This window comes from Euleptes europaea, chromosome 6 (assembly GCF_029931775.1).
Source record: "Euleptes europaea isolate rEulEur1 chromosome 6, rEulEur1.hap1, whole genome shotgun sequence".
Classification (NCBI taxonomy): domain Eukaryota; kingdom Metazoa; phylum Chordata; class Lepidosauria; order Squamata; family Sphaerodactylidae; genus Euleptes; species Euleptes europaea.
In genome coordinates, this window is record NC_079317.1 from 17,142,406 (window position 1) to 17,286,584 (window position 144,179).

General features: G+C 44.2%; 1 protein-coding gene across 1 annotated transcript; it reads right to left on the reverse strand.

Annotated features, from left to right (window-relative positions):
• Window positions 1–5,417: 5,417 nt before the first annotated feature.
• Window positions 5,418–63,897, reverse strand: TRAF3 (TNF receptor associated factor 3). The gene is made up of 11 exons (XM_056851125.1): window positions 63,830–63,897; window positions 42,435–42,693; window positions 36,995–37,046; window positions 33,162–33,266; window positions 30,908–31,075; window positions 28,040–28,120; window positions 23,455–23,529; window positions 20,138–20,230; window positions 16,099–16,239; window positions 8,864–9,038; window positions 5,418–7,038 (listed from the first exon to the last, which is right to left on the reverse strand). The coding sequence occupies exons 2-11, from the start codon at window positions 42,674–42,676 to the stop codon at window positions 6,467–6,469; spliced, it is 1,704 nt and encodes a 567-aa protein (XP_056707103.1). The 5' UTR covers window positions 42,677–42,693; window positions 63,830–63,897; the 3' UTR covers window positions 5,418–6,466.
• Between the last annotated feature and the right edge of the window lie 80,282 nt (window positions 63,898–144,179).

Genomic DNA, 144,179 nt, shown 5'->3' on the forward strand with positions numbered 1-144,179 from the left:
TAGCGGCAGCAAGCTGCTACTTCATACCAAGCGAAGCTAATTTTTTTACATTTTATGAGCTTTCATTGCCAACACAATTAAAGACAGTTTAACAGGAGCCCCTTACCTACACAGTAAGGGGGATGGGGTAATTGTACCACTCCAAATTAGCGACTAGCATTCAATGTAAAGCTTCTGTTTCTTGAAACACGAGAGCTCAAATTTTGTAGCAAACTAAGGCCATGATTCACGAGGAAGCGTGTGCATCGCCTATGAGAGACCCCCCGCCTTTTTTATAATTTCTTCAGACCGCCCAAACCTCTTTTCGGGTTTGGTGAGAGAACTTTCCAAAAAGAAAACCTTGTTATGCATGTCAGCAATTCTTCCTGCGGTTTGTGCAACCCCCAGGATTTAAAGAGCAGTTCGGGGTCCTACAGGGACAGCTTCTGAGAGAGAAAGAACGAACAAGTACTTAAGGGGGGGAGATCAGGCAGGTGCAGGCCAAGTCGTTAAGTTCATAATCAAAACTAATTTGCTAATACCATAATCAAAAGGTTTTTTTAAACCTACCACCTATTAGTATGTTTGCATAGTTTGCTTACGAGAAGGCATCGAGATCGCAGGAGTTTCCTGAACTTTTGTAAATTCCTCAAGGTACAGAGAAGCTCCTGGAGTGACCACTGTTTACCAGCCCTGGCATGCACCAATCAATATTCCGAGAGGCTGATTTATCAGTGAAAATGCCTGTTTAGCAAGATAAGAGATATGAACAGGTGAGGTTTAAAATGCTCATTACCAGTCATTCTCCTTTTAAGTGGGGTCGAACTGCATTTTGAACAATACAACCCCAGACATTTGTGGGGCAGATCATTAAACTAAAATCTCGACTTAGAATTCACATGGGATCGGGCCAGGCACAATACAAACATTCAAGTTTTGTCTTCCCGAGAGACAGAGAAACCCTTTTTTTTTTTTTTAAAGGGGAATATGAGCGCATCTCCCCTTTACAGGTTAGAAGGTATCTATTACATTCCACTGCTTATAAAGCCACACCCCCACTTCCGACCCCCGTCCAGCATTCTCCGCAAGAACAATGGAAGTTATAGCACACAGGCTGTCGACACTACATATAAGCCATACACACCTTTTTTTGAAGAAACAGACAGTAGCTGAAGTGAAATTAGCAGAGGCAATGCTCATACAGTCATGCAGAAGGATCACACATTGATCTTCAGGCACTGGAACAGTTTAATCCTGTTTGGATCTGAGACTTTTATTTGACTTGGGGCAGACTAAAGTGCTTTTGTTAAACATACGCGCAAAATCTGCTTTGACATCAAGCATAGGGAAATGCAACAGCAGCCGAGCGGGCGTTGTGCCTTTGTTTAGCGGTGCTCGAGGACCAGTGACCAGCATTGTACTTTGAAACCAAATCTGATGCACCTGCAATGCAATACAAAAACACTATAAAGGTGAAATACCAGTGCAACTCGGGAATTTCAGGGGTGTTGGCAGAACAGACTCCCAAAATAGCACCTGTCTAAGGCCCCTAACAAATTTGTAACTGGGAAGATTTTTTTTTTTTTTGAGTAGCACCTTTGGGTCCTCTCTTAATGTTTCTTGAACACAAACTGAAACAGAGCACCTTTTATAGAAGCCATTCCTTTATCTGCCTCCAGCCTGCATTTCACATAATGAATCAAGGCCTAGCAAAAGTATACTTTTTAAATATGATCATCATCCAGTTAGGCTGGGGGCGGGGAGAGGGGCAGAAAGAGAGCGAGAGGAAAGAGGGACAGCGAGAAAGCGAGAGATAAAATAAAACCCAAAATCTGGCCATCTTCAAAAGCTATTTTAACAGCTGTTTATCTGAGTTGGTTTTGGGATACCAGAGTCTGGTGGGATGACATGGGGTACAGTTTGAAAATTTGTTAAGGCCATTTTATTTCAATGCAGTTATTAAGATATCTTTTTTAATGTCTCTGAACTTTGGAGATGGACTAAAAAAGTAAGTAAATAACTGACAATAACTGAAGCAAAAGCAAAGAGAAGCAGTAAACTATAATCCATGTAACTTTTGTGCCGCTCTTAATACCATCTGCAGGCTGCATCAGCCAAGGTTCCCTTTATCTGAATGTCGGGTGTTGTTTGTTTCTTAAACTGGGATTGTGCATGCATCCCATCCCAAAAATATTATGAAATATATGGATTTATACATAAATATGAATCCATATCACTGAAAAATAAACTGTCGATGCCAGGAAATCAAGCTATGTGAGTCAGTCTTCTCACAGGCCCTGGGACCTCGCGGCAACACCTTTCAGACAGAGAACAGAGTCTCCATCAAGGCTATAAAGTGTGCCAGTCTCGACAGAGAGCTGGGCCTATGCCCCAAATTGACCTCAGGTGAGTGCTGAGGGGCCCAAGCTGAATACAATTTAGCCAGCCGCTGACCGGTTTGCTGAGTCAACAGTAAACCCTTTAGGGGACTACAGCGGGTGCCAGAGGTGGCTATTGTCACGCAGCTCAAGCTGAATGTAACAGGACGTACAGGGACGCCTGGACAAGCAAGTCCTATGCTTGTCTCGTATTCAGCTACTACACTGTTCCTTGCAAGCACGCGGGCCAAGACTGCTTGCACTCCCCTCCCCCATTCTCTCTTTATCCAAAAGAGGACTGGGTACCCAAGTGAGCTTATTTCTCATCTTATGGGGTTTCTTCCCCCATGGGGGGGGGGGTTTGTGGGAAGGATTATTCTTTTAACAGCCGTGATAATCTGCAGTCTGAGATGCTGCAGTTGTGCTGATCTCTGAGGGTGGAAGACAGACAAAACACACCACTTAAGTGGCGGGCTTACCCTTGTCTAAGAATACCTGTAAGGACATCCTTAAAGCTGTGCTTAGAAATGAATATTAAGAACGTTGAATATGAAGCTCAGGTTTCGGAGTTATTAACAAACCCACTACTATGGGTTGGAAGTGCTAGAGCTTATTTAACTGGGCCGATCCACTACTTCAAGTGACTGGGCTGATCCACGACTAAGAATGCCATCCTATGCATTGTTACTTGGGAGCAAGTCTTCCTGAAGTCTGTTCGACCTGCTGCCAAGTAAGAAATACGGTAAGCAGATTGTACTGTGAAGTTGCAGCCTAAAGAACACTTACTTGGGAATAATTCCCAATTAACAGTAAGACTGTCTTCGGAGCACACATGTATAGGAAGAGGAAGAACATATACTTGCATACCAACTGCTAGGAAATTAAAGCCTTCCTATAGGGAACAACTCTTGATTAGAAAGTCACACTTCTAATGTGATTACTGATTTAATCTGATTAACATTTTAGGCCTTGTTTAATCTTAGTTAACAGCCGTTTTACTAAAAATGCACTGTTCCCAATTATAATATAGTCTCGCTGAAGTTAAGGTTTGGAAAATCAGGGGCCTTCGTTTTTTATGAGAATACAAAAACTCAACTGCTAACAGTAAACAGGTGGAAACTGTACACTGATTGAATTCATAAACCAGAGTTCTTATCAGCCAGTTTTGCAGACAGGGGAAGAGGAGATAAAAGTGGGTTGTATATCCCACCACCTTATGCAACTCAGGATGATTCGTCACCCAAGGTGTATTCTGTCCATGCAAGTATCTCTAGAGCCAAACGAACATCCCTTGTGCCAATGTAATACACCACCCTTAATGATGCAAGATGGCAGGATACAACCCACTACAATGCCCCTGAGTCCACACTGTCCAGGGGAACCACAGAGTGGTTTTACTCTATTCACATTTGATAGGATTTTGAAGTAAAACCTATTTTTCAAAAAAAGAAAAGAAAAAAAGAACGCTCCATTGCATAGGGCCTGGGATTGGAATAATTATTTTCTAGCAGTATCATATTCAAACAGGACGTAAACTGTTCGTACTTCAAAACTATTTCATTATAATTATGCAGTAGCAATGGGGAGGTGAGCCCTTTGGACATTTCCACTAGGGAATCCTGTTTTCAGTAAAATTCTGTAATGCATATACAAAAGCTCAGCTGCCTACAGTCATGACTATTAGAATGAGTATCACAAGCCGAGTTAACTCTGTTCCCCCTAAAGCAGAAGGTGATGGGTTTACATCAGCCTGCGTAACACTGCGCCATGTGTCGTCTTTGGCAGGAAGTCCTCCTTCTTGTTATCACAGCTAGAGTGCTGCCTTCTTAATGTTAATTTGTACCAATTGACAGCTTTAAGTACCATAAGAGAGAATACAGTACCTGGACAACGGAAGGCAAGAAGAGGAAGACGTGTTGCTACTGGACGCCTTGGCTGCCAAAAAAAAGCAGGCAGTATTTGAGCAGGTGCCTGGAAAACCCATGAAGACAACTCAGCATGCAACTGGTATATTTATTAACAGAAAAATACTTCTGGCAGGCACTGCGTGGGAAGGCACGGCCATAAAAAGACAATGGCAAGAGCACGGAAACTTAACTACGGAGACATGAGCATTCCAACTGAGCCCTAGACACAAACCCTGGCGAACAGCACCCACACCCTAAGGAGAAAGCTTGGCAGATACAACATGACTAGCTAGAGGACACAAGAGCACACCATTCCTTTTCTTCCAATGTGCACGTCAACTCGGTCTAGGGGGGCGTCCCCGTTGTTACACATCACCCATGCAATAAAGCAGCACCCACATGGTTGGTGTATGAGTCCAAGTTATGCCATGAGACTTACGAGTCGCACAAGGGACTATTAAAACAGAAGTCAGTTAAGTTCTGTGAGTTGCAATCAGCATGATTCAAAGGCTGGAAAAGGCTTTCTAGTAAAGCTCAGGTAGTCATTTTTTAATAAGAGGATCCTGTGGATTTCCCTGCCAGAAAACAACCACCACGAATGTACTGATTATATATTCCCTCACAAATCCCGAACTGAGCCAATTTGGAACGATGTTAGCTCTGTCGCCGGCCACCCATAAGCATGGTGCTGAGCAGCAGATCTTCTGCTGCATTAGAAACAGGGGGCGCTGCCAAAGTCCCAGCTCCATAGGAGCATCATGCGCAAAATATAGCACCTGAATTAAGATCGCATTCCATGACGAGGAGTCAATGGAATCTCTGGTAAGCCAGAATCACAGGGTCTTGGCTTCTATTTCCACATGCTGCAAAATATTGATGGGCTCTACACACCAGTCAGCACATTACGCCTAAAGTCCAGTTAAAATGACTGTCAGGTATCTTGAAAATTAAAATCTGAAAATACAAAGCTATGAGCTATAAAGCAGCACATTACAGCTAAGGCACATGAATGCATGCAAGCCGCCGTCTTTCCATTAAGACACTGCTTTCTCCTAACGGATCTCCTCTGTTAAGATACACTAATTGCTAAGTAGAGAGGATGAATCAGCAGGTTTTTCCCATATAGGTATTACTCAGCACTACGCCTCTTCTCAAACACCAAAAATAAGTTGCACATTTATGCTTTAGCAAAAAATAGATATTATATATATATACACTTTATAGAGCTTGGTCTGAGCGCATGAGGCAGAACTTTAAAAACATACAGGATTCCATTTAGAACTCCAAAGTTCAACAAATGCCCTATTTTAGGGTGAAAATTATAAATCTGATAATGAATGCACAGCATCCATGAGTGATTATTTTTCCTTAATTTTGAAATAGTGTCATTAACTACGACATATATTGTAGGTTTACATTTCTAAAGAGAAATAACAGCAGTAGTTGAATAGTTTCTTTTTTCATATCACAAGTGATAACCTGTATTTGATCTTTTTTTTTCTTCCAAGAAATATCAGTCTATCAACTGTTTTAAAATAAAATGTTTTTTTTCTGTAGCAATTAATAGAACTCTAAACAAAAATATGACTCTGATTTAGACATTTTCAAGAAGATCTGGACAGCCTGTCAAGGTCTTCTGACAAAGTAATTATTTTAAAACAGAGACCAGATGAGGCCTTAAAAATAGACAGTATACTATATTTCAGACAAGATTGCACTTAGATTTTCAAAGTAATAATATCTTAACTGCAACATTACTTCATAATTTCTTCTTCTTGTTTTTTGTTTTTTACTTAACATGCTGACAGTTTCTAGCTAACCCACATACAAACTTCGGCTTTTGTTTTCTAGTCAAAAAGGAAGAAAAGTCTGGTGTTTCTGTCTTTTTTTCCAACTGATTAGATTACCAATACGTTAAGAAAAGCTTTTCTGATGTAATCTTTATCCTCATGAAGATCAAGTCACAACTTGGAAGTGTTCCTACTGAGTTTTAGTTAGAAAATATACCATGGTATGATTTCTTTAATGGGTTTGCTACGGTTTGCTATTGGACCCTATGCAAGTGATGCCTCCAATCTCTTCCTTCCGTTAACACATGGGGGTCCCTCTGAGCGTTAGGGACCTCTTATTGAAGACAGACTGATATAAAAAAGAGCCCCCAATGGGAGTTGTCTTCTGCTGGATTGGCCACAGTGCTATACGTCAGGGGTCTGGGAGATCCGATGTATCCACTATGACTTTAATAAAAATAGTATCATCTTTAATATAGGTTCCATTTTCTAGAATAGTCTGCGCAACAAAGACCGGGCAGCCAGAAGCAATATTCATTTCTCCAGTGGGCTTCTTGAAACTACTGCTGTTTGGGTCTGGTTTGAAAGCATCTCCTAAATGACGTCGAGAAGGTCCTTGATCCATGAGCATAAGGGTGACTTTCTGCTTGAACGGCCACGGGAGTAACGCGTCGTATTCCCCCCGCATTATGACAAAAAACAAGGACAGGTGCGTCCCTTTGCCCATCCCATCACCATTGAGGTAAACTCTGGCACACATCTTATAGCCAAAGTATCCCGTATAAAAAGGTTGACTGTATAAGGACAAAGTCTTCCCCATGACTGCCTCTTGCTTCCGACGTTTGTAATCTCGGATTTTCCAGATTAATATTCCATTGTAACTGGCAGTTTCCAAAACTTGAAACCGGAGATCCATGTCGGCTAGCCGGATGTCATGAACACTCAGCATTTGATCATGCCTAGATAGCTGCGATTCTAGCAAACCTAGAAGGGAGAGGGGAAAACAAGATATATTACAAGATACAAGTGCTGCAATCCTAAAGACACTTTTCTGGGAGTAAGCCCCACTGAATAAAATGGGATTTACTTCTGAGTAGGCCTATTTAGGATTACTCCCAAAGGCTGGTTCCCCTGGGGCCTGCTCCCCCACCCCCCACTTATGGGCATTGAAAATTCAACATGAGCCACACAATGCTCATGGATCTCAGTTTACACATTATTGCTCACACAAACATTTACTCCAAGAGTAAGACTAATGCCCACACCATAACCTAAAAAGCTTAGAATGATTTAAAACAAATAGCAATGACTAGTCTAGTGACCGGCAAACCACCTCTGTTAGTCTCTTGCCACGAAAACCCCAAAAGGGGTCGCCATAAGTCGGCTGCGACTTGACGGCACTTTACACACAGTCTAGTGACCTATCTCCATTCCACGTTCTTCACAGGCCTCTGACTTCTGAAAGGTTAGACAGGACTTATTGTCAATATGTCTACTTCTCCGGAAAGTATGCAGCTATCCATCTACCACCACCAGCAATGAGAGGCTCATGAGAGCTCTGCATTTATTCATTACTACTAAGCAATAAATGAGCAGCTCACACACCAGGAAACAATACCAGGAGCACTTGCCAGAATTATCTTTACATGCTAATTTCCCTTTGAACCAAATAATATTGTGTGAGACACTCAGAAGGGTCCATGTCATATTGCTAATTTGCGGTTTTATTACTTTGTTCCCTGAATAAGGCAGTGACCCTTTTATTGTAAGGAGGCTTGCTGTACTGCTCAGATGAAACATTACTCTGAACGAGACATGAAAGACTGTCATCTGTACAGTAAAAGTAACCACAAATTACAAATAGGGAGAATATTACGCCACAAAAAATATTTCAATACTCTTGATTTTTCAATCTTTCTTAGGTAGACTGCTATTACAGTGTAGGTTTTTTTTTTAATTCCACCTGGGAGGAGAATTCACAACCTATTTCTGAGGAACTAATGCGTACCTTGGACAAAAATCAGTGCTGAAGGGAATGAACCTCATAGAACCTAGAGTTAGCTCAAAGCATCACACTAATGTGGACTCTGATCTGGAGAACCAGCTCTGATTTCCCCCTCCTCCACATGAGCGGCGGAGGCTAATCTGGTGAACCGGGTTGGTTTCGCCACTCCTACACATGAAGCCAGCTGGATGACCTTGGGCAAGTCACAGCTCTCTTAGAGCTCTTGTAAGCCGGTTTGATTCTTTAAGTGGTAGAGAAAGTTGGCATGTAAAAACCAACTCTTCTTCTAGTCCAGTCCACATGACAGACTGTGTAACATCTGGTGTGATCTAAGCTTTGATGCCACATGGCACTGTGGGCTGAATCACTGAACTTATGTGCGGTGGTGAAAGAAAGCGAATGGATCATGATATTACACATGCAACTCTTATTTAATTTGCTTCATTTATACCCCACTTTTCTCTCCAATGGGGGCCCAAAGCAGCTTACATGGTTCTTCACTCCTCCACTTTATCTTAGCGTCACAACCACGCTGTGAATTAGTTTAGACTGAGACTGTGTGACAGGCCCAAGGTCATCCAACAAGCTTTCGTGGCAGAGTGGGGATTCAAACCCAGGTTCCCCAGATCCTAGTTCGACACTTTCATCACTATACCACTGTGGCTCTTTCAAGAAGCAGCAGGATTTCCCTGGCTGCTCTTTTCAATAAAGCATCCTAACAGGAAACTCCAGTTTAGAATACCTAATCTGTCTGTTGACAGAACCCGCCAAGTGAGTACTCTATTCCACTGCGTTCAAACTTACCCGTATTTCTAGCTCCTTGCCCGGTAGTCTTATCAACGCTTTCCAGCTCAGTCACTCTGTTCTGGAGGGACTCGACGCTACTCTTCATACTATCTGCTTCTTCCCAATTCTGTCGGAAGGGACGGATCTCTTTGTCCAGTTCTTTCAGCTTCTCGGCTTGGTTGTCTATCACCCGCTTTATGAAAACAGTATATTGTTATTTTTTTAAATCACCAAGAAAGCAACAGACAGGGAAAGCTGGACTTAAAAAAACTGTTATATAAGCAGTTGAAATAAATAAAATCGACCCAACTAGTTCCAAACAACTGTTTCACCACTTAGTAAGACTCTGTGGCAGCACAACATCATTACGAAAATGGAATCAAAATGTTCTATTCTGGCCATGCCTCTGCAACCTGATATGTAGGTCAGAGTATGTTCAGTCTCCACATACAAAGGCACCAAACTTCTGAATACCAACACTGGGAGGCAGCAACAGGGGAGAGGCTCGCCATCTATGGTGTTTGTTTAGCCCTCTGGGGCAACTGGTTGGCCGCTGTATGAAACATGATGCTGGACCAGATGGAGCACAGGTCTGATCTAGAGGGATCAACTTATGTTCTTAACTCCAGCCATCTATTTCACATGACTGTGACAAAGGGTGCTTTCACACATGCTGAATAATGCACTTTTAATCCACTTTCAATACACTTTAACAATGGTTTGCAAGTGGATTTTGCTGTGTCACAAAGAAGAGGAGGAGGAAGAGGAGTTGGTTTTTATAGCCCAATTTTCTGTACATTTAAGGAGTCTCAAATCGTCTTACAAATACCTTCCCTTCCTCTCACCACAACAGACACCTTGTGAGGTAGGTGGGGACAAGATAGTTCTGAGAACACTGTGACTAGCCCAAGGTCACCCAGTAGGCTTCATGTGGAGGAATGGGGAAACCAACCCAGTTCATCAGATCAGAGTCTGCCACTCATGTGGAGGAGTGGGGAATCAAAACCGGTTGTCCAGATTAGAGTCCACTGCTCTTAATCACTACACCATGCTGGCTCTTTTACTCATTCTCAGTTTCTTTGTGTCTAACTTCTTGTTTCCGTGGGGTCTTTTTTTCCAGTTCTGCATGCATTTTGCTCCCTCTGATTCGACATCATACAGCCAGAAATGATCTGTTTCTCCCTGCATTTAAATCAGCAGCCTTTTGCCCTTGATAAAAATTGGTGTTATATCGAATTGACCACTAGAGGGAGAGAAATGAGTGCAGAACTGACCCCCGCCCCTGAAGAAACAGGAAGTTAGATGGGAAGAAACTGAGAATGTGTAAAAGCCCACAGTAAAATCCAGCTACAACATGCATTGAAAGTGGACTGAAAAAGCGTTATTCGGCATGTGTGAAAGTGCCCAAAAAGTTTACAGCAAGATTTACACAGTATAAAGCAAATCTTAAATGCTACATTTACCATCACCACCACCCTGGGGAGGTGGGGGAGAAGAGAAAGGAAACAGAAGCACAATACTATACACTGGCTGATGTGAAAGACCTGAGAAACCCTTGAGACCCTCCGCAAACCAGAGTTGACATTACTGATCTTGATGGATCAATGATTCAGCTTAAGACAGTTTCTTTCTCTCTCGTTTCCCCCTGTTCTCAGACTAAGGTCTTGAACAATAAAACCATAAAACTTAAATAAAACCCATCTCTAAAAACACCTCCCTTTGTCTCTTCTCTGCAGCCTCCAGAGCAACAAAATCAGTAAGCTGAGGGTCAGAGTCCTCTAGAGGAACTGAACCTTTTGCTCCAAAGTTGCTTGAGAAGATGTGGACTGTTTGTTAAAACTTGGTATAATCCATTTTAGCCTAAGTTGGTATACGTAAGGACAGTGCAACAGGATATGTACCAAGGAGTCCACTGACTGAAGAGGGCAGGGACACAGCCGGTCTGAAAAAGGGATCTTTAGCATGTGTGTGTGTGTTAGGTGCCGTCAAGTCGCTTCCGACTCATGGCGACCCTATGAATGAAAGTCCTCCAAAATGACCTATCTTTGACAGCCTTGCTCAGATCTTGCAAATTGAAGGCTGTGGCTTCCTTTATTGAGTCAGTCCATCTCTTGTTGGGTCTTTTCCTGCTGCCCTCAACTTTTCCTAGCATGACTGTCTTTTCCAGTGACTCTTGTCGTCTCATGACGTGACCAAAATACGATAGCCTCGGTTTAGTCATTTTAGTTTCTAGGGTCAGTTCAGGCTTGATTTGATCTATAACCCACTGATTTGTTTTTTTGGCAGTCCACGGAATCCATAACACTCTCCTCCAACACCACATTTCAAAGGAATCTATTTTCTTCCTGTCAGCTTTCTTCACTGTCCAGGTTTCACACTCATACATAGTAATAGGGAATACGATGGCATGAATTAATCTAGTCGTGGTGGCCAGTGACAAATCCTTACACTTCAAAATCTTTTCTAGCTCCTTCATGGCTGCCCTTCCCAGTCTCAATCTCCTTCTGATTTCTTGGCTGCAGTCTCCCTTTTGGTTGATGGAGCCAAAGAATAGAAAGTCTTGAACAATTTCCATTTCCTCATTGTCAACCTTAAAGTTGTAATTCTCCTGTAGTCATTACTTTTGTTTTCTTGATGTTCAGCTGTAGTCCTGCTTTGGCACTTTCTCTTTTAACTATTTTCTGCCAATAATGTAGTGTCATCAGCATATCTCAAATTATTAATGTTCCTCCCTCCAATTTTCACTCCACCTTCATCTAAATCAAATCCAGCTTTCCTAATTATATGTTCTGCATATAGATTGAAGAGATAGGGAGATAAAATACATCCTTGTCTGACACCTTTGCCAATTGGAAACTATTCCGTTTCTCCATATTCTGTCTAACTGTGGCCTCTTGTCCAGAGTACAGGTTGCGCATCAAAACGATCAGATGTAGTGGCACACCCATTTCCTTTAAAACCAGCCATAGCTTTTCATGATCCACACAGTCAAAAGCTTTGCTGTAATCTATGAAACACAAGCTGATTTTCTTCTGAAATTCTCTCATATGCTCCAGTAACCAGCGTATATTTGCAATATGATCTCTAGTGCCTCTTCCTTTTCTGAAACCAGCTTGAACTACATAATCTTTAGCATACGACCCAGCAAAACCATTGAAAAAGGGCAATTAAATCTTGAATGTGTAATGATTCTACATAACTTTGGACTAACCAGAGAATCCATATAGGAAGGAAGATTACCCTTAGAAAAGAGGCCCAGGGCAAGTGGAAAACATATCCTCAGAGCATCAAAATGAGTGTAACTTTTATCTCTAGCACAGATCAATTTGGCCACATGTTTTAGAAGGCAGTTTCACGTGTTCAGAGAATTGGGTGAGGAAGGCCCCTAGAAGCACTTTCCCCTGCATTATACCCTGTTGATTCATCACCACCCACAAAGATATCAAAATGTACAAATTTTGAGAGAAAACTGTAACTCTCCAGTCTGTTCATTAAGCAAAGAACACTCTAAAATCCCTTATAAAACGAATCCCAATATTATTTGGCTGACAACGCAGAGTACACAATGGGTTGAAACTCCCCCACATACACATCAAGGAATACAAGCAAAACTGAACTTATTTTTAAAAGGAAACCAACGTTTGCATGCCACCGAAAGCATAAGCCAAATAAGTCTGTCCCGCGCCCGGGCAAGCCCCAGTTGCGGGCTTGCCCGGCGGCCTACTCACCGGGCGGGAGTCGCGGCCAGCTCGAGTCGGAGGGGCGGGGCCGGCTGTCCCGCGGCCCACGCCTACCCCGGAGGGCTCGACGTCCGGGCCGGAGGGGTTGGGGCCAGACAGTGAGGCGACGTCGCCCGGCGCTGGCAGGGACCGCGAGGGGGCAGGGCCAGCTGGGCCGCGGCCCACGGAGGCCCTGGAAGAGTCGCCATCCCGACTGGGAGGGCTGGGTTGCGAGGCGTCGCCGCCCGGCGGCGGCAGGGACCGCGGGGCGCCGCCTCCGGGGGCCCCGTCAGAGGTCCTGGCTCTGCGGCAGTCTTCCCTGACAGAGAAGGGGCCGGGAGGGGCAGAGGCCGCAGGGCGGTCGGGCGTGAGCGGGGGGGGGGGCGGAGCAGGTGCCACTGATCAGCCGGGGCAGGGCCGCGGTCCCCCTGAGAGGGAGGGCGGGCTGACAGCGCTGGCGGGGGCTGGCTGGTGGAGCCCCTGCCTGTCAGGAGGAGGAGGGAGAGGGGCGGAACCCAGGGGGCCTGGCCTATATGACCAGGAGGGGTGTGGAGGCCAGGGAGGAAGCGGCGACGGTCTACTGTGGAGCAGGTGGCTCGGTGGAGCAGAGACCGCCCGAGGGGCTGAAGAAGAGGGAAAGGCCTTCTCTCGAGAAGCCCATTCTGAGGCCAAGGAAGCCCCCTCCGGGTCGAGTTGGCCAGGCCGCGGGGCAGATAGGCGGGGGCCTCAGGGACGGATCCTCACAAAGTCTAAAAGTGGCAAGAGAAAATAAAGTAGAAATATAAAGCATTCCTTAAGAAAATACCTTTCTGTACCGCATGGCAAAAGATACCATGCCCTACAGGATCCATAAAACTGTACATTGTTCCAAGAGACCTTTGTTTTCAAGCCATATCATAGGATTTTCAGGGTTGGGAGGGAGCTATCTGATTGCCAGAATAAACCAAACAAGCTAAAATAGGAATATGGGTTGAGGGATATCCCTTATCCAGTCTGCTTGAGACCAGAAGTGGTCCATGTTTCGGATCTTTCTGTATTTTGGATTTTTTACATATACATAATGAGGTATCTTGGGGATGGGACCCAAGTCTACACAAGAAATTCATTTATGTTTTATATATACTTTATACACATAGCTTGAATGTAATTTTAAACAATATTTTAAATAATTTTGTGTACAGTGAACCATCAATGGCACTGCTGAGGGCCGGTGTGAGTAATGCTTGCATGTTTGTGTTAAGTGCCGTAAATTCACTTCCGACTCATGGCGACCCTATGAATCGATGTCCTCTGCACGGTGGCCTTGTGCTCCCTTCTTCTACCTCATGGGTTGCAGTTCTGTTACTCCAGCCCTGGTTCCTACCAAGCTACTGTTTGCCAATACATGAAGTATAACTTGCCTCCTCCGCAGGAGGCAACAAACATAATCGGAGTGGTGCATGTCTGTTTCCAAAGGATGGTGAGATGAAAAGTCATGGACAGTGCGTAAGAACAGAAGAGCTCTTCTGGATCAGACCAAAGGTCCCTCTATCCAGCATTTGGTTTCCCACCGTGGCCAATAAGATGCCTCCAGGCAAGATACAAAGAAGAGTTGGTTTTTATATCCCGCTTTTCTCTACCTTTAAGGAGTTGCCAAGTGGCTTACAATCGCCTTCACTTCCCCTCCCCACAACAGACACCTTGTGAGGTAGGTGGGGCTGAGAGAGTTCTGAGAGAACTGTGACTAGCCCAAGTCACCCAGCAGGCTTCATGTGGAGGAGTGAGGACTCAAACCTGGTTCTGCAGAATAGAGTCTGCCGCTCTTAACAGCTACACCACGCTGGCTATCAGCTTTTCCCTGTGGCTGCCCATTTGTGAACAATGACATCCCAGCATCCACTGAGACCCCCCTACCCAGATTACATGTGTGTGTGTGTAAAGTGCCATCAAGTCGCAGCCGACTTGTGGCGACCCCCTATCCAGATTACATATTGTTTCATTATTGCCCTAACAAATAATGCCGTTTGTTTGGCGACACTTGGGTGGTTTGTGTAGTCTGGCCATTCCTGAGAACAGAAATGCTGGATTAGAAAACTGAACCAAATTTTAAAATTCTTTTTTCCCATGAGTCAAAAGCCTGCCCATAATTCCCAACCTTTTCCTACATTCCTGGGACTAAAGAGCTTCCCCGGACCTTTTTGTTTTTTAACTGAAATGCGTGTTTTCAGGTGACAAACTCAAAATGTTTGTACTGCCTTGATTCGGATGGAATACAAAAAACCATGGATTAGCTTGTGAAACTAGGATTTGGCTGGAAGATGCCCATTCAAGTGGTTTGCCTCGACCATAGAGAGGATGGTGCCGAGTTGTTTTCTGTTGCCCCAGGAGGTCGGACCAGAACCAACGGGTTGAAATTAAACCAAAAGAGTTTCCGTCTAGACATGAGGAAAAAATTTCTAACAGTTAGAGCGGTTCCTCAGTGGAACAGGCTTCCTCGGGAGGTGGTAAGCTCTCCTTCCCTGGAGGTTTTTAAGAAGAGTTTAGATGGCCATTTGTCAGCAATGCTGATTCTGTGATCTTAGGCAGATGATGAGAGGGAAGGCATCTTGGCCATCTTCTGGTCACTGGGGGTGTGGGGGGGGTAGTTGTGAATTTCCTGCATTGTGCAGGGGGTTGGACTAGATGACCCTGGTGGTCCCTTCCAACTCTTTAATTCTATTATTCTAACCCAAGTTTCATTGCCTTTGTTGTTTCCCCTACCTGGTCTGCAGAGACCCAGAAGAAATCCTCACTGTACTGCAGTAAGGATGGTACAGGGGGAAAAGACAGGATGAAACCAAGATATCCATGTTCATTTGTCACATGAAATCATAATTAAAAGTAACTGTGGCATCATATCCTGTTCTGTCATACCCTACCCAACCATAGTTAGCGGAGTGACCCACATCTGGACAATCACACTAACCACAGTTAGTTTAATTAAACCATAGCTGGGCTTAACATTCGAACCAAGTCGTTGTGGGTCCCCCCCCTCCATTAATGTGAAGCGTGTTTCTACACAGGCACAGTTACCCACTATCATGAAGAAGAAAGGGGACATAAATGCTGATATGTGGCCACAGATATATTTTTAAACCAGGGCCCCCCAACTTTCTTGAGCCTGTGGTCACCTTTGGAACTGTGACACAGCATTGTGTGTAGAAACAGCCACAAAACGGTGACCGCAGCTTTCCTTCAGTCACACAGTGAATACCGTTGTGCTTTGCTGGGAGCTGCTGCCAAAGTAATGTTTTTAAAACTCTGCACAGCCAATCAAATCTCCAATGGCCAATCAGAAGCTCTGCTGGGAAAAAGCCCCATCTGGCCCCGCCCACTTTCTAAAAATACTCGGTGGATGCTGGGAACTGTGTTGCCGGTTGCCATGGCCCCCACAGGTATCACATTGGGGACCCCTGTTTTAAACTAATCAACACACCTAAAATGCCAATATAATGGCCCAGCAGGGAACACTCTTGCAAATGGTTTGTTTTAATAGGAAGAGTCTTAAGAGCTTACCTGTAACTGATGTATTTTAGATTCATTACTCCGAAGCATTTCCTTTTGTCTCTCAATTTCTATTTCGAAGGTACAAATTTGATTATGTAAAGTTTGTATGCTCTTGTTCTTTTCCAAACTTTCATTCTGGAGCATGGCCACCTGGGGGAAAAAATATACAATTACTCCTGGCAAACTTTACACACACACCCAAAAAAGTTATCTGCCGTCTCTCACAAGCGATGGAGAGAGATCCCATAAAAATGTTTCCTCCTTCTGTGTAGAATATTTGCCCTTCCCTTCCTCAAAATGGAAACCTTAATGGCTTTCTCCACTCTTCCCCATAGAATTAAATAGGAAAAAGCACACCATTTGTAAGACAAAATCTTGCTTCTAAACATGGTGCACTTTGTTCATTTCCTCCCAAAACAGAAACCTATTGAATTTCAGGTGGGAGGATGGAGGCACCCTGTCATTCAGCATCCATCTATGCTGTTCATCTAGGACATGCGTATTAAACAGGCTAATGGAAAGCCTTATTGCACAAGAAAGAGCAAGATTAAAAACCACTAGAATTCATTTGGGACTAAAAAGAACAAGCGCACCGAGAGCTCTTCCTAGTGTCATGGCTAAAGCTGCCACAAAATATGATATCTGAGTGTGACTGCACGAAAGGAAGAAAGCCAGATTACCACTGTAGTAGATTTTTTAAAAGGTAAAGGTCCCCTGTGCAAGCACTGGGTCATTCCTGACCCATGGGGTGACGTCACATCCCGACGTTTACTAGGCAGACTTTGTTTATGGGGTGGTTTGCCAGTGCCTTCCCCAGTCATCTTCCCTTTACCCCCAGCAAGCTGACCTCGGAAGGACGGAAGGCTGAGTCAACCTTGAGCCGGCTACCTGAAACCAACTTCCGTTGGGATCGAACTCAGGTCATGAGCAGAGCTTGGACTGCAGTACTGCAGCTTACCACTCTGCGCCACGGGGCTCCTTTGTAGTAGATTAAAGAAGCACAATATGGAAGAGGAGGGGAAATGTATTGCTAATATCCTCTAAGAGAAATGGAGGTTTTTTGTTCTTCATTCTCCTACCAGACCAGTGCCATGAAGAACAGCTAACTAGCATGTTTTATTCGCTGTCGGGATCTTTTTACTCCATTCATCAATGCTTTTGTTCCTTAAACGTCTCACATCTGGAACAGTGTCCCCTTGACCCTAGCGAAATGTGCGCTTCACAATCATCATTCATCAGTAAGACAATAAAGATAACAGCTAGAGAGGATGTTTGCGTAGCTGAAATAATATTACAGGCTGCCAAGCAAGACCAGAGTTGGTCAATCCAGAAAAAGTAGGAACGCTGCCTCAAAATACTCCAAGAATCCAATTTTAGACCATCAGATGAGAGATCAAACCCTCATTTTTGTCTTCACGCCATTCGCATGTCTCCCCCTGAAGTAATGTTGCTTCCTTCTCCTTGCCCCCCAAATGACAGTTGTTGCACAGTATGTTAAAAACTATAGTTGGAGGAAGAGAATGGAAATAGTAGTACTGTTTTAAAGGCATGGAAACACTACGAAAATGGGGCTCCCACATTCCCACATGACACCAAAGCTGGAATAAGGCTATTTAAGTTCATATCTTAGGGCCAGAGTTACGTAGATCATGCAATTCCCAAGAAATATTTGCCATATATGAGAAATACTGCATCAAATTTGAACTCTCTCTCTCTGCTTCTTAGCATGGTTTCTTTACAAGTGAATTTGACTTTGTGGTCCAAAATCTTCCAAGGTATCACTGGGAGTTCTGGGACACAGCCATATAGCCTTCGCAGCTAACTGCAGCTTAGGGTGGCAAGTTCAAGATCTGTCTTATTCCAGCCCTGGCCCACTATGATATGAGCTATTTTTAAAATCAAGGTGAAGCTACATTACACATTTATATTCTTTTTGTATCCATTTCCTAACCCATAGCCCTGTCTCCAAATAATCCTGGGAACTGTAGTTTGGTAAGTGTACTGAGAGAGAAACCCTGTTGTGTGCACAGAACCACAGTTCCCAGATTTCCTTGGGGAGAGGGAACGACTGTCAAATCTGTTTATATCTGTAAGCAACCAACCAACTGAGATTTCTACTATTTTTTTGGGGTTATTAGCTTAAGTAGATTTTGATCAGAGATCATCGTAATTTTATCATCCCTTTCTAAACACGATGCACAACTGGTAATCCTAGAAAGTGACAATATTCTTGGATTTTCACAGAGTCAGTTTGTTTGTGATACACTGGAAGAGATCAAGAAGGCGAAAAGTACTCAAAGCAAGGCAATTTTAATCCAAGATGCTGCTTCTGACTTAGATAGTCATTTATGAGCTGGTACCCACACAACTGGAAAGATCACCTCTAAGATCCTTAGAGCTGTTTCTCTTCCATGCCCTCAGCTTAACAGGTCTAAACATCTTCAGTTACTTCATTTTTCTGTTGAATTCCAGTTCTCTTGGACAGACTTCGTTTTTTGCTCTCTTTCAGAAGGCAGCACAAAACTGCTTCTTTGTGTGTGTGTTTTTATTTTGCTGTTGTAACTGTATTTTTATCATCCTTTGAATAAGGAGAAGCTGTGGCGATTTTTTTAAGTTATTGTGATTTATGAAAATATCCAATATGCTTTGTTAGCCACATTGAATGTACAGAGGAGGGATATACACTTTTACATAAATAAATGTGAAATTACTACCCAAGGTTTGCTATAGCACTTTGCTGTTTCTGGCTCACAAAACTACATCTTTAATATGCACAATTCTCCACATATGGTATGTATGTTTTCTGGATGCTTGGTAAAATCAGTTTCCATCAAGTCCAAAGGACATACTGCACTACATGTATCATGAAAACAATGACACACCACACATAAGAGTCATAAAAAAGTCTGGCAGCAATAATGTGGACTATTGACAGAAATCAGCTATCAAGGAGAAAATGAATCAATTTATGCCTTAGAGCAGGGGTCCCCAATGTGGTGCCTGTGTGTGCCATGGCGCCCGCCGACACCTTTTCTGGCGCCCGCCAAGAGTTTTTAGGAAGTGGGTGGGGTCAGGTAGGGCTTTTGCCCAACAAAGCTTCTGATTTGCTGTACAGATTTTATAAAATGTTGCTTTGGCAGCAGATGCCACCACAGCACAATAATCTGCACTGTGTTACTAAAGTTAAGCTGTGGCAATCATTTTGTGGCTTGCTCCGCCTCCTGTGGCAGCCACTTTGTGGCAGCTGTTTTGTTGCTGCACCCACTATACTATGCCAGAATTCCAAATATGCCCGCAGACTCAAAAAGGTTGGAGACCCCTGCCTTAGAGCAACATCACAACTCTTTTGACAGACTTATCTGAGAAGAACAAGGGCCATACTGAGAAACTTAAATGGGGAAAAAAATTAGGACCATTGATCACATGGAGCCACTCTCTATTCCCAGATCACAAACCGGTTTTTTTAATCCAGTTATCAATGCCGTTTCTAATCCTGCATCGTTTTTCATAGCTGCTTCTCTTTATGAGAAATGGAGGGAAATCATCGTTAAAGATAAAGGTAGTCCCCCTGTGCATTAGCCAATTACATATGCCAAGGATATATAGGAAGGCAATCATTCAATAAAATCCTTTTCCAAGGTTACATTTAAATTAAAAATAATGCATTTCTTTTTAAAAACCAAAGTGAAAATTTTCTCACGGGGAACGGAGAAGGGGATCTGGAAGAACTGAGCTAATTATGAGGTGCGGTGGGAGGAGCACACCCAACACATTCAACTGTAAGCCATTATTTTACATTGTAAACTGCTTTGAAATGGTTGGCAGGAAGTTCGTGGGTCGGACCCTAAGGATATGATCTGCTAACAGAAGAGCTCCCCCTGCCCAAGGAGCCTTCCCCAGGTGCAAGAGGCCATTAGAAGAAGGGATCCACGGGATCCAACCCGATGTAAAAATATAGTTAATTAAGTAAATACAACTGTCTCATTGTTTTTTGAAAACTGAAAGGGTAGCGTAGGATAAGGAAGGATACGGCGAGTAGGAGAGGTACCTTGTTTTCTAGACAATTACTCCACTCTTTCAATAAGTCTACATGCTGCACTGCAGAGGTGGCTTCATGTGCTTTCACTTGCTGATTTGTTCCCTGTGACAAAGAACGTATATATTTTAGCCAACCTCGTTTCTTAACCAAATCTACATAAATGTAGCACCCCACATCACCCCCCCCCCATACACACACACCCATAAAACATTAATAGCTTGAGCAGCTTGTCCATTTTCAGACATATTATTATAAGGACCCTTTTTAAAATATGTTTTTAAAAGATACACACAATGAACTTTCCAATAGGAAGGACTGTGCCGAAAATTCATCCTACATTTCTTCAGCAAGCAACTAATGTACACGGACACAAGTCAAGGAAAAAAAAACTTAATTGTGTTTCAAAACCATTTGTTTAACCAATCGAAGAACACACACTTTGGGAAATGCCTTCACATAGGAAAAAGCTCAATCCACCAGACCCTGCCCTGTAACAAAATCTTGTGTGTTTACTGGCCTGGGATCCCGAAAATTTAAATTCATGTACTGGAGACAGTGGAAAGAACCCTACTTTCCCACTGTGTTTCATATATTTCTTGAGAGAACTAGTTACTTCACCCAGCTCTCTTCCTTTACTACATCTCAGGTGCTCTCCAACTTTGCTCTTCTTCCCACCCACTCCGTGACCCTGGGTCCCAGAACTGCTCTTCTCTAGTGCAGTTAGAATGGTTCCATCTCCTGTAATTCAGGACAGGTTCAGAGGTTGGGGGGGGGAAAACACCCACTTGTATAGCATGTGTATTAAAGAGAACTAGCGCTTTTCTTGGTTGCCTTCTAACCTTGAACGGCTAATTGTACTTTAAGGCTAAAAGGGAGTTGCAGAGATGAGAGTTCACCGTGGAAGAGTAGAGAGGGAGAATGGCTTGCCTGGAGACAATTTTATTCTTCACAGGCAACCAGCTCTTCACAGCCCATCTTTAGAAGCAGCAAAATGTATTTAAAGTGAAAGAAGGTGATAGTATCTATAGTGAATTTGCAAATAATTATATTTCAAAGTACCATGCCGAATTCACTTGTTTTTCCTACTACGTTCAGTCATTGCCCTAGGGAAAAAAGAAATGAGTGAGAGAACTGTAAAATGGAAATATCCATCTCTCTCAAGCCAGGAGGAAAGCAGCCATAGTTCTGCTGCTAGCCACCTATTCTGAGGTCCTTTCCCAAAGGCCCTGCTTGACCTAAAGAGCTAATAATCCCACAGAAGCAGGACTTGGTGGATTGTACCTTCAAACTTCCAGGGAATCAAAACGTGTTCAAAACGCTTAGCTAGATTTGAGTTCAGCAGCCCCTTAGAAACCAACGAGATTTTTCGGAGCAATAAGCTTTTGAGAGCCAAAGCTCCCTTCTCCAGATATCTGATGAAGGAAGCTTTGACTTGCGAAAGGTCTCCAAGGTGCAACGGGACTCGGGTCCTGTTCTTCTACTGCAGACCAACACTGCCACTCTCTGAAACCATCTACATGATGTTTATATAAAGGTGATTCTCCGCCCCGCACCCAGTGAACAGAATACCACAATAATACTGGAATTGAATTAATCACCCTTGAAAAAGGCAGCACTGCTTTGAGCAGAAGGATTTTTCCATTCTAGAAAGTCTGTAAATGACTGTTGGTTAACATTTTAAGCATGTAGAGATTTTGCTATCCTACAACTATACACATCAATATAACTGCTGCATGGTTACACACAAAACATAAGCAATATGTATGGAAGACAAAGACCACACTGTAACTCATTTCATCCATACTACTTTTAGACTATTTACACCATTTTTTAAAAAAATTAAAATTTCAACCTAAATTGTTCTAATGATCTTCAATAGGCATGTTCTGATTAATGTTTTCAGTTATATCTACAGATAGACACACACACACACACGTACAGACACATAAATAATGAACGGTGGTGAGACAAAAGCAAGCAGAGCTACAAGACAAACTATTTCAAAGAGTGAGAACAATTGTGTTTGTGTACAAAATGTTGAATGCTTTCGGTTCATCATTGAACAAGTTTTCAGCATCATATCCACGGCTCCCCAGAGGAAAACAGTTTGCTTATCCTGCTGCTCTTCACTGAACAATCTTATGGCTAGGACATGGCAGAGGACATGCGTTGCATGCTCAAGGCCCCCAGTTCTATCCCTGGCATCTCCACTTGAAAGAACTCACACAGCAGGTGATGGGAAACACCATTCCCTGCTTGAGACCCTAGAGAGCAAGGAATGCTGAGCTAGATGGACCAGTGGCCCAAGCCAATATAGGGCAGCTTCATAAATACAACTCAGTTTAACCATCATGGCTTCCTCTAACCCCAGCAATGAACAGTGGGAGCTAAAGTTCTGAAATGGACTTGCAGATCACTAACAGAGTCTCCCTTAAAAAATGTCCTGCAAAACTCATTGGAGGAGGTAGAATTAAAGGGCTCGTCTTTGCACAGATTACAAACCGAAGCCAACAGAAGTGGCAAACCACAAGCCTGAACTTTAGGCGAGTTTTTAACAGCATTGTCCTGGCATAACCCTTTGTAAAGGAACAATGCGTAGTTGTTCCATTTGTTATGATCTACTGATTACAGAAGCCCTCTTGCTGCAATATGACAGCCATTTTAAACAGGCAATGTAGGGAAAAGAGATATTTCACATAAGAAAACTAAGAGAAAACTTGTGTGTTACCTTCTGCTGTGCTCATTCTCACTGGCTTCAATTTCACTTTCCAGGAGTTAGACAATGAGCTGCCATCTCCCATACTTATGAAGAATGCTACATGGCTCAGTTGTGCTGGTATATTTCATCGCCTTGAGCACGACCACTACATACAGGTAGCCTCAGTGTACACTCCAGCAAAACTAATGCAGAAGTTGCATAGCAGCATCTAGGAGGTCATGCCTACTACAGATTTTATTGTACACAAGCAGTAGGTCTTGGAAATTTTCATTATGGGAAAAAATTGCTCCATAAAAACAGCGGGAAGTGATCTCCAACTACTTTCTCAAGGGGCAGGGGGGAAAAAAATAAACCTAAGTGCCTCTCCGTTTCAAAATTTGAGAAATTCATTATATACTGAAATCCCAACACATCATTATTCTCACATACGTGCTCAATACACATTTTAAGGTAGGCAAAACACATCCAATGCGTAGCTTTTAATCACTCAAGCAACTGGATGCATTTCTCTTAACAGATAACAAGAGGCAGTAGTCCAGAGAGCCACCAAAATATTAAGCTTTCTTATTGCAGACTTTCATCAAGTATATAATCAATATATACTGACCTGAAAAATGCAGCCATAACGCTTAAAACTACAGGTACTTGGGGCATTAATACATTCTGACAAATGTGCATTCAACTGTAACAGGAAAAAAAGTGAGTGTTTTTTTTTGACGGCAAATGTATGCACAATAAAGTTTCAAATATATATATATATAGGGCATACAATACAAATATGTATTGTGCGTGATTTGTGTGTGGGAGTTTTGGTTTTTAAAAACATGTGTTCATATTACCTCCAGTTGTACTTGAGGATATACATACACACATGTAACCACACAAATGTTCCAGTAGAATATGCAAAGCAACACATTTACAGTGGAACCTCTAAAGACCATTTCAGTTTGATCCAAGGGACCTCAATATTGTCTATGTTCTTTTCATTTCTCATGAATGACTTGTTTCTCGAAAGGCAAATTAGTTCCGTTATCCATCAACTGGCCACCTTCAATAGTAGTTCCACTGTATTAATGTGCATTTCCCCCTTAAACCTTTTTAATTAGAAAAATATATATTTCCCCCAAAAAAGTGTCATGCAAAATTTCAGTGATAAGAATATAGAACAGAAGGACAGAGACTTAGAACAAATATAGAATGAAACGAACATATAATTTGTAATAAAACATAACAGGTCTCATAGTTACAAAAGCAGCACATAGAAATAAGAGTCACTTAAGTAGCAAAAAAGTCTGGGACAACCAGCATATACACCACTCTGGAAATGCAGCTAGCTTTAGGCTACAGGACAGCAACTAAGAGCAAAACAGAGAAGAGGAAGAAAGGGGGCAAGTAGTAAATAAACGAAATCATGACCACTCTATCACTCCATAAAATGCTTTATGCTCTTTCAGGACATGTCTGAACATTTGCGAGGTTGCTCTCCTATTCCTTTCACAATCTCCTACAGGAGGCAGACAGACAAACAGTGGCAAGGTGTGTGCCTGCCCCCCCCCCCAATCCACTTGCAGAGATAATGGGGAAATCTGCAGGGCCAAGAAAGCTCTAGTGTGTTCTATTTGTTTTGCTAATCGTGTCTAGTAGGGAACAGTTTCAGATGTGTTGTACAGCAGTGAAACAGGACTGGATCTGAAGTACCACAACAAGAGCTTGTGGGTGTTTCCCACCTCCTTCCAAAGGCCCCTAAAATTCTAGCAGGGGGGTGGGGGAGTGATCCACAATAGCATGGGGTCAAAGTGAGGATCCGCAGTGGGAGGGAGGAATTGGCAAAGATGGTGGAGGAGAGGGAGGCTTATGGAAGTGCTCTTCTACTAGTGCCATTTTCTCTTCTCCGTGGCTCCATTTTTAATCTCTCTTATCCATTATTCAGAGACTTGAACGCAGTACAAGCTATACATACCCTCTCTTTCTCACACACACACATAAATGCTTTCCAAAAGAGAAACAGAAATAGAATAATCATGCCATGCTTCCCCCGCCCCGCCCCCCCAAGAAATAAGTACTCTCTAAATGACATGAAGTCAGCCCTGGGGAGAAAAACTGTATTTTGGGAAGATGCAATTGACCTGAATTTGTTTTCTAAGGCCCAAACTCACCATAACAGCTAAGATATTAAACAAATCATCCTAGTAGGGTGGCTTTACTCCATGCGTTTTGGACATCCTCCACAAATCCACTTACTAGCTTACCAGGTCCTCCGGCAACACAACACTCCGCTGCATACACACTTCCCCTCCCCTGGAGTTCTCATGTGTGCTGTGGTTTGAAGGCATTCAGAAAGAATTTGAGTCTCTTCTGAGCACTGAGACAAGACTCGGACTTCCTTACCTACTTCTAGGAGAGCCAGCGTGGTGTAGTGGTTAAGAGTAGTGGTTTGGAGCAGTGGACTCTAATCTGGAGAACCGGGTTTGATTCCCCACTCCTCCGCATGAGCGGAGGACACTAATCTGGTGAACTGGGTTGGTTTCCACACTCCTCCACACGAAGCCAGCTGGGTGACCTTGGTATAGTCACAGCTCTCTTAGAGCTCTCTCAGCCCCACCTACCTCACAAAGTGTCTGTTGTGGGAAGGGGACTGTAAGCCGGTTTGAGTTTTCCTTAAGTGGCAGAGTAAGTCGGCATATAAAAACCAATTCTTCTTCTCCATCTGAGAACAAATGTGAGAAGACACCCACCTATCCCTTCCCAAACACTCTACAATACTTGTGCCAGAGGACTAGGTGGGGGGGAGCAGTTAGTGGAAACCACTAAAAAACAAACTCAGTGTGGTGCAAAAGTTGTTTAAGGAAAAATTCTTGAAGCCTTCCAATGCTTTTCTTCAGGGGGATTTGTTCAACAGTTAAACAGATTCCTTAGCCTTCTGGAAAGACCTGTGGAGGATCTGTCTCTTCAAGCATGACTGTTTATGGGCTGTTCGTTTCAATCGCCTGTCCATCTCGATGTAAATCAAGTTCTTAGGAGCTTAGCTTAGGTTGTCGCTTTTGTGAAGAGCTGTCAAGCTTTATGAAACTGTGGATGTTCCTTTCTAAACTGAGCTCATCACCTTCCCATCGCTCGCTCTACCTCACATATTCATATCACCAAAGGCCAATTTTTATCCCCCTTAACTACCAAGCTCCCTCCCCCAGTGCTATTTCTTCCCCTGACTTCTACGTGCCATTCCCTATAGCACTTTAGACAAGAGGAACTGGCCACACCGTAACTCAGAACCCTCCCATTTTGAGGAACGGTTATGGGATTATGATCCACACTTTATCATGTGACCGTTCACAGAGATTATCCAGCTAACGTGAGAGCCAGCGTGGCGTAGTGGTTAAGAGCGGTGGTTTGGAGCGGTGGACTCTAATCTGGTGAACTTGGTTTGATTCCCCACTCCTCCACATGAGCAGCGGACACTAATCTGGTGAACCGGGTTGGTTTCCCCACTCCTCCACATGAAGCCTGCTGGGTGACCTTGGGCTTAGTCACAGATCTCTCTCAGTCCCACCCACCTCACAGAGTGTCTGTTGTGGGGAGGGGAAGGGAAGGTGATTGTAAGCTGGGTTGATTCTTCCTTAAGTGATAGAGAAAGTTGGCATATAAAAACCAACTTTTCTTCTAACATGTAACATTTTTGACTCATAATCCCGAATGATTCTCAAACTGGACCCATTAGAATTTGGCTCCCAACCTGTTTTGGGACTTACACTCCTCCGACAAATGACCTTCTCCAGGAAATAGAAAGGGGAAATACAACCCTGTTGATTTTCCTAGAGCTCTTGGCAGTTTTTGAAACCAATGACTACGGTTATTGTATCTCTCATCTTACTGTTGGGCTCGAACTCAGGTCGTGAGCACAGCTTGGACTGCAGTACTGCAGCTTACCACTCTGCGCTTTGGGGCTCCTTTTATAATTTTACCAATTATGTTTTCAAGAATGCTTTCGTATTTTTATTCTTCTTTCATTAACCAGTGTCAAACATTCTTTGAAGAATGTGCCTAATGAATAGCCTGAATAAATAAATAAAATTCAATCCTTGGAGGATTCTCACAAACTTCAAAACTGCCCAGTCGGTACCTTCCTGGGTCCAGTTCCAAACAATTTAGTAGAACATTATAAACAAAAGAATGCAACAAGATTAATTCATCTAAATACGGATCACATTTGTAAACTCAAATATGAGCTTTCATTTCCTAATTAGTACCAATAAACTTGGCTATACAAACAAAATAGATAACCTTAGTTTACAGTAACGGGGGGGGGGGGCACTGCACCAAAATATTCTGGGTGGGATACTTTCTTTGCCCCCACCAATTCTACTCCCAAGTCCTCTATCCTAGACTTTCTGCTTCCAGCCAATTTCTTCCACTTTTGGAGCCAGCTGGGTGAAAAACAAGAACAAACAGTAGTGGGTGGGGGGCGCATGGGGAGAATTAGCACGCAGGAGAAGGGCTAAGGATCCTCCAATACTCCTCTGCTAATATCTCCAGATAAAAAAGTAGGAGATCATCCTTCCTACCTGCCACAGCCACGTCCTTTTACTCTTAAGAGTGTACGACACGAAAGCTAAGGCTGAATACCCTCTTTAAAACTTAATCTTAAAATTAGATTTGTATTAATGGAAAAGAGCAAGGGTCCAGTAACACCTTAAAGACTAACAGAATTTTCTGGCAGGTTATGAGCTTTCGTGAGTCACAACTCATTTCTTCAGATTTGATATTAGTTTTGTATTCCTTGACACAGCACTTAACAATGTGTTGCAGAAGTTGTGGACAATGTTAGTCACCTGGGTTTTAAAAGCCACTTAAAACACAACACAGATAATACTAAAGCTTTAGATTTCCCATGCTAGCTAAATGTTGCGGGGGGGGGGGGGGATCAAACGGTGCCTGTAAGTTCTTCTCTGATTCCTGCAATCAGCATTTCAAATTCAGCATTTACTATTTTCAGAAGAGAAAATGGATGCAATCAACGCAGGATATTTATGAAGAAGTCTGAAATACTACCAAGAAATCTAGAAAAGTATTTTAAGTTGATTTTAGTAAGTTTTGAGGGAGTTTAAAAATACAGTGGAGCTACTTCTGATAAATTTCTTGCACAAAATTACTAAGAACATTCTAAACTATATATGACTTCCAATGTGCTTTCTTACCTCCTTTCTCAGAAGTGCAGAAACACTGCATTTATGAGGACACGTAACCATAACACAAGGACAGTCGGCATCTTCATGTTTCTAGGAGAAAAAGAACCAGAAATTATGTCCCGTACCAGAAAGTCTAGAGTAATTTTCTCAGAAGGCACATCAAAAAGCAGTACTCTTTAAGTGGAGGCATACCTCTAAGTGCCCTAAATTTGAGAAGGGGAAAAATACAGGCTCGTTGTAATCCTTAAAGCAGATACATACACCCACACTGTCCTTTACAGTAACCTCTTTCAAAGCATGAAACCCCTGTTCCACAAAAGAACTTCCAAGCTTGCCAGTGGTGAAGATGTTTTCCATCCTGGCAAATGCCTTTGAAGGCAAAGGAATGTGTTGCTCTTTGTCTTTAAGAACTTCATGGTATGAAGCACACAGCCAATTTTTACAGTCATTTTCAGCTGAGGCTTTTCTGTGTCTTAAAAGCAGTAGCGGTCACTGGCTACCTTTCAACTTCCCTTTCCAGCCATTATCTTCTTAGCCCTTGCCCTTGGCTATCTAGCAGGTAAAAATAGAGAAGGTTTTTTTTTACATTGAAATCAGATTTGCTACCAATTTCTTTAAAAAAATATATTCCAAACCCAGTCAAGGAGTTTCAGTGAAGTTCAATCTGATTATATGCATGCTTACTCAGAAGGATTTAATGGCAAGTGTACATAGGATTGAAGCCCTGAATGTATGAAACTGCCTTATAACAAATCAGACCACCGAGTCATTTAGCCCAGATTTATATACTCTGACTTGTTGTGGATTTAAGGGTCTCAACTACCGATTATTTTATCCAGGCTGCCAGAGATCTTGGATCCCCCCCCCCCGCAAAAAAACCCTCCTACTTTTTTTCAAAAAAGTAAAATTGGCCGAAATACTAAAAGGTAAGGGTTTCTTTTCCTTTTCCCTTTAAATAAATTGTATACTTGGTAAACAAACTCTGCCCTGACCTGGATAGCCCAGGCTAGCCCTATCTCATCAGATCATGGAAACTAAGCAGAGTTGTCCCTGGTAAGTATTGGGGCAGGAGACCACCAAGGAAGAAGAAGAGTTGGTTTTTACATGCCGACTTTCTCTCCCTTTTAAGGAGAATCAAACTGGCTTACAATCACCTTCCCTTCCTCTCCCCACAACAGACACCTTGTGAGATAGGTTGGGCTGACAGAGTTCGGCGAGAATTGTAACTGGCCCAAGGTCACCCAGCAGGCTTCATGTGGAGTAGGGAATTGAACCCGGTTCTCCAGATTAGAGTCCACTGTTCTTAACCACTACACCATGCTGCTAGGGCTGCTACAGAGAGGCAAACAATGGTAAACCACCTCTTGCCTTCAAAACCCCATGAGGTCACCATAAGTCAGCTGTGACTTGACAGCAAAAACAAACCAACCTCTACATGACTACTCTTCATATACCTGTTTTACTTCCTTGCAACCTAAGATCAGGTAGCTAGTGTGGGTACTTGTTTTATGCTTGTTTAAAGACAAAATGTTGATGAAATGAGAATGTTAAGTATCGATGCAGAAGAGATCTGCTCTAGAAAAACCAACTTCCTATCTCTTTAATTGAAAATCAGCTCACTACAGCCACAAAGGGGATTTCCTACCCTGCAGGGCACGCAGAGTCTATGAACCCTTGAGCTACGCCAGAACAAAGGAGATTTATAAAGCTTATATTTGCATAGCTTTGATTCCCCAGTCCCACCCCACTCTGTACAGCCAGAGACAATGTGAGCTTTCATGTTTACTTTGAAAGTCACAAAAAAGCAGCCTGATTTGCCACTATACTAAAATTTGGCTAGACAGTCTTGTGACTAGAAGATCGGGCTTTCAAGCCATAAGTCGATTTCCTCTAATTAAAAGCAGAACTCACTTTCAATTTCATCTGCTTAATAGTTTTGTAAAAGTGGAAAGACCCCCAACTGAACGAAATTTCGGCCGTATTTTTGAAAAGGGATGAGATGTTTCCTTGAACTGGTGATCTGTTTAGGACTTTTGTCCCTCACCCCCGCCGGAAAGAAAGACTTGATGAAGTAACTGGTCAAGTATTTATTTTATTATATTCAAAAAGCCACCTTAATCACCAATAAATCTGATACTTAACAATTCAAGAAATAATTAACTATTACTGTGAATCAATCATTTCAGTTTTTGAGAACTGGACATTTTAACAACACCAGGCAATGTTTCCAACATTGACGATTCACTAAATGGTTCTTCTCTTTGTCCTTCACTGTGGATCACGAGGGTATTTTTTTAAACCGAAATTAAAACCAAACCAAAGCAGTAACAGCAACTATTAAAATGAAAAAGTCTGTTTCTATGGGCAGCTGTGGTAAGTAGGCTATGGACCATTTTTTCAGCCAGGAGATACCTGCAGTTATAGTAGGTAGCCAGCAGGAGGAGCAGTGCTATCCTGCTAAATTTGACCCTGACTGCTGCAGGGTCAGGGACTGCTAATAAATGACATTGCAATGGAACAAAAAAGATGATCTGCCACCCACACCCATGTTTGGCTTCCTGGAATATATGTGGCAGGGATCAAATGGTAGGTGGCCAAACGCACCCGTCAATTAACAATATTTGACCAGTGAATTGACTGGGGTGCCAATCCTAGTTACATTAAACAACTTCTATGGTATTTAATGTTTTTATTATGTATTACTTTCTAAGCAACCTCACGTATGCCCTCCAGAGAAGTGGCATTACATTTTCAGGACTGGGCTTTAAGGAAAAATGAGATTGTTTGGATGCCCAAAACAGTTTTATGAGAATGGTTTAAACTTCTTTTAAAGTTTCACTGTATTTTTTTTTTTTAAGTAGTCTGGACAATACTCACCTGTATCATAATCATTGGAACTTGGCTATTACAATATTTACATGTTGTTTCCCGGTATTTACAGGTCTTTTCTGCATGATCAGGCAAGTCTTTTCTCAGAATTTTCTCTTTACAATCAACACGAGGGCACGGAAGTTCTTCAAAAAGACAATCTTTTCTCAGATGGTTCTGAAAAAGACATTACAGATTGGTTATATCTTTTCATCCATTAAAGACGAATCTTGCTAGCCCTCATTGTTCAAAATGTTATACCCTTGAAGTCTACTGAAGTTCCTGAGCAAGAGAATTCACAACATCATAATCTCTTAATTGGGCGTAAGTGAACCCAAACATAGGAAAGAGTGGGAGAATTTGCCACAAGGATCCCTTTTTCACTCCATCCTTGCTTTGCAAGTTAACTCAGCTGCAGCTTAAACAAAAAATTATCTTCCTACATTCTTTGCTGAGGAGAATCAGAGTGCTATATTTAAATATTATAAACCCGCCTAAGAGTGTGTTTTCCTCGGGCACATACTCTGTAAAACCTAACATCCCACAGCTCCTTGTTAAGTGTTTTACTTGTTTGTGTGTTTTTCAGAATTAAGTACTCAATTGTGATGGATTTCCTGGGAGCTAGACACGACCTCGTGGGATTTTTCCACTGTCACAGTTTCCTGACTACCCACGGCACCGGGGTTCTCAGCAAGACTTTTAACAGGTTTTAGGGGATGGAATCTGGGTCTCAGTAGGAAAACTAGGCCCAGCAAGCTCTGATGGCATACTGTAACACCTCACAGTGGGTAGCCGTGTTAGTCTGTCTGCAGTAGTAGAAAAGAGCAAGAGTCCAGTAGCACCTTAAAGACTAACAAAAATATTTTCTGCCAGGGTATGAGCTTTCGTGAGCCACAGGTCACTTCTTCAGATACATTCTAGCTGTATCTGAAGAAGTGAGCTGTGGCTCATGAAAGCTCATACCCTGCCAGAAAATATTTTTGTTAGTCTTTAAGGTGCTACTGGACTCTTGCTCTTTTCTACTGTAACACATCAGTTAATTTCAGACAGGGAAACTTAACCAAAGATCCCCTATCTCCTCAGATCTTTAACTCACTGCTTCTCTTAATCTAACCACTCTCTCACTCAAAGCTGCAAACCTCTAAAGCTCCATCTACACCTCAGAAAGTCCCCAGGTTTGCTGGGGAACAACGCAAGGACTTTGTATCACACATACGATAGAAGCTCCACGGGGTGGTTTGAGGATGCAAGAATAACATGGGGGGGGGGGCTAAAACCACATCTCCCTGTGTGCTGTGGTTGCAAGAGCCAGCACATGTCTGGGAAGCAGAAAACTCCCATCACAGATGTGAAACAAAGTCCTGTGCTCTTCCTCAACAAACACGAGGACTTTGTAATGTGTATATGGAGCTGACTCCCTATTCTCAAAACCTAACTCCTGAGTTAGGGGAGGGGCCATGGCTAAGTGGTAGAGCATCTGCTTGGCATGCAGAAGGTCCCAGGTTCAATCTCCAACATCTCCAGTTAAAAGGACCAGGCAATAGGTGATGTGAAAGACCTCTGCCTGAGATCCTGGAGAGCCACTGCTGGTCTGAGTAGACAATACTGACTTTGATGGACCAAGGGACTGATTCGGTTTAAGGCAGCTTCAGGTGTTCATGTAAGTAAACCTTCCCCTGTCAGATCCTAACTTTCCCCAATACACAGCTTTTACTGACTAATTTGGAGTGCTGCTCTAATTGGCTCCTTTGTTGCTGGGGCACATTTTTGTGTTCTATCTGTCACAGCACCCAACTCTGGGGGGCGGGATTTATTGAACAAATTTGGATGAAAGCAGGTCATTCAGTAAACTAGGGAGACTATTCCACCAAGGTCTGAGTTCTTCCACATCTCAGCCCTACCACATGGCAAATACCTTTTTATTGTTGCATTGTGATTTAAAAAAAAAAAAGTTTTGTACGCTGTTTTGGTCCTGACCTGGATGGCCCAGGCTAGCCCGACCTTGTCAGACCTTGGAAGCTAAGCAGGGCCAGCCCTAGGCTAGTACTCGGATGAGAGACCACTAAGGAAGACCAGGATTGCTCACAGAGGCAGGCAAGGGCAAACCACCTCTATTCATCTTGTGCCTTGAAAATCCTACAAGATTACCATAAATCGCCTGTGATGGTCCTTTCCACTCCACCAAACCGTTCTGAGGACTGCTTTGAGGGAGAAAAGCAGGATTTTAAAAAATATTTAAATAAATAAATGTCCCACTACTTACAAGCAACTGTCCCAAGGCCAATTGTTCCCGGCAGCCTTTGTTTTCATTTCTGCAAAATATCTGAAGAGCAAGAAGCTCCCTCCTACAGCAATTATCTTTAAACACCTAGAACAAGACACATTTAGGAAAAAATTACTATGGCAGTAGTCTCAACCTTTTACACCAGTGCAACCATACACCATTCGCCCGCATGAATGGCTCACCCAACGGACTGATCCTTAGCGAGTTATACACACAAATTCACATGAAATAAAGACCAAAAACCTTTGAACAACCTTTGAAGAGCAATATTGGCTAACTCCGTTCCTTTGAGCACAGTTGCTGCGGCTGTCACTACAGGCAGACGGGCTATAAATCAACAACACAAAAGCCTCTTGATTTCTGCAAGCATAGCAAGTTGACTGCACTGCTCTGATGGCCAGTGTCACTCGAGGATAAATTTTTTATTTATATCATGCACTGTGTGCACAGATCTGACGATCTGTGTGCGTGCATGCGTGTGTTTTCAACATTCGCTGGCCTGCTTAAATTATTTCTATTGTTTTTAAGCAGTATGAAATGTACAAGGTTACTCGTTCGTGCATCATGTCCGCAGTTTTGCGAAGCAACCGGAACAAAATCTGTAATTTCTCCACTGGTGTCCTCAGAAATCAAATGTAGAAAATGCAGTTTGACAGCCCCACTTCACAAGCAAGAAATTTCTTGCTGAACACCCTCTGCTGCTTTCCTTGAAAACTCACGGCTGATACCAATTTGCCCTTGCAAAAGACCAGCCATAAAGAAGCCTTATAGATCAAACAAGGTAAAGAATAGTCCACCAAAATTTTCAGAAGCACATGCCATAGTGACTTGTATATCCATAACTCGTATGATCATCATAAAATGTTCACATCTGAGCCATACTCTCCTTCCTCACCAACAAGCACTGAGTACAACTCTGCAGATTGGTCTGCTCCTCACTACACTACCTTGCCCATCCTTAAGAACAGTCAACTGGTGACTGAATACATCCACCTGCAGGATGATTCTGAATGCCCCACAGCTCTCCTGGCACCACAGAGCCAAGACGGTCCCAGCCAAGGGAAGAAGAATGAACTGCTTACAACTGGACTGATGTCCTCCATCAACCTTCACAGGGTGCATGTGAGTCTGTAGGTCTAAGTATACCAATGACCACAACGTTATCATTGCTAGAAGGTAATAGGCAAAGGTGGTCACCTGTGCAAGTACTGGGTCATTATTGACCCATGGGGTGACATATCACAACATTTACTAGGCAGGCTATGTTTACGGGGTGGTCTGCCATTGCCTTCCCCAGTCGTCTACACTTTACCCCCAACAAGCTGGGTACTTATTTTACCAACCTCGGAAGGATGGAATGCTGAGTCAACCTTCAGCCAGCTATCTGAAACTGACTTCCATCGGGATCGAACTCAGGTCATCAGCAGAGCTTTGACCATAGTACCACAGCTTACCATTCTGCACCACGGGGCTTGCAGCAGAAGTTAATACAGCACTTTAAAAATTACAAGGTCCCTATCGAAACTAGACTAAAAAGAGCTCACCGTTATTATGGAATGGAGGTTGACAGAGAACATCTTGCCTCTGGACATCTAATAAGGTTTCACTGGAGATGAGATTTGACCTCGTGTTTGCCAGACAACCATTTGGCACTCCAGTCACTGTGCCACGTTAACTTTCAAACTTAAACATGATTGCAGTAAATCTTCACAAGAGCGTGCTTATTTTATAAAGGGGATTAGATACATTCACGGAGAACAGGTTCATCAATAGCTATGAGTCATGATAGCTAAACGGGTACTCCGCATTCAGAGCAGCCTCATGCGACCCTGGTGCTCCAGATTCTAGTCCAACATTTTTAACAACTATGCTACTCCATTCCACCCTGGATCTGATCCAGGAAGGCTCCTAATGTCTCACAACAGGCTCGGGGCAGAAATCCCATAAGATATGAGATTGTTTTTATTTCATCATAAAACTAATGAAAATCTGCTGTGAGCAACCAGGGAGCAGAGAGGTTTAATAAGTAGAGTGCCAATGTGCAGGAACAATGCGATGTAGGACCAGCTAAAGAACAGGCAACAAGAGGAAGGAAGAAAGGACCAAGGGACTGGATAACGAAGAGAAGAGCAGAAGTTCTAAGTCGCATCTTTAGGCACCAAAGTGGTATCATCACTTCCAAAGCTTCCAACTGGCTTCCAAGAGACCAAGCATGATAGAGATTTCTTTTCCCTCTCATATTCCTCAGAAAGAAATGTATGCCACCTAGCAGTTGACTGCCACAGTAGCCAGAATTTGATCACTCTTTTATAGAAGAGAGAGATACAGATCCATGGAAAATAAGGTTTATCAATGGCTACTGGCCACGATAAATGGAACCTCTGCGGTCACAGTCATTTATAACTGAACAGCAACTGACTGCGTGGGGAGACTGTTCTTTCCCAAACTAGGGTCGGATTAGAAGAGAAACGTGAGTTGGGTTGGAAACCCCAACTCAACTGACATTTAACGCACAACTGGCACTCACCTCCAAAATGGTGTGCGTGGACAAAAAGGGCTCCTGGGAACATGCGTGGCACGCATGAAAGTCTTCCATCATTCCCTTCCTTCCACCAGTGTGCTCTTGCAGACGGAAGAGGGCCATGGGGGTGGGCTGTTTGTCCTACTGCCGGTGCCTTCCCGCCATGACCCTATTCTGTCTGCAAAAGCATGTGGGGGGGGGGGGGAGGCAGGAAATGATGATACCTCTCCTGCCACCACGTGCATGGCCAGGAACCCATTTTGCCACCACCGCTATTTTGAAGGTGCCAGTTAATTAACTGTGAGAAAAAAATTGGCCACATTTAAACAACATATCTTGAAATTGTATTGTATATTTTTGTATACTAGACAAGGAATTATCATTATCTATAATGCTGTAGATTGTCTGACATTAAAAAAAATCTTCATAAGCATTTTTCAATCATTCCATATTATATACAGGTTGAGTATCCCTTACAGAATGATTGGGACCAGAAGTGGTCCATATTGCGGATCCTTCTGTATATTGGAATATTTTGGCATTTTTGCATATACATAATGACATGTCTTGGGGATGGAACCCAAATTCATTTATGTTTTATGTACGCTTTATACACATAGCCTGGATGTAATTGTAAACAATATTTTTAGTAATGTTGTGTCCACTGAACCATCAAAAAGCAAAGGTTTAACTATCTCACCAGAATACCCGTATCAGCTATTAAACAAGAGCAATAGCAAACAACAAACAAACGATGGCAGGCTTCTGGTCTCCACCTCTGATGCAGTGTGTGCTGTATTTTATTTTTTTAGGTGAAACATTGAAAGCAGGCAGCTTGGATCTGCCTGCATGCCGGCTCGAAGGTTCCAGTTTTCAGATCAGTCCGGATATGGGATGTCCAAATCAGGGATACTCTACCTGTATTTCACAAGAGTTTTTTTTCCCCCCAGCAGGCAGGCAGAGAATTTGTGTGTGTGTGTGGGGGGGGGGGAACCCCCAGAAAAACTAAAACCCTACCTCTTGCACAAGTGGAACTTCCTTCCACTTGCTCTCTGGATCCAAGCCATTCGTTACTTAAAACCAACTACTTTAAGCAACCTTTGAAATGGGTCTATTCATGCAGGAACTTTACTCATGCAAAGCCATTAAGCCCAAGAAAGCTAGAGATACGGGGATTAATGACATTTGGGATATGGAATGAAACGGGCTCGCAAAGCAAAACAGTTACTGAGAATTACTGACACAGCTTAACACGCACAGAAATAATTGGGGGAGTGGGAAAAACTGTTACCTTCTCTTTCGCTATTATTTCTTGACACGCTGCGCATTTTGGAGTTGCAGAACTAGAAGAGGGGGGAAAAAAGACATCCTTATCTTACGCTCGAACAGTTTGCTTGGATGCTATGTTTCAGAAAAACTGGGAAACACTGCTAACAAGGAAGAATAAAAACGAGTCAAAATCTGGGACCATGGAGGCCTTAAAGAATGACATATACACAAAGCAGTTGTGGGTCTTACACATAAGCGGCCTTGCTGCCCTTGTGAGAGCGAAAGATAGGAGTGCTTTAATATATAAAACCCCGGACCACACTCCACCAGTGAAACAAAATAGATTAACTTGTCAGCATTTTGTGGATGCAGAAATGCACTACCAACCCTTTGTGCATGTTGATTCCACGAGAACAGGGGCTTGGCAAAACAGTTTCTGCATACATTTTACTGTTACTGACAGAATTTATGCCATTAAGGGAAAGAAACTAAAAGATTGTTGTTTGTGCTGCGGTTCAAGACAGCGGTTTGGAAAGGGATGGGACGTTCTGCAGGTAATTATCTACTGGTGGTCCCTGGCCCTAAGAATGTGTGGCTGTCCTCGGCACCATGTGGCGGTCCTGGAACGCCCTCCCTAGCAACATCAGAGCCCTGCGGGACCTAAAGAGTTCCTCAGGGCTTTGTAAAACGGAGCTGTTCCACCAGGCCTACAACTGCAGGTGTCATCTATGCTGGCCTCCCTACCTTTCCCCCTCAATTTTTTAGTCAAGTTATGATCTATGGGGGAAATGTCTGGCTGCAAGGTTCCTCAGCGGAAACTACTTTTATCGCGCCGTCTGTTGTTTTTAGCATTTATGATGGTTTTTATTGTTTTAATGGAATGATTCATTATAATGTTTTGATGGAATGGTTCATTATGATGATGGTTTTAAATGTTGTTACCCACCCTGAGCCTGGCTTCGGCTGGGGAGGGCAAGATATGTAAATCTAAGATAATTAATAAATAAATAAATAAATAAATAAATAAATAAATAAATAAAACAAGCAGTTCTAAACACTGCAGGTATTATGGGAATATTTATCTGCAAGAGAGAGGCAATGACAGGCAAATCCCACCACGACACCATCTGTAAATTCCGTGCTAAATATTTTCACTTGCTGGTTTGAAATGCAACATGGGGGCTAATTTAGAAGAGCATCAAATCAGTGCGTGCTTCCTTTTGCCTACATGGCCAACACATAGCTCTGCGGCCATGGGACAGAACCTCGAAATAAGCACTACTGAGCCCTTTCACGGTTTTTGCCACCTCTTCCCCAGGCCACCCTTCCACTGGATGTGTGTTGCACTAGGAGTTTTGTGCTCCCTCTCTCATAATACTAAAACATGGGGTCCTCTGCTGAAGCTGGAGGGTGAGAGATTCAAAGCAGACAAAAGGAAGTATTTCTTCATACAACGAGTAGTTAAATTGTGGAACATCCTGCCCCAGGATGTGGGTGATACCCAGAGCTGAAAGGCCCAGGCCGTAACTAAAGGTTCAGACCCTTAAGGTTTTATTAGGCTCAAACGTGCATAGCTAAAGGTCTGACGGAGGCATAATTTAGATGTGTCTAGTGTTCACAGCTTTGGTGGGGAATAACTGATAACAGAAACAGGTGAAAATTTGCAACAAGTGCAGGTCGGCCTTGAAAAGTGACCGAGAGTGACTTAAAGGTGGCCAAAACACACCTCTTGTTACAAAGTGGTCCTCCTCCAAGGATGGCTGCGCAATCGCAGTGGGAGTTTAATTATGTAAGATAGTAAGTTGTATGCCTGCTTGAATAATAATGATTACCGTATATAGTCGAGTATAAGCCGACCCGAGTATAAGCCGAGGCACCAAATTTTGCCTCAGAAAAGGGAAAACTGTATTGACCCGAGTATAAGCCGAGGGTCAATACTGCAGCACTCGAACATGGCGGCCGCCATTTAAAAATGGCGGCCACCATTTTAGAGCGGGAGGACGATCTCGCCCCTGCCCCGGGTCGCCCTCCCGCCCGGGCTCCCGGGCCCTCAAGACCCACCCCGACCCCAGCGCCATCCTATGGGGGGAGGGGGAAGAGCCCCTATTCATCGGGAGAGGCAATGCGCAGCAGGCCCGCTGATCAGCTGGCGAGCGGGAGGACCGGCCCTGGCCCCTGGGCTGGCCAGGGGGATGGGGCCGCAGGGAAAGGTGGGACAGCGCGGTGTGGGGGGGGGGGAGAAACTGCCGCCGCCGCGCAGAAGGCACGCTAGGATGGGGTGAGGGGAAAGAAACCGCCGCCGCGCAGAAGGCGTGCTGGGATGGGGTGGGGAAAGGAACCGCCGCCGTGCAGAAGGCGTGCTGGGGTGGGGGGGGGAAAGGAACCGCCGCCGCGCAGAAGGTGCGCTGGGGTGGGTTGGAAAGAAACCGCCGCACGGAAGGCGCGTGGGCAGGCGGCGGCCCCCTCCCTGAGGGCAGGAGGCCCCGCAGGCCGGTCCCAGGCCGCAGGGAAGGCGCGTGGGCAGGCGGCGGTAAGTCCCCCCCTCCCTCCACCTACCGTATTGACCCACGTATAAGCCGAGTTGGGCTTTTTCAGCCCTTTTTTTGGGCTGAAAAACTCGGCTAATACGTGAGTATATACGGTAGATGTGCCAATTAGTAACAAAGCTTCCAAATATGTATAACGGAAGGAGGAAATTGAATTATATTGTTTGTGATTGGGAGTGATGGTGTGCTTCTCTCTTCAACAGCCCCTTGAGCTGAGGGGAGGCACCTTATTTGTGTGTACAGAAATAAACTTTTATTCCTTTCACCCCCTTGGTGTGTTTTTATTGGCTCAACAGCACCAGGGTCAAACCTGTTTATGGTAACATGGTGATGGTTGCTAACTTGGAAGGCATTAAGAGGGGAATGGACATGTTTATGCACGATAGGGCTATCCACAGCTACTAGTCAAAATGGATACTAGTCATGATGCATACCTATTCTCTCTAGGATCAGAGGAGCATGCTTATTATATTAGTTGCTGCAGAACACAGGCAGGATGCTGCTGCAGTTGTCTTGCTTGTGGGCTTCCTAAAGGCACCTAGTTAGCCACTGTGTGAACAGACTGCTGGACTTGATGGGCCTTGGTCTGATGCAGCAGGGCTTTTCTTATGTTCTTATGAGTGCTGCAAAGCACCTGGCTATTAAACCTTCACTGGGGAACTTACCCAGAGAGATCCAGCAACAGTGCTTCTCTGTGAAGCCCTGGCCGGAATAAGGCTGCTCACACTGGAGCACAGGCAGCCTGCTCTTCTGGGAAGAAGCCAGGCTTGTGCGCTCGCACAAAAGAGCTGAGCCTCTTTGTATGGGCCACTGTGGTTATTGTCAGCTGCCTTTATTGTACCGGCTACCTCAATCACACTCTCCAGCTACAGCAGTAAACATAATCCTTATCTTTTTTAAAACTGTGGCCCACAGTAGCACACTTCTAAAAAAACATCCCCATTGGCTATCTTCACATTTGTTATTTCTCTCCACCTTCCCCCTGCCTTGAGGTGAGCACAAAGTTGGGGACTGCATTAGGACACCCGCGATCCAAGAGAGCATCATTGTCTCCTCGTTCTTATTGAACGCGCTCAAGTGTCCTGTTTGCTCTCTCAAAAAACGGCTGCTGCATACTGAGCAGTAATCTTTGCAGAGCTCTCTTCAAAGATCCCTGCATCCGTATCCTCAGACGACCCGGCGTGTTAAAAAAGCTCCCCAGCGCAATCGTTGTATGCTAACGAGTAAGATGGGGAAACGGGAAAAGGAACCGCTTTGCACCTTCTTTTCTATCTGTGGTTCCAAACTCATCATGGCAGATTTTCCATTCATTTACCCCTTTGAAAACTCAGAATGACTTTCGACAGGAGTCCAATTTGCACAAAATTTCTGAAGTAATGGTTGAAGAAGTGGGAGAGGGGAAAAAAGAAGAAGTATTAGAACAAATGTCTGTGTGCGAAGCATAAGTGCAGGAACATTTTCTTTTAAACCTCTCTCCTGAAGCCCGCTTTGGAAAGCTGAATTAGACATTTATTTCATATAAACTAATACTAGGCAAGCGTTTGGATGTTATCAAATCAGGTAACTGAACACTTCACTGCAGCAGAAGGTGATGGTGCAGCACCTCAGACTGTATTGTTCTTCCTAGCGGGCGTTATCGAAATGGGAACATCCTTTCCAATTTTATTTTAACTCATTTCTATGTTTTTATTACTGCGCTTCTCTCTCATCATCTCTTAACTGTACAGATGACCGCTTCCCACTTTTTAATCAATATAATAGATTGCTCAGACAAAAGTTATTACACTATTTCCCCCCCTTGCAACTTAAAAAAAACCTTATCAGCAGGAATCAATAAAATTGGTTTCCAGTGTCTGTATATTTGGAGTGATGGAGTAAGGAAGGCAGGAAGACTGTTTTGAGACAGTCGCCAGCAGTTAACAATGGGCTGATAGAACATTACAGCTTCTCGTTTCAAAAGCTAAGAGCCACTAAACGCCTTCGGCCGAGCACCATCTTCCATCTCCCCTTCTCTTTTACACCTGCGTAACAACATCACTGCTGTCTAGCAAGCATGGAAATGTCAAGTGCCTGTTCTCTCGGCATTATTTCAGAATTGTCCTAATTTACCCCAAGTGTCATCAGCATCAATTTATCAAGAAAGACAGTTTAAATTAAACTGCTCCCTGGTAAACTCTTTCGGCCCAGGAGGAAAGGGTGAAAAGCCAGTCGCTCTACAGTTTAGAAATAAGATGGCTGGGAAGGGGGCATGATACAGGTTTATAAAATTACACACAGGGCACCCTTGGGCGTCTCTCGCCAAATTAAATATGTGCTTGCCACAGATGATTTAGGGAGACCATTTTTGACCCCAAATATGAATCTAGACTGGGAAGATGCTCTGAACTTTGCTTTTCTTCCTTATTCCATGAAGTTGCTTTATGTGAAAAACAGAAAGCATTCAGATTTGCAAGATCTGAAGTCTGAAGATACAGACTTCAGAATTTTTCAACCCTGTTAGTGCAAATTGAGCCTTCTGTTCAGCTAGACCGAATGCTAACCCCTCTATGGTTATGCAAGGCAGAATTTTGAACATACCATACCCAGAAAGGGCCTGTCCTTGCTCTTCTAGCTCTATTGATTCATTAGCTCATGCCCTTTTGGAATGCTGCTTTTATGAGGAACTTAGATCATGTTACACCTCTCCCCTTTTAATATATAAATCTAATGCCTCTGTGTCTGACATAATGCCTTTTTTATTACGTGACAGGGATCCCAAGGCTACATTACTAGTGGCAAGATTTATTTCCATCCTTATATCCCTCAAACATTGCATTTAAAATTACACTGCTCAAGATCAATGGATCAAGGAGCTTCTAAGGGATAAAGGAACTAAAGGAAAGGTTAGTGCAAATTTGCCCCGAGAAAAACACTGACCTTAATACGGCACCCATACAAGTCTCGCAGTATCGATGTCCACATTCCGTCTGTCTTGGATTGCACAAGATGAGATGGCACTTTTCACACTTGTATTTGTCCTCCACGGCATTCACAAACTTCTCTTTGTAACCGCCTTGCTCTGGTACATAAATTGAGGTTATGGGGCTGCGTTCAGGGTTGGTCTTCTGTTGTACTGTTTCAACTGACACTGGGGGATCAGACTTCTTGGCAGTGTCCATGTTGTGGCTGATTTATTCTATTAACAAGAGGGGGGGAAGATACACACAAGAAACAGCTGATTAACTCATCAGTGCGGAGAGAGGCCCAACCTCGCACATACACAATGCATAAAAAAAAACATTTGTACATCATGCCTGCATTTGCCTACAGTCCACCATATAAACTTTTATGAAGCCAGGCTGTTAAGATTGAAGAGCATAATGCAGGGGTCCCCAACATGGTTCCAGTGAGCAATGCAGCATCCCCAACACCTTTCTTGGAGCCTGTCAAATGTTTTTAGAAAGTGAACACATACTGAACACATGAAGCTGCCTTATACTGAATCAGACTCTTGGTCCATCAGTCAGTATTGTCTACTCAGACTGGCAGCGGCTCTCCAGGGCCTTAGGCTGAGGTCTTTCACATCACCTACCTGCCTAGTCCCTTTAAATGGGATTGAACCTGGGACCTTCTGCACGCCAAGCAGATGCTCTACCACTGAGCCACAGCTGCTCCCCTCCCTCTATCAAAATCTGGCCAGAATCTCTTTTTTATGTTACGTGTCACATGTACAATGAGATCTCACCAGCCCGACACCAACAACTGTTGTTGTTACAAGAAACAGGGCTGGTTGAAAATGTCTGGGATCACGAGCAAAAGGATCATCTAAAGCACAGAAGAAGTCAGGAGACACATTTTTCCTTTTGCATAAGTGTGTTAGACGCCTACAAAATGAAGACAGATGCTGCCAGATAAGGTTTTCTTAGCTAGTTCAGTATGTTTACTTACTTTGTATACAAAAGAAAATGTTTTTAAACAATATGTCAATTTCAGAAGACATCCCTTTAAACATAGCTTTTGTCTGAAACGCTGAAGAGCAACTTATCAGAGTTATACACAACTTCACTCCCTGACATTAGCGGTTAGGGCTGCCTCCCACAGCAGCCATTGATGCAGCTGGCTCCGCCTCCCATGGCAGCCATCTTGTGCCTGTGCACACCACCCTCCATCAGAATTCCCAATTTGTGTCCACAGGTTCCAAAAGGCTGGGGACCCCGGCATACTGCAATATTTGGAAGTGCGCATGCGCACTTCTTTTCCAGATTTCTCCCCCAAGAGTTCACACATGCAGCCAGCGTGGTGTAGTGGTTAAGAGCTGTGGTTTGGAGTGGTGGACTCTGATCTGGAGAACCAGGTTCGATCCCCCACTCCTCCACATGAGCGGCGGAGGCTAATCTGGTGAATCGGGTTGGTTTCCCCATTCCTACACATGAAGCCAGCTGGGTGCCCTTGGGCTAGTCACAGTTCTCTTAGAGCTCTCTCAGTACCACCTACCTCACACGGTGTCGGTTGTGGGGAGGGGAAGGGAAGGCGGTTTGATTCTGCCTTAAGTGGTAGAGAAAGTCGCCATATAAAAACAAACTCTTCTTCTTCGTATTCATTATTCAACAAGCGCATCAACAAAGTAACTTGTAGAACAGCCACCACAGACTAATACCTCAAGAACAGACACAACGCTTTTCAATGGAACTAGTTCATGTGCTCAGCCACAAGTGAAATTCGCTATCATGAGATGTAGCGGTAGCAATTAGTTTAATCGGTTTTGAAAGGGAACTTGGGCATGTTCAGAGACAGTATCTGTCCGAACACCAGTGATGGAGAGCGACAACCTGCGGCCTCTGTCCTTTAGGAGCGTTCGGTTGGCCGATAAATGAAAACAACGCTAGAGCAGATGGATCTGTGTCCTGGTCCAACAACGCTGGTCGTTGCCCAAAGACACATATTTCTTCAGGCCATTGATCCTCTCAATGCTCCTGAGCTACATTACTGTAAATGTCAGGGAGAGGCAATCTGTAGCCTGCTTTTTATGTACTGATACCAGACATCCATATTCTCTATTACGCTGCAATCTGATTTCACGGGGGGGGGGGGGGAATCAAAACGTAGCACCTATCAACTTACTACTGGTGCCCATGCCCTGGTTTACCTCTTATTTAATATTTGTGCAACGTTTTCCCCACTGGCCTTCTCTTCTGTCCCATTTCTATGCCTCAGTCGATTCACATCAAGCCTAAGATCAAGATGAGCCCGTTCCTGAGAGAACAAGTAACAAGATCTTCTTCTCATTTGGCAGCTGAATCAATCTGCTGTCATCTTGTGCCTTCCCGGCAGCTCTGGCTGTCTCCGAGATGCCTTTTCTCTGACTCCAGACTAGCAAGCAATCTTGGGGGCGCGCTGCATTTTGGGGACAGCAAATCACACCCAAGTCTAAAAACAGAACGGCACCCAAGACACATCTCCACTCTTAGTGTTATCGGTACAAGCTTCTTCGTTCAGTTCTGTTCTCTTTCTGAACAGTTCGCGAGCCAACCTTGGCCACTAGCTGCGACACACCACATTTCCACGATTTGGCGTCGGATAGGGACTCTTTCCCCCCCAATATTTAACTATGGTTGCTTAGTCCATGAAACCCAGAATACCCATTTGTGTGAATGACAGCCACCTGAGCGTGAAGGCAAGAGTGGGGAATTTTTTTTCTCTACAGCCCATCTATGACACTCATGTACTTCCTAATTGTATTCATTCCCACGTCTCCCTTGTTCACACATAAAGCAGGGGATGAGGGGGTATTTAAAAAAAAACATGGAATGGAGCAGGAAAATGAGGAGAGACAGCATGGTGTAGTGGTTAGGAGCGGTGGTTTGGAGTGGTGGACTCTGATCTGGAGAACCGGGTTTGATTCCCCACTCCTCCACATGAAGCCAGCCGGGTGACCTTGGGCTAGTCACACTCAGCCCCACCTATCTCTCAGGGTGTCTGTTGTGGGGAGGGGAAGGGAAGGTGATTGTAAGCCAGACTGATTCTTCCTTAAGTGGTAGAGAAAGTCGACATATAAAAACCAACTCTCCTCCTCCACCAGCCTCATTTTATGGTATTCCACACTTCTAACTCTCCTCAGATTGGTACTCCCCCAGCCCAGCCTCCAAAGTACCCCGTTTATCTAAAAATTCTAGGTTTCTTTTTGTACATGTCATCAAGCAAAAGAGGAAGCAAACTTAACTTTGCATACAAATTACAGTTGCATACAGTAATACAAGGCCTTTTATGTATAACCTTATTTGGGGAGATCATCTTACATTAAAGGTAATGTTCTTTTCAGACAAATATGGTACTTCAAAGAATAGAATGTACCAAGATAAATCAGGGAAGGGGTGAGGCTTTATCTAACCCCACCGCCTTTCATATAGAATACACACAGAGAGCTTTATCTCCGAATGAAATGACCAAGCAAGTATACCCACGGCTGCTTCACCACAGACAAAATTTGTGACATCTGTGTCCTACCCACTCCAGTCAGAAAAGTCTGAAGGCCTTCTTTGAACTTCTACCAAAGGAAATGCCACTGAAATTTGGAGAGAGGCTTCAAACTTTGCTAAATGGAGTGGGTAGGACACAGCCTGTAGTTGTGGGCTATCCTTGGTGTTCTAAATAAAGGCCACAAAGAACTTGGCCTTCTCAAATATGGCAAAGACAAGCATTAACAATAGCACTGGTTCTAAATACTTGATAAATTAATTGTTTTATCTTGGTTTCAGGTGGGTAGTCATGTTAGTCTGCAGTAGTAGAACAAAATCCGAGTCTACTACCACCTTAAAGACCAACAACATTTTCCATGGTATACGCTTTTGTGAGTCAAAGTTCACTGCATCAGATGCTCTTTTTCTTGTATCTGATGAAGAGAGCTTTGACTCATGAGCTCTTATACCCTGGAAAATTTAACTAGCATTTTCGTATTTAAAATAACCCTTTCTGCTACATCTGTGTGAAATTAATGCTTTAAATGGTTGATCGTTATTTGACAGTACTAGCCATTTTTTTGGTCAACTGTTACTTAGCCAAGCCTAGGTGTATTTATCTTTGCCACATCCTCCACAGAAAATAGGCAAGCTATACTCATACCAGCAATACACATCTCACATGGAATGGACTCAGGGCCATAAAAGCGGCTGGAACCCCTAGACTACACTATTCTATTACACATTCCAGAGTGCGCTTAGCATTTTGATGGGTGTTAATCCAACAAATACTTGTAAGTTGCTGCACAGTAACAGAACAAGTTTGAGGGCTTCCCTTGAATAATGTCCAAAAGCTATTGTTGGTGCAGACTGCAATGGCCAGGATGTTGACTGGATTGTAGAGACCATATCACTCCAGTCTTGTTCCATTCTACAATGACTTTGAGGCTCAATGCAAGGTGCTGGTATTGACCTTTAAAGCCCTATATTGCTTGGGGCCAGCATACCTTAAGGACCGCTTTCTACCATATGAACCTACCCATCCACTCCAGTCATCTTTGGAGTGCCTGCTTCGGGAGCCCTGCCATCTGAGGCTAGAGGGGTGGCAGCCCAAAAAAGGGCCTTAAATATTTTATATACATTTATATTTTAATAGTATTTTAATGTCTTGATTTTTTAATGTTGAAATGTTTTAATGTTTTGATGTTTGCCATCTTGGGGTTTAAAGGCAGCATAGAAATATTTAAATAAAATATTGAGTAGATACACAACTGACAACACACATACACTGTGTATGTCTGCTTTTGAAAAGTGTTCAGAAATTGCAGGTAGTAAAAATTCTGCTGTCAGACTACTGGCAAGACCTGTTTGTGTGAATTACATCACAGCGTGCAAATGTTGTGACACTGGTACTAGTTTTCAGCTAGTTACAGAGCCCAATTCAGTGTTGTTTTTGCCTCCTTTTGAAGAAAGGACTGCTTTTTGTATTTCAGTTAATATATCTAAGGGGAAGAGGCCATGGTGAAGAGTGGTAAGCTGCAGTACTGCAGTCCAAGCTCTGCTCATGACCTTAGTTCGATCCCGACGGAAGTCGGTTTCAGGTAGCCGGCTCAAGGTTGACTCAGCCTTCCATCCTTCCGAGGTCGGTAAAATGAGGACCCAGCTTGGTGGGGGTAAAGTGTAGACGACTGGGGGAAGCACTGGCAAACCATCCCAAAAACAAAGTCTGCCTAGTAAATGTCGGGATGTGACATCATCCCATGGGTCAGGAATGACCCGGTGCTTGCACAGGGGACTGACTACCTTTACCTTTTTATATATATATAAACTGAACAAAAAGCAATCTCTTCTTCAAAAGGAATCAGCCTCCCTCTTCTGCGTGCTACATATACTTCTACTAGCGCACCCTACAGTTCACTCTGTCTATCCAGCTGCATAATATTCTTCGCATGGTCAGTTCTCTGTTGTCACTGCCTGCTTAGTACTCTTTTGCTGTCAAGTCACAGCTGATTAATGTTGAGCACGTAGGGTTTCAAGACAAGAGATGTTCAGAGGTGGTTTGCCAGTGCCTTCCTATGCATAGTGACCCTGGACTTCCTTGGAGGTCTCCCATTCAAATACTAATCAGGACCAACCTTGCTTAGCTTCTAAGATCTGACGAGATCAGGCGAGCCTGGGGCTATCCAAGTCAAGGCTTAGTCCTCATACTTCAAGCATTTTCTGCGATACTACAAGAATTCAGCAAACTCCATTCACACACCAGCCTCCCATGTTTACTACCAAGTGATTCACTTCAGTTAACCTTACCATTAATTATTTTACTCAATACACATGCATCAAAGTGCTTAATTAGGAGCATTAAAACAAATGGAACTAGATAGATGATGGATGTCAAAACCAAATATGTACACCTTGCTTATTCTCTCGGGCGCAATCCAAACATATCTGGCATTTGAAAAACAGACATTTCTGGCGGAAAACGTGGGTGCGTAAAAACCAAAGCACTGGATATCCAGAAGACATCTAAGATTCATGCACATTTAAGCTGACATAAACCCCTTCATATCCAGTATATCTGAAGGACCGCCTAACGCTAGATAGATCGCCAGTGTCCCTTTCAGGTGGTGAATTTGGCCTCAACAAGATCTATGGCCTTCTTGGTGGCAGCACCCGCCCTGTGGAACAGTCTAGCCCGAGAATGTGGAAAAGGTGCCTTCTTTGCGGCAAGCTTTCGAAAGCTGTGCCAGTCTATTTTGTTCCAATAACCTCACACATGATGTTATATTACCAGTGACCTCTGTTGCAGATAAAATTGCTCTGTTTAGAGCTGCTGTTGATAGTGGGCATATGATTCATTTATTTAATTTTTTTCTGACATTTAATGATTGTTGGATTTAAAACATGATTTTTTTGAGAGCAGATTATTCAGGTTTGTATGCCTGAGCAGATTTTATCACAGTGATTGTTTATCATTTGGTGTTACTATTGTATAATTATGGTTGGAAACCATTTCGTATACAGCAGTACCAGGGTATACTTTTTTTTTAAAAGTCACTTTTTAGCACAGAAGTCCCAAGGCTATAACACCAGTCTTAAAATAGCCCAATTCCACAACCTAATAGGTATATACACCTGATTTATATCAATTTATGATTAACCCGGTAAGCCCAAGGAGAGGGGCAGAAATATGACTAAAAAGAAGTACATAACTTACATTGCAAATGTAGAAAAGAGCAAGAGTCCAGTAGCACCTTAAAGACTAACAAAAATATTTTCTGGCAGGGTATGAGCTTTCGTGAGCCACAGCTCACGAAAGCTCATACCCCGCCAGAAAATATTTTTGTTAGTCTTTAAGGTGCTACTGGACTCTTGCTCTTTTCTACTACTGCAGACAGACTAACACGGCTACCCACTGTGAATTACATTGCAAAAGTTTTCAGTCAGTCTTTTCACTATTACCCTTTGTAGGAATGAGTGATGTTGCTTAATCAAAGCCACATCATAATTTGTCCTCGGGTCTGCTCTATCCCATATGGCAAGGTATCAGCAGACATAATTTTCCTACCACTGACACAGAAAAAGTGAGCAGAGAAGCATTTTTTTTCAACAAGAGGAAAGATCCTACCAAAGCGAGAGTTTCCATGAAAACTGGAAAAAGAATATATAGAAACATATATTCATCACAGCTGAGTTTCATCTGGTATTTCCCAGTGCTGTTGCCAACTCTTAACTCCTTTCTAAATCTGCCATATTGGGGAGATGGGAAAGAATGCAGACTCCCAAGAAAACATGTAGAAGAGACATATCTGCATTTGCTTTTGTACAAAATGGAACAGGCTGACAAAGGGCAGTAGTAAAGCTTTCATGACTATAAAGTTGCAGTTAATCAACACTTAGGTTTATTGGCCAGTGATGGGTACTTAGGATGCATATATATAACATTCAAACTTAGTCAACACAATGGAAAATTGCAACAGCTGAGGTGGTAGTGTCCTTTACGCTCTGAGGCCTCCACCAAGTCTCTCACACTCGGTCTTTCCTGCAGTTTGGCTGTCTCTCGGTCCTGTTTTTGCTGCTCTTAGGGCTCTTCTGTGCTGAGGCAGATCTCCAGAGACCGTAGCTTTCCTTTAGGCTCCTCACCAGGCTATGATGTCCTCACACTGCATGATACTAATCCACCTCAGAAGTCTTCCATCTCCCTTCTCCTCAAAAAGCTTATTTTTCCCTCTGAAATGTCTCCTCTCAGATGCCTCATACATCTCCCTCACAGGGATAAAATACTTCTCCCTCCAACTGCAACCCCATAGTTGCAACTGCAACCTCAACTGCAACCCCATAGGAGTGCCAACCCCATAGGGTAGAAGAAGAAGAGCTGTTTTTTATACCCCGATTTTCTCTACCGGAAGGAGTCTCAAAGTGGCTTACAATTGCCTTCCCTTCTCCTCCCCATAACAGACACCTTGTGAGGAAGGTGGGGCTGAGAGTGTTCAGAGAGAATTGTGACTAGCCTAGGGTTGCCAACCTCCAGGTACTAGCTGGAGATCCCCTGCTATTACAACCGATCTCCAGCCAACAGAGACCAGTTCACCTGGAGAAAATGGCCGCTTTGGCAATTGGACTCTATGGCATTGAAGTCCCTCCCCTCCCCAAACCCCGCCCTCCTCAGGCTCCACCCCAAAAACAACCCACCCGTGGCAAAGAGGGACCTAGCAACCCTAGACTAGCCCAAGGTCACCCAGTTGACTTCACGTGTTGCAATGGGGAAACCAACGAGGTTCTCCAGATTAGTGTTGGCCGCTCATGTGGAGGAGTGGGGAATCAAACCCAGTTCTCCAGATTAGAGTCCCCAGCTCCTAACCACCGCTCTTAACCACTACACCACGCTGGCTCTCTGCCATTCCCTCACAGTCCCCTGCCCCCAGCGGGCACTTCCTCACCACCACTCAGCTGGCCAGTGGGGGGAGGAGAAATTGGCAGGAAATGGGAGGTAGGAAGTCGGCAGCATCCTAACACTGGTTAAACTACAGAGCCTTTGCACTAATGCCAGTCTCCTAACAACATGCTGGTGTCATTTCCCGTCACACAGGGAATGATGTTAGTTTGTCGCCAGTGATGATATTATGTCTCTGGCGAGGCCCCCTGCCACTTGTAAGTCCACCCACTAATTGCCAGGCCATCAGTACATGTCTACATGAGTCGCAAAGAGAGCACCACTGCTCTAGTCCTTCCCAAAATAAGGCAGACCTCAGTGAGATGTGGGATAGTGACTTCCCTCGCACCCCCCAACCTGGTTAAATTAAATCTACTGAATTAATTGGGGGTCCTGACTGCCTTTACCCTGGACAAGCCGCTGACCACTGTGCCCATGAATTGGGCGTTGACGGATTCTAGAGATGATTTTAGAATTAAGGCTTTTAAGTGTTAAATTATCTACTACGTATCTTATAATGTGTAATATGTTTTTATGATGCTACCCGCTCTGAGCCCGGCTTTGGCCAGGATAGAGCAGGATATAAATCCATAAATAAATAAATCCATAAATAAATCCATAAATAAATAAATGTCAGGCAGAGGAGATAGATCACGATGGGTTAGTCTATCTGTAAGAGCAAGAGTCCAGCAGCGCCTTAAAGACTGACAAAATATCTCGCTTTCGTGAATCACAGCTCACTTCTTCAGAGACAGAGGCAGGAACTGTGGAAGATTTTGCTGGCTTGCTGCAGCTGAGGTCCATCTAGGCTGACTATCCCCCTTTTCTTTCTGCAGGTAGGTCACCTGGGTAGGGCCAGAGGTACAACTGGCTCTTAGGTCCCACACTGCAAGATCTGGGCTTTGAAGATTGGTTTGCTAGACCCAGCCCACCCTGACCTGGATGGCCCAGGCTAGCCTTAGGTCCCACACTGCAAGATCTGGGCTTTGAAGATTGGTTTGCTAGACCCAGCCCACCCTGACCTGGATGGCCCAGGCTAGCCTTAGGTCCCACACTGCAAGATCTGGGCTTTGAAGATTGGTTTGCTAGACCCAGCCCACCCTGACCTGGATGGCCCAGGTTAGCCTGATCTCGTCAGATCTCAGAAGCTAAGCAGGGTCGACCCTGGTTAGTATTTGGATGGGAGACCACCAAGGAATACCAGGGTTGCTGTGCAGAGGAAGGCACTGGCAAACCACCTCTGTTAGTCTCTTCCCATGAAAACCCCAAAAGGGGTCACCATAAGTCGGCTGCGACTTGACGGCACTTTACACACACGCACAGACCCAGCCCAGAATCTTTCATTTGCGTTGGCTTTTTGTAAGTTGCTCTGGGCCCCTCCAGGGAGAAAAGCAGCCTAAAATGCTCAAACAAATCAAACTTGAAATACTTGTGTTCAAGCACTCCCTGCCTTATTATTATGGATATTTTAATTAAGATTCATATGACTTTAACTAAGATTCATATGGATATTTTAATTAAATTCAACTAGCACTATTTTTTGTTGTTGGCAACCTCAGAAAATAAGTCATCTTATGATCTATTTATTATATTTTTATCCCACCCTTCCTCCAACGTACCATATATATTCTCCCCTCCCACATTTGCCTCATAACCGAGTGAGGTAAATTATGCCCCCACTCCTAGTCCATCACTAACCACTGCACATTCAGATGGAAACTGGTACTGCTAAACATACAATCACGCAACTTTTTCCATACAGGACGGGAAAGCCGGAATGGTGAGTGGAGAGATCTTTTAATGGAAAAAAGGGGAAGGGGGAAAGTCCTCCCACCCCCAACTACGATTCTGTTTCCAGTTGCAGTCTTCCAATGGTATTTTTCATTTTTAAAAAATGAGGAAGAGAGACAGAACTCAACGGCATGACTACTTTGGACCAAGAAGAGGTGGGTAGGTCAGCGGTTGATTTAGGGACTCATCACAGGAGGCTGTTGAAAAGTCACCTGAGAAGATGAGATCACCAAGAGAAATAAACGTAGGCTTAACACTTCTGAATGCAGCATAAATTGGGAAAGAGAAGGTTACTACAGGAGGCGACGAAGAAATGGTTTGCAATTTAAGGAGAGTTAGAAGAGTGCAAAATGTCGGAGGCTGACATAAGACAAGTATTCATGACTGAATAGACAAAAAAGCATTCAAGGGAAGAAACTGAACCAAACTGTAAAGACCAAAAAAAAAATCCTTTCCGAACTAGCTGTATTTTGACATACAGAACTGAGCAGCTTCATTCACCAGGGAAAGTGACAAAATACTTAAGATTCACAGAGGCAAAGAACTGAGTTCAGAATGAACAGTACAGATGTACTGTAGGAGGCTGGATTGTGAGCTGGCAAATCATGATCAACTCAACACGCAGCTGCTCAGGGTTTAATTTTATGAAGCGACATATACTGGTTATTGATTTTCAGAAAGCTGGCAGAAAATACACCCTAAGTGATCTCTTTGCAGGAAACAATACTAACATTCTAATGGGTTTGTCTGGGGAAACAGGTGGGGGGGGAGAAAGAGCTTTAGGTCATTTATGCATGGGACTTTTACCTGAGGTTCGTTGCTGGATCGACCCACACTTTCCTGTTGGGAATCTATGCACCAGCAATCTCCAAATTCAAATCAAGTCTTACCCCCTTTAAATGCTGCTTTGTAATTGGCTTACTCTACATTGTTTACTGTGAGAAAAAATCCCCCCCCAAAAAACCAATTGCTGCATTAAAAAGCATTTTAAGAACAAAAAACAAAAAAGGGATAAATCTGAAAGGAAGGGGGAGGGGAAATCCAAGCCTTGGTTTTAAAAAGCCTTTTTTTGCTCAGTAAGAGCCCCCAGGAAGCATTTGAATCCCCTCCTCCTTACACTCTGCATTGTGATTGGCTGTGAGAGAAAGCAAGCTTCTGTGTCCACTACTTTGCCTTCTGCACAGAGATTTCAGCCGGGCTGAGCTCAGGGGAGAGGGAAGAGTCGGGGTAACAGAGGAATGGGAAGACCCAGACATTGTGAGGGCTGGCAGCAAGGTCATTTCTAATTGGCGGAAAACTCAAGCAGAACTCCAAGGAACAACCAAGTCAGACAGGGGGCAAACGTGAGTCCAAGTACCCATGCATAAATGACCATAGATGCTGCTCAGAAGGAAAGGAATTGTGTCTTGGTCCCACACTAGATTTCTGATTGCAACATGAAATCAAAACAGAGGCATCAGAGAACAGACTTCAAGTATGAATAAGCAATTTATTATGTATTGAAATATTATACTCCCCATACAGAAGCCAAGAGACTGCCAAACGACTATCTCTGTTTGTGTGCCCACAGGGCATCTTCACATGCTGGGACTACACAACTCCATACTACGCAGGTGAAGTTAGGCTGATGTACCACACTTATGAGCACAACAAGGATTGTCTTCCTGCATTAAGTGAAGGCCCATCTAGTCTTGCACTTAGTTTCCAACAGGAATCTGGGAAATTATCAGATACTTGGCCAAAAGGTATTTCTTAATTTAACTTCATTTTAAATTGCAAATCCCAAGACAGAAACAAAATAGAAAATATAACAAGAACGGTGGCAAGTCTACCCATAAGCACCTATGAAAGTTTTCCTCATATCTAAAAATATGTCCACACACAATCATCGTCAATATACCAGACATTCAAATATTGATAAGTTTGTAAGGTCCTCAATCCTTTGGATTGTGGAATGTGGGCATTTGTCTCTCCTGTGTTGTAATGGGCACGAGGGTCAACAGTAAGGGCGCGGAGGGTCACTTGGCCAAAAGGTGACAGCAAGCATCAACAGGCAATGGCATTCGCTCTGTACACATGTGTGCCAACATGTCAGCCCTTGGCCCACAGAACCAGAAATCACCACAAAGTCATATAGAGTCCAAACAGATGGCTTTTACTGATCAAATAGGCATACAGTGCAAACGAATAAAATGACAGCTATGAGAGGCTCACTAGCTGGGAGATATTATAAGGCAGGAAAGGCGGGAGATTACACGCATGAATACAGTTTCCCAGGAGCTGAGTTCCCAGGCCTAGGTATGCGACCTTGGGGGGCAGACAATACAGCACAGAGACAGAGGCAATAACGAAACCGAGATAGCAGCCTGACATTCTGCTCCCCTCAAGGCCCCCTCCCAGTTCGCAAGGGGGCTGGCCTGTCCGGGTAAGCAATGTGAAAGGCGTCGACGAGGTCGGGGGCGGAGACATCCCGTGCGCGCACCCATTCGTCATAGGCAGGGGGGAAATGTTTCCAACGAACTAGATATTGCAGATTGCCATGGTGAATACGGGAGTCAAGGATCTTGGAGACTTCGAAGTGTTCTTCCCCCCCCACCATGATGGGTTGCGCAGGCGGTGGGTCCGGATGCCACCGTGGAGAAGCAACATGGGGTTTGAGGAGGCTTATGTGGAAAACAGGATGCACACGCCTCAAGGATTTGGGGAGAGCCAGTTCCACTGTGACAGGGTTTATGACCCGAGTAATGGGGAAAGGGCCAATGAATTTGGCGCTGAGCTTATGGCACGGTTGGGTGGAACGGAGATTTTTGGTGGAAAGGTAAACCAAAGCACCCACTTGCAGATCACCCCCGGGGGAGCGATGTTTGTCAGCTTGCGCTTTGTATTTACGTTTGGCCCGGTCGAGGTTGCTAACGAGCCAGGGCCAAGTGGTACGGAGGGCGTGTGCCCAGGAGGCAATGTCGGGGTTCCCCTCCCCCTCTACATCATCTGTAGGAGCGATGGGACTGAAATCTTGTCCATACACAGCAAAAAACGGGCTAAAACCTGTGGATTGATGCATGGCATTATTGTAGGCATATTCTGCTAAAGGTAACAGTTCCACCCAGTTATCCTGGTGGTAGTTAACATAACAACGCAAATAACATTCAAGTACAGCATTGACACGTTCAGTTTGACCATCAGTTTGAGGATGGTATGCACTAGGCAATCCCTGTTCCACCCCCACCAACTTGAGGAAAGCTTTCCAAAACTTAGAAACGAAACCACTTCCGCGGTCACAAATTATTTTACGCGGAAACGAATGTAAACGAAAGATATGCGTCACGAAGAGGCGGGCCAGTTTCTGAGCAGAGGGGATCCCTGCGCATGGAATCAAATGTATTTGCTTAGAAAACAAATCAGTAACAACCCACAACACAGTTTTACCCCCACTGAGAGGGAGATCAGTCATGAAGTCCATAGCAATCACTTCCCAAGGTCTGCTGGGCGTTTCAAGAGGTTGTAGCAGTCCCGGGGGTTTGCCCTGCGATCGTTTCGCAGCGGCACAAACGGGACAGCTGCGGATGAAGGAGTCAATGTCGGAACGCATTCCCCCCCACCAGAACTGTCTGCGCAATAAGTGAAGGGTCTTCAGAAACCCAAAGTGCCCAGCTGTTTTGGCTCCATGAGCTAAATGTAAAACGTCCTTCCGGAGAGCTTTGGGTACATACAATTTTGAGTCTTTGTACCAGGACCCCCCTTGTTCCAAAACACCAGGAGGTAGGGTATGAGCGGAACGTTCTAAAAGGCACTGGTCCCGAAGGACAGTTAAAAAGGATTCGGAGATGGGGATTTTGGAGGGAGCCCCCCCGTCGGTCATGGAGATCTGAGAAACAGTTATAGGGCTAGTGCTTACGTGCGGCGGCGCGCAGACTGCAGGCGGCTGAGCGGTCGGAGGGGTAGGAGGGGCGGGAACTCCGGTTTGTTGCGGTGGCGGCTGGGCAGCCGGTTGGGCTGGCGGAGCTTGCGAGTTAGGGAAGGTGTGCTGATGCTGGGATCGGGTTTGCACAGCCAGCATAGGTAGGGCCCCACGTTGCATAGGGGTGAACAGAGAGTTGGTGGGTCTTTCGAGTTTTACCGGATATTGTGGTAAACGGGAGAGGGCATCCGCGAGAACGTTCTGCTTCCCAGGGACGTGCTTCAGGGTGAAACGGAACTGAGCAAAGAACTCCGCCCACCGTTGTTGTTTCGCCGATAGCTTATGGGACCCCGTGAGGGCAGCTAGATTTTTGTGATCGGTCCAAACTTCAAAGGGTACTTTAGACCCTTCCAAGAATTGCCGCCATAAAGTCAGTGCATGATGAACTGCAGAGGCCTCTTTCTCCCAGATGGGCCAGTTTAATTGAGCGTGCGCAAATTTTTTTGAAAAGTAAGCGCAAGGGTGAAGAAGACCGTCCGGTCCTTGCTGGAGGAGAGCCCCTCCCATGGCTACATCGGAAGCATCGACTTGCACAATGAACATTTGATCTGGGTCTGGGTGCCGTAGCACCGGCTCCGAAGTGAAGAGGCGTTTGAGGGCCAGAAAGGCGGCTTGGCATTGCTCAGTCCATAGGATTTTTGCGGAGGGCAAGGCAGCCGAGCTTACTTTTCCCTTAGTTTTCAGCAGGTCCGTAATGGGTAGAGCCACTTGGGCGAAGTTAGGGATGAATCCCCGATAGAAGTTTGCAAATCCCAGAAATTGCTGTACTTGCTTACGGTTGGTGGGGGGAGTCCAATCGAGGACGGCTTGGACTTTGGCGGGGTCCATGCGAAGACCTTGGTGGGAGATGATGTATCCCAAAAACGTGAGTTTGCTTTGGTGAAATTCACACTTGGCTAGTTTAGCGAACAGTTGATGGTTACGCAGGCGTTGTAGAACTTCCCTGACCAGAGTCACATGCTCGTCCACAGTTTTCGAATAAATGAGAATGTCATCTAAGTAGACCACCACCCCACGATATAGAAGGTCATGTAGGATTTCATTGATGAGTTGCATGAAGACCCCCGGGGCCCCTTTTAATCCGAATGGCATTACAAGGAATTCATACATTCCGAAACAGCTAGAGAAGGCAGTGAGGTGTTCATCTCCTTCGCGGATACGGACTCGGTAGTAGGCTTCCACCAAGTCTAATTTAGAGAACACACGGCCTTCCTGTAATTGTCCCAAAATATCCGATATTAATGGGATAGGATAGGCGTTGGTCTGGGTAACCGCATTGAGATTTCTGAAGTCAATGCACAGGCGAAGGTCGCCCTCTTTTTTCCGGACGAAAAACGCGGGGGCCGAGTTTGGGGCATTCGAAGGGCGAATGAACCCTCTGGCGAGGTTTTTGTCCAAAAAGTCCCGGAGGACAGTGCGCTCGGAAGCGCTCATAGGGTAAATCTTACTTTTGGTTAATGTGCAGTCCTTTACTACTTCAATCGCACAGTCTGAGGCCCGGTGGGGGGGTAAGGCATCACATTCCCTAAGGTCGAAGACATCTTCAAAGTCCCGGTATACAGCGGGTAGAGCCGGTGGTACTGGGGCAGTAGAGGTTAATGCTGGAACGGGCGGAAATGGCAGAGCAAAGTTTTGCCGATGCTGGTCGCAGGTGGGACTAGCGAAAGAGATAGTGTTTGTTTCCCAATCAATACTGGGACTATGTCCTTTAATCCAGTTAATTCCCAAGACCACTTCAAATCGGATAGGGGCTATAGTGAAGTCTATTTGTTCCCAGTGGGAACCAATTCCCATTGCCACCCCTATGGTGCGGTGATCAACTGGACCCCCCTGGAATTGGCTCCCGTCCATTTGAGCAAATTGGACGGGGGCGGGTAAAGCCTCTGAGTCGGCTCTGAGTGCAGCAAACGTGGCTTCGCTTATGAGAGTGCGACAGCAACCGGAGTCAATTAGTGCTTTGACGGGGATTTGTGGACCTCCGTTAAGTTGTTGTAAAACTGCATCCACGTAGACGGTGGAGTCCACTTCTTTGATTTTGGTAGGAGCATTCGGTTTGATAGGAAGATCCTGAGAGGTCTGTGGAGATGCTCCATTCACCACAGACCGGAGCCGTTTTTTGACAAGTCGAGGGGAGATTCCAGGTTTAAGGCTGGAGAAATCCAAGGGTTTTCCTCATCCGAAGAGGGAAAGCTGTCCCCCAATGGGGCACTTGTAATCCGAGACCCGGCGGGGTCGTTGGAAGCAGGCAGGGAGGCTGGGTCCCCGGCATGGAGTGCAGAGGGTGTGGGCCTTCCCGGAGCTGCGCTGCGGGTGGCCGCGGTGCCTCTGCGTGGTGGACGACCTCGGGCGCGGGTTGTCGTGCTGGGACGAAATAATTCCTGGCGGCGTGGGCAAACGGCTGCAAAGTGGCCCATTTCTCCGCATGTAAGACAGGCACCCCTCTGAAATCGGGCTTCACGTTCCTGGAGCGGACGTGGGGGATTTCGTGGGAGGAGCAGTGGTGCCTTGGGTTGAGGCTTTTGGGTGCCCTTCTCCTTGTGCTTTTGACGGACGAGAGAAATAAAGCGGCGGCGGCTTTCCACTTCCTCGGCTAATAGGATCCAGCCTTCGAGGGTATCGGGATCGCCCCGCATGTAAGACCAGTTCAGAATGTCAGGATGCAAGGCTTCCCTGAAATGATGGATTAGGGTGGTCTCGGGCCAACCTACAATTTTACTTGCCAGTCGCTGAAATTCATCGGCAAATTCCCGAACTGTAGCAGAGCCTTGTTTTAATTGTAAGAGTTCCGTTTTGGCTCTTTCCCCCAGGAAGGGGTCCTCAAACCTCCTTCTCAGGGCAGTCATGAAGTTGTTGAGGGAACGAATCGCACGAGAGCGGGTGTCAAACTGGAGGACCATCCAGTCAGCCGCTTTGCCTGTCAGGAGGGAAGCTACGTACCGCACCCGGCTATCTTCCGTGGGGAAAAGTTGACCTTGTTCTCGCATATAACTGTCCACTTGATGCAAGAAACAAGGCAAAGTCTCAAGAGATCCGTCATACGTAGTCCTCAATTTGAGTTGCTTCCAAGGGCCGGGCGCGGGTTGACCCGGTTGCACGGGTGGTCCAGGCGGAGGAGCAACAGGAGCTCCAGGAGGCAAGGGTGGAGCAGGCACATTAGCAGGTGGTTGCACGGGTGGTCCGGGCGGAGGAGCAACAGGAGCTCCAGGAGGTAAGGGTGGAGCAGGCACATTAGCGGGTGGTTGTACGGGTACCCCCTGACCCGGTATCGGAACGGGCTGTCTCTGAGCTATCAGGGTTTGTTGTAATTGCCTGTTCTCTTGAAGCATAAGTTCCATTACTTCCTGGAGTTGATCAACACGGTCGGAGAGCTCCCGATTCTGGGCTCGTAAAAGATGAACCTCCTCACTTGGGCCACCAGTAAGATGAGGCTTACTGGTTCGGAAGCTCGTGGCCCATTGAGAGCTATCCCCATATAAATCCTCGTCTTCAGACTCATCTGAGTCTCGACGTCGGTCAGCCAAACGGCGTGCGCGTTGGGTCGCACGCGACGGGACAAACGCCGGGGAAAAAGTTAGACCTGATAGTCCCAGTACATAGTCCTTGGGGCGCGTGTCCACGTTCGCCTGATTCCTAATCCTTGCTGCAGCCGCCCTGGCTGCTTCCGCCGCCTCTCTCTCTCTTGCGACCCTAGCCGCTTCGGCGGCTTGCTGATCCGCAAGAACTTTGGCATTCTCAAGTCTTAGGGCAGTCTCTGCCGTAATGCGCGGCAAAAGTTCTGTCTCGAGGAGCAAGAGTATGGGGTCAGGTTCCCCGCCCAGCAGAGGTTGTACTCGAACCGCCAGTGCGGATGCCTCGGCTCCAAACGTCGGGGTCAAAACTTGAGCCAAGGTGGCTACCGGGGTGTCCTTTGTACATTCCACAAGGAGAAGAGCGGTGCTAATAGCGACTCGCTTGGCCTCAGCCTGGCAGCTGGCCGCATCCGGGATCAGGGAAAAACCCTCCGGCGGGGCTCCCGCCATGGTAGAAAGAGTTTGTCGAGAAATAAGATTATCCAAAAGTCCAGTTAATATTTGTAAATCCTCAGTCGCCAATCGGGCATCGTCCAGTAATTGATCCAAGTCCTGAAGATCTAAACGAGCATCAGTATCCTCCGATGTTAACATCCAGAGACGTCCTGTAAGAGATTGCCACTGCGCCTGTACCAGTCCCCTCAAGCGGCAAACCTCTCGGGTCGTCCGGAAAAGTTCAGCGATTAAGTCTTGTAACAGAGTAGGGTCCTCTGAGAAGGGTTCCAGGGTAGTAGATCACCTGGAGAGCTGCACAGCTCCCATCCAAGTGGCAGGCGAACCCCCCTGGGCTCCAGCCTGGCTAGGAGAACGGTGAAGATGAGTGATAGCTGTCATAATGTCAGCCCTTGGCCCACAGAACCAGAAATCACCACAAAGTCATATAGAGTCCAAACAGATGGCTTTTACTGATCAAATAGGCATACAGTGCAAACGAATAAAATGACAGCTATGAGAGGCTCACTAGCTGGGAGATATTATAAGGCAGGAAAGGCGGGAGATTACACGCATGAATACAGTTTCCCAGGAGCTGAGTTCCCAGGCCTAGGTATGCGACCTTGGGGGGCAGACAATACAGCACAGAGACAGAGGCAATAACGAAACCGAGATAGCAGCCTGACACAACATCACATTAATCTATCATTTTCTAGCACAAGAATGAGACTATGCCACCAGCCAAACTGGCATACCATATTTCTTTATGACAAAAAAGTGGGAACTTGGCAGTGCAAACCTTTGCTTATTCAAAAGGAAGATGGCAACATGAATCCACCAAATCATTCTAGGCACCCTGATTTAAACAGCCATATTTCTAGGAATTATTTATTCGTTGAACCTAAAATGCCTCTCTCCTGCTGAACATGCCACATTAATAAACCTTTTCACAAATTAAAATCAAAACAGAACAGTTTTAACACTAGTTGAGAAAGCATAATGGACCATTTCGACCTAATGTTTTGAGCTGCTTTCTGTGTGAAAATGTTTACCTGATTGTTTCTCATTCAACACCTGAAGCTCATGAATACCATTTTTGGTTTTCAAAAAGCAGTACCTTATTTTTTTGCTACTACCTCATGAACTGGCATTTATTTCTTCTGCTGAAACAGAGGATTAGCAGGACAATGTTTATGATCCCCTAGAATCCTCCACATTCTCTTTAGCAGGGGCACTGTGAAGCCAGCAATCCACCACTCCGTACCATAATATTTAGTTCCTCATCCTTGTGGCTAAAGGTTTTGCATTCGTCTTTGCTTTAGTCTACAGCATTGCTTTCAGCAGAACTTTCCAGTCTATTGAAAATATTTTAAATTCTATTACAGTCCTCCAGTTTCAAGCTCGAAGTGGCAGATGACGTGTGGAAATTAAGAATAACCCATCTATAGGCTAGAGCTGGGAAGCACTGACAGTGTAACCCTAAACAGAGTTGCTGGTGGAAACGGACGTCAAGTCGCATCCAGCTTTATAGTCCAATCTTAATCAGGTGTATCTGAAGGAGTACCTACTCTCATGTTAACCTGCACAAAGAATGCAGTCATCATGTGTAGCCCTGCTCGGTTATCTGAAAAATGTTGGGTGGACATAAAAGGCAGGGCGTCTCTTGTAGTGGCACCAAAGAGGGAAGAGCCTGGTTTTACAAACCCAAACTTTCTTTTTTCCCTGAAGACTTATTAATTTTTTTGCAAAGGAAAAAATAGATATTTGGGGGGAGCACTGAAAAAATTCCTGTGAAGTATTATTCTAAATGAGAAAATACTTCATGGGAATTTTTTCAGTGCTCAATTTTTATACCACAAGTTTTGTGCACGTTAAAACCTTGTCTCACAAAGTATTTAATATTCTAAGGTTAAATATGTTGTAAGACAAGGTTTTACTCACTCAAAATGTGTAGTATAAAAATGTGTAAGACTCTAAAGCATTAGATAATGAAAAATCCTGCGTCTACTGTTGACACACAAGGATGTTATTTAAATGCGAATAATTTGTACAATAATAGTACATTATTAAAGAATCCAATGTTATAAAGTTTAATTTAATATCCAAATATGCAGGTAGTCCTACCTTACTGTGACTTTTGAGTGAGTTTCTGTCCCAATAATATACTCTCTTGTTTACTACAGAATTTGGTTTCTAGCTTCAACTGTTTTCATACCTGTCAAATGGCAAAAAAATGAGATAAATGTACTAAGTAGAATAGGGTGCAGCAGTTTGCAGTTGTCTCTCTCAGTTATTGGGTTATTCTGCTTGTGGAAAACTAACACTGCAATACTAAGCAGAGTCCTACCCTTATAAACTTTCTAGGATTGCAGTGGCAATCATTTATACTATTAAACTATCTAAATATGCCAAGCAATATCGTTTTAAATGCTGTTAAAAGTATGCATGCTATATTGTTAAAGCAAAAAAACAAGTTGATGTTTGACAGTAAAGCTAAGTCTTGGATAAATTTCCATTTCCCCAACATTTCTGTTTTTTCTCTGCCCCTGCCTAACCCTAGGGGTGCCAACCTCCAGGTGGTAGCTGGAGATCTCTTGGGATTATGACTGATCCCCAGGCGATAAAGATCAGTTCACCTGGAGAAAATGGCCACTTTGGAAGGTGGACTCTATGGCATTATACCCCACTGAAGTCCCTCCCTTCCCCAAACCCCACCCTCCTCAGGCTCCACCCTCAAAATCTCCAGGCATTTCCCAACCCGGAGCTGGCAACCCTACCCTACCCCCTAGATTTTTCTGTGGTTTACAATTTCCATCTTCTTTTATATCTCTGGGTGACACCTCAATTATGGAACACTCTCCCAACAAGTATGCAACTGGCCCAGAGAATGCTCCATTTCCACAGCCTGCTAACTTGCATGTTCAGGCTGCTGATTATGCTGCTTTTGGTGAAGAGGGCAGAATATAAGTCATATAAATAAACAAACAAATGAATGAATAAATAAGTAAATAAATAAATAGACAATCAAAACCTAAATCAACACTCTTGCTTATTTACCATAGGTCATGTTGGTTTTAATGGTTTTTAAGATGTGTTTTCATCATGTATGCTTTCATTTGTTAGCCACCTCAATAGCCCTTATGAGGGAGGAAAGGCAAGGGTATAACTTCTGTTAAATATAAATAAATAGAGTTTACCTGTATAATGGAGATGGGAAAGCACAATGACATTGATCTTTGAACAGAGAAGAAAAGGCAACAGAAAATTGAACAGTGAATCGGTTCCGAGTTGATGCTGTCAATCGTTGACTTCTTTAACCTAAAGGAATAACAAAATCAATTTTAAAAAGTCACCTACTGGAAATCAGCATTTTAAAAAAGCGTATTACATAGGATACTCTTTGGAGACTAAGATAATCACACTGCAGAAATTATACCTTCTAACCAGTTAAATCTGCAAGCACAGCTGAAGCTTTTGTATGAACTGATTTTTTCTCCATCTCACCCTTTGCTATTGTCATTGGTAATGCCATATTTTATTCTGCTCTATGGACACTTCAGTTATGATTGCTTCAAAGCAGACCCAAGAGTCTTTTTATAGATCCTCGTGCACAGAAAAAAATTAAAAATACAGCCATTTCTAAGACGTGTATGCCGCCAGAATAACTGCTAGCTGTAACCAATGAAAAATTATCAGGATGATACTTTCTGGGTCATTTACGCACACTCGATTCCATTCAAAGAACTGAATGGGACAAGTTCACAAAACAGATCTCTTACCCTTTCCCCCCTTGCCGTCTCCCAAGCTCACTGAAAAACAGTTCCTATGTGTTGGGGGAACGAGGGGGATAGAGTGAGATGTGACAGAGGCAATGACAAAGGGAAGGAAAACATCAGAAGAAATAAGCCCTTCCCCTTTTACCCAAGGTGTTTAATTAAATAGATCAAGAGTTTGCACTGAAAAATGGGAGATTTCCTGCCAATTCCCCCTTCTAAGTCTGAGTGAATTTTAAGTTAGCATAAGTGAAGCCATCTTTATTTTCTGCAAGGTTCTTCTCTGGCCAAAAAATGAACCTTTGTAACCTGGCAAGTGATTCTGCTGGCTTTTCTTTTCTTAAAACACTAATTGTCAAAGACAAGGCATCTGTCCTTGAGTAATGATAGGGGGTATAGAGTATATATTTGACTAACCCTCCCTGCAGCTTTTAGAAACTAGATACAATTTCTAAACTGCATGTATTCGTCAATGCTTGCTTATGTCTAATTGGATGGGATAATTTTTCTTTTCTAGTTCTTCCCTAGTAACACTGTGATGTCATTAAAACTATAAAAGTTGTATGCATAATGAGCTCAGTGGAACTTCCCTGTCTTCAAGTTACTTAGACCAGGTGAACTTCTCAGCTTGAGCTTTTAGGTAATTGGTTTCCTTCTGGAACCTAATTTTCAACTGAAAAACTACCCTCCTGTAACTTCAGCCTATTAAATCTAATCTTGCCCTTTGGAGCATCTGAGAAGAAGCCCTTGTCTTCCATGTGACAGACAGCACTGAAGAGAACTGAAGAACACAATCATGTGTCCCCTCCGTTTTCTCTTCTCTGGACTAAACATAGCCAGATCCCTCAACCTTCCTTTGCAGGTTGTGTTTCAAATCCCCTCTCTTTGTTGGCTTCTGCTGAACCCACTCCACTTTGTGCAACCTAGAACTGGACACAGTATTCTAGATAAGGTCTGTATTAGCATGGAGCAGAGTAGAACGATTACTTTCTGTGGCTTGGATAAATATTATTAGTATTATAATCAAGTGCCATCAAGTCACAATTGACTTATGGCAACCCCCTCATGGGATTTTCAAGGCAAGAGATGAGCAGAGGTGGTTTGCTTCTGTACAGCAACCCTGGTCTTCCTTAGTGGTCTCCCATCCAAGTACTAACCATGGCTAACCCCTGCTTAGTTTCCAAACTCTCATGAGCTCAGGCCAGTCAGGGCTACTCAGGCTGCTACTTAACCATGCTTTTATTAATGCACGCTGCTGACTCATGCTCACCTTGTAGTCAACCACAAGACCCTTTCCACATTCCCCATCCTGAACCTGCATATTGGATTATTTTTGCCTAAATGCAGAAGTTCGCATTTGCCTCCTTTCATTTTGTTAGTTTCAGCCCAGCTATCCAACCTACATTATTTACTCCAATGAGAAGAAGTAGAGTTGGTTTTTATACACTTTTTTCTACCGTAAGGAGTCTCAAAGTGGCAAACAATCGCCTCCCCACCCCACAACAGACACCCTGTGAGATAGGTGACGCTGAGAGAGTTCTGAGAGAACTGTGACTGGCCCAAGGTCACCCAGCAGGTTTCATGTAGAGGATTGGGGATCAAACCTAGTTCTCCAGATTAGAGTCTGTCGCTCTTAAGCACTACACCACACTGGAGAAGAAGTCATTTTACATTCAAGGCCACCTTTCTTTTGAGTAAATATGGTATTAAGATCATTTTAAAATATTTGTCATATAAGGTGATAGCTATCTCTAGTTTTTTTATCAATTGCACATTTGCTTGGAATTCCCTCCACTTCCTTATTCCAAATCATTAAGATGTTGAAGAGCACCGGGCCCAGGACAGAGCACTGAGACATCCCATAAGACCACTTCCAGTTTGAGGAAGTACCACAGATAGCTACTCTCAGGGTAAGATTCTCCAGCCAGTCATGAATCCACCCGACAGTACTACCCTCTAACCCATATTTAACCATTTCGCTAACCAAAATGTCTAGGGGGATTTTCTCAAATGACTTGCTGAAATCAACTCTCTTTAGGAAGTTCACAGTGACTTAAGATATGAAACCTCCAGTGCGAGTATTTAAAAATATATATTTTATACCACTCAATACAGATTAAAATTCGCAACAATTAACACTAGTGGAAAGTACTCTCACTAGATATCATGTCACCAGCCAAGAACACGGTAAGTATATTGTTTAGACCAGGCCTGAGGCAAAATCAGAGCTGAGCAGTTCTGCCTTCCTTTTGTCATTTCGACATCCTTTCCAAGACACATTTCACCATCACTGGATCCATCCAGGTTTTCTTTTGTTTTGCTGTGGAGTTAGAGTCAACTCATGGTGATCCGATAGGGTTTTCAAGGCAAGAGACATTCAGAGGTGGTACTAAACAGGGCTGACCCTGCTTACCTTCCGAGATCTGCCAGGATTGGGCTAGCCTGGGCTATAGGACTATAGGCTATAGGACTCCTTAGTCCTACCAACAAGCGAGCACTGAAATTCAGGTTTAGAATTCATGAAATGTCAAAAACAATGAATGGAGGTTCCTTTGTCTGTGATCTGCAAGACCAAGAGAGATTCCTGCACTATTGACAAATGTACATGAGTAACACTGCCCCATGGACTAAGAATACACAGTAAGTCACATTTGCTTTGACATCACGCTGTTAATGACATTTCAGTCGAGAGTATTATCACTTGTGAAAAAAAAGAGTAAATTACAATTTGGATCCAGGAACTAAATAAATACTGAGAGCCCTCAAAGAAGAAGCAGGAACCAATGGTGCATTTGTCCTCTGCTGGAATGCCTTACTTTTCTTTACCTTTCCCCTAATGCCTGCTTCATTAGCCAACCCACTGAAGGCAGACTATAATTTTGGTGGTTTAATTTTGGCACGCAGACACGTACACAATGTATTATCCTTTTGCACCACAACCTTCTGATGCACTTCAGTTTGAAATCTGTAATATGCAAATCTAATCAAATCAATTGCTATTAGAAAACACACACTTCAAATCAAATCAAATCAAATCACACCTTTATTTGGCATAAATAAAAACACACACTTTTAAGTGTAGCTTGCCATGCCAACGAAAACCTGTTTGTCACGGAAAGGCAAACATTCTCACTTACATATGCATTCCCTAGGGGCTAACATTTCATCAACGTGGTGGATTTTTTTGGCATTTTGAAGAAGTCAAATCACAAGCCCGATTTCACCTGATGTCCTGACGCCCACTGATGCCTCTCGTTCCAACCATCATATTCTCCTGCCGAACAAGCCTATTCAGAGTAGGCAGGAACAAGTCATGGATTTATAGGGTGGTGGGTCACCAAATGATTCAACTTGCTTTGCAAGCATCTTTAATTTGTACTATATTTTAAATAATATTTGGTTGTTCTTGGATGAATTAGTGGGTGAACTGGGCTAACATAATTTTTTTCAACCTTGATCAAGATCATTATCAGAGTGTGAATGTGTGTGCGATCTATCGGATGAAAAGAACCTGATCACATTATAAATTTGTATGCAGAAGTACTAGATGATCTGAAAAATAATTTCAATAGTATGTCAAAAATGTACCTTGCGTTCGGCGAGTTCTATAAAAGATCTGTTTTAAGTTTGGTCATCAGTGTACTGTCACTTCCCCAGCACAGTTACAGACAATTCAAATTATGGGGAGTTTTTATGCCTTGTGTGAAAGGAAGTCATGAGACCAGTGAATTGGGCAGTGCTTCATTTATCTGGTTTGAAGTACCCTAAGCGGGAAAGTCCATGGTTAAGAAATGCATAGACATTCTGCAGGGCTGGCTGCACAATTTGATACCTAGCATTCCTCAGGTCATAATGAAACAGAAAATGGAGTTGCAGATGGTACTTGGGGGGGGGGGAATCAAGACTTCACAAAGATTCACTTCAGAGTATCACAATCAATTTCTCCCTTTTTCCATACTCCGTTTTCAGATTTTGAACTGTTTTCCAGCAAACAGAAGAACTTGAATCCCAAGAAAATCCCCTACACTTTCCTTACTTCCTTCAAAAACTAGTGGGTGAATTGGGCTAACATAATTTTTTTTCAACCTTGATCATTATCAGAGCGTGAATATGTGTGTTTAACAGCAGAATATGTGTGTTTAACAGCAGAAGGAAGAGCAGAAAGACAATGGAAAAAGACAAGATACCACAAAAATACAATTTATGAAGAACTTATATCAAATTCCAAATGGCACCATAAAGGATATATGATTAACAGATCTACAAAATGGAGCTAGGGACAGAGAGGGGGAATTTTTCTACAAAACCAAGGGAAGTCTCAGGTTTTGCAGAAAAATCTGAAATCTTTTTTTAAAAATTGGGGGATTAAAATTCCCCAAAATTAAGCAAAATGTTAGAATTGTTACCTCCAGTCATCTTTCCAGCTCTCTCAGGGCCATTCTGCCAGAATGTTCTAACAGCAGAAAGGAACAGGGAAATGCAGCTTCCTTCCTTGGTCCTGTCTTCTATTACAGGGCACAGTGGACGATGAATGAATGAGTTCTGGAACTCGGCAATCCATGCGTGCCAGCAGCTGTCAGTCTTGAAAGCTAACGCTACAGTCACCCGGAGGCTTCTGAACATTTGTTGGCTGGTTTAAAAACTGCTGCTAGAAGTAGGGGAGTGTTTTGAAGCTTCACTCAATAAAATAACCTTAGCGATTATTTATTTAGCACATTTTTATACCTTACTTCCTCCAAGGAGCTCGGGGCAGCATATACTGTCCTGTAGCCATTCTCAATTTTATCCTCAGAACTACCCTCTGATGTATGATAGGGACAAAGAAAGTGTATTAACTGGTGACAAGTCAGCCAGTAAAGCATAACATATTTAAACCTGGGTCTCCCAGATCCTAGGTACTGTTCTCAAGGACAGTTATGGGTTTTTAGGTCTCCTTGCCCTAGCCAGAATGCCCAGGCCCCCTCCTCTGCCCGACGCTGCACCCCGCTTACACCCCTTTCCACCCTTGTGTCCTACCCACCACAAGCTTGTCAGTCGCACATGGGGAAGAAAGGCTTGTACATGAGTAGCTGTGAGCATGAATAGGGAGCAGGAGCAGCACAGCCAGCGTGGTGTTGTGGTTAAGAGCGGTGTCTAGGAGAGGTGGACTCTAATATGGAGAACCGGGTTTGATTCTCCAGTCCTCCACATGAGTGGCTAATCTGGTGAACCGGGTTGGTTTCCCCACTGCTACACATGAAGCCAGCTGGGTGACCTTGGGCTAGTCACAGCTCTCTTAGAGCTCTCTCAACCCTACCTACCTACAGGGTGTCTGTTGTGGGGAGGGGAAGGGAAGGTGATCGTAAGCCAGTTTAATTCTCCCTTAAGCAGTAGAGAGTCGGCATATAAAAACCAACTCTTCTTCCCTCCTGTAAAATGGTTAGGCTGGTGACAGCATCACAAGGAGCTTTACTGAAGTTGTTAGGAAGACTTGCATATTGCTGATATTTACACAAGATGTGTAAGGTAGAGTTGTTCAGAAGGGCTTTTAACACTGACACCTAATAAATGTTCTTTTTTTCAGGGGACAGTTAGATCTAGAAAAAGGCAAGCTAAAAATGCTCCTTCTTAATTAACTAACAAATATGGCGCCTCAAAAGAGAAACCTGTTTGCGCCATGAGCTTTTGTAGGCATCAACATGAAACGCATGAGACAGGGTTAAGAAGGTAGTAGGTGTATAGACAGAAGGTGAAGTTTTTTTCCCACTCCTTGTCCTGTGATTCTCTTTAGTAAATATAGGGGCAGGCAACTTATGGCACAAAGACCGTTTTGTTCAGAACCCAGGGCCTGTTTTCTGGCCACCAAACGTGGGCCAAGCCCACACCACAGTTTGTGTCCACTGCATCTAGTCAAGCACAACCCCTCTCTCCTTCTACCTACTCCCCATTATGTTTCTGCTACAGCGCCACCTTCACAGGTAGACAGGGTGATTTGGCACCTGCCTGTTCATATTGTCATCATGAACAGATCAGATCAACATAAAACATAATGGTTCCATCTCCTTCCGTATTTCCCTGTGCACCAAATACAGTCATCCAGCAGCCATCTGTTGGCTGCCCCACCAAAGAGCCAGTGTGGGGTAGTGGTTAGGAGCGGTGGACTCTAACCTGGAGAACCGGGTTTGATTCCCCACTCCTCCACATGAGCGGCGGACTCTAATCTGGTGTACAGGGTTGGTTTCCCCACTCCTCCACATGAAGCCTGCAGGGTGACCTTGGGCTAGTCACAGCTCTCTCAGAACTCTCTCAGCCCTACCTACCTCACAAGGTATCTGATGTTGGGGGAGGACAGGAAGGAGATTGTAAGCTGGTTTGATCCTCCTTAAAAGGTACAGAAAGTCGGCATACAAAAACCAACTCTTCTTCTTCACTTAGGGTTGCCTGTCTGTTTCGAACAGAGCCCAGGCCTTTTCCATTGTGGCTCTGTAAAATGGGCTCCTTGAAGAGGTGAGGGGGACTCCTTCCTTGGATATCTTCAGGGGGCACTGCCAAGCTTGCCTGTTTTCCAGGGCTTTTGAAGGGGTTTGAATGGCAGGTATCTTTGGGGGAGGTGGAGATTTGAAGTCTGCCATTTTATTTTTGGTTTTAGCTACGGATGTCTTCACAATTATTGTAACCTGCCTTGAAAAGTGGGATATAAATGTATAAGAAATATGTGAACAAATTCCGCTGCCCACTTTGCAAGACAAATCCTGTTCCTTAAAACATGATGACTGGTTTTAGCCAGTTTTTAAAACAGGAGGAAAAACATATGCCAAAAAGATACAGCCAAGTGCACACGAACACCCTCGCTTTCTGTCTATTTAATGACTACATTGAAAGAAGTTTCATTGACATTGTTAGTAGAGGGTGGGTCTTTTTCTTGCTTAGACTAACAATCTAGAATGCTACAGGTCCTGTGGCAACTTCACAGTGACCCCAAATTGTCCAGCTTGATGTTCCTAGCCTGAAAATTTTGGATTACAGTCCATTCGGAGGGATGGAGTGATTTTTCTTCCCAGCAAGATGCCTTTCAACATTTCAGCTTCAATAACAAAAGAATGTGACTGAAAAGAGCATGTTCTGACAAATGAAACACTTGAATTTCTTCAAAAAGGAGCCTTGATCTTTCCACTGCTTCAGAGAAAACTTACAGAGCTATCATGGGTGCTTTTTGTTTAGAAAAAAGTGAGCGCATCAGTGAGTGTTGCATATTAAATTGTGTCTGGGGATCGCTGCAGATTTCTTTGCACTAACCTCGCAAGAGAAAGAGGAAGAACATATTTAACTCATGCTTGGAATTTCTTTGTCCCATTTCTGCAAAACAAAACAAAACAAAACAAAAAAGCACTCAGGGCGACACACAAAAGAAAAGTAGTAAGAGTCATAATACCAAAAATAAGCAAGCTAAAAAGTTATCCAAGATCTAGATCATAAGCATCTACTAAATCACTAGAAGAGAAACGTTTGATGGAATAAGTATTTTATAACTAAGCTTCTGAACTGCAACAGGAAAACTATACAGAGAGACCAGTTGAGAGACAAAATTCCATGTATGCAGAGCCACCAGAGAAAAGACCCTGTGGTGGGCGACTACTGAATTAATCTCCCATCTGGGAAACCCAGATTTGAATCCCTATTCTGCCTGTGGAAACTTGCTGGTGACCCTGGGCCAGTCACGTACTCTCAGCCTCGACCCTGGCAAGTACTTGGATGGGAGACCAGGGGTGTGACGCGGAGGCAGGCAATGGCAAACCACTTCTGAATGTCTCTTGCCTTGAAAACCCTACAGGGTCACCGTAAGTCAGCTGTGACTTGACGGCAACAAAACAAAACTAGGGAAGGCCTTTCCAGTTCAGGGCTGGATCCAGGGATAGGTGGACAGAAACATACATACTTATTACAGTTCCACTTACATATACACTATATATGCTGCAATAAAGAACAGAAAGAACCAGCCAATAAGTACTTGCAGCGTCTTGCGCAAGCAGAAATCCAAGCAGGAATACCTTAAGTTTACCTTCGCACAAGCAGCTAGTACAGTGGTCTTAGCACACTTGCGTTTGCACAAGGATCTAGCACACATGGGATTGTTCTGTTGGCTCCTACCTAGTACCAATTTGTATATGAGGAAAGGGGATTCCCTAACATACACAAGTCCTAAAGTCTTCTGGACAGCGCAATGGTGATCTAGCATCTATATTCTGTACTACTGTAATTTCCAGACTGTCTTCAAAAGGCATTGCTGTGAAACTACCAAAGCACACTGAAGGTGGTATGGTCCTTATTTTCCATGAAAGAATGCAGCTGGTAAAACAGATGTAGTGCTAGGAAAAGGTATATGTATTAGAGCTAGAAATCTTGAATTCCCAGGCACAAGAGTAATTTATCAATCTTGTTTATTTTAAAAAAAAACCAGAGACACATAAGCATGCTTATAAGAAATAATGTTAAAGATATACTCATTTGCTAGTTTGCCTAAAGTCAAATTTGCATTTTAGAAACTTTAAAAACCCTGGAAATTAAAGACACAGGGTTATTGAATTAAGAACATAAAAACATAAGAAAAGCCCTGCTGGATCAGACCAAGGCCCATCAAGTCCAGCAGTCTGTTCACACAGTGGCCAAATTTGGGAACCAAACTACAATTTATGAGTTCCTTCACAGCCATCGATCTAATCAGCGGTGACTTCACAGAGCTTCTTACCACACGCCACAGCCTAGATTAGGGGTTGACCTAGACTGGAACCAAGTGGGACAGAAAGTAAGATGTCACCAAGCCCCTCCCTTGCCCCATAATTGTCAGGGTTTGGAGCACAAGTTGATACGGCAACACTCAAGCCTCAAACAGATGAGATGATGATCTTCTCATTTTGTGGATAAAATGCATGCAGCCTCAGTTTGCCTCAGGTTTGTGCAAGGAAAGTGTGCTGGGGGGTAACCTTTCAACTTCTGCTCTGTTTCACTTTCAAAATCTAGCTACCTACTTTATTGCCCCTGGTTTAAAGGGAAAAAATCCTGGGTGCTGGTGCCTATCAGCAGCTTGTTTTAAGAAGATGACGAGTTGGATTTTTTTATACCCTGACTTTCTCTACCTTTAAGGAGTCTCAAATAGGGTTGCCAGCTCCAGGTTGGGAAATACCTGGAGATTTTTGGAGGAGGGCGGGGTTTGGGGAGAGGAGGGACTTCAATGCCATAGAGTCCAATTGCCAAAAGGGTCATTTTCTCCAGGTGAACTGATCTCTATCAGCTGGAGATCAGATGTAATAGTAGGAGGTCTTCAGCTAGTGCCTGGACATTGGCAACTCTAGTCCCAAACCAGCTTACAATCACCTTCCCTTCCTCTCCCTACAACAAACACCTTGTGAGGTAGGTGAGGCTGAGAGAACTGTGACTGGCCCAAGGTCACCCAGTAGGCTTCATGTGGAGGAGTGGGGAATCAAACCTGGTTCTCCAAATTAGAATCCACCGCTCTTAACCACTACACCACACTGAATTTGCCACTCGCCTCTTGTGCAGCTAGCTGGTCCTTATTCAGAGCTGCAGCCAATTGGAGACACAGATCCTACAATGCCTGCTGAGTCATCAAACTTGTGGGGGCCATGAGCTGCACGGCAGGTGTTGGGAGGTTGTGCGCTAACCCTGGGCGGTAAGTTGTGTACCCATGGTAAAGACTTATACACAATACTGTAATTTCAGGCAAAAGAAACACACCTTCTAGAATCTCATTTTGAAAAGGAAACAAACACAAATCGGCATGCAGAATATGGTCTAACAAAGCCAGGTAAGCTTTCTATCCAGTCATTGCAGGTGTTCACTGGTTGGCTGCGATACCAAACCTAATCTAACTATTGTTTAGACACATTTAAAAATGTAAATGCAGCTGAGTGATATGCATCTGGTGTACAGGAAATGATTTCCAGCTACTCCTGAATAAATCAAATTTTCCCCTCAAAGTTAAGTGTCTATTCACTGGTTGCAATCACAATAATACAAAAATGTGGAAACTCTCTTATATCTAAGTACTTTGATGAAAGCGGAAAACAATATTTGAGATAATTTAGCTAGGAGTGGACAAAATACTCAGTTGATAATTAGATGAAATCAGCTAACCCTAATCAATCTGCATTCAAGGACAGCTTTGCATTAAACCTCACACAGGTACCAATCAAAGGAGGTCTGCAGAGGTTATGTATTGCAGAACAATCTTATCCATTGTGGAAAATCAACTTTTCTGAATCAGAAGAATTGCAGATTTCAAAAACAGTCCAGGAAAGCTATATGAAATGATAAATATAGAAGCACTTTTTCTAAAAGACAAATTGAGGAGCAGGACATCTCCAACATAGCTGAAGTCTCTCTTTGTTTACAATTTCAGAGAACACTTTCTCCAGATCTACTTCTTAATCACATCCAATATGTAATCAGGTAACTATTCATTTATTTTATTTTATTTATTTTTCAAATGTATAACCAGCCTTCCTCGGCCAAGGCCAGGCTGAGGGCGGATTAGTATTTATTAGCATCATAACTAATTAGCATCTTAGTATAATTAGTATTTAGTATAATGAGTATTAGAACTAATTTGTATTATAGTATAATTAGTATTATAACTGATTATTAGTATTTAAGAAGCTTAACACCAAACTACATCAGCTACATAGAACTGATAAATATGAAATGCTAGAGTAATGCATTTCTCTCGGAACAGTAACTATAAAATGCCCAAACAAAAGGAATTTGTATGGATTTCCTAAAGTCTAAAATAAGGTTCCAAAGTAATCTTAGTTCACTCCTGAAGTCACTAAGGTAGTGGTTGACTCCTAAAATCAGGAGATTAGTGATATTCTCCAATGCAATTCTTAGGAACTCTGACCTGGATGGCCCAAGATGGCCTGATCTCACAATTGAAGCAGGGTCAGCCCTGGTTTGTACTTGGATGAGAGACCACTAAGAAAATCCAGAGTTGCTACACAGAGGCAGACAGCGGCAAACCACCTCTGCTTCTCTCTTGCCATGACTTGAGGGATCTTTCCTCCACAGTTCTCAGGGCAGGAGGCACGTTCGGGGGCTTTCCAAGATGCAAGGATGTTTACAGGCTACCACAAATACAGTCTAGCACCTTCTTCTCATTTTCCAGTGGTGCTACAATGCAGCTGGCCTTTACTGTCTGGATTCTAAAGTTCTTTAAACTAACTAGACCTGCTCTGTTTCCCAGGGGCATCAAATTAAAAAAAACCCTATTTCCAGGTTGCCTGTTTGCGGTCTACAATTCCCATGGTGTCCACCACTGGCAGAAGAAACCTTCAGTCCACCTCCACCCCCATTATGCTCCTTGCCTTCAAGACGACTCCATGGATGGGTGTGGGGGTGAAGGGGCCCCCATACTAATAATTCAGCACTCCACAGCATCAAAATGGCCTTCATATGCATCACGTTTCAGAACATTTGCATACCTTTCACTGACCTGCTTATTGGCCAATTTGATATCAGGAGCCAAGCTTCCATTTTGAAAACAGAGAAACAAAGATCTCTTTATCATAGTTCTGAGCCCCATCTGGCTTAAAATCTGGCACCAAGCAGTGTGACATTTATATGTACTACTACTACCACTTTTTAATAAATATATGTATTTAACTTTTAATGCCATGAGACTTCTAAATTCCTTTATGGTAAATCACTATAAAAGTTACCATTCTAGGATATTTCATACTCAGTACAACTATGGAATGCTTTAGTCCTACTGTCTGGGTAAGCCCAGTAAACTGCCTAGTAAACGTCAGGATGTGATGTCACCCCATGGGTCAGGAATGACCCGGTGCATGCACAGGGGACCTTTGCCTTTTTTATACTAGACTAACTCTGCATAGGATTGCACTGTAAACATGTCACGAAGTCAACTTGTTTTGCAGTCTTTGCTACCAAATTCTAATGGCATAGTGAGTTCTAAAGCCAGGATCCTTTTTCCCCTTTAACACCTTAAGAGCTGTTTAGCATTTAATAATGAGTTTTTATCTTGAGGACAATCATGCATGAAGCCCTCCATAAGCTGCTCCTGCAATACTGTTAAAAATTAGAATCACTTAAGGATCCTTGGGGATTTCTGCTGACAGGGACTTGTCTGGTGGTATTACAAGAAACTATACAAGGATGCTAAAGATATTCCACGTTGCATATACACAGCAGCTGCTAATTGGGAAAGAGCCAGATGAAAAAAGGTATCCAGAAGACACCCGCCATTTTGTGTTGTGACAGCAAAGCAGTCTATGGAAACAGAAAAGAATAAATTTGCTGCCTCAGCTACATCTATTTTAGCAGGCGCCAATCCAGATTGCCAAATTCCTTCAAATAACCTACAGTTTTTAACATGGATTATAACAAAGCTGAATGTTAACCTGGAGATCCGGGACTCTAATTACAGTTCTTTTATCAGTCAGTGACACAAACCTGAGCTCCTTGCTGTTTTCTTCATTTAAAAGTAAGGCTAAGTCGTTATCTTATGTAACTTCTCGGTGATTCCACAAACCACATAATGCTAAACACACACCCTGCTTATCCACAAAAATTCTTGAACAGAAGCTTGACTTCATTGTGTTAGCAGGTAATGAACAGGTCAACTTCTCTTCTTGAACATAAGTCTACAATTCAAGGACTGGTGCTGGACATATTATAACTAGTCCCATGGGTTGTCTTCCTTTCAAGGAAATATGGTAAGTTATCTGGTGGGCTCTCTGGGAAGAGCTGAAGTACTTCTTTGGCAGCAGTATTTCTTCACTGACAAATTTTAAATTTCAAAATATTCATATGGATGTATTAAACTTAACAGCATCCTTCTAAGGCAAGCAGTACTGCTACTGTTAGCTTGTGTGTTCTGTTTAAGATACCCATACTATACAAAAGTATATCTGAGGTGGCTTACAATACTGCACCAAAGCAACAGATCCACCCCATGGTATTAGTAACAACTTAAATTAAGAACATTGCAGTGTGATGTTGAGAGCTGCAAGCTCAGGAGAGTTCACTTTGGTAAATCAATTGTGCGCTATTTAAGTAAAATCTAGTGTCGAGGATACAAGTCTGCAAACAGCCATGTGTGAACAAACTGTAAGATATGCTCCTGGACTAACTGCAGTGACATTTGAATTTCTGGAATTCCACCACAGTACTTTCACCCTTAACATAGTCACTAACTGTAGATGGATCAGCTCATCTAACCATGTATGATAAAACTGCCTTCTTCCTGACATCTCTGTTACATCTGTAAGTCTTTCTCAAGAGTTCCAGTACATGGCAATTTTAATACGCCAGAACTTGAGGTTCATTTTGGCTGTATTCAGATGCAACCAAAACCACTTTTTTGTGTGTGTTACAGGCACAAGACCTGTGCAATAATTGCACGAGTCAGTAGCGTAGTCGTGCCACTCAGACTTGATGCAAGCGTTGAAGGCACACCAGGACTAGAAACCTCTCCCCAACCCCGGCGGGTTCCAGCAACTGCACTAACACCTAACTGTACATAACAAGAACTTTAATGTAGAAACAAATCCAAAAAGGGGGGGGGGAATAGTAACTGGGATCTGCAAGTCCCTGGCAAGGCCTTTTAGTGCTTGCCAGTGAACTAATTCACTGGTTCCAGGCCCTTCTTCCCAGGGCTCGCCTGACACTGTCCAACAACAAAGTCTCTTCCTGGAACTTCAACCCCCAAAGTTATCTGCTCCAGTCCTTAGTTCCCGTTTTTTTCCACCAGCCAGTTTTTCTTCCTTAGCCTGCTCTTCACTGCCAGCCTGCTCCTGACTAGGCTCACCGTCACTCTCTGCCTCCCGAGACCCAGGGCTGCTGAGAGATGTAGTCCCTTTGAAATACCATTACACTTGTCAGCCTTTCAGCTCACGAACGTGCCCCCCTCCCCTCCTGCTATCCCATTCATTCAGGGGCTTTGTTTGTTTCCAAATAATAGTTGTCTTCAAGCAAGAGAACAAACCGCAGTCTGTCCAATTCCCACAAAGTGTGGTTTGGTGAGGACCATAAGCCTCTATCTCCCAGAAGAAGGGAGGGGGAGTGTGATTCCTCCCACCCCAGAATTTTGATTCCCGCAACAATAAGCAATAGCTTTTAAAAAACAAATTAAGAATGAAGTCTAAAAGTGGGCACAAGACTTTTTATTTGGTGTTCGTGATCACAATGTACATATAAACCACTTGGGAATCCAGTTTATATACTGTTCTTCCAAGTACGCAACCAGTTTATACATTGTTGTTCTATACATTGCTGTATGCAGAATTTACCACACATCTGGTATGGAAGTGCCATAAAAACGCCACTGCTAAAATAGTACTGATTATCGGAATCCAGTCCAATAGTACTGTTTATTGGAATTATTGGAAAAGACAGTCATGCTAGGAAAAGTTGAGGGCAGCAGGAAAAGAGGAAGACCCAACAAGAGATGGACTGACTCAATAAAGGAAGCCACAGCCTTCAATTTGCAAGATCTGAACAAGCCTGTCAAAGCTACGACATTTTGGAGGACTTTCATTCATAGGGTCGCCATGAGTCGGAAGCGACTTGACGGCACTTAACACACACACACATTGGAATCCAGGGTGTCCAATAGCACAAACCTCATTACCAGTTACAATAACTTCCCACAGAGTATATATTACTCTGCCAATTAGTGCCCATATTAAAGAAATAAACAATGAATAACCACACCAAATATTAAACAAGGCTATATATTTGTTTTTATTCTCAGACCTCCGCATCTTATCCCATATACCAGAAAAAACCATAAATACTTATTTTTATACTTTTAAATTATTTTCTTCTAGTAGTAGTAGTAGTAGCAGCAGCCAACAGTACTGACAACTGCATGCTAGGCCCAGTACTGTATCAATTAGTAAGGATGTTCACAATGAGGTTTTGGCTACATAATTTTCTGTTGCACTGGAATAATTGTTTTAAAGTAACGACCACCTCCCTGAGTGACTTTAAAATGAGTATAAGGCATGTCCTTTCTACTGACAGTAAAGCTGACCAGAAGCTCGGAATAAAAGCAAAGTTGGCCCTCGTGCCTTGTAAAAGAGGTGTAACTAAATCATTTAATACCAGAAGATAATGCTATTTAGATTTTGAACCTATTGTTTCATGTTACTACACTGCAAGAACCGATATGCTGTTTGCATAAGATCTGCCTTGCTGTTTCAGACCAGTGGTCCAACTTCATCTGCTCCAGCATCCTGTGGTAAACCAGTTGCCCTGGGGAGGGGGAGCAAGCAGGTTACAGAGGCCTTGCCTCCTAGCACTGGTATTCAGTGGTTTGTTGTTGCTGTTATTCTTTGGCTTTGCGAAATACTGACAGATGACAACAAGAACTCAGCAAGCACCATGATTCACACAAATTGTTCATACTTTATCAGCCAGGTTTCCCCAGAACCCCAGAGTTTCACAACAGCGATGAACAGGCTAATTATATGTAATCATATGTAGGGGTTCCCTGAGACATGAATATTATTTCAAGGGTTCCGCAAGGTAAAAAGGTTGAGAAAAGCTGCTTTATACCAATAATGCAAAGACCAACTCAAGAGCACATTCTCAGAAATGGCATATGTGAAATACTGGAATTAAAAAGGGGGGCTTTGCCAGGATCTGACTCTTGAGCAGCCAAATCAATGCATTACAAAGACTGCATAATTGTAGCATAATTTTACAGCCATAATTTTATAAGCAGCCCGCCAGGAGTCCTCAAATCTTCAAGTGGTGGGCCATGAAAATTTTGGGAGGCGTTCAAAAGCCCCTTCAATAGAAGCATGCATACTTCCAACTTGGTTCCTTAGAAACAAGACACATACACAATGCTTGAGGATTCTAGAGTGATATGCGTCCTATTCATTTGGGGGAGACAGGAACTGAATCCCAATTAGTTGATACTATCCCTCAAAAAATAAGTAAGGTTGCCAACCTCTAGGTGGGGCCTGCAGAACCCCGGCATTTACAACTGATCTCCAGGCAACAGAGATCAGTTCTCCTGGAGAAAACGGAGGGTGGACTTTATGGCATTATTCCCCACTTATGTCCCTTCCCTCCCCAAACCCTGCCCTCCCCAGGCTCCACCCCTAAACTGCCAGGAATTTTCCCACCCAGAGCTGGCAACCCTACAAAATGAGTAATATGCAAATCAAAAAAAGGCAATTGTTAAAAATGAGCATACCCTCCAATGGCTGCTTCAGAGATCGATTGCATTTATCCCTGTCTGTTTCCATGGAACTCAGGGCAGGACATAGGCTTCCTTCCCTCCTTCCTTTTACCCTACCACGTAGTTTGTTATACAGTTAACGGGAGACGATGTGTCTGGCCTAAAGTAATCCAATAAGCATTACAGCTGAGTGAGGATCTGAACCTAGTCTGAGCTCTACATTCTAACATACAAACCATACAGGCTTTATTACACTTTTTATCAACATATGTCCTATTTATGTGACACTGGAAGGATGTGTCTGGATTACTCCAAAGTAGAAATATTAAACCATATTTAAAGGGTGTTTTTCCTCTGACCCTCCACTCCATGATCAGCATTATTACTAAATCAGTAGCTATCAACTCGTACTGCAATTGTGCTCTTCATTTAGAGTTCTGATATCCATCTCATTCATCTTCTAAGCAGTCATACAATCTTGAGGAAAAAGAAGAAACAAAGAAGAAGAAACAGAAGAAGATGCAAAGAATATGGAGGAGGAGGAGGAGGAGAAAGGAGTAAGGAGAAGAAGAAGAGAGAAGGAGGAGAAGGAGGAAGGAAAAAGGAGGAGGGTAGCCGGCTCAAGGTTGACTCATCCTTCCATCCTTCCGAGGTCGGTCAAATGAGTACCCAGCTTGCTGGGGGTAAAGGAAAGATGACTGGGGAAGGCACTAGCAAACCACCCCGCAAACAAAGTCTGCCTTGGAAACGTCAGGATGTGACGTCACCCCATGGGTCAGGAATGACCCGGTGCTTGCACAGGGGATCTTTACCTTTACCTTTAGGAGGAGTTGGTTTTTATACCCCAGTTTTCTCTTCCTTTAAGGAGTCTCAACCAGCTTACTATCACCTTCCCTTCCTCTCCCAACAGACACCTTGTAAGGTAGGTGAGGCTGAGAGAATTGTGAGAGAATTGTGACTAGCCCAAGGTTACCCACCAGGCTTCATGTGGAGGAGTGAGGAAACAAACCCGGTTCACCAGATTAGAATTTTTGGGGGGAAACTGAATTTTTTGGGAGGAAACCTGAAATACATGCAATACTTACTGTCCCACCAAACCTAAACTAATTTTACTGCTCTAAAAACATAAAATACATAATTTATAACTTACTAAGTATATAAAAATTACAAATTTTGACATATATATGGAATTCAAAGGTTAAAAATGTCTTAGTTTTCTACAAGCAAAATTGCATATAAACCCAATACTTGGGATAAAACTGTAAGCTAATGGTGCCTTAGCACATGTACCTTAAATTTTTGCTCTCTGAAAAGTAGAAAAAATAGAAGTTAAACAGGAAACATAAGCTATGTGGTTAATAACATAAAATAGAATATTTAGTCAGAAAAAGTTCATACAAAAGGTCAATAATAATATCCGCAAGGCTAGATGCTGTCTTCTTCCTTCTGTGGCTACTGGTTAGAAACTACTCCTCAATTAAACCTTCAAAGTTTTTCTCTGAGGCTTTGGTGCCGTTTCTGCCCTGCTTCCTTCTGATCTTTTTTCCTCTCCAGCACTGTAGGGCATTAAGCTTTGTTGCCCAAACTGTGGGTATCTGTTGTCACAGTGGATCAAGGGAGAAATTAAAAGGTCAACCGGGAAGAGTCAGGTCAAAAAGATAACAGAAGACATGCAACGAGAAGCAATTAAAGCCCTGCATGCTCCCCTCATAGAAGATCAGGCATCTTTCTTGGTGCAGAAATGCATCTGGATCTAAGAGCTGTATACGTCTACACTACAGCATGCCCACCTTGTCTTTAGAAACATTTCACTCATTCTAAAAGAAAAAAAGTTTAATAGGAGGGTTTTTTCAGTACTCCTCAAAATGTCCAAATTATGAATTGGAAAAACTGAAAAAAAAATTGCCTTGGAAAAAACAGGGTGGAGGTGTTTTCTCAAAAAAATTCTAATTATTTTCTGGGACTTTCACATCTCTAGCTCTCACAAGAACTGAGGGAATGGGCCCTTCAATGAAGATAAGATAGAGTTACTACAGAATATACAGGGAAAACATCCCATCTACCAGCAAGAGTTAAATTAGAGGGCTGAGCTATCAGTGAAGCAAATGATACTTCAGGAAAATGTGCCAAGAGTTGGACAGATGGCTAGGTGAGAAAGGCCAGGCCACGAATCACTGCGGGACTGCAACAATCTTCTTTAAATCTGTCATTGCTTCCAAATATCATAAAACCATGTTACAACAGGAATGTGTTTTGACCCGTTTGTGGATCATTTATCATGTACTTGATTAAAGTAGCAGGTCAAAGATCTTGCTCAAGAGGTCTGTGGCTATTTGAAGTGCAAGTCAGTGATATCCCAGAGATTTCAGAGGCAGAAAGTAAGAGGGGAGGGAGCTACAAGAGATTCAAAAGAGTAATTATGGATTTCCTCCTTGGGTTGTCTTTTGATATGGACAATGGAAGGCACGTCATCACTGGATAAACTGCTGCAAGCTGGAAGATAGGGGAGGTTCTTTTGGTTTTCATCAGCTAGGCTTCAGAAATCCTTAGGGAAATAATGATATTGGGTCAAATCCTATTATTTTCAGTCCACTGGTGGTAGTGCATGACTTTGGCAAAAGGAGCTTTTGATGCAAGAATTTTTGTGTTGGAAAAAAGACTCTCTCTGGAGGAATGCACCATTGGAGAAACAAAGGATCCAACCCCTCAAGTGTGCAGAATTTAAGACACTCCTTGCATATCAAACAATAGACCTCCTTCCTGCCTCCTTTTAAAAAAAGCAATTACTCAAAAGCACAATTCTTCTAAAAATGGGTTTTAAAAAATCTAGAGGAAATAGAGGCACACCTCCTATATCTCTAAATCTATTCTCAAGTGTCAAATGTTCATCCAAGATTTTACCACTGAATAGCACAACTGTTGAGAAAACAGATGCCACAATCAGTCTGTTCTTGGCAAACATTTAAACACTGAAGGCACCTCCTTGACAGTTTAATCTGAGTATTCAAAAATGTACCAACACTTGGCTTTTATAGCCAAACAAGATCCCTATTTTAGCAAACTAATTAAAAAAAAACCTTCTTCCTCCGTGTCAAGTAAACAAAGCAGATGGCATTCCATCTCACTCATACAGCCCTAAGGCATCAACTGGCACATTGGGGAAGAGCGCAAAATATGTACAGCCACATTGCCTAAAAAGTGTAATGGAGCTGAATCTACTAGCCAGCCTGGAGAACGGAACCTTGATTACTTAACGTGAGGGTTTCTTTAGCTCTGAGGAGGGCATCTTGAACATCAGATAATTCCCAGTGGTTGCTCAGGGAGGCAGAATTCAAAGTTCCACTTCCTTTCTCCCAGGCAGGAATCTCCCACCTCACAATTTAAAGACTTTCCGAGCTAAGGTCAGACAGGAAGATATTAACCGAAACAAGAAACAGTAAACTAGAAACAGGTGCTGAACACTGACAATAAACACAGTAGGTTGAGGGAAAAACAGTAGGAATATAAGGAAGGGTGGAGACTTTCCCTTCTTCCCTTGATTTTCTTGACTCTTCCTTCTTTTAATTATTTTTCCTTTTATTCTTCTTCGGCCTTGCTTCTCTTTGGTGGGCAAGATGCCCTCCTTACCTCAGAGCAGAAGGAACCCTCATGGTAAGTAATCAAGGTTCCATTCTCACTCTGAGGAGGAGAGCATCTTGAGCATTAGGACCTCCAAGAGCTGTAATATTCTGATGGGTGGGCATTAGTCTTCTTCCAGGACGTGTTGCAGTACCCTTCGTCCAAAGGCAGCATCGGCCGACGAGAATGAGTTAATACGGTAGTGCTTTACAAAGGTTGAAATGGACGACCATATGGCCGTGGAAGCCTATAAATTTCTTCCACTGAAGCACTGCGATTGAAGGGTGTTGTGGTGGTTGCACTGTAGACCAAATGCATGGTAATCCTGCTAGGAACTGGCTCCATAGAAGTGTTCTATACATTGCCTGATGGTGTAACTTATGGCTGCCCTAGACATTCTTTTTCCCTTGTTTGGAGCGGTGATGAAAATGAACAAGGACTCTGTCTTCCTGATGTCCTCCATGCACGTGATGTAGACACATAGCACGCGATGAAGATCCATGATATGCCATTCCTTTTCATGCTTCCGTTGAGGACAGAGGAAGATAAATCTCCTGTTGACAATGGAATGCTGAGCATGAAGGTGGAGTCTGGGAGGAGAACCACCTTATCTTTATGAAAGATGCATAAACCCTTCCTTGTCTAAAGTGCCCCCATCTCTGACACCCTACAGGCTGATGTTACTGCCATAAAAAATAAAGATTTCATCCTGAGGAACTTGAGAGGAACCTCCTGCAGAGGTTCAAATGCGGCTTTCGTGAGTGTCGAAAGAACCACGTGCAGCTTCCAGGTGGGTATTCTATGAACCACTAGGGGGTACGACTGAGAAACCCCTTTGAGAAATGACTTGACTTGGATGTTTAGTCAAGTAAAAACCCTCTAGATTAGGGGTTACAGTAGAAATGGCCACAACTTGCCTGCATAAAGCAGAAGAGCTGGTGGCCAAGGTGAGAGAAGAGCACCCACCCATTCTGCACCCAGCTGATGGTATCTCGAGAAGAACTGAGGTAACTGGTTGTTTGCTACTGAGGCAAACTGATCCACCAACGGAGTCCCAAACTTTGTAGTTATGCTCTGGAAGGTCTCTTTCTTCAGGGACCATTTGTTTTCTTCGATGGATTGTCTACTTAACCAATTGTCTTGTACATTTAGTGACTCCTGTATATACTCTGCCTGGGTAGACAAAAAATGAGTTTCCGCCCACGATAGGATGGTGTTGGCCTCTTGATGCAGCTGGGAGGAGCTGGACCCTCCTTGTTTATGTGGGCCATGGCTGTCTGTATGAGTGGTTGAAATTCTAGTAGAGCCTTCTTGATGGCCTGAAGGTCTAGGATATTGATGCTTAGGTTCTCTCCTGATTGGACCAGGCACCCTGTGCCAAAATATCCTATCACGTCGTCGTCCCCAACCCATCAAACTTGCAACTGTAAAGATCTGAATGGAGGGACTGTGCTTCACCTTCAGAGGTAACTTTATCATAATGCCCCTCTTTTGGAGTATCTCCTGTTGGTATGGGTACAGGAGCCACTTTAACAGTCGTGAATGCAGGTGGGCTCAAGGAACCACTCCAATGCAAGATATCATCAGACCTTGGAGTTGTGTCAGGGTCATCAATCAGGTGGACTTGGTCTTGATCATCTGTCTGCCCAGGTTGGAGATTTTGGCGATCTTGTCCTCTAGGAGGAAGATCAAGCTGACCTTGGTGTTGTAACTTGCAGGTGCTGTAACCTTTGAGATGGCATCAGGTTACTCTTATTATTATTAATTAGGTACCCATGCTCTTCTAGGATTTTGATGATTTGGGCGGTGTGATCAACAGCCAATTCCCTTGACAGGGTGCAAATCAAAATATTATCGAGGTACAGGTGGATCTGTATATCTGTGCTGGCCCACTAGGGCGGGGTGCTCCTGTAGCAGCACGGTGCTCTGAAGAGGCCTGCAGCAGGCGGGGCAACAGGCTGGGGTTTCTGAAGCCGAGGCTTCTACAGCTGGCAGCTGTATTAATTGGGAATGGGAGTAATCACGCTGTCCAGTAACAGTCCAAGGTCAGTCAGGGTGAAAGGCAATCCGTCAGAACGAAAGGCAGAGTCAAGGTCGGGCCGGTCCAAGGTCAGGCAGGGAGTCCAGAAGAATTCAGGGTCAAGAAAGCAGTCCGAGTCGATACAGCGTCAGCCAGAGTGGATTGCCGCAGGTTCGCCATGCGTTGCTTCCACAGATTCTGCTGGCTCAGCCTTCCTAAATACTTGCAGCTGTCAGGGGGAGGCAGCTTCTGTAAAGACTCACTCACTATCTTCATGGCTGTCTCGGTTCCTTCTTTGTTGTTCCAACCTGGCTGAACGCCGGCGTTGTTCTGCCAGGACCCGGCCCATTTTCCGTCGACGAGTCCCAGGAGACATCTGTTCCTCATGGTCTCCCGACTCCCTGGGCAGCTTCCTTGATGTTCCTGGGTCGGCCGGCGTCTGGTCTTCTTTAGGCTGCTCTGTAGCTGGTGACTTTAAGGTATGTCTTGGCAATACATCGTCATCAGCTGTTTTCTCTGTCAGCGTGGGTGGGGAAGGAGGACTCTGTCCCTGGATCTGGTCTCCGTCAGAGTCTGAATCTGTTGTCAGGCAGCCTCTGACAATATCTGGCTTCCATGCCAGGACTACCAGTCATTAGGACCTTGGAGAACACTCTTGGTGTTGATGCAAGGCCAAAGGCAGGGACCGGAACTGATAATGTTGATGCTGGTATGTGAAATGAAGAAACCTGCGATGGCCGGTATGGATGGGAAGGTACGCCTCGGTATCGTCATGAAGGCTCTCGGTCAAAGTGCCTTGATGATGGAACGTGAAGTCTCCATGCAAAAGTGCTTCCGTTTTATGAACCGGTTGACATACTTCAGGTCCAGGATCGCTCGCCAATCGCTGTTCCTTTTGGGCACCGTGAAGAACAGAGTAGACCCCTGTGCCACCTCTCGTCTGGAGGAACTAGTTCGATGGCCTTGATCTGTAGAAGGTGGTGAATTGCCACCATAGTTCTTGAATGTTTCTCCGCCCTGATGGACTTGGGGGAGAGAAGAAAATGATCAGGGTGAAGACTGATGAATTCTATGTGGTACAGACCAGCTGAATTACCAGCTGAGACAGTGCCCACTGCAGACGGAACTGCTGAAGTCTTCCCCACACTTCCTGAGGCTTGGCGCCACTGTTTCCCTTGTTTATTGAATTGCTCACTTTTGTCAGAATGAAATTACTGGAACTGCCCTGGCTTGTTGAAGCAGCTGTTCTTGCAAAAGGTGTTTTTGCTCTGGGGCCAGGAGCTCTTCCTTTGGTCTGGCCTAGACTGCAGCAAGGTGTGAAAGGACCAAAAGGATGGAAAGGATGAAGAGCCTCTAGTATCCTTTCTTTTCTTTTTTAATTTATTTTCAATTTCATATAATACAAAAACAAACATTTAACAAACTAATAAAACAACATATCACACAGACATAACACCAAAACTCTTCTAACATTATGGCATACCTAATTCTATTATACTATAAAAACCTTCTGTATGAAAAATCATTATCATTTTCCCCATCTGTCGATCGTATCATATTTATGCTTTATTTACGCTTTACCACTAAAACTTATATATCACTTTTATTACTCCTATCCACTTATCTATAATCAAATAGGTTATGGAGAACTTAACGTTATAATCTTTGTCTAGGCTAAACATATTTAAACCCCAACGTCCAACACGATTTATTATTTTTTTCTAAACAGTTTCTATTTATCTAATCATTACTAAGCATATGCAAAGTACAATTCCTATTTTTGTTGAAACTCTTCATGGGGTCTTTTATTTACTTGATTCGTCAGCTTTGCCATCACCGCATACTCTGCTATTTTGTTTTTCCAATCTTCAATGTCTGGGCACTCTTCTGACTTCCACTTTGTTGCAATAATGACTCTTGCTGCTGTTATCATACATCTGGTCAGCTCCTCCATCAGCTTCAATATAGTGGATGGTAGTAATCCTAGCAGCATCACTTTAGGGTCCATAGTACATTTCACTTTTAATTTTTTTTGGATTTCAAAGTGAACTTCTCTCCAGAACCTTTTCACCTTCTTGCATGTCCACTCTTTTCTAGTTTCACTATTAATTTGAACACAGATAACCTCATAAAAAGATTTATAAACCAAAAGAGATATGTTGATACCCCTAATCCTCTCAAAACTCATGAAGTTGGATCCAGACTAAGTTTTCCACCAACAGGAGACACTTCCATCAGCAGAACAGAATTTTCTCCCTCCCCCTTCCAACTGCAGCCCATTGATCTCCCTGAAAGATTTTATTTATAAACAAAAAGAGATATATTTATACCCCCAATCCTCTCAATATTCATAGGGTTGGATCTAGACTATGTTTTCCACCAAAAGGAGGCACTTCCATCAGCAGAACAGGATTTCTCCCTTCCCCTGAAATGGGGAGAGGAATGGCATAAGGGGGAAATTGGTTGTCTGCAACAGGCAAGGAGAAATTGGCAGGAATTACACCTCCCCTTCCATTAGCGGAAAATCCAGATTCAACCCACGTACTGCACAAAGAGGGAACGAGAGATGTTATGGCCGACATTAAGGGTGAAGGATCACAAAGCAATGGAATCAAGAGATCATTACAGCATAAAATTCTATAACTCCATATATTCAGATCCATCCCCTAGGTAGAATTGGTGCATCAGTCAACTGATCATTCAATCTTTTTTAGCCATTCACTTCCCAACCCTATTCTTATAGAGAATTTATTTATTAAACAAAATTTATATCCCATCTTTCTGCCCTCCTCAGGGCAACCAAGGCAGCTAACACATTAAAGGGTACATAATAAAAATGCATCTGAAAAACCATTAAAACTGAATAAAATGTTACAAAAGATACGGGATTGTGACTGAAAATGTTCAGTCCCATGTTGAGTCCTTTCCTCCTTCCCCGGAATGTCTACCACAATTTACCTTGTGGCCAAATGTCACTGTGATAAGCACTCCTTGCCTCTGCTCTACCATCACTGGCTGCTGCGGGGGGGGGGGTATGTGCTAATGATGTCAAGACATGGGGCAAGTTGCTTTGCATATTACAGAGGAAGAACAACAGGGCAGCAATCTGATGTCATTAGTCAGTGCCGGCATCAGCATACCCAGAGGTGAGGCAGCTGCCAGGGCCCAGGGCTACTGATGGGGCCCACCGCCACTGAACCCCACACCCTAGACACCTCCCCTGCCACCTCTCTGCATGCCCTTCCCTATCTGCTTGCTTGAAGGGCACACAGCCATGCTCCCAGCTACCCAGAGCCACCGGTAGGGTTGCCAGCCTCCAGGTACTAGCTGGGGATCTCCTGCTATTACAACTGAAATGCAGCCAACAGAGATCAGTTCCCCTGGAGAAAATGGCAACTATGTCAATTGGACTCTACGGCATTGAAGCCCCTCCCCAAACCCCGCCCTCTTCAGGCTCCGCCCCCAAAAACCTCCTGCTCGTGGCGAAGAGGGACCTGGCAACCCTAGCCATTGCAAAGGGGCATGTGGGTGGTGGGAAGGAAGGCATGAGGGGGCCTGGTGGTAGTCAAGTGTGGGCCCCAGCACTGTGCTTGGACCCCCCTCAACTTTGGAATTGGCCCTGTCATTATTAACACTTAGTTCTGAGCGTGAGATGTTTTAATCCTTTCCAGCATTCTTGAAGCTTTGCAACTATGTCAACCCCTCCCCTCCAGCATTCTGGGGCTCCTATTCCCAGACAGAAGGAAGAGCCCCTGCTCTGCATGAGGGCTCCCCCAATCTCCACATAGCCAGTAAACTGCCTCAGATCTAGTACACAGCCTCAGCTTCAGATTGCATTTTGATACCCCAGAAGCTCCTAGACGTCCAGGTCTTGGCTCCTAGAAGTCCAGGTTATCACAGAAATAAACTGAGATGCTTGTGACCACGTATGAAATTCTTCTATAAAGGCAGCTCCAGGAAGAAACCATGCAGAATAATCAGCACTTGACTCTTCCCTCCCACCCCCCAAAAAAGATAGCTTGCCCACTCTGAAGTTCCTGGGTATTTATTATATAAAATCAGCATGAGCTTGAAAAGTACTACTAAGAGCTTCCCATCTCCAAAGGAAGAGACCATCCGTTAAAACAAAACAACAGAACAAGATGCAAGACCCCACTCTGTGATTCCAATGGATGAATACATTATCTCCTACCGTTGAGAGCCGGTCTTGATTTTGTTGCAGTCTAAACATTCAGATTTTCCTGCTGGGATACAAACTGGTGAAGCTGATTTCTAACTGCCTACTATTAATATGCAAAAACAATTTGAAGCAAGCCCCAGAGGCAGAAAATAAATAGCAAAGCATCGGGCATACATTAAATCTCCCAAAATACGCAAACAAACAAAATAAAGAAATGACTATATGGAGATTCCCTAACTTCCTAAGGACTTCCCTGCAAAAAACTGATCTTCCTCTTGCCTACAACCATCCACTGAGACCTTATTCAGGAGGCAAACAAGCAAACACTCTGCTAAGAGCTCTTAAGGGCTTGAAAATGTTGTCCCAAGTTGCCTGATCTCGTCAGACCTAGGAAGCTAAGCAAAATTGGCCCTGGTTAGTATTTAGATGAGAGACCACCAAGGAAGTCCAGGTTTGCTATACAGAGGAAGGCAATGGCAAACCACCTCTGTTAGTCTCTTGCCATGAAAACCCCACGAAGTCACCATAAGTCAGCTGCGACTTGATAGCACTTTCGATCCACCAAAAGATAGAGACTTGGATCTTATGAACCCCAAGTACTATAACACTAAATCTTTCCTGCCTCCACCCACCCTCCAGTGACCAGGTGAACCTCAAGCTGGTACCTAGGGAGCCTACCTTGCACTTGGATATGTGAAAGCTGAGGGGTTAAGAAAAAAAGATTGCCCTCCCCCAGCATTTTTTTTTCCAATTTTTCCAATGGGAGAAATTGGAAAATTTGGGGGTGAACTGAAGAAAGATCCTATGAAATATTTTATTTTTGGATGGATTCAAATGATTTTTAAGACACGATTTTACTCACTCAAAATGTGTAGTGTGAAATTTTGAATGTAAGGCTATCTACTGCATTAGAGACTGAAAGTTTTCCTGTATGTACTTTAGATGTATACAACATATTTTCAAGGTTATGTGACTAAATGTGACCAATTCTGGTAACAATTAATATGCTATGCATGATGACAATAATACATTATTAAAGAGAACACTGTTTTCAGTGTTAAACTTCATAACTTGATGCCTGAATATGCTGGTAGTCCTACCAACTGTGAGTATTTTTGTCCAAACAATCAATTTTGTAGTAGCAAAAAGTGTATTTTCTAATTTCAACTTTCATTTTCCCCCCTTTTCTCTCATTAATATACATCTTCTAAGGTAGTATAGGATGCCAGTGACCCCAAAGCAAGCTTTCCCTTTCTCTCGCATCCCAGTACTGGCTATATTCACAATTTTGCTTGCAGAAAATTAATCCACTTATACTTTTAAATTTCATAAACCTGCCAAATAATACATTTTAATATGCTAAGTTACCAATGATGTATTTTCAGTTTTTAAAGCAGTAAAATAAGTTCTGGTTTGACGGGAAAGAAGTGCATATATCAATTTTTCTCAAAGTTTCCAAAGGGGGGTCCCCTCCCGGCAAAAGGAAATATTTCTCCCCATGGCATCAAACTTACTGAAAAACTCTCTATGCAGTACTGAGGGGGAGGTTTACACTAGAGAGATGGAATTGGATCAAATCTCTTCCATCTTCTTCTATTGGCAGCAACATGGCAGATCAGGCTTTCCATTTGTATAAGGGGAAGGGGAAGCACCTCACCACAGCATTTTGTCCAGATGGTTCCTATGACCCCTCCCTAGCACCAGTTTTTCAGGGCTCCTTGGGAAATACTGTAGGAGATTGACAACTGCAAGAGCCCCCAATCAGGTCATAGGAGCCAAGTCAGATGTTTGTTCAAACATGATAGGCCTAGTCTTACCAAACTGAAAACAAGAAAAGCCCTGCTGGATCGCACCAGGGGTGCAACCAGTCCAGCATCCTGTCTCACACAGTGGCCAACAAGTTACTACAGAGGGCCAACAACAGGGCACAGAGGACATGGTCTTCCTCTGATGTTGCCTCCTGGCACTGGTATTCAGAGGTTCAACTCCTCTGAATGGACATTCCTATTAGTAACCATGGCTAGTCAACCATGAGTGACTAAGTAGAAATGGACACCTAATGGTCAAGACCTAAATCCAGAATCATTGGTTGCAAACCTAAGGGCACGTTCCTAGGGGTAAAGCTCACTGAATAAAATGGGACTTAATTATGAGTAGACCTGTTTAGGATTGTTTCCCTAGTCCACGTTTTCCAACTATCAACTGAGTTAGAACCAAAACCCCCAGTTCAGCACATCCTCACACAATTAACTTCTGGCCTCACCAAAGGTCTACACATGGACATGTTTGAACAGGGCCAATACAACAGAAGCGGGCATGTTTCAGTGTAGGTTTGTCTGTAGGATATGGAGCCAGGTGAAATGAAAGGGCTGCACCAGTCACAGGAGATAACAAAAATAAGGCTGAGGCTGATGGTGCAAAATAAAGCACAAATATATTTTATTACTCAGTTAAAATTCCCAAATTTCCCTGATCTTACCCTTTTTGGGGAATCACTACAAGACTAACAGATTCCCCTGAAGAAGCCATTTGGTGAAATGCATAACAAATTTGGGCATCTACACGTAACGGATTCGGGGGTCTTTAGGCATGCAGAGTCTGTATGAAGAAGAGGAGCTGGTTTTTATATGCTGACTTTCTCTACCACTTAAGGCAGAATCAAGCAGGCTTACAGTCACCTTCCCTTCCCTCCCCACAACAGACACCTTGTGAGGTAGGTGGGGCTGAGAGAGCTCTATCAGAGCTGTGACTAGTCAAGGTCACCCAGCTACAGTGAGGGGGGAAAGTATTTGATCCCCTGCTGAATTTGCCTGTTTGCCCTCTGACGAAGAAATTACCAGTCCATAATTTTAATGGTAGGTTTATTGTAGCTGTGAGAGACAGAATAACAACAGGAAAAACCCCAGAAACCCAGAAGACAAAAGTCAGAGATTGATGTGCATTATAATGAGTGAAATAAGTATTCGATCCCTTTGCAAAAGATGACTTAGTACTTGGTGGAAAAACCCTTGTTGGCAATTACAGAGGTCAGACGTTTCTTGTAGGTGGCCACCAGGTTTGCACACATCTCAGGAGGTATTTTGTCCCACTCCTCTTTGCAGATCCTCTCCAAGTCAGTAAGATTTTGAGGCTGATGTGTAGCTACTCAAACCTTCAGCTCCCTCCACAGATATTCGATGGGATTAAGGTCTGGAGACTGGCTAGGCCACTCCAGGACCTTAATGTGCTTCTTCTTGAGCCACTCCTTTGTTGCCTTGGCCGTGTGTTTTGGGTCATTGTCATGCTAGAATACCCATCCTCAACCCATTTTCAATGCTCTGGTGGAGGTGCTCACCCAAGATTTGACGATACATGGTTCCGTCCATCGTCCCTTCGATGCGGTGAAGGTGTCCTGTCCCCTTAGCAGAAAAACACCCCCAAAGCATAATATGTCCCGCTCCATGTTTGACGGTGGGGATGGTGTTCTTGGGGTCGTAGGCAACATTCCTCCTCCTCCAAACACGGCGAATTGAGTTGATGCCAAAGAGCTCAATTTTGGTCTCATCTGACCACAACACTTTCACCCAGTTCTCCTCTGGGTCATTCAGATGTGCATTGGCAAACTGCAGACTGGCCTGTACATGTGCTGTCTTGAGCAAGGGGACCTTGCAGGCTCTGCAAGATCTCAGTCCTTCACGGCGTAGTGTGTTACCAACTGTTTTCATGGTGACTATGGTCCCAGCTGCCCTGAGATCATTGACAAGTTCCCCCCGTGTAGTTCTGGGCTGCTTCATCACCGTTCTCATGATCATTGCAACTCCACGAGATGAGATCTTGCTTGGAGCCCCAGACCAAGGGAGGTTGACAGTTAGGGTTAGGGTTGTCACCTTCTCACCAAGCTGCTTGGCAATAGTCTTGTAGCCCAGTCCAGCCATGTGCAGGTCTACAATCTTGTCCCTGACATCCCTGGACAGCTCTTTGGTCTTGGTCATGGTGGCTAGTGTGGAATCTGATGGATTGATTGCTTCTGTCGACAGCAGAACCCTAACCCTAATCTGGCTGGTTGATAGGGGATCAAATACTTATTTCACTCATTATAATACACATCAATCTCTGACTTTAGTCTTCTGGGTTTCTGGGGGTTTTCCTGTTGTTATTCTGTCTCTCACAGCTACAATAAACCTACCATTAAAATTATGGACTGGTCATTTCTTCGTCAGAGGGGAAACGGGCAAATTTAACAGGGGATCAAATACTTTTTTCCCTCACTATAGCTTTGTGTGTAGGAGGAGTGGGGAATCAAACCCGGTTCTTCAGATCAGAGTCTACCGCTCCAAACCACCACACTTTAACCACTACACCACGCTGGAACATGACACAAAAGCATGGACATATAGAGAGCATGGAGGTGGAACGTATGTACTTAGTGGTCTGGGCAGCTTCAACCCTATGCAACTCCAAAGCGCATGGCCTCTAGCCAGCAAGAAAATTGTTTAAACCGAAGCAAAAAAGTACCTGCATATACACCCACCGGTCAGGAGAAAAGTGGGATAGAAATAAGTCAATGATATTATTGGCACAGTAGTTCGAATTCCAACCTAGCAAGACTTGGCATGCTGTTGTCACTGTGCCGACTCTCACGCTGCTCTTCACCAATGACGGAAAAAGCCACCCCAGGTGAGAGGGATTCACATATGCCACCATCTGCTCCTTGGAATAAGGGCAAAATAAAAATGTGAGACAGGAATCAACAGCGGCTCCCTTAATTACAGGAGCAAGGAACAATAAAAGCAAAGGCAAGAGTAGTGTGCAAGAAAGGGAAGGCAGACGTATGAATGGGAAACTGGACAACTGAATGCCAGAGAATGAACGGCACAAGAGAAATCAAGAGAGCTTTTGATAGAGAAGGGATAGAACAATAGCCAGAATATCAAGACTAGACAAAGGTATCCTGACATGGTGGATTAAAATCAATGATTAAAAAAATTAAAATTGGATTTTTAAACATTTAAATCAGGTTTTTTATTTAAACAGGATTTTTTAAAAATAAAATGCTTTTTTGAGGAAAAATCTAGTTTTCTATTTAAGATACTATAGTCCAAAGGATGAAATAAGGATTAGTTTTTAATTATGTTGCATGAGGTATATTGGTAGCATAAGGTATATTCGTACAATGTTTACATTTTTTGGTAAATGAATACTATTAATCCATCCACAATGCCAGGCTCTTTCAGAGGTTTCTGTAAAATTATTTTGGGCAGTTTTTCTATCCAGAAGATATTATCACAGATGCTTGGTTTTGCAGTTCTCAAAATGGTGAATTTGTGACATACAGAGTTGAGAAAAAGACCTTAACACCATTGTTCCTTTGCAAACTTTGTGCACAAAATCAACCCCTTACCCCTTAAGTGCTAAGTTTTAAGAAGTCCAATGAATAAAAGATTGTTTGGAGTGGAATAGATCTGTACAAGAAGCTAAGTGTGAAGAGGGAGGGGCAAACAGTAAAAATGAAAGTGAAATTCCTGCCTACGAAAAGGTGACTTGGGCGGGGTGTTCATGAGACAACAGGGAGCTGTACAGCTGGGGGTGAGGCTCTGGGATTCTAAGTAACAGAGGCAGTCTACATTATTGTCATGGGCACTGTGTGTGTGTGTGTGTTAAGTGCCATTAAGTCACTTCCGACTCATGGCGACTCTATGAATCAAAGTCCTCCAAAATGTCCTATCTTTAACAGCCTTGCTCAGGTCTTGCAAATTGAGGGTTGTGGCTTCCTTTATAGAGTCAATCCATCTCTTGCTTGGTCTTCCTCTTTTCCTGCTGTCTTCAACTCTTCCTACCATGATTGTCTTTTCCAATGATGGGCATTTTCCAGTCATGAGCATTATTGAAGTTTTATTGCGTACTTCTCCCTTGCTGAACGCCGGCCAGATCTTCCACTCTTTAGAAGAGCAAATGGAAAGCTACCAACAATCTATTCAGATAATTTGCCCAAGTGAAGAGTTTGAAGAGGACACGTGACACACAGATTTAGCTTTTGGAAGCACTTCAAAGAGGGCTACTTCCTAGGCCTGCATAGATTTCGTACCTTCAGGTCACAAATTACTCACAGACATGTTCAAGTGCTACAATAGGTTCTACTGCATTTTCTGGTTTCTTTCCTTTCTAGTTCCCATGACCCACTGGGTCTTGAGCAGTTAATGGGGAGGGTTTTTTTTTCTATTTCTTTAAGGAAAATATGGTGGAGAGATACCTGGCCACTGCCAGTGTTATACCTGAACCTCGATCCACCAGCAAAAAGGGGACTATTTTATCAACTGTTATGGTGGCAGGTAGTTTAGTTAAAATAGGAGTAATCCATCAGTCATGTTGGAGTTTAAAATGGGGATACTCCAGCATCATGTGAGCAAGTGTACCAATTTTCTTCATGTTGCATGAGCAAAGTCTTTCTGAGTAGGGTAAATTGCCCTACCTTCCATTTAGCACTGCTGAAGGCGCGACATTTTTTCTGGTTTCTGATAAATAATTATAATAAATGAACTCCTAATATTTCCTTTTTTTCAAATGCATCTTTATCACAACCTTGAGAAACCATAAATGCTAATGTTTTTTTTAAAAAAAATCCCCCTTACTCTTTCCCAAGGGAATAAAATATTATGTATTAATTTCTTAATCGGCACCAGCATGCTTTTAGGAAGGTGATGAATGTCAGGGTATGAAGTACTTTGAGTCAAGTTTCAGAACATGCACCTTGCCCCAGGGACAAATGAAATGAATTGTCAAGAGATGCTTCAGAACAAATGAGAAGAATGGAGCTCAGAGGTTACTAATGCTTGTTGATACTCCAAGCTCGAAAATGTCTCCATTCTCATCATCCAAGCTTCTACACATACTATGGAAATATCACCAACAAAAAAACAGCCAATTAGTTTCCAAAAAGCATTAAGGGCACAGCTGTGGCTTTTAATTTGCTTTTGTCTCAACAGGGAAAGCAAATGATGCATCTACATACTGAAAGCACAGAATTCCTGCAACCGTTAAGATAACTCTGCTTAAACTATTCATCTCTGAAGCTAGTTTTTCACAAAGGCCAACTTGCTGAGCACCTCCAAAACTCTAGAGAAGCTGGGTGACAACAAACCATATTAATTTCGTTGCACTGTACATCTCAGGCTGGAATTACACATTATATTAAATGTGAACTAGGGCTGTGCATTCGGTAAAAACCGAACCGAAAAGGTTTAGCTTTACTGAGTCCGCAAAATCCGGGAGGTTGGCAAAGCCAAATTTGCCATTCCCTAAAAAGCCAGCTTTTTCGAGAACGGCTTTCTGCGGCTCCTGGAGGGGCATTTTTGTAGGTAGAGGTCCAAAATTTTCAGGATGGATGGCAGGGACTCTCCTTGCAAGAACCCCCAGGTTTGGTAAAGATTGGGTCTGGGGGTCCGGAGTAATGGGGTCTGGAAGGGGTCCACCCCATCCTCCTCCATTGAAAAGCATTGGCAAAGTGGCTGTAGTCAGATTCTTTAGTGCGATCTTCGCTGTGTATCTCAATGGAGGAGCAGGGCTTTAAATGGTGGGAAAGTTTGCCCCACTCCTCCATAGAGATACACTGTATCCTGATACAATGTCTCTTGGAGGATACAATGTATCCAGATACAATGCGGGGGGGCCCTCCAGGAGCCGCAAAAAGCTCCATAGGCTTTATTGGATCCAGATTATTCGGGAAACAAGGAATAAAGCCGAATTCCCATATTTATCGGTATGGGAAATTCAGCTTTTTCCGAAAAAATGGGACCAATAAACCCGAATTTTAACTAATTTTGCTTTTTGCACAGCCCTAGTGTGAACCCTCCACACATACAATTCATCTCTCCCCATAATGCACAGAATACTTTATTCATGCCCTCATATCAGGCACATCAGTTTTCCTCAGCTCCTACCAGCCACAGATGTTGACAGTCTCAATGTGGTCATCCAGCACACCAGATTTCCCTCCATCCTTCCACTGTTCTATGACACTGACTGGTCAAAATGTTCCGAAGATGCTCCTCAGGCCAGACTTATTACGTACGATATGCAACTGGTGCTGAAAATATCAACTCTGCATTTAATCCTGTTCTCTCCCGTCCCTACCTCTAGAAAAAGTTACCAATGTAGTGAAGGGGAGGGGCTGTCCCTCAGTGGTAGGGCATCTACTTTGAATGCAGAAGGTTTTGGGTTCAATTCCTGCATCTCCATTTATGAGGAGCAGGTAGCACATGTCATGAAAGACATCCACGGGAGACATTAGAGAGCCGCTTCCACTCAGAGTAGATAATGCTGACCCTGAGAAACCAATTCTCTGTCCTTGTGAACATAGATATCAAATCATCATTCAAATACTTCTAGTGATAGAAGACAAATCAAGCTACAAACAGTAATAAAGAGATTAAGAACCCAACTAGAAGAAGTCTTAGGATTGTTCACCAATCCTGTCCCAACTTGGGGTCTATAACTACCATATCCTTAACTTTTTGTTTGTTTGCTTAGGCTTCTGCTCCACCTGCTTACCCGTTACAAAAGTACACCATCACCAGACCATAAGGAAGGAACATTTTTAAATTTCAGAAGACTACCTCAAAGATGTCAATGAAGCTTCAAAGAACTCAATTTTTTTTATAAGTGACTGCTGACAATCTAATTGGACAAATTAGAACATTTTATGCTTCAATAACTGCTGGGAAAACAGGAGGTGGAAATCAATCAACAGGTTTTGCCATGGAGGGAAACAAGCACTAGGGGGTCACACAACGACCTGTTTGGGAATGGTGCCATTTAACATTTAAAAAATTATCTTGAAGCAGCATTGTAACCACATTTGTGGATGACACCATACTGTTCAGAATTCTCAGATAGTTCTGCAACCTGAGTCATCAAGGCAGTGGTCTTCAGGCCACAGGTGACAGCCCTCAAGTGGATTGTGGAGCCTCACCTGCTAAGCTCAACCCCTCTACAGAGTCAAACATATTTTTGGAAGAATCTGGCATTACTGCACATGCATACAAAGACATCACACCTCCTACATCCTTTTACATGTGCATTTGTGCACAGCAGCAGAATGACAAAGCAAGATCATTCAGCAGGAGAGAAGATTCCTCTTTCGTGCACACGCAGAAAACCCCCAGCCCCACACACAAAAGGTCTCTTTCTCCTCCGGCCAGGCCACCCCCTCTCATGAATCCTCCAATGCTCCATGCATACTTGCGGTGTGGAAACTTCGTCCCTTACCAATGACATCATATCTCTGGCTCCTCCTACCATGCGATTATAGTGGGTCCTATGTTGTCACCTGAATGTGAAGAGTGGGTCCCAGAATTGGAAAGGTCGAAGACCACTGGCGTAAGACATACAGCAGACATTTGAAATAATGGGAAACAAATCTTACCTACACCCTAAAATGCATGCAAGAGGTAAGCTGCCATTTTATAATGTCAGCCAGTAGCATTTCAAGAATCAGTGTGTTGTCATGGTTAGAGAGTCAGACTAGAACTGTAAAGATCTATGTGCAAATTCTGTCATAAAACTCATTGTCACACTCTCATTGGTGTATGATTGGGTCTGTCACACTCTCCCTCCCCCCCATCTACCGCACAATGCCATTGTTAGAATAAAATAGAGAAGTGGCTCTTTAGAGAAATAGTGATTAAAAAAAAACCCTGATAAGATTTCAATGAGAGGTCCACCATTTTGAGAGGGTTATACAGTTAGCTGCTAAATTGTTTTTCACAACCGGATGTGTTCCAACAGGAACAGGGTAGAGTAGGCAAGACCTGTTGCATTGCCCACCAACCTCTGCGTGGACCAGCTTCATAATTTTAAGGGGTCTGCAGTAGATATAGCTAGATTCAAATCCAGTAGCACCTTAGAGACCAACATGATTTTCAGGGTATAAACGTTTGAGAGTCAAAGCTGCCTTCATCAGATTGGTTGCTGATTTTTTTTCCAGATTCAATTCTTCAGATTCAATTAAATCAAAAGCGTTTCCGTCTAGACATTAGGAAGAGTTTTCTAACAGTTAGAGCAGTTCCTCGGTGGAACAGGCTTCCTCAGGAAGTGGCAAGCTCTCCTTCCATGGAGGTTTTTAAGAAGAGGTTAGATGGCCATCTGTTAGCAATGCTGATTCTGTGACCTTAGGCAGATGATGAGAGGGACGGCATCTTGGCCATCTTCTGGTCACTAGGGGTGTGGGGGGGGGAGGTAGTTGTGAATTTCCTGCATTGTGGAGGGGGTTGGACTAGATGACCCTGGTGGTACCTTCCAACTCTATGATTCTGTTCTATTCCAGGTTCTCATTTTCAACCCATATATCTGAATCATATCAGTTTCTCCTAACTGTCCCCACTCATAGAGAGGTTAAGAAGTGCCTTCTCTGTGGTAGCCCTCATGCTACGGAATGAGCTGTCTCTAGGAGTAGGGCCTGCTCTGTATCTCCCTGTTTTTTTCTCAAGGTGCCTTAAGTTTGCCCTGGTTGCAGAAAAAAAAAAGCAGTGTAGATTTTAAATTAGTTAACAGCCTACTATACTTGATTTAATTTATCACCATACCAAAGGGCTAAGGCTAAGACTAACATGTCCAAAGCCACTCTACGAATATTTAGCAGGGCTAAAATCTGAATCACAGACTTCCCAAGGTTTACTGGCAACCATTACACTGCACCAATTTTCAACATTACTGCCTGGATCACAAAAAAAGAAGGGGTCAGTGGGCCTCTATGAATACTCGCCTGAATCTAGACAAAACCTCCAAGTCTGAGTGAATCTTAATAAAATATGAAGAAACAGTCTCTAATGCTAGTTCTCGGGTTGGTCTCCCATCTCAGCCTGCACACTTGCAGAAGCGGTACTTTGAAGAGCCTTCTGTCTGTCCGTGCATCAGGACAGAAGCTACTAAAAAGAGAGCTGGCCTGATGTAGTTGTTAAGAGTGGCAGACTAGGCCCTGGGAACCAGGTTTGAACCACTGCTCTGCCATGGAAGCTTGTCTGGGCCCATCACAATACCAGCCTAACTTAATTTACAGGTCGTTCCATGGATAAAGTGATGTCGTATAGATAAAGTGGAGAAGGGGAGGATGCTTTTTAAGCTGTAATGAGAGGGGAAAGATGGATATAAATAAAAAAAATAAAACGTTTGTTAAAAAACAAGGATGGTTGGAGAAAGGAGGCATTGGACAAAGGTAAAAAAGAACAGAAGAGACTTCTCATACTTGAGTAAATATTTGTTGTACATCTTCCACTCCAGCAAGTAGTTTTCTGCGGAATGTTCCATCTTTGCTTCGACCCTTAACTTAATAAGCACTTCCTTCATCCATTTATTCTTGCTGAGTTCCATCTTTTCTTCAGTATTCCTCAGTTACTTGAGTTGTACAGATTTCCGGATGATCCTAATTATTTTAATCCATTCCAATCTGGTTTCTGCCTCAGTTTACAGAGACATGGTCTTGGTTACATTTGTGGACTATCAACACTAGGAGGTGCCTAAATGGTGGGGGTGCACCCCTGCTGGCTCTCCTGGATCTCTCAGTAGATTTCAACATCAACCATGGACTCCTTCTAGATAGTCTAGTTGAGCTGGGCGTTGGTACACATGAAGCTGCCATATCAATCAGACTACTGGTCTATCAAGATCAGTACTGTGTACTCAGACAGGCAGTAGCTCACCAGAGTCTAAGACAGAGGTATTTCACATCACCCACTACCTGATACGTTTGACTGGAAATGCTTGAGATCGAACCTAGAACCTTCAGCATGCAAAGGATGTGGTCTACCACTGAGCCACTGCCCCTCTCACGGTAACAATCTTTTACAGTGGTTTTACTCCTCACTGGAAGGAACGTTCCAGATGGTGTTGGGGGAAGACTGCACCACCCCTGACCCGGTTAGCCCCAGGCTAGCCTGATCTTGTCAGATCTCAGAAACTATGCAGGGTTGGCCCCAGCAAGTATTTGAATGGGAGACCTCAGGGAATACCAGGGGTGGAGGCAGGAAATGGCAAACCACCTCTGAACATCTATTGCCTTGAAAATCCTATGGGGTTGCCACAAGCCATTTGTGACTTAACAGGAAAAAATATACCTAGATTCTATCATGCCCCATGTTGTTTAATATCTACATGGAACTGTTGGGGGAAGTCATCCAGAAATTTGGGCTGTGCTGTTAATCAATCAATATGCAGACTGAAACTAGGTACTCTCTCTTCTTCTCACTTCCGTATAATCCTGAGGAGGCAGTAGGAATTGTACTGGCATACAGTACAGTTTTATGTGATAAATTATAAATGATGTGTTTTATGTTGTTAAATCAGCCAAAGAAGTTTAGGAAAGCAAGTATTGCACATCTTTTAATTTTTCCCCATTTTAATGTTTTTTAGTGGCTTCAAAATATCTGGAAATGTTACACCGCTAACTGCAACTGGCCTAGGATTCAACAAGCAACCCCTTGAAAGTATGTTATTCAGCTTCTGTGCTATCTACAACAGTTACCGGTTATTTCCCAGGACTAAATCAAAGTGTTAGTTATTGACTTTAAAGGAGAGCCAGTGTGGTGTAATGGTTAAGAGCAGTGGTTTGGAGAGGTGGAGTCTGATCTGGAGAACCAGGTCTGATTCCCCACTCCTCCACATGAGCGGCGGACGCTAATCTGGTGAACTGGATTTGTTCCCCACTCCTACACACGAAGCCAGCTGGGTGACCTTGGGCAAGTTACAGCTCTGTTAGAGCTCTCTCAGCCCTACCTACCTCACAGAGTGTCTGTTGTGGGGAGGGGAAGGGGATTGTAACCTGGTTTGAGTCTCCCTTAAGTGGTAGAGAAAGCTGGCATATAAAAACCAACTCTTCTTCTTCTAATTAGCCCACAGCATCTCCAGGACCATCTTCCCTGATAGCTATCTGTCTGAGCCTTGAGATTAATAGAAGCCCTTTCTTATGTGGCCCCCATATAATACAGAGGGGAGATGTAAGAGGGGACAGCAGTTCCGAAACTCCCTGACCTGGATGCCCCAAGATAGCTCAATTTAATCAGATCTCAGAAGCTAAGCAAGGTGGGCCCTGGTTAGTACTTGGACGGGAGACTGCCAAGGAAGTCCAAGGTTGCTATGGAGAGGCAGGCAATGGCAAACCACCTCTGTTCCTCTCTTGCCTCCAGGGTCACCATAAATCAGCCGTGACTTGACAGCACTTTCCACCAGCTATGAAACTATCTACTGGTGTCCTGTTCCACTCTGAAGACTGTCTTCTTTTAAGACGGCTAAGCTGGGTTTTGAGGGACTACTTCAACACTGATTTCCTTTTAACTGTATGGTAACTATTTCTTTATGTTTGGGTAATAACGAACTACTTTAAGCTGGCCGTCACCTTATTTAGAATTGATCTTATCTATAATTTATTTTTAAGAGCTGTATTACCTGCCCTACAGGTCTGTTTTTGGGGTGGAAGAGCAGAACATAAATGCTTTTAACGGAGAGATAAAATATTATTTCTAATGCAAATATTAATTTTCATTGCTTCTTGCCTGTCTCGTTTTAGAGTAGGATTCTAGCAAAATTATGTGTTTTACTGCACATATTCACTTTTGGAACCGAGCAGAAGGTGAAAGCAGCAGCATGGAAATCAAAGGCTTAAAGCTTTCAGCAGACGTGCAGAAGATTAATGACTTACTGTTGTGAAATTAAACTTGAAAAAGATGCTTGCCCTGTTAACCCAGTTGTAATTCCAAGAAAGTATTAATTCCATTCCCAGCAATTGTTCATGATACTGAAGCTCCTAAATGGAGCCAACTACTGTGGAAGGCATTCTGTAATATAATACAGGATTATACCTCCGGGAAATGGCAAAAGTAAACCGTCCTAAATTCCTCTACATCAGTGGGTATCAAACTGTGGGTCAGGACTCAAAAATGGGCAGCAACTCTCTTGCAGGCGGACTGTGAGGCCAAGAGGGAAAAGGAGGGTGAACCGGGAAAGGAGATTCCGGAAGGTTCCAAGGGGAAATTTGGGTTTGCCTCCACAGAATGTCCACAATAGCAGTGAAGTAAAGTCGGTTGCTCTATAGTCACAAATACTAAAAAGGAAACACCCTGACCTGGATGGCCCAATCTCATCAGATCTCGGAAGGTATGTAGGGTCGACCCCGGTTAGTATGTGGATGGGAGACCACCAAGGAAGTGCAGAGTTGCTATGCAGAGGCAGGCAATGGCAAGCCACCTCTGTTCATCTCTTGCCTTGAAATCCCTGAGGGGTTGCCATAAGTAGGCTACAACTTGATGGCACTTTCCACCACCAAAAATGAAACAAAATACAATTTGTGCAATGTTAACTGAGGTGAGTTGAAAACATGAACACATGAAGCTGCCTTATACTGAATCAGACCCTTGGTCCATCAAAGTCAGTATTGTCTCCTCAGACCAGCAGCGACTGTCCAGGGTCTCAGGCAGGGGTCTTTCACATCACCTACCTGCCTAGTCCCTTTAACTGGAGATGCCAGGGATTGAACCTGGGACCTTCTGCATGCCAAGCAGATGCTCTACTACTGAGCCACGGCCCCTCCCTATTTGGTACCAGAGAGGAAGAAAGTGGCTTGGAGAAGATTTGCAAGTAGGTCGTGAGTAGTAGAAGTTAAGAACTACTGCTGTACATTATTTTTTGTCTCATTTTCTGTTGGTTCTTCTTCTGCTTCCCCCCCTTCCTTTGTGTTTCCTTCTTCCCTTCTCTCCTTCTCTGTCTCCCAGCCTGCCCCCATTCTCTAACTCAGCTTTTTTCCGCCTTCAGTCTTCACATATGATTTACCTAATTCCCATCTCAGTGCCCTAAAATGAGCCATAAGTAGAAGCCAAAAATATCAGGCAGCTTTATAAATACAGATACCAAAAGACTTTTTATCACTATGATTTTTATCTACCGATAGCCTCACAGGCCCGAGGAAACCTTAAATGAAACACCCTCTAAAGACATAGCTGTCAAAAAATTAGTGGGTCTTGAATGTCATGGAATAAGAAAAGAATACTTTAAATATGCAACTCTATTAAAATTCATTGTTAGAAAATTTCAGCTATTGCTTCACACAGGATACATTACAACACAACGGAAGCCTCCTCTTTCGCCTTTAGTTATAGTTTCTCACTCTCTCTCTCTCATCATTACATTTTTCATAATCCAGTAGGGAAGAGAGCATATACAAAGAAATACACAAATGTTCACAGCTCTCTTATGTGGTGGTTTTAGTACCTTCACGGCCTCAAGTCTTTCCAGTTGGCCTATAATGGGTGACCAACAACAAAGGGGGGGAAACTTAATAAAAACAACAGAATTAAGTATCCAAAAGTCAAGAAAAAAAAATCAACATTCAAGGCCAAAGATTATAGAACGTAAAGGTTATATCAGTACAAAACATTTTTGTACTGATATAACCTTTACACTGTATAATCTTTGGCCTTGAATGTTGATTTTTTTTTTCTTGACCTTTGGGTACTTTAGACCTATAAAGGGGGACCTGCTTATCTATAACTGGTCATGCAGATGGGCCCAAACGTCTCAGACTCCATTTTGAAACTTCAGTCTCCATGTGGAAGCTGCTGGATCCTACAGGCTACTGGAATGATTCATGCATCTCAAGTAGACTTAATGCCTAGAAGCGTTCTTTGCCTCAAGGACTGACCCTCCTGGAAAGAAAACATTCTTGAAGTAACGCACTCCTTAAACCATGAGTACCTACCCCTTTGAGATCCAGTTTTCTCAGACTGCTTTACAGCACCCAGGGGTCACCTGAATCAGCCTTACCAGCACAGAAGGATCTTTATTCAGGGCATAGTTATAAGCAAGACTCCATTCTCCGTATGTACATTATTGTATTCCAGACCTGGAAATTTGGAAATCCCTTCTTTCCCCAAAGAGTTGAAATCTTCTGCCACTCTACTAGTCAGGCTAGTAGGCTTGTCCTGTGCACAAATAATAAACTGAGCTTAAGTATCTGTGCAGCTTCCCGCCTTGTTTCCAGGGGTCTCCAATTCCCATTTATCCCTTTCCTTGCTCCCGCGAGGCATTTGTTTGGGTTCCAAAGTCTACAGTTGCCACCTTTCTTCCTTAATCTCTTTTTAATTCTCCCTCTTATGTCTTCATTCAGATACAAATCTTCTTTCCAAACTCCAGCTTCCATATGGTCTCTCTTGGCTACGTTTTCTTGTTTGTTTACTTTGCTGCGCCAGAATTCCTAGAAAGCTCTTCCGTTATCAATGCAACAGGCTTCTGTTCTAAGATATTATGGTAAAAATCTTCTTTCAGCTCACCTTTGGGACTATTTCCACTTTATCTTCTCGCCTGGCATATAACATTGCATCCTCCTTCGTGCATTAATAGATTTGTAAATCTGAGGGAAGGAGTGGGTCTTTTTTAAATTTAGATTTCTTGCCCAGTATAGCAACAGGAGCAGTATAAATAAGCAAGCTGATGATACAGACTGGCAGATAGAAGCCGTCATCTTCCACATCAGTTATAGCCTACCAACTGCCGTCAAGGGGAGCCCCGTACGCAAGCATATAGTACTCAAGCATGGAGGTTACAGACATGGATCTAAGACGAAGTCTAAATGGCAAGTTGGCCGCTATCTTCCAAAGAGCAAGGAGCAGCTTCTTATCCACTGTAAAGATTAACAGATTTACTGAACCATTTCCATGAGCTACAAGGTTACTTCACCTAGATGCAGAAAATGAAAACTCGCCAAGCAGGCATAAGAGGACTTGTTTTTGCGGCGGGAGATTAACACAGCTGCATCAGTGGAACTTGTAGCTATTTCACTGAGGAGTTGAGTGAAATGGTGTCTTTCCAGCTGTCCCTTCAGAACCCAGTAGAGACAAAGATCAGATATCCAGCGAAAAGAAAATGACATCAACGGCATGTGACTTCTGGAACGGGCATTAGAAAATGCCATCAAAGTTCATATTCAGCATGTTTATACAATAACTAGGATGCACACACACATCCAGTTCACAATAGAGGGGAAATTAGGCATGGTAGAGCAACTGCATTCTAGGATCAGAAGAATTTTTAAAAAACATTAAATTGTTCCAGGTAGACTACTAAGTAGAACTTCTGTATGGAGACATGTATCTGATCCAAGAGAACTTTTTCCTCACGCATATTCTGGAATAGCATGGCCATATCCAGCCAGAGAGCTAGTGTGATGTAGTGGTTAGAGTGTCAGACTAGGATCTGGGAGACCCAGGTTCGAATTCCAACTCTGCCATGGAAGCTCAGCCTAACCTACCCTCACAGGATTGTTGTGAGGCAAAAATAGATATGGGGAGGTAAGCTGCTTTGGGTTCCCACCAGGTAGAAGGGCGAGGGTTAAATGAGGCAAAATAGAACTAAAATAAACATCCAGGCTTTTTAAAAATGAAAACCGGTTTCTCGTTTTCTAAGACTAGGGACAGAAGATTTATCACATAGTCCCATTTCATTGACTGCAGTATCAACTCATACCCAGTTTCACCATGCCTAACCACTTGGATCACTTAGAATAAGAAACAGAATGTAAAACACAGCCTTGGACTATCAAGCCCTCTTGGCAACATATTGCATAATGTCATTCTTAAACACAGACAAAGGAATGCAAAGTAGTCCTATGATTTAAAAAATTTTCTTCTTGGTTGCACTCTCTTGTCTGGTTTTCAAAATATTGCAAAATGCTTGTGTTGAAATGAAGGCTCTGTTTTAGGACCCTGAAGGGCAAATCTTTCACAGTAAGAGACAATTTCATGCAAAAATAAAATCCTTAAATTAACCATATTGTTAGAAGCAAAGACCATCTTCAAAGCTTGAAATGTACACCCTAACACAAAAAGGAGTTCAGATATAAACGTGTGTTCCTGAAGATCTAGTAGAAGATACTATTTGGTTTCACACTGGAAAACAAACCCTATACTAGCTTTAGGATAAAAAATGCATTTCTTTCCATTTTGTAAGTTTGTTTGGCATCAAATTTCACTTACGGAGGAAGGAGTGGATATACATCTATGCATGATGGCAAGAATCCCAATTAGTAAAACTGAAGGACTGCACAAACAGCAACCAAAGAAATTCCAAATGTTAATCATTATGGCAGAAGGCAAATTTTAATCTGCTATTCAAACTACTTTCCCCCCCAAATTTAACTGTACAATTAAAAGGAAGCGATGGTATCCAAAAACCTACACGTTATCAGTTTCACATTTAGTAAGGTATTTCGATACGCTATGGGTGGAGTCATATCTCAATGGCAGAGCATCTGCTTTGCATACAAAAGGTGCCGGGTTCAATCCCAGGCATCTCCAGGCTAAAAGGATCAGGAAGCAGGTGATGTGAAAGACCTCCATCTGAGAGCCACTGCCAGTCAGAGTAGACAACAGTGACCACTGGTCTGATTAAGTATAAGGAAGTCTCATGTGTGCATTCATAACTCAATTAAAAAACACATACAAAATAGAGCAGGGCTGTGGCTCAGTGGTAGAGCATCTGCTTTGCATCCAGAAGGTCCCAAGTTCAATCCCCGGCATCTCCAAGTTAAAGGGACTAGGCAAGTAGGTGATGTGAAAGATCTCTACCTGAGACCCTGGAGAGCCGCTGTTGGTCTGAGACTGAGTAGACAATACTGACTCTGATGGACCAGGGTCTGATTCAGTATAAGGCAGCTTCATGTGTTCAAATCCCATCCCCTGGGGCCTAGAAATTTCATTGTGACACCTGCTATTTTCAGCAATGATTTTACTGTAGTGTTCCTTGTCAATCCTCAGTTTGTACAATTCACAAAGCTTATTTTTCATTTCAGGTCAGAATACGTTTTGCTGTATAACGCAAAATGCATGTCGGTGAAGTTCTGGTAATTGCTTGTTTATATGTTAACTTTATACCCCTCCATGGCGGTGGATGAATCCATTCCTTCACCAGCTGCTTTCTACACTAGCTCCAAAATTCAATTAAATGAAGCTTTTCAAAGTAATAACGAAATTATGAGAACGTGGGAAGAAGGTAGATCAGAGTCAGAGGTAAGCTTTTTTTGTTGTTGTAGAGATGACAACCAGGAGTATTTATTTATACCGTGGTATTACCATGACAGGGGCAAATCCTCAATGTCTGTATATTGTGGTACATATAGATCCTCATCTGTAACACAAAAACTCTCCAGTGTAAGCCATTTTTATAAGGTCTGGGAACTTCTTCCAAATCCCCCATTAAAAATAACAGAAAATATTCCTCTGCTATTCTTCAAGTTATTGCATGTATAATAAAACACACCGCAGTACGGGTGGTGCAAATTTATTTGCAGCCGTTAGCCGCTCTTCATACTGGGTCTTCTCAAAGCTGCCATCCATTTTTCTTAGATTATTTGTTTTTATGAGAAGATGAATCTCTGAACTCTTTTTAATGTAAGACTGAGTACAAACAAGAACACCAGTCAGCTGCGATTTAATTCTGAACAAGGCTGCAAGCGTGAGCAAGAGCGGGCCGCCTGAGTTGTTTCTAGCACAAAAAGATACCAACTGGCTGAACCACATGCGTGCAAGGAAACTAGCTGGATGGCCAAGATGCATGAAAAGGCAACGTAGTGCACCAACTAGAGCAGGTTCCCCCAACGTTTTGAGCTGGAGGACACCTTTGGAATTCTGACACAGGGTGGCAGAGGCCCAGCTACAAAATGGCTGTCACAGGAGGCGGAGCCAATCAAAAAATGCCTGCCACAAGAGGCTATGCCGAAACACTGAAGAAGCCCAACTGTGGCAGGGAAGAGGGTGGCAGCTGAATCCATTTTGTTTTTATCTTCCCAGTCCATCAGAGTGGCCCCTCAGAAGCCCTGCTGGGCAAGAGCCCCACAAGGGACCACCCACTTTCTAAAAACACTTGGTGAGTGTCAAGAAAGAAGAAGAGTTGGTTGTTATATGGCGACTTTCTCTACCTTTTAAGGAGAATCAAATCTTGAATCGTTCTGAACCAAATCAATCAAGGAAGTGAAAGGACTTTTCTTCAGGCGCAGGCCTGGTTACTCCATTCAGATCTTCATAATGTTACCTTGGGCTAGTGTGACAGCTTCACCATGGATGTCCTCAACTCTTCTGAGGCGCTGCTGCAGCTCCAACCTTACTAGAACACCAACCTTTAACTACTGTACCTCAATACACAACTAACGGCAATCTGACCCAAAGGAGCTTGTACCAATGCTGCAACAGCCACTTCTCCAGAAAAAAAGCCATGAGGTAAAAATTAATGAGGTGAAGAGGGCGAAGGATCAGCTATCAACAAATACATTAAGTAAATCTAAAAAGCAGAAAGATGAAAAAAAAAACATGGCTCCATTTCATAGGCTGGAGTTAAAGGTGAACCCTTATACCATTTTCAAAATTAAAAACAAAACATGCAAAGGGATGTTTTGTAATGGCAAATTTGTGGGACATTCTTCCCTAGAAGATCCAAGCATTTGAGATTGAAGAAGATATTTTTAGTGTCCAGATCATGCAAAGTGATGATATCACTTTAGTCTGCTCTGGTTAGACCTCACCTAGAGTACTGTGTTCAGTTTTCGGCACCACAATTTAAGAAAGATGTAGACAAGCTGGAACTTGTCCAGAGGCGGGCAACAAAGATGGTGAGGAGTCTGGACACCAAGTCCTATGAGGAAAAGTTGAAGGAGCTCGGTATGTTTGGCCTGGAGAGGAGACGACTGAGAGGTGATATTATAACCATCTTCAAGTACTTGAAGGGCTGTCATATAGAGGATGGTGCAGAGTTGTTTTCTGTTGCCCCAGAAGGTCAGATCAGAATCAATGGGTTGAAATTAAATCAAGAGCGTTTTTGGCTAAACATTAGGAAGAACTTCCTGACAGAGAAGTTCCTTCTTGGAACAGGCTTCCTCTGGCGGTGGTGGGCTTTTCTTCTTTGGAAGTTTTTATGCGGAGGTTACACAGACATCTGTCAGCAATGCTGATTCTGTGAACTTAGGCGGATCACGAGAGAAAGAGAGTAGGAAGGGTTGCGTCAGTGCTTGGCTCTCGTGGCCCTTTCTGACATGCTCAGGGTCATGCCAATCACCACTTTGGGGTCAGGAAACAATTTTCCTCCAGGCCTGATTGGCCAGGGATCCTGGAGGGTTGTTGTTTTTTGCCATCTTTTGGGTATGGAGTAGGGGTCATGGGGAGGAAGTAGTTGTGAATTTTCTGCAGGGGGTTGGACTAGATGACCCTGGTGGTACCTTCCAACTCTATGAGTCTGGCTCAGTCTGGCAGCTTCAGCAGGACAACCGGGTGATCAAAAGGAACATTAGTGTATGTTATATAATATCTTCTTTGGTACAAATTTAATATATCATTCTACATCATCTTTTAAGATGTACTTCTGAACCACCAAGTGAGTTTCAGGTTGTATGTGAGATATGGTTCAGACCTATTCCATTGGAATATCTGGTGGGTTAGGTGTGCCCAAAAGATGTGATCTTGCTTTCACGTTGTGTGCAGGTTCTTATTCTTCAGGATAAGGAACATTAAAGTTAAAATAAATGACATGATCCATCTATGCAGTTTATCACCCTTGGAGGCTGAAAACACATCGAAAAGACACTTGTTAATCATAAATAAGGATGTTTTTCTGCATTTCAGAATTCTTTAAAAAAATTCATGAGTACAACCAGAGTATCCATCAAGAGCTCCACTGTGATTAGTATCTCCACCCACCCTAGAATCATAGAATCAGAGTTGGAAGGTACCAACAGGGTCATCTAGTCCAACCCCCCTGCACAATGCAGGAAATTCATAACTACCTCCCCCACACACACACCCAGTGACCCCTACTCCGTGCCCAGAAGATGGCCAAGATGCCCTCCCTCTCATCATCTGCTTAAGGTCATAGAATCAGCACTGCTGACAGATGGCCATCTAACCTCTGCTTAAAAACCCCCAGGGAAGGAGAGCTTACCACCTCCCGAGGAAGCCTGTTCCACTGAGGAACCACTCCGTTAGAAAATTCTTCCTAATATCTAGACCCTACTATATTTCAGTCTCTCTCTTAATGTGCATGCTATTTTCTGGTAACAAGGCTGGGCTAGAGAAGTGCACATCCACAATAAGGCAGTGCTTTTATATTTACAATTCGAATTCAAAGACATTTTAGATGAACAGGCCAATCCAATGGTAATTATGAGCATTCTTAGGAGACCAGTGTGGAAGACAGCAAGGACAATCCCAGAATTCCAAGTAACTATTTCTGTCTTCCCACAAGATACATTATCCACTTCACCAAACATAGCACCCACGTTACCTTGTTCACTTTAAAGACACATCGCACTAGGAGAAGGAAGAAGGTTATGTTCACAATAGCCATTGTTTTTAAAAGAACTGCAGAACATATGCAATACATTAACAAAAGTTTTTTAAAAATCCCACACAGCTGCCATAGAATTTTCCATGGAAGTAGAATCAGATGTAATCCAGGAAAAATACAAGCAATAATGGGAAGTGTGGATATACTTATGATTTTCCTCTAATACAATGTACCTATGAGGAAATCCTGAAAAATTCTGCATTCTTTAGACGATATCACAGCCATTTGGTTGCAGAAAAATGCTTAAAGCCATGCAATAGGTTGATCTTAGAAAACTACAGTTCCCATCAGCCACTGCTGCACAAACGGACAATTCTTATGAATGTCTTAGCAAGAGCTACACCTGGTAGGGAAGGAAGATTACACCTACCAGGAACACATGTCCCATCAGGTCTCCACATATGGTCACAGCATCTCCAAAGGGTCTGCCAGCATAAAATGCAACAGAATATGTCTGGACAATCTATTCAACATTCCGCATACAAACCGGGATCTCAGTGCATGGTGCAGAACTACACCCACTAGATTTTATGAGCATGGGATCAATGCAAATAATATGCCACTGTACGGATGTAAAATAGACCTGGAGATAGAACCATAGAGTTGGAAGGGACTACCAGGGTCATCTAGTCCAACCCTTTGCACAGTGCAGGAAATTCACAACTACCTCCCCCCACCAAACCCACAGTGACCCCTATTCCATGCCCAGAAGATGGCCAAGATGCCCTCCCTCTCATCATCTGCTTAAGGTCATAGAATCAACATTGCTGACAGACGGCCATCTAACCTCTTCTTAAAAACCTCCAGGAAAGGAGAGCTTACCAGCTCCCGAGGAAGCCAGTTCCACTGAGGAACCACTCTGTTAGAAAATTCTTCCTAATGTCTCGACGGAAACTCTTTTGATTTAATTTCAACCCATTGATTCTGGTCCAACCTTCTGGAGCAACAGAAAACAACTCGGCGCCATCCTCTATATGACAGCCCTTCAAGTACTTGAAGATGGTTATCATATCCCCTCTCAGTCTTCTCCTCTTCAAGCTAAACATACCCAACTCACTGGACAGCATGTCCAGTGAGTAGGCTTTGAAGGCACAGTTTTGCTTCTCTGCCACTGAAGCTTCCTCTCACAGAGACGTTCATAGGAACTAACTCAATGGTTGTGGCCAAGGAAGATTTTTTATAAATTATTGTACTTTTCAAAGGACAATAAGTTAATTGAACAGACCATGTTGAAGGAAAGGATGGGAAACACTGCCCAGTCCTATTTAAGACAGCGGATCGGTCTGGGAAGAAAAGGACATGCCACCATCTTCATTCTTTAAACATCGACAAGTCCAGCTACTAAAATATTATGTTCGGGTTGAGTATCCCTTATCCGGACATCTGATATCTGGACTGACCCAAAAACCAGATTTTTTGAGCCGGCATGCAGGCATTACTCACAGGCCTTCAGCAGCATACCAATTTGCTTTCTGATGGTTCAATGTACCCAACATTATTAAAATATATGGCTTAAAATAACATTCAGGCTATGTGTATAAAGTATATATAAAACATAAATGAATTTCGTGTTTAGACTTGGGTCCCATCCCCAAGATATCTCATTATGTATACACAAATATTCCAAAATATGGAAGGATCTGAAATACGGACCACTTCTGGTCCCGAGCAGTCTGGATAAGGGATACTCAACCTGTACTTTGCTTATGTGGACAAAGGCAGAGATATTTGGAATAGCTGAAATCCAAATCAAAAATGAATCTCAAGAACTTTGCTACAGCAGCACAATATACACGCTTCGAATATTCAACCCCATCCTTGCCTCCCCCCTCCATGCCACAAGTGTATGTACTGCAATAGAGAAGTCATTCGAGGACATCCACGCACGTAGACAGCAATTTCGCACGCATCCAGATACTCTAGATTCCCATTCAACGGCAGCCTTGTTCTGTGAATATTTCATGAAATTCTGGAATTTCGTGGATGCTGCTCTTCACCAATGACCAAGGAAATAATCACACGACAGAAAAAAAATGTTCAAAAGAAGTTGATTTAGCCCCAAGGTAGTTTCCTATCTTCTGGAGACACAGCAGAAACAACATGCACATTAAGTCGATTTTAATGGCTTGTTTAGAGCATACAGAATTATCTGCCTCATTCCATTCCTAGCTCCAATTCCATAGCAAATTGGTAAGGGTACCCATGTAGTTACTGATGAATTTCAGAAAATGATAACCATAATATCCTTCAGCAACCACTTCTGGTTGGGATGAAGTCCTTTGCTATTGCACACAAGATGGGTTTGTACACATTAGCCTCTGTACCAACAGAAATTTTCAACCAAGGTATGTTTAAGAAATGCCCCTTTCATACAGGTTTCATACATAGCTCTTTTCAGCACCGCTTCCATTTCAAAGTATGTGCACAAACCCTACATTGCAAGCATACTTTTGCTGCTCAAGATGAAGCTAGATCACTGTTTCCATTCTTAACCAGTACGCTCAGGGGCTTCCCAACATAACCATGAAACCACGCATGCAAAACACCAGAGTCATTTTGTCTCATGCGTAGAACACGTCTGCTGTAAGCATTTTAAAACCGCGCAAACATATATTTTGAACCCGAAGGCAACTTTGCAGAACTACCAGCTGTTATTTTACAGAGCCTAAAACGTCTCGCTTCAAATACCCTCTGCAAACAGAACGCCAGAGAGGGCTATGGACCCAGATGTGGTAGTCTGTCACGATTCGGCTACCATAACCATGACTCCAAACATCTGTTTTACTCAATAGCCAGTGTCAGAATCCATATTGTAAGCCATTCACTGCATCGCATTCAATGACACAGATGCTGGAAAGAAAAGGAAAAACCCTAACTCCTCTTTCCTTTATTAGACACCCGGCATACAATACAACTGGTGCAATCCTAAGTCAAGAGAAATTCAGGCTCGGAGGACAATACCAGGCAAAACTGAGCGTACTGCATCCCACCAAAGCCAAGACAACATACAGTTTTTCCTGAAAACTCATTGATCACGATGTACAAGATTCATTCCTCACTATGCAACAGCAACCGTCCTCTCCTTGCTGCCTGCACAAGAATATCCTTAATACCCTAAAAATGTACTTTCCACATTTTCTTCCATTTTGCTACCACCAAATGACAGATGAAACAAAGATGTTCCAAATAAATTTAGATGGCTGAAGCATAGAATTCCATGCAGTTTAGCAACCTTACAAATTTTACGTCAGGAATATGTTGGTACCACACTAACGGAGGCATGACTAGAATGAAAAGTTAACCATAATTTTCCTGTTTTTATGCCTTTTTGTAAATGTGCATCTCTGATGGATGTTACTGGCTCAGCTTCCAGCCTCTATCTCTTATGCACACACAAAAATATATCACCCTCTGTTTATGGTTTTAACTATTAATATTCATCTGCAGAGAAAAGACTCAGCATAAACTTTTTAACAAATTATCTCTCTTCGTGGCACTACATCAATGACGTAATGATACACAAATGTTCACCGTGTGTTAAAATCGTGAGCATCTAAAACATGGGGGGGGGGGTTTTACACCAAACAGAACAATTTATAATATAATGTCAGAATACCTTCTTGCTGTCTCTTTTTACAGTAACAAGCTGTTCCTTCCGCACTGGCTTACAAAGCTAATCCCTATGAAAGAACAGAAAAGATGTTCCCAATCAGAAAGGACGGAGCCAGTATTATACTGAATTTTATCTCAGGTTAATGCCTTCCTCTGGTGGTGGTTGTTTTTTATTTGCCCTGCATCAGACACCAGCCATCCTTTACTGAAACTGAAAATACAACCTGGCCGAGAATCCGCGCGGTCCCTGTGAAGCGTTCGAGCCACAACCATCCTTTGAAGATGCAAAGTTGGTACAAGGAGGAGTTTGCCACAAGTGAATTAAAGCAAACCCACCCACCCCCCCAAAAAGACGGACACTGCCCCTTTAAAGGCTCCGGCCCGCCCACACTGACTGCATATGGAGGGAGCCAGGAATGAGGGAGAGCGTTCTGCATTCAAACAACACATCCAATGCATGCAAGGCACCTCTGGGCGCAGAGGAAGCCTGCTCCCCTCCGCCCGCCACCTCCCCACCCCGTGCTGCCTTCAAAGACTGACTGATCAGAGCCACTATCTAAAGGAGGGTTGGGGGGGGGGGGGCTTGCAGTTTTATTTCTCTTCCCCCCCCCGGGAGCAATAACAATTGCACACAGTCCTCCCCCCCCCCACCCAGACATGCACAAGCCAGAGGAAAAAAAAACAAAAGAAGCAACAGCTTGGAGGATGCCTGTGTGCGTCTCGGAGTCTTGAGCTTCGAGGGAATCGTTCGCAGGGCAGCAGACCGGAGACCGCATTTGCACGCCCCTGCGCACCCAAGAGCCTGCCGCCTGCCTGGGCTTATGGGGGGGGGGGGGTGGAGTGTCCCACAACCTGGTGCAACGCGGACTCTCCCCCCTTTTTTTCCCTTTCCCCCCCCCCCCCAAGGCGATGCACGGAGCTCGCGCCGCCAGCTGCAGCCGGGCTCCTTCGCCTCTCGCCGAGGTGGCGCAGCCAGGCGCGCGTCCCCCCCCCCCTTGGGCGGCAGCCCCCCCCCTCCAGACACACCACCGCCGCCCCCCCGCCGAAGCCCTGGCAATGAAGCCGCCGTCGCACCCCTCCCTACCTGCGGCTCTCCTGCCTGCGCGCGAGGACGGGGACAGACCCGCCGCCCCTGGTGCCGCCGGCGCTGCAGCAAGCCCGGCCCCGGCTGGAAAGTCCCTGGTGCGCTGCCCCGGCTCTCCCCCCCCCCTCTGCCCCGCCCCGCACTTCCTCCCCGTCCCTCCCTCCCTCCCCGTCCCTCCCTCCCTGGCAGCCCGGGTCTGGAAATCCCCGGCGCGCCGCCTTCCCCTCCGCGCGCCCTGCCCGGCTCTTGCAAACCACGCAGCGCGGCGGCGGCAGCAGCAGCAGGCGCGGCTGGGGACCGGGGCTCCGGGGGGGGGGAGGGAGGGAAGGAGGGAGGGAGGGGGACGGGCCTGGGCCGCCCCGACCCCTCCCCGGCTGAATGGCCGCCTCCCCTGCCAGGCAGGCAGAGCCGGCGGGGAGGGAGCAAGGCGGCCCTTCCCCTCCCCTGCGCCCCGGGAGGGCTTTCATTCAAGCCGCGGCTGCCTTGCTCCTGGGAGGAGGGTTGCCGGGTCCCTCTCCCCCACTAACGGGGGGGTTTTGGGGAGGGGAGGGGCTTCAGTGCCATAGAGCCCCATGGCCAATAGGCATTATTTTTTCCGACTCCTATGGCACGGAATTCCTTTGAAATGGGGTGTTGGAGGAGAGGGTGACGGATGCCAAAAAAACAAATCAGTGGGTTCTAGATCAAATCAAGCCTGAACTGACCCTAGAAGCTAAAATGACTAAACTGAGGCTGTCGTATTTTGGTCACGTCATGAGACGACAAGAGTCACTGGAAAAGACCGTCATGCTAGGAAAAGTTGAGGGCAGCAGGAAAAGAGGAAGACCCAACAAGAGATGGATTGACTCAATAAAGGAAGCCACAGCCCTCAATTTGCAAGATCTGAGCAAGGCTGTCAAAGATAGGACATTTTGGAGGACTTTCATTCATAGGGTCGCCATGAGTCGGAAGCGACTTGACGGCACTTAACACACACACACATTGCACGGAGCCTAATTTTAGCTCCTGTAAGCGCGATTTGTATCTATCGCCCTGTGTGTGTGTGTTAAGTGCCGTCAAGTCGCTTCCGACTCATGGCGACCCTATGAATGAAAGTCCTCCAAAATGTCCTAGCTTTGACAGCCTTGCTCAGGTCTTGCAAATTGAAGGCCGTGGCTTCCTTGATTGAGTCCATCCATCTCTTGTTGGGTCTTCCTCTTTTCCTGCTGCCCTCAACTTTTCCTAGCATGACGGTCTTTTCCAGTGACTCTTGTCGTCTCAGGACGTGACCAAAATCTCTCGCCCTGCACTCTAGTTATCCAGCAGTGCTGCGGCTCAGTGGCAGAGCCTCTGCTTAGCATGCAGAAGGCCCCAGAGATCTAGAGAGCTCCAGCCAGTGCCTGGAGGTTGGCAGCCCTAGTTATAATAGCAGGAGATCTCCAGCTACTACTTGGAGGTTAGTACGGGATAATATATGTACGCAAAGTGCAAATTTTATGAGCTGCTGAGATGAAACAAGGACCATATGCATAACACATACAAAGCACAAATATATACAATATATACAATCCGCATAAAGCGGAAATGATTCCAGAGGTCTCAACAGAGTACCAGGGAAGTATTAGTATTGTAATTTTTGTGTATAAAGTCCATATAAAGCCACAATCATCAGTGGATACGGCCGTTTCAGATCCACAGCAGTGGAAATCTTTCTTCAGTCCTTCAAGAAAGTGAATGTATAACAGCACTTCCTTGAAGGACTAAAGATTTCCACTGCTGTGGATCTGAAACGGCCATATCCACTGATGATTGTGGCTTTATATGGACTTTATACACAAAAATTACAATACTAATACTTCCCTGGTACTCTGTTGAGACCTCTGGAATCATTTCTGCTTTATGCGGATTGTATATATTGTATATATTTGAGCTTTGTATGTGTTATGTATATGGTCCTTGTTTCATCTCAGCAGCTCATAAAATTTGCACTTTGTGTATATATATTATCCTGTACTGTTTTCCTAACCTCGTGGTATTGGTACAGAGGTGCCTTTTTTCTCCCCACTACTTGGAGGTTGGCAACCCTAGTTTCCAGGTCCCTTCTTCACCACTGGTGGGAGGTTTTGGGGGCGGAGCCTGAGGGGGGCAGGGTTTGGGGAGGGGAGGAGCTTCAATGCCATAGAGTCCAATTGCCCAAGCAGCCATTTTCTCCAGGGGAACTGATCTCTGTCGGCTGGAGATCAGTTCTAATAGCAGGAGATCTTCAGCCAGTACTTGGAGGTTGGCAACCCTACCTGGAAGTGCCCCTTCTTTCACGGGTGCCAGAGGGAGCAAGCCCTGGAACCTGGTTTCCCCTTGGCCCCAAATCGTGGGAAGCGGGACTCAATAAGGAAGGGCCTCTCTGAGCGTGTGCAGAGTGCCACTGCATCGCTTGGCACACATATTTGGGGGGAAAGGATTGTTTGAGTCCAGATTTTTTTTTTTTTGGTAGTTTTTGGGGTAGGAAGAGGGGACATTATGCATTATTTTTCTTACTCCTATTGCATGAAGCGCAATTTGTATATATCATCCTGCACACTAGTTATCCAGCAGTCCTATGCCTCAGTGGTAGAGCATCTGCTTAGCATGCAGAAGGCCCCAGGTTTAATCCCCGACATCTCCAGTTAAAGGGACTAGGCAAGTAGGTGGTGTGAAAGATCTCTACCTGAGACCCTGGAGAGCCGCTGCCAGTCTGAGTAGACAATACTGACTTTGATGGACCAAGGGTCCGATGCAGTATAAGGCAGTTTCATGTATTCCAAACATGCTCTAGCATGTATAGTCCGTGCAAAGTGCTGTCAAGTTGCAGCTGACTTATGGCGACCCCTTATGGGGTTTTCATGGCAAGAGACTAACAGAGGTGGTTTGCCAGTGCCTTCCTCTGCACAGCAACCCTGGTATTCCTTGGTGGACTCCCATCCAAATACTAAGCAGGGCTGACCCTGCTTAGCTTTTGAAATCTGACGAGATCAGGCTAGCCTGGGCCATCCAGGTCAGGGCATGTATAGTCTACTGCTGCAAAATAAACTCTGCCATGCGTGTACGACTAGTGGGTGAGCCCCAGTCCCTCTCTTGGGGTGGGGTGGGGGTCAAATTTTGCATTAATCTTTTTACCTTGCATAGAAGCCACATCTTTAGCCCCAAAAGAGTTACCTCCAGATGTTGTTGGAGTCGAGTGTGATTATTCAAGTGCATAAAATGTTAAATTCAGCCAGAATGGAGTGTGGCCCTAGGTTGGGCCTGGAGTTCTCCCAGAATTACAACTGAGAACAATTCCCTTGGCAGCTTCTAAGGGCAATCTCTGTGGCATCACATCCGGTTGAACGCCCCCCAAAAAATTCTGCCTTCCCCAGGCTCCAACCCCAAGCCTCCAGCAATTTCCCAACCTAAAGTTGGCAACCCTAGCCCTAGGTCAACTTCAGTCCTGGTATACGTGCGTAAGGAGAATGAGGTGGTTCCCAACATTGCCTTTTCTTTTGTTAAAAAAACAAAAAACACGCACAGCAGGGAGAGAAGTTCACCCCCCCCCCTCTTTTCTCCCTGTGTTGGTTTTCTGTTGACTGGGAGATTTTCACAGAAGGGAGCATTCAAAAATTCAGCCTTCAGTCCAAAGTGGTGCAGTCCATTCAACCACTGGATTCTCACGCACAGATGAACTAGGCCTAAGCCCAGACCTAGATCCTGCATGCAGTCACAACATAAGAAGATATGAAAAGCCCTGCTGGAACAGACCAAGGCCCATGAAGTCCAGCAGTCTGTTCACACAGTGGCCAACCAGGTGCCTCTAGGAAGCCCCCAAACAAGACTGCCGCAGCACCATCCTGCCTGTGCTCCACAGCACCCAATATAATAGGCATGTCTGCTTGGCATGCAGAAGGTCCCAGGTTCAGTCCCGGGCATTCTCTAGCTAAGAAGATGAAGAAGAGTTGGTTTTTATATGCCATTTTCTCCACCACTTAAGGAAAAATCAAAGCAGCTTACAATCACCTTCCCTTCCCCACAACAGACACCCTGTGAGGTAGGTGGAGCTGAGAGAGTTCAGAGAGAACTGTGACTAGCCCAAGGTCACCCAGCTGGCTTCATGTGGCGGACTGGGGATGTCAACCCGGTTCACCAGATCAGAGTCCACCACTCCATACTACTGCTCTTAATCACTACACCACGCTGGCTAAAAAGACCAGAAAGATAGGTGAGGTGAAATACATCTTCTTGGGAGCTTGCAAAGCTGCTGCCAGTCAGAGTAGGCAATACTGATCTCGGTCTGATTCTGTATAAGGCAGCTTCTCACCCCAAAATCAGAGGTGTTGAAGAAGTCATAAATGGATGGGGACTGACCCTGAGCCTTGCACAAATATTTAAAAACTAGCCAATGACTGTAAATCAATTTATATTGAAACATGTCATTTGCTTTCCAAAAATTTCTAGCATGTATGAGCTCGTATAAAAATAAAGTTTATTTGAGGACTGTTCCAGTGGCATGGCTGGGGTCTTGAACTATACAGACACATGACTACATGATGCATCATTTCTGTCATATTTATTTATGCAACAAGTGAACAAGTTTACTCAACAAGGGAACAGAAGATAATACAGGTGAACCACTGGCTAAGTTGGCGGTACCGGCAGGAGCGATTTGGATTCTGGGCTAGGTTTTTGTGGAAGACAGCCTACTAGCACACAATGGACTTCACCAATCAAGGTCAGGGAAGAATGTGTTTGGCAGGAACATGGGGAGATTCATCAGGAGGGCTTTCAACTGACACCACAAGGGGAAGGAGATGATCAACGTAGGGATTTCAATGAAGGAGAGCGAACAGCAGAGGCCCACCTGGGAAGGCCAAGTCAAATGGAGCCGAAGGTGTGGGGCTTCAGGTGCCTATGTACCAGTGCCCAAAGCTTGGAATAAGCTTGAGCTTCTAATGCAGACAGAGGGATATGATTTAATAGGCATTACAGACTTGGTAGGGTGATTCCCATGACTGGAATGTAGTGGAGGATAGATATGAGTTGTTCAAGAAAAACCGAAAGGGTCGAAGAGGAGGCGGAGTGGTGCTGTACGTGAGGAGAGGGTTTGTCTGGAAATACTGGAGGAGGTGGGTGACAGCCCAGTGGAAAGTATCTGGGTGAGGATAAGGGAAGGAAGGAAAAACAGTATTGTGGTTGGGGTCTGCTACAGACCTTCACCAGGGTGAAGAGGTGGGTGCTGCCCTCCTTGAGCAGCTTGTAGTTATGGGTGACTTCAGTTTCCCTGATGCGTGCTGGGAGACAAACTCTACTAAGCTTCCAGAGTCACGCAACTTCCTGACCTGCCTGGCCAACAACTTCCTTTTTTTCAAATGGTGGAGAAAGCTATGAGGGGCTCAACCATACTCTACCAGCCAGCGTGGTGTAGTGGTTAAGAGTGGTGGTTTGGAGCAGTGGACTCTGATCTGGAGAACTGGATTGGTTTCCCCACTCCTACATACGAAGCCAGCTGGGTGACCTTGGGCAAGTCACAGCTCTGTTAGAGCTCTCTTAGCCCCGCCTATCTCACAGGGTGTCCGTTGTGGGGTGGGGAAGGGAAGGTGATTGTAAGCTGGTTTGAGTCTCCCTTAAGTGGTAGAGAAAGTCGGCATATAAAAACCAACTCTTAATATTAATCAACAGGTAAGAGTTGGTAGATGGGGTGAAGGCGAAGAAGAAAAAGAGTTGGTTTTTATATGCTGACTTTCTCTACCACTTAAGGGAGAATCAAACTGGCTTACAATCACAGGAAGTGACCATGTCCACCTAGAATTCCTTTTGCTGTGGGGGGCCAAGGAAGTTCTTAGCCAGATGTGTATGTTAGATTTTAGCAGGGCAGACTTTAAGGATCTCAGAGGCATGATGGAAGTCATTCTATGGGCAAGAATGCTGGAAGGGAAAGGGGCAAGTGAAGGGTGGGTTCTCCTAAAATGAGCTCTTGCAAGCTCAAGCCATTTCTATTCCAGCAAGATGGAAACATGGTAGGGGATCCAAAAATCCAATGTGAACTCCAGGATGCGCTAAGGGGGGGAAATCACATGTTCAAGAAACGGAGGCAAGGACTTACCTCTAAAGAAGAGTATCTGCGGGTCACTAGGCACTGTAGGTGAACCAAAAAGAGCAACCAAAATGATCAGGGGACTGGAGCAGCTGCCCTGCGAGGAGCCGTTAAAACACTTAGGACTGTTTAGCTTGGAGAGAAAGCGGTTAAGGGGAGACGTGATAGAGGTCTATAAAATTATGCATGGTATGGAGACAGTGGACAGGGAGAAGCTTTTCTCCCTTGCTCATAATACTAGAATGCGGGCTCATCTGCTGAAGCTGGAGGGTGAGAGATTCAAAACAGATAAAAGGAAATATTTCTTTACACAATGCATAGTTAAATTGTGGAACTCACTGCCCCAGGATGTGGTGATGGATGCCAACTTGGAAGGCTTTAAGAGGGGAGTGGGCATGTTCATGGAGGAGAGGGCTATTCATGGCTACTAGTCAAAATGGATACTAGTTGTGATGCACGCCTATTCTCTCCAGGATCAGAGGAGCATGACTATCATGTGCTGTGGATCGCAGGTAGGATAACTCTTCTGCAGTCATCTTGTTTGGGGGCTTCCCAGAGGCCCCTGGTTGGCCACTGTGTGAATAGACTGCTGGACTTGATGGGCCTTGGTCTGATCCAGCAGGGCCTTTCTTATGTTCTAACCATCAGAGAGGTCAATGCTCAGAGTGAGCTGAGACTGGCTAGGGAGGCTCACTACAACAAGAAAAACATTTTCAAATATTTGAGGAGCAAATGCAAAGTAAAAGAGGTGATAGACCCACTGTTGGGTGAAAATGGAGAAACTCTGACATAGGACAGAGGGAAAGCAGAAAGGCTCAATGCCTATTTTGCCACAGTTCCCCCCCCCCCCGAAGAACAAAACAGGCCCGTCTACAGATGGTAGCAGGCAAGGCATAACTTCCAAGGCTGGTTGACAGGGACAAAGAGTTGGTTGAGTGGCACCTGGCTGCATTGAATGGGAACTTAAGAATGCTCAGTCTGGAGAAGAGGTTGGGGTTAAGTATCTGACACTTAGAGGAGGGCAGGGAGCTGTTCCTGTTGGCAGCGGAGGATAGGACTTGCAATAACAGGTTTAAATTACAGGCAGAAAGGTACCTGCTGAATATATATATATATATATATATATATATATATATATATATATATAAAGAGTAGTTCAACAATGGAATCAGCTACCTAGGGAGGTGGTGAGCTCCCCCTCACTGGCTGTTTTTAAGCAGGGGCTGGACAAACCCTTGTCAGGGATGCTTTAGGCTGATCCTGCATTGAGCAGGGGGTTGGACTAGATGGCCTGTATGGCCCCTTCCAACTCTATGGTTCTATGAAAATGTGGTATTCGCTGCCAGAGGATGGCCACAGGCATGGGTGTGTTTAAAATGGGTTTAGACACATCCATGGAGGACAGGTCTATCAGTGGCTACTAGCCATGGTGCCTAAAGGGAACCTCCATATTCAGAGGCAGTCAACTTCTGAATACCAGTGGCAGAAGGTAACATCAGAGAAAGGCCTCAGCCTCTATACCCTGTTTGCTGTTTCTCCAGGGCAACCTGTTGGGCACTGTGTGAGACAGGATGCTGAACTAGATGGACCACTGCCTATTATATTAGGTGCTGTGGAACGCAGGCTGAACAATGCTGCTGCAGTCGTCTTGTTTGTGGGCTTCCTCGAGGCACCTGGTCGGCCACTGTGTGAACAGACTGCTGGACTTGATGGGCCTTGGTCTGATCCAGCATGGCTTTTATTATGATCCGGCAGGGCTTGGCTTATGTTCTTATGTGAAAAGTTCCTCATGTAAGAGCTGCAGCGCCCAATTTGGTGAGTCATTAAAAGTGCTGTGGTGGTGGGCACAGCCTTGTGTCGGGGAACAGCCAGGGGGGAAGGTGGTATGATATGGCCTGATCATAACGCGTCATTAATATACTGGGGTCACTGCACCTCAAAGCTCCAAATGATGTCACTTAGCTGTGGCTCAGTGGTAGAGCACCTACTTGGCACACAGAAAGTCCCAGGTTCAATACCCAGCATCTCCAGTTAAAGGGGCTAAGCAAGTAGGTGATGTGAAAGACCCCTGCCTGAGACCCTGGAGAGCCGCTGTCAGTCTGAGTAGACAATACTGACTTCGATGGACCAAGGATCTGATTCAGTATAAGGCAGCTTCATGTGTTCAATGGCCCAACGTAAATATAAAAGAACATTGTTGAAACACCATAGAGTGAATCCTACATTGCTGGTTCAGAATTGCCTACAATGACTTTTCTGAGTACATTCAGACCAAAAAGATTGAAACCACTTCAATACTGTCCTCTTGATACTCAGTACAGAGAGGATGATGGGATTAAAGGCAGCAGAAAGATCAAGTGGGATCAGAAGTGGTTCCTTTGTCCATCTGCAAACAGAGATCACGTACCGGAACAACTGCCTAGCAAACTAATATTATGGTTGTTAATGAATAAGAGCCTATCCTACAGATAGTGAAATTTTGGTACATCTTTCTTGTGGCAGGCAGTGCAAACTGAGAGGTGTGCTTTAAAAGATGACTCTGGCAGGACAAAAGAACTCACCACCAGCAGCTCTTTGTACACCCACTGTGTCACCTCCAAACAGGAGAGTCAGCTGCTAAATATGCAACGTCTGCACACTCCAGCTCTGTAGCTCAGGCATGTGTTGTGCTTGGCTGGCGTGTTAATCTTGCGCACACTACTTTACCCGCTGGGCGCGTGTTAAGTCACATAGGCAAGTTCCTCTCTCCTGACAAGCATCACATTTAAAACATGCTTTATACTGATCAGCTGTACCAGTGTGGTAGCACCAAATGTTCATCTACTTTCATAAGAATGTAAGAAAGGCCATGCTGGATCAGACCAAGGCCCATCAAGTCCAGCAGTCTGTTCACAGTGACCAACCAGGTGCCTCTAGGAAGCCCACAAACAAGACGACTGCAGCAGTTTTATCCTGCCTGTGTCCCACAGCACCTAATATAATAGGCATGCTCCTCTGATCCTGGAGAGAATAGATGTGCATCATGACTAGTAGCCATTTTTATTAGTAGCCATGAATAGCCCTCTCCTCCATAAACATGTCCACTCTCCTCTTAAATCCAGTTCACCAGATTACCCTCCGCCGCTCATGTGGAGGAGTGGGGAATCAAACCCGGTTCTCCAGATCAGAGTACACTGCTCCCAACCACCACCCTTAACCACTACACCACACTGGCTCCAAGTGTGGTCTCACCATAGATTTGTACAAGGGGAGTATGATAGCAGTAGCTTTATTCTCTATTCCTTCTCTGATTATGGCCAGCATGGAGTTTGCCTTTTTCACAGCAGCCGTGCACTGGGTTGACATCTTCATTGAGCTATCCACTACCACCCCAAGACCAACTACCACCCCAAGATCCCTTTCTTGGTCTGTCACTGCCAGAACAGATCCAGCACAGGTTCCATGCTCATGGAACCAAACCATTTGCAATCCATTTTCTGTGTGGGAAGGGAAAACTATCAGTTTGGCTAAAAGTAAAAACCACCAGTGGGAAAGGCTGAGGATCGAGAAGTGGTCCCAGAATGTAAGGAACCCAACGGCAAGTGTCCTGAGTGTGAGACAAAGACCAGGCAAGAGAGCAAGAAAAGAGGAATCTGATGGAAGGATAGGTGGCTTGAGAAGGAATGAAAGAACGAAGGGGCTACATCAGAGAGGAGACTCTGAAAAACTCCACACACCCTATTGGCTAAAGAGGCAAGTGGGCTAATAGGGCAACCATAAGAACACTTTCCTGGAAGTAAGACCCATTGAGTAGACTATAGTAGGATTCTCAGTAGACCTGCTAAGCAGGGCCGGTGCCAGTCATTTTTGCGCCCTAAGCAAGGCTAACTATTTGTGCCCCGCCCCATTGCTAACCGATGTCTTGTAGAAAAAATAAAAGCACAAACCGTTTCAGAAGCTGTTATAATTAATTCTGTTCCATAGCACTGTTGTGGCACTTACTTTAAAATAAAAAATATAAATTGTCAGTTGCATTTTTTTCAAGAAACTAATTTGTTTAAAAACTGTGCCCCTCAGGCCAGTTCTGCGCCCCTCTGAGGTCTGTGCCCTAGGCGACCGCCTAGTTTGCCTAATGGTAGCACCGGCCCTGCTGCTAAGGGCTGCTCTGTAAACGAGGTTCTTCTCCCAGTTATGGTTTCTGTTTTCACCAGGGATGGTTCCCTGCCCAAGCAGTTTCTTGGGGGCAACTAATCGGCTGGGGGCATCAGTGGGGAGCAGGTGACAGGAGTGGCTTGTGCCTGTTGCCCCCCCAGCCCACACAATTCTGGCCTTCTGCAGCCATCCCCACAATGACTTCCTTCCCCATTTGTGCCACCAGAATTAAGAGAAACACACAGGAACAGGCAGCAAAAATGGGAGGGGGCATTTTTCTCAGGTCATGCTTCCAGGGGATGCCCAATCACATATGCTGGTAAGTGTGAACATCCTTTCTTTTTCTATCTAAGCAAACCAAAAGAAAAAAGTGGGAATTATTCCATGCAAACATGCCTTTGAGTCAGACGTTCAAGCAGTCGCAGAGTCAGGGAGCTTAAACTAAGGTGGCACTACAACCATCACACTTCACAATGTAAACGGTAGAGTAAATAAGGGTGCAACGACTGTGACAGAGGGCAGAGAGGGGCTTTCTAATCCAGCATCCAGAAAACGAAGAAGGATGACAAGTATGTCTTCTCTCACACTATCATCGGTGACACAAGATTTCCAATTAAACAGCAAAAAAGAGACAACTTCTCCCCCCCCCAAGCGGCGAGAGACAAGAAAGATGCATCTTGCAAGGAGTCAGAAGATTTATATGCTGAAGAGAACTCAGTTTGCTAGTCACAAATCTATGTGAATGTATGTGTCTGCGTGAAATTGTGTGTGGAATTGTGTAGTCAGTAACTAAAGAGCAAGAGGCTTGGGCTGTCCAGGATTTTGCTAGCAGTGATGGGGGGTGAGGGAGAGAAGAACTTCTGAGAAGAATGAGCCATGGGAGAATAGCTTATAGTAATAGGGTTGCCAACCTCCAGGGCCTGGAGTTAGGATTGCCAGGTCCCTCGTCACTGCAGGCAGGAGGTTTTTGGGGCGGAGCCTGAGGAGGGCAGGGTTTGGGGAGGGGAGGGACTTCAATGCCATAGACCCCAATGGCCAAAGCGGCCATTTTCTCCAGGTGAGCTGATTTCTGTCGGCTGGAGATCAGCTGTAATAGCAGGAGATCTCCAGCTAATACCTGAAGGTTAGCAACCCTACCTGGAGTTCACCCAGGATTATAACTAAACTGATCTGGAGACTGCACAGGTCAGTTCTCTAGGAGGAAACAGCTAAGTTCCCTCCCCAAACTCTGCCGTCCACAGGCACCACCTACAAATATCCAGGAATTTCCCAAGACAAAGTTGGCAACCATATATGGCAGTCATCCTCAGCGTGGCACCCATGGGTGCTATGGCATCCATTGATTTGTTTCCTGGCAGCCACAGGTTAGTTCCCACGAAGGGTAACATTCACAAATGCAGCCATGTATGCAATGTGAAGCTAATTTTCTAAAAAAAATTATCCTGTATCCAGCACTTTTAAATTCATTATTATTACTATTAAGATGTGCAATATAAGAGGAACATGCTCGAAGGACTGATGAAGAATTCAATTGCAAAGAATTTGAAACGGCCGTATCCTCCATAAAGTTATTCCTCCCTGAATATTAAGTAATGTTATATCTGCTCACTTACCTGCATGAGATGTATACAAAATACAGAAGATTGATGTGTATACTTTGAGAGACATTGCACTTTTGAATTGAACTGTTCCTTGTTACCACCATCCCTGAGATGGTTTTGTATGTTTGTGCTTGATATGATTGTATGTGTTGTTCACCTTGTGTATTTATGAGTGCGTATTATATTAGACACAGTAGCATATAAACAGTCTTTGCACCTATATGTGTTTTTCGCTCCTGTACTGACTTCCTAATCTCCCGATACTAGTACAGTGGTGTCTATTTTCTCCCCCACCACCTGGAGGCTGGCAACCCTAGTGATGCCTGGGTAGGGCAGGGTTTTAGGGTGGGGAGGGACCTCAGCGAGGTATAATACCATAGAGTTCATCCTCCAAAGCAGCCATTTCTCCAGAGGAATTGATCTATGTGGTCTGGAAATCAGAAGTAATTCTGGCCCCACCTGGATGATGGCAACCTAGTACATCTGGGATTCAGCACTTTTATAACTTCATTAGAGCAAAGAGGGCTGAGCTTAGGGAAGAGGGAAGAATCAGGTTAACAGAGGAAAGGGAAGGTCCAGGATTTGTGAGGGCTGGCAATAGGGTTGCCATCCTCCAGGTAGTAGCTGGAGATCTCCTGCTATTACAACTGATCTCCAGCCGATAGAGATCAGTTCACCTGGAGAAAATGGTCACATTGAAGTCCCTCCCCTCCCCAAACCCCACCCTCCTCAGGCTCCAGCCCCCAAACCTCCCACTGATGGCGAAGAGGGACCTGGCAACCCTAGCTCGCAGCGAGGTCATCTCTAACAGAGGGGAAACTCACACATAACTCCAAGGAACAACTGAGACAGACAGTGGGTGAACGTGAGTGAAAGTACCCATGAATAATGACCTGGGTTTTCCTGGGCCAGCTTCTCCCTCTCAGCCTAATCTACCTCATAGGATTGTCGCGCTAATAAAAATAGAGGAGGGGAGAACAACATTGTCCGCTGCTTTGGGTCCCCACTGGGGAGAAAAGAGGACCATAAATATCTAAGTAAGTTAGTCTTTAAGGTGCTACTGGACTCTTGCTCTCTTCTACTGCTACAGGCAGACTAATATGGCTACCCATTGTGATCTAACAACCATTAGCAATAGTCAGAGTTTACAGGATTAGATTATTGGGGGAGGGGGTAAAAACCCTTGTAAATTAATTTTAAAATTTCATCTGCACTTCTCTGGAAGATTTTAAGAAGAGGTTAGATGGCCATCTGTCAGCAATGCTAATTCTGTGATCTTAGGCAGATGATGAGAGGGAGGGCATCTTGGCCTTCTTCTGGGCATGGAGTGGGGGTCACTGGGGGTGTGGGGGGGAGGTGGTTGTGGGTTTCCTGCATTGTGCAGGGGGTTGGACTAGATGACCCTGGTGGTACCTTCCAACTATGATTCTATGATTCTATGAAATGGTGTTAACTACATGCAAAGGGGAAGAATAGTAGGGTAAATTCTGAATCAGTTCAGCTGTCTGCTGAGTTCATTGTTATCAGTCTGTGAAAGTATTTACCGTATTTAAGACATTTATATGTGTTTGATATGTTAGTGTGTCTGCTCTCTTTATTTGAGAAAATTGGTAATTTGGTGTGACAGATGGTTAGGATTGTGTTGTTACAAGTTCTGAAGTGAGAGGAATGCAGCCATGACATATTTTTTAAAAGATCAATATGTATTTACTGCATTCATCTAATTCTTATTGCAATATTCTGCTTTCTCTTGTGCGTGTGTGTGTGTAAAGTGCCGTCAAGTCACACCTGACTCATGGCAACCTCTTTTGGGGTTTTCATGGCAAGAGACTAACAGAGGTGGTTTTGCCAGTGCCTTCCTCTGCACAGCAACCCTGGTATTCCTTGGTGGTCTCCCATCCAAATACTAAGCAGGGCTGACCCTGCTTAGCTTCTGAGATCTGATGAGATCAGGCTAGCCTGGGCCATCCAGGTAGCACTTCTCAAAGCATCTCTTGCAAGAACCTCTGTGCACATGAAGCTTCCTTACATGGGAGTCTATCAAAGTCAGTCTTGTACTCTGACTGGCAGGAGCACTGCAAGATTTCAGGTGGAGGTCTTTTATATTACCTACAATCTGATCCTTTTTCCAGGAGACGCCAGAGATCGAATCTGGAACCTTCTGCATGCAAATCAGATGCTCTACTGCTAAGCCACAGCCTGTTAAGACTGGGAACCATGTCCATTTCTCAGCATCTGCCTGCCAAATATTCCCGTAGAGGACCGTCAAAATCCCAAGCCTGTATGCTTTCCATATTTCCTTCTTCCTAGTGCCATAAAAATGGCTTGGATTAAAAAGGTGTGGGGCAACTTTCCTTTAATATGATTTAATTAAACCGATTAATTTTTTTTTAAAAAAAAATACTATAACTTGCTTTTCCAAGAGCTCAAGGTGGGTTAACAGAAGATGCTAAAACACAAACAATGGCTAAAATCATAATAAAAGCAGGAGGGGGGGAAACAGCTTGCCAAAAATCTTTTATCCACATTCTGTACACTACCATGACAATATTCGCAGTCGAGAGAATGCCCTTTCAAACAAAAAGATCTTACAATCCCTTCTAAAGGCCACAGCAGCAAGGGCTTGGCAAATATTCACAGGCAAGCTGCTCCCTGACATCAGTGCCATAACGGAGAAATCCTGACTTTTAGAAGCAGATAAGAGCATTAACCATGCTGATGGGGCAGCTAGAAGAGCGCCTTTGTGAGGGACTCACGCGGGTCTATTCCAGGAGATGTAATCCTTCAGTGATGTGGACCCCGGGCTGAGAGGGGCTTTAAAGATGAGAATCAGCACCTTGAGCTGAACCTGGAAGCAAACAGGCAGCCAGCACAGACGTTGTGATACAGTTATAATAAGATCACAGTGGCCAGTTCCTAAAAGCAAGAGTTGCCATCGCGTTTGGTGCGAGCTGAAGCTTTGGAGTAGTCTTCAAGAGCATGCTAACACTAATCCAACCTAGAGGTTACGGTAGCATGGATCAGTGTGGCTGTATCAAAAAGGGATGAAGGCAGCAGGAAAAGAGGACGACCCAACATGTGATGGATTGCTTCTATAAAGGAAGCCACGGCCCTCAGTTTGCAAGATCTGAGCAAGGCTGTTAATAAGACTTTCAGAGGTCATTAATTCATAGGGTCTCCATAAGTTGGAAGTGACTTGACGGCATTTAACACCCACAAAAGGGATGGTAGCTTATGGACTACATGTAATGGGGTGGGGGTGGGGGAGCCACAGCTTGCCTCACAAATAAAAGAGGAGGATCCCAAAGTATTTATTTGCTTAATTTATACCCCACCTTTCTGTCCAGTGGGGACCCAAAGCAGCTTATACTGTTCTCCTCTCCTCTGTTTTATCCTTACAACAACCCTGTGAGGTAGGTTAGGCTGGGAGGGTGTGACAAATAAAAGAGGAGGATCCCAAAGTATTTATTTGCTTAATTTATACCCCACCTTTCTGTCCAGTGGGGACCCAAAGCAGCTTATACTGTTCTCCTCTCCTCTGTTTTATCCTTACAACAACCCTGTGAGGTAGGTTAGGCTGGGAGGGTGTGACTGGACCCAGGCCACCCAGTGAGCTTCCATGGCAGAGTGGGGGATTGGAACCTGGGACTCCCAGATCCTGGTCTGACACGCTAGCCCACACTGGCTCTCCAAAGTGCACCTAAGCTGTTTACATGAGGCTATTTAGGTTGGAATATATACATTGGCAAGTGGTGTCTGTGTGTGTGTGTGTGTGTGTGTGTGTGTGTGTGTGAGAGAGAGAGAGAGAGAGAGAGAGAGAGAGAGAGGCCTTTTATGCATGGGTTGCTGGATATGCTGCTGCTCTCTTAATGCACAGTATTTGCAATCAAATTCGCAAACCCCAGTGTAACTGGGATTGAATTCTGCATCACCTGCAAAAATGGGGAGCATCTGAAGTACTGGGGGAGTGGTCACTGATGTCATCGTTATTACTTTTTTGTTTATGCATGCGCTGTAGCGATAGATAGCTATATTGCTAGCGATCCTGTCCGGAGGGTGGCACCAACCAGCTCTCTCTTTCCCCCACTTTGTGTGGGGCTTTAAACCCCAGTCAGGTTTTGTGGCTGAAGAGGGAGTGAGAGAACCGAGCCACCTGTTTGTTTCTGACAGGGCAGCCAGAGGGAGATGGAGGAGGTTTTTGGCAATGGCCAGGTTTGCCTGGTTGGATTTCTGCCTGGCGGGACAAAAACCGGAATACCATTTATCTCTCTAAAAGCCCCCCCCCCCCAGTTCTCCTCTGTCAGTCTTGAGCATCCCTGACAAGGGCTTGTCCAGCCTCTGCTTAAAGACGGACAGTGAGGGGGAGCTCACCACCTTCCTAGGCAGCTGATTCCACGGTTGAACTACTCTTACTGTAAAAAAACTTTTCCTAATATCCAGCCAGTACCCCTCCGCCTGCAATTTAAACCCATTATTGTGTGTCCTATCCTCTGCTGCCAACAGGAACAGCTCCCTGCCCTCCTCTCAGTGACAGCCCTTCAAATACTTAAAGAGAGCAATCATGCCCCCACCCTCAACCTCTTCTTCTCCCGAGGCTTCGTTGTCATCCTCCTTCTCCTCCGCGGTCTCCTTCACCTCACCCTTGAGGCCTTTTCAGTTGTTGATGGGGTAAGGAAGAGCTGGAGCCTGGCGGGCAACTGTGAGGGAGGGAAGGGCTCTTCAGAGCACATGGTCATTTGTGTTATTTCAGTATTCTATCACTAATCTTGTGCACGCAAACAAAAACATTGTTGGGATTCTTTCATTTTGACTGAACCGAGTAGCCATTTCACAACCAAATTGGAGAATCACACAGTGAACGAAATCGTTCCATCGATAGTCTTGTTCTCGCAAACAAACAAAAAATGGCTTCGAGAGGAGGGGTTGGAGGAAGGGAAAAGACAAGTGGAAGATAGAACGTGGGTATAGAGAGACAAGCCCGAATGAAAACAAGGCACTGGAGTAGCAATCAATTTGGGCTCAACGCAGACATTAATCTCGGGGTAAAACAGTATCCAGAAAATGTGGGGGAAATGCGGGGAGAGTGAAGTGACTTCTAAAGGTTGGATAAAATGTGCATAATGAAAATGAAGACCCGAAGTAGTCGGGGGGTGACCGCGATGGAAACAACCCATGCATAAAATGAGAGAGAGAGACAGAGAGAAAGAGTCACACACAGAGAGACAGAGGCAGACACTCTGGAGCTCCTACCTATAATGCTCAAGGTGACCTAGGTAGTTTCAGTCCACAAACTGGGCCTGAAAGCCATAAAGATAACTAGCATCTGCTCACGTGCTTTGCCCCCAAAAATGTATATTAGAAGACTGGCCTTTCAGTGTGATTTTGCAGGGGTTTTGTCCACATCTTCATGTATCAACTGAACCTCATCCATCACAATGCAGAGGCATCTCTTGTATAGGGCCTACATTCAATGTGAGATCTAATCCAGAATGGATACGAGCAGTTTTATCTACAACAGCTACTAAGGGTTGTATCTGATCAGAACTTAAGCCAGAATAGCATCTCTCAGTGAGGAAAGCCCTGCTGGGTATCACTAAATGAGTGTAATGAGGACAATGAAATGAGCGTTAAAATGACCTTTCCATGGTATTCTACTAGGTTGAACACATGGAGCTGCCTTATACTGAATCAGACCCTCGGTCCATCAAAATCAGTACTGTCTACTCGGACCGGCAGCGGCTCTCCAGGGTCTCAGGCAGAGGTCTTTCACATCACCTACTTGCCTAGTCCCTTTAACTGGAGAGGCCGGGGATTGAACCTGGGACCTTCTGCATGCCAAGCAGCTGCTCTTCCACTGAGCCACAGCCCCTTCCTCAGGTTCCTCTTGAGTTTTCCACCATGGTTGCTTCAGCTGCTTCATGGTCTTGGAGCAACAGAATCAGAGTAGACTTTAGCCTGCAGGAAATAATACCTTGAAGCTAGGGGCTTAAAGCCTATGAGATCCATGAATGGAATGGAGCTCAGGGCTCCATTGGGGAGGAGCCACGGCTGAGTGGTAGAGCATCTACTTGGCATGCAGAAGGTCCCAGGTTCAATCCCAGGCAATCTGCAGTTAAAGGATCTGGAAGTGGGTGATGTGAAAGACTTCTGTCTGAGACTCTGGAGAGCCACTGCCAGTCTCAATAGACAGTCCTGACCTTGAGAGGACAAGGGTCCGATTCAACAATAAGGCAGCTTCCTGTGTTCACTTTCCTACCTCACCATTTCGCGGTAGCCCTCTGTGCCCCTTCCATTTTGTTCCGGCAGGGTCAGAGGACCCTCATGAATAGCACAGTATTACTCAATGTAGCTGTCTTTTAACCATATTGTAAAGGGCACCTTTTAATATTTCCATTCCTTTTGTAACCTTTTGTATTGTGAATTTATGCCAATAAAGGAATGATGATTGATTGAGAATAGCACATGGGGAAGTGGAAGGAATAGAAATTCTCACCACTGCCAATGTAACTCCAATATCAGAAACACATAGGGTTACCAACTTCCAGGTGGTGGCTGGAGATCTCCCACTATTACAACTGACCTCCATGCAATAGAAATCAGTTCCCCTGGAGAAAATGGCCGCTTTGGCTATTGAACTATGGTATTTAGCTATTGGCTATGGTATTGACGTCCCTCCCATCTCCAAACCCCATCCTCCTTAGACTCCACCCCCAAAATCTCCAGGTATTCCCCATCCTGGACATCAACCCTAGAAACACACTATAGGGTAGAAATCATTGTGTCCAATGCCTGTCCCAGAGAACAATTCTGACTGTGGCAGGGTAAGTCAATGAGATTGGCCGCCAACACACCCAGGGATATTTTGGAAGTCCAGCAAAGCCACTAATCTTTGAGGGAAGGTCACCTCAGTTGCTCTCCTGCCCCAGAAAGGGCCTACAGTCATGGTGCAATCTACTTTTAAATTTTATTCACATACTTTTCCATTTGCATAACATGGTAAGTTATGAATAACAATTGATTACCACAGTATAAAAATTAATTTCATTGTTCCATAAATTAGCCGACTTGCTTTTGTAATTAGCATAAGCCTCCGTGCTTGTTACAGTTCTAATAAATACTTTGAATAATGACCATTTATTTGACAGTACTTGGCCGTATTTTATTTTTATTTATCACACGTATACCCCATCTCTCCTCCAAAGAGCTCCCAGCAGCTAACTCTTGGACGGACGGCCATCCAGGCAGTTTACCAAGCCAAAGCTGCTTAACAAATTGCTAAATTACACATGACCTTGGAGACCTGATATTGGACATAGTTGGGGGGAAAAACCCATCCAAGTGGGAAGAGAGCAACATGGATCAAGCCCATGGCACAGGGAAAGAAAAGATTTAACTTTTCTCTCTCGCAATGTTTCCCTGATCAAAAATGGCACCCCAGGTTGTGTTAAGCCCCAGTGGCAGGGGGGTAGGGTTGCCAACCTCCAGGTGGTGGCTGGAACACTGCTGTGGAACACAGGCAGGATAAATGCTGCTGCAGTCGTCTTGTTTGTGGGCTTCCTAGAGGCACCTGGTTGGCCACTGTGTGAACAGACTGCTGGACTTGATGGGCCTTGGTCTGATCCAGCATGGCCTTTCTTATGTTCTTATGAGATCTCCCGCTATTACAACTGATCTCCAGTCGATAGAGATCAGTTCCCTGGAGAAAATGGCTGCTTTGGCAATTGGACTCTATGGTAATTGGACTCAATGGATGCTTTGGCAATTGGACTCTATGGCTACTTTGGCTATTGGACTCTATGGCTGCTTTGGCAATTGGACTCTATGGCTGATATGGCAGTTGGACTCTATGGCATTGGACTCCCCTCTCCAAACCCCGCTCTTCTCAGACTCCACCCCCAAAATCTCCAGGGATTTCCCAACCCGGAGCTGGCAACCCGGGGTGGGGGAAAACAAATCAGACCACACTCCCATCAACATTTGGCCAATTGATTAAATATATTTATTTTACCAATCAAATGACCAGTCTTATTTGTATAACACAGAGATAACCGAGCCCTGTCCTGTATGGCTCAGGCTTGCCTGATGTTGTCAGATTTTGGGTGCTAGACAGGGTTGGTCCCTGGTTAGTACTTGGATGGGAGACCACCAAGGAAGTCCAAGGTTGCTACACAGAGGCAGGCAATGGCAAACTACCTCTGTTCATCTCTTGCCGTGAAAACATAAATATTAATTGGGGACTGTGGGAAAATAAATATGTAAAATGGAAAGATAACAGAGGAGGAACAAAAATCAGCAATAAAAAATAAGGGAAGCTATGATATACCTGACATAATTTCTGGAAGCTGCAGCTATGATCATCACACTCCCATTTTGAAACACACTCTTAACATGAAAGAGGGTGCATTTCTTAGCAAGCAGCCCAGAATTTTACCTTTGTTATGTATAACAGCTGCAGAGGTCTAGACCCCTGGCCATTTCCTGTCTTTTCACACATTTTCATGCCGAAGTCCAAAAACTAATGAGAGGCAGCTATAATAAATACAGATGTATTAGCTCTTTATGTCTGAGCTCTGAGCTGAGGCTCTTTTAACTAGCATCTGACACAGACGGTCTGCACCGAAAACTCCTAGAAGCCATAATCATGTGTATCAGCACATTTCTGCCATCTGCACTGCCTTCTTTTCAATTTGCTCGTTGTAGGTGGGTGTGCACACGCATGGAAATCTCATTACTTGGATATCACAGCTGCTGCAAGCGCTCACGTCTTGAGCCCACAGAGGGTCAGGATATGACAGGTGGAGATTTGTGGCACAATCCTGTACAGGAGATTGCGTTACTAGTCTGTGAACCACCACCCAGCTCTAGCCAAAAGAGGGAATGCTAGGCGATCAGCCACTCCAGGAAGGAAGCCCCCAACAGCAATAGGCCAGAGGGCAGACCCAGTGTTATTCCCCAGACCCTTATAAAGACTTCCAGATCATGCTTGCTTACTGGTTTAAAAACGTAGGGGGGCCCGCCCCTGCTTGCAGACTGCCAGCTGCATCCCTTTCCCCCCACCCCAACGTCTCTTTAGGCTGGAGTCAGATGCCATGAACAAGCCAAACAAACCATGGTTTGAGCATGATAAGAATAAGCCCCAGATGTGCTGGGGTATGGGTAGGGATGCCAGCCTCCAGGTGGGACCGGGGAATCCCCTGGAATTACAACTCATCTCCACACTGCAGAGATCAGTTGCTTTGGAGGGTGGCATTGTACCCCACTGCGGTCCCTGTCCTCCCAGGCTCCACCCCCAAATCTTCAGGAGTTTCCCAACCTAGATCTGGCAACCCTATACTTGGGGATCATGTGCTCCCTTCCCCTTTCCCCCAGCACCACACTGGGACTGAAGGATTCCTAGTGTAAAACGAATCACCATTTGTTAAGACATCCAAATAGGGTTGCCAACCTCCAGGTACTAGCTGGAGATCTCCTGCTATTGCAACTGATCTCCAGCTGATAGAGATCAGTACATTTGGAGAAAATGGCCACTTTGTCAATTGGACTCTATGGCATTGAAGTCCCTCCCCCTCCCCTCCCCTCCCCAAACCCCACCCGCCTCAGGCTCCACCCCAAAAACCTCCCACTGGTGGCAAAGAGGGACCTGGCAACCCTACATCCAAATGTCATAACTTTAATAAACTAGTTTGTTTCTTGCCTCCAAACCAGGGTTCTAAAAGTACCAGTCTAACTCTGGTTAGAATCCTGGTTTGCAGGCAAGCAACCAAACGCAAAAAGTGATCAGTTCAGGCATTGCTACAAATTCAAGGGGAGGGAACAGGGAGCATAACCGAGGCTCATTCCCAAACCAAACAGTCATCTGAATGGAGCCACAATCTACAGTTTGCCTTGCACCGCTCCTTCTTACATTGAATCTGAAAGTCATGCAAGGCCATGACTAAGACTATACAGGCTATGGGGTTGGATCTAAGGCAAAGTGTTCACTTGCACTAGAGCTCTTGTGCAAGTGGAAATGCAAGAAAAAGACTGTGGTAGCTGCTTGCGCTCGGTCAAGCTTATCACATCCCCACTTGCATTTCCACTTGCACAAGATCTCATGCAACCAATTTCTCTCTCTCTCTCTCTCTCTCTCTCTCTCTCTCTCTCTCTCTCTCTGTGTGTGTGTGTGTGTGTGTGTGTGTGTGTGTGTGTGTTATAGCATAAAATTATGTTATAGCATAATAACACTATAGCGCTATAACTTCAGTGCTGACAAGTCTGCAGTAAGTACATTGCTGTAGTGTAATGACGCTATAGTGCCATACCTACTACTGATGTTTTTAAAGCTGGCAAAAAGCCCACCGGTGGTAAGGAGAAGTGGTGAGCACTATGAGAAATGGCTCCAGATGTGGGCAGCTAGGTGTGAAAATCCATACCTTCCCCCCCACAGAGATTTCACACCTGCTTTGAGAACTGTCTTTCTGGAAAGATCATACTAAAGCAGACTTGTGAAAAAATTCAGCAAAGCCAGGGAAAACCTACAAGGTGGATAGATAGGGTTGCCAGGTCCAAGTGGCCTCCAGCGGGAGCCTAATCCATAGGGTTGCCTGGTCCCTCTTCTCAACCGGCGAGAGATTTTGGGGCGGAGCCTGAAGAGGGCGGGGTTTGGGGAGGGACTTCAATGCCATAGAGTTCAATTGCCAAAGCGGCCATTTTTATCCAGGTGAACTGATCTCTATTGGCTGGAGATCAGTTGAATTAGCAGGAGATCTCCTGCTACTACCTGGCAGTTGGCAACAAACAAACTAGCACGACTCAATAGGAAATTCCAAAAGTTCATTCAAGTGCTAACAAAGAAAAACCACCAAAAGTGTGTAATACAAAACTATATAAACACTATATACAAAAATACCAGGAACAAATGGAAAAAGTCCAAAGTCCAAAGGTCTTGTCCTATTCCATCATCTTCAGATGTAAACGTAGAAATAAGGTCCACAAGGGTCCATAGGTGGTAACAAGACAGTGAAGAGAGGAAACGCTATTCCGGATATCTTTAGCGCTTTCACAAAAGCACAGCTTCATCAGCCTCTAAGTGTATTGAAAAAGCAAACTCACTGGGAGTAATTAATCCATATAGTTCAATTTTTTCTTATTCTTTTATTATCCAAACGTATTAGTTTTATATAATACTATATTTTTGCAATTTTTTAATATTTTTTATGCTCCCAAAAAGAAGGGCTGCTGAACCTTCCGGTTCTAAGTTCAACTAATACGTTTGGATAATAAAAGAATAAGAAAAAATTGAACTATATGGATTAATTACTCCCAGTGAGTTTGCTTTTTCAATACACTTAGAGGCTGATGAAGCTGTGCTTTTGTGAAAGCGCTAAAGATATCCGGAATAGCGTTTCCTCTCTTCACTGTCTTGTTACCACCTATGGACCCTTGTGGACCTTATTTCTACGTTTACATCTGAAGATGATGGAATAGGACAAGACCTTTGGACTTTGGACTTTTTCCATTTGTTCCTGGTATTTTTGTATATAGTGTTTATATAGTTTTGTATTACACACTTTTGGTGGTTTTTCTTTGTTAGCACTTGAATGAACTTTTGGAATTTCCTATTGAGTCGTGCTAGTTTGTTTGTTGCCACTTGTGGTTTCTAGTATTGTGAGCATTTTTTTGCACTACCTGGCAGTTGGCAACCCTACTCATCCATGCAGCCATGAGGGGCAGCTTCTCTCACGGAAGTGCCCGGAAGTGCCATATGTCGGCGGTATGCTCTAGCATTTCCCCTCCCAAAAAAAAAAAATCTATTTAAACCATAGAGTTTTGGGGGAGATGGCTAGAGTGTCACCGGCACTTCCGTAGTAACCCGGAAATGCCAGTGGTGCGGCACACTTGCAGGGCACAGGCAGATCTCCATCCCACCCTCCGGGGCCCAGCTGGCCTACTTCTGCCTGCCAGCCAGCAGAGGGTCCCATTGAGTTGGTGGGCAATTGCCCACCCTCACCGGGCAACTGGGAACCCTATGGATAGGCCCCAAACCTTTGCTGCCATTTGAGGGAAAACATGGAGCAAACCTCTGTGTGGAAGAAACCAAACCGATGATAGGAGCTCCTTGAAAACTACTCATTTGGCAGCAGCCTGGAGGAAATATTGAGAAAGATGTTTGTTGGAGGCATGATGAGAAAATACAAAGGCAGTTGCTGGCAAAAACGGAAATCGAACCTGGGCCAAAACTGTAGAATTGGTAATGGTTACGGAAGCAATAATGAGACCTTACAGAAGTTCCATTTAGCACTTAAGGAAACCCAGATGGAGTCCATAAAGAAAACGATAAAGCCCAAAACAAAAAAGCATCAGGCCCTAAAAGGGTATTCTGAACTGAGGCAAGTCTATTCCAGTGCCTTTCAGAGTCTGCACCGTGTAATTCTAGCAATAAACAGCCTGTTTTGTTAGGCTGCAAATTAAGCGAGTAGGAGATTTATTCCCGTATAAAAACTATAACTGTTACCTTTCTTGCAGCCTTTCGAAACAAGAAAGCAAGCCAGTTTTTACAGTCTTTTCAACCAGGGCTAATAGTGTATCCGGTCCCTGTGCAATGGGTGGGGTAACTTTGTTTCAGGGGCAGTAGGTTAGCTGTGCTGTGGGGGATGCCCGTTCACTGGGGTGTAGGGTTGCCAACCTCCAGGTGGCACCTGGAGATCTCTTGCTATTACAACTGCTCTCCAGACAACCAAGATCAGTACACCGGGAGAAAACGGCAGCTTTGGAGGGTGGACTCTACGGCATTGAACCCTGCTAAGTTCCCTCACTAAACCATGCCTTCCCCAGGCTCCACCCCCCACCCCCAAATCTCTAGGTATTTTCCAACCCAGAGCTAGCAACCTTACTGGGGTGGTGCTTTTTAATTAAACACGGGAAATGTGCATTCCATTCTTAAATAGTGGGCACAGTGTAAGGGAGAGGAATTAGTGTTACCAATCTCCAGGTAGAATCGGAACACACATGAACACATGAAGCTGCCCTAGACTGAACCAGACCCTTGGTCCATCAAAGTCAGTATTGTCTACTCAGACCGGCGGCAGCTCTCCAGGGTCTCAGGCAGAGGTCTTTCACATCACCTACTCGCCTAGTCCCTTTAACTGGAGATGCTGGAGACTGAACCTGGAACCTTCTGCATGGCAAGCAGATACTCTACCACTGAGCCACAGCCCTTCCCCTGGATTTCTCCCGGAATTACTACTGATGTCCAGGCTACAGAGATCGGTTCCCTTGGAGGAAATGGAAGCTTCAAAGAGTGGATCCTATGGCATCACATCCCCTCTGGGTTCCCTCCCCTCCCCAGACTCTGCCCCCCAAACCCCACAATTTGCCAAGCCAGAGCTGGCAACCCTAGGAATTTCTGAAACAGTGGAACGCGGCTGCATGAAGGGGGGGGTAACACCAAGAAGGAGGAGGAGGAGGAGGAGAGTTGGTTTTTATATGCCGACTTTACCACTTAAAGAAGAATAAAACCGGCTTACAATCACCTTCCCTTCCCCTCCCCACAACAGACACCCTGTGAGGTAGGTGGGGCTGAGAGTGTGTGACTAGCCCAAGGTCACCCAGCTGGCTTCCTGTGTAGGAGTGGGGAAACAACTCCAGTTCACCAGATTAGCCTCCGCCGCTCATGTGGAGGGGTGGGGAAATCAAACCCGGTTCTCCTGATCAGAGTCCACCGCTCTTAGCCACTACACCACGCTGGCTCTTTGTCCGCGTATTTTCACATCTCTGTTAAAAGAGCACATGAGTATTATTATAACACTATTTGTGCTCCGCCTTCCTCCAGTGAATCAAGGCAGTTAAGAAATACCAAATAAGCAGAAAATAGAATTAAAACCCAGAAACAGAGATCTGCATCAGCCTGACAGCAGTAATTCATTTCCACCTAGCTGATTTCCTCAAGATTAGTCACCGAAAAGAAGCCTCAGCTAAGAGCCTTCTCAACAACTGAATTAAAAATATTTTTAATTATTATTTTGAGGGGCAGACAGCTTTACAAAAAGAAACCAAACATACAATTAAGGACATGTTAAAATTCATAATCACAACATATTTAGTAGAAAGAAATATTTAGACTCAAAACCCAATTTCTGTTTCTGGAAATGTTTTTAAAAAGAATGTTTCCAGCCTATTAAGGATACCTGTATATGAATATATTAAAATGTCATTAAATGGCTCAAATATGTAATAAAAGGAAACTCTCAACACCAGCAACAAATGTCCATTGCTTGTTATAGTTGTGCTATCTCATCTTGCATTTGATTGATTTTATTTTAAGCATTTATTTGAAAACAAAAACTTGATGACAAGTTAAAGATAAAAAAACCCAGTAAGAGTAGCACAGTCAAGCATAAAACTTCATAAATACAACAACCTAAAAAGAGTCATCATCAAAGAACACATTGTAGATGTAAACACAGCAATATATAGTCATGTCTCTAGAATCAAACCAACTTACAATCACCTTGCCCTCCCCAAAACAGACACTCTGTGAGTTAGGTGGGGCTGAGAGAGCTTGAAGAGAGCTGTGACTAGCCCAAGATCACCCAGCTGGCTTCATGTGGAGGAGTGGGGAAACCAACCCGGTTCACTAGATTAGCCTCCGCCGCTCATGTGGAAGAGCAGAGAATCAAACCCGGTTCTCCAGATCAGAGTCCACCACTCCAAACCACTGCTTTAACCACTACACTGGCTCCACTGGGCTCTAGCAAACACATCGGCAGGTGTCCCTTGAGCACCATGTTGGGGATCACTGCACTCTCTGAGTTTCCTGAGACAACTGTGTAGTAGTTGTGTATTTGTTCTGCAATAAGACAATCTTTCACAGAGGCTCTTATCTGCCAGCATTCCAAAAGACGGGCACAGAAAAATACA

Coding starts and splice junctions, on each gene's coding strand:
- TRAF3 (XM_056851125.1), bottom strand. CDS start 42,676: ATGGACACTGCCAAGAAGTCTGATCCCCCAGTGTCAGTTGAAACAGTA. Junction 33,267..36,994: donor AAATAATAGCGAAAGAGAAG/GTAACAGTTTTT, acceptor GTCTTGTTCTAG/GTGTTTAAAGATAATTGCTG. Junction 28,121..30,907: donor TTCCAATGATTATGATACAG/GTGAGTATTGTC, acceptor TTTTTCTCCTAG/AAACATGAAGATGCCGACTG.